We start from the raw sequence: 142,985 nt of genomic DNA, 5'->3' as shown, positions 1-142,985 counted from the left end.
ACACGGGCAGAGGGAGCGGCAGAGCGATGCTATTAAAACTGATTAGACATGCCACACCTGCTTGGCCTCCTGCTGTGTGTGTGTGTGTGTGTGTGTGTGTGTGTGTGTGTGTGTGTGTGTGTGTGTGTGTGTGTGTGTGTGTGTGTGTGTGTGTGTGTGTGTGTGTGTGTGTGTGTGTGTGTGTGTGTGTGTGTGTGTGTGTGTGTGTGTGTGTGTGTGTGTGTGTGTGTGTGTGTGTGTGCAAGCGCGCGCGTGCGTGCGTGCGTGCGTGCGTGCGTGCGATGATGGTGAGCAGCCATGTGTAGGACTGTTGTTAACACCTGTCTGCTCTTGTGTGGCTCTGTCACACTCGTGTAGTGAGGAGAAGGAGTCAGAACAAACCCGTTCTTATTTAACACATTTAGGGCTCGGGTCAAACCAACCGGAGCCAGCTGTCATTTTTAAAGGCATGCTGGGAGCCGCCAAGTGTCCGTGGGTTTGCTGCCAGCTTCATCGATGGGCCCTTTGAGGCGCCGCACAACCCGCCCTGCTCTTTCATCTTTTTTTTCTGCTGAAGTGTAATTAGTGTCAAACTGGCTAAACCACCCCAGTCCCCAGTATAACGCAAGCCTGAACCCGAGGTAGCGCTGCTCATTTATCATGCCATTGATATGAAAATTACCGTCTCTGGTAATAAGATTGTAATCACGTGCCTCTGCTTCAGAAACATGTCAAGAGAGCAGATTGAATGTGGATCTCGTGCAGCTGCACACTTGGCTTGTTTGGAAAAGCCAGAGGAGGAGGATGTACCCTAATTCCCCACCACCTGAGTGGAAAACTGGGGAACATCTGCGAAAATGAGGGCTGTCCAATAATTCATTATGTCAGCTGAAGCTGACATGTTGCTCACCCCTGCTCCCCCAGGGGCATCCTTACTCATCCTTAACCCGATTACATTCAGCGTCCTTTCTCTGCATTGAGTTAAAATGGTTTTAGAATTGACTCAGGTTGGGTGAAACTGCATCGATAATATTTAGTGACTGGCTGTTTCCAAAAAGCTTCAGTTGTGTCTCAAGGTGATTTCCATAATAAGGTTGGCAGAAAAATATTACCATGATTGTTTTTGTTCGTGATGTAGTTTTCTCTATACTTGATATTTTAGGTTTCAAACTTTGTAAAAGCTTTTTGCCATGATTGTATATTTGCAGACAACTGATGAATGATAAGTGTCTTAATGTAAAATTCAGTTTAGATCAAACGCTTCCACAGAAAGAATGAAATGAACTATTTATGTACTTGACAGCTTCATGTTTATTGCTTGACCTGTAGAGTTTTAATAAAGGCCAGGTACTAAATGAAATATAAAAACCATGACAGGCTTTGGTGTTGCATCTTTATCTGTTGGCCCATCTTCACCCGCTGGGCTGTGTGTATTGATCAACACAGAGCCTCTCTTTACGCTCAGCAGAGGTTATTGATCAGGCCTGTACCATGGGACGGCTTCAAAACGTCTTTTCCGCCTCTGTGGACCGTACACACCCAGGTGTTTTTTCCGTTTCCAGTGCTTCACTCAGTCTTTGTTTTGCTCCCTGAAGCCCACCTCACTCTGTTTGATCTCTGCCTAGTGCTTCACGCTCTGGCCGGCGGCCTCTAACAAAGTCACAAACCACATCTGCTTAATATGGATTTTTTTTTCTTGCAGGTGGTACAGCTGCATGTTGGGGAAGAAATGCAGCCTGGCACCTTTGAAAGAGGAGCTGAGGAAGCAAGGGGTGAGTAGCCAGTAACGCAACAAAAACACAAGTACAAGTGCATCTGCTGTAATAAGCGAGAGCTACCGTGCAAAGCAACCGCAGCTTTTTGATCTGGGTTTGTTCATGCAGGGACACGCCTCTGTTCTGTTTGATGACAGCTTGTTAAAACCATCTTTGCCTCCTCCTTAAAAAGCTGAAGTCTTCAGGGACTGTGTATTGACGTTATTAGGAGGCAACAGATGCCCGGAGAACAATAGCCGATCAGCTCTTTCTGATGTGCTACCTAAGCAGCGTCACAAATGAGCCGTGAATGAGCTGATTTCTGTTAGCGCTGCATGACCGAATTGCATGGCACTCTGTAGCTAACGTGCATTAGCGTCATTAGCCCTGCTAATAGCGCAGCACATGACTGCAGCAGAGCCTGTGCCAGTCACCGGCTCCAGACAGAGGAGAGAGAGACAAACGGTACAGTTTCCCTCATCTGCTCATCCCGACGCCTCAAGGCCCTGCTGATGTTTCAGGGTGCTGTCACTGCTCATCCCACTGAGTGCAGCGTTGGCTCATGTCCAGGGAGAAGAGGGTTGCCTCATTTTAGAGTGTGTGTAAAATGAAACGTGGCCTAGTTAATATGTTAATGCTGTTATCAGCCATTACTCAAATTTCTCTCAGTTTCCCGCTGGCTAAACCTTTCTCTGAACTTTGACTTTAGCATCTTACACACGATTTAGACATGTGAATCCACTCTAGGAAAAGTCCCCCGATTCCTTGTTAAACTATATCGCCAAATATTACAGGCCAGATGTCATCGGCGTCCTGTTTTGTATCTTCTCTTTTGTCAGGTTCCTAAAGTGGCCCACACAGAGTTCTGTCAGGGACGCACCATGCGGTGGGCGCTGGCCTGGAGCTTCTGCGATGACGTTATTGTTCCAGTAAGTCTGTGCATGTTTCCCTTCTTTCCACAGAGCCGGAAGAAATCCACTTCTGCTGCCCATTTAGTAATTTCAGTTAATTCTGGCACTGCCTGCTGTATTGTGATACAGCCAAGCCCTCAGAAACAGTATGTCAGTCCCCAAGTTCGTATTCTCATTAGCACTGGGCATTTCAGTTTTTCTGGGTGAGGTTTCCACAACCATGTCATGGATGCACCATCCTCCTGCCTCTGTCCTGGGTCCTCTTTACCTCCAGGCCAATTCTGTTTGTAGCTCTCAGGATGTTTGTGATTTTTACCAGGCTGTAGCCAGGCAACAGTTGCCAGGCTTGTTGGACTTGGAGGGAAGCAGACAACAGGCACAATGAAAACAGCCAAACCAGTGAAAGGCAGTAGCAAAACGGATCCTGCAGTTGTGACGAACTGGAAGCTCAAGTAAAAGACGGAGGGAGGAGGCTGCAGGTGCGGCAGAGTGCGAGCTTGTCTGCTGTATTTTGCTTGGGCTCGTCGCTGTTTTGGTCTTTTCGGCACAAAAGCGGTCGAGCAGAAAGATTGGCCCACATTTCCTTGTGCGACCCTCCTCCTCCTCCTCTCTTAAAGTAAACTGCTAAGGTTCCTCGCCATGCTGGGGTGCTGCTCGCCGTCATCACCAGGCAGAGCCCCGCAGCGCGTGTTTACAGTGTGTTGCAATGTAAGAGACGTTTCTGCATGGGTGACATTGATAATTCACCTTGCATGCGCATTTCCGTGGACGTGAGGCGGTAAATAATGTTGTATATAGGATACACCATGTGACACAGATGCAACTGTGACCCACTTAACCCTCTTATTACCAGGCCAACCTGAAAAAAACATGAGTCACTGGCCTCCAGGTTGTCACAGTCTCTGTCAAATATGATAATGTGGCTTGTGTTGTTACATGTATTCTGGCTTCTCATTAACAGGAGCTAAAAGCTGCAGATGATGGGTTTGGATAAATAAATGTAGAAGCTACAGACACAGGCGGAGGATGCAGAGAGTGGAGACAATAAAAGAAGTAGAACCCAAAACAAAGTACTGCCAGGCTCTATCTGAAGCCTGAGGGGCAGGGTTGCTCATGCAGGCCTCTGGCAGGGCGGGGATGTTCGGGAGTCCATGCAGGGGTTTTGGGATTTGACTAAAAGGGAATGGGGGCTGGAAGGAGACGTGTAACCAGAGTATGATTTACACCATCTGCCTAAAGGTAACATCACCAGCATTTGCTGCTCCGTTGTGTATTTTCTTTGTGTGTGTGTACTGTACATGCACTCAGGAGGTCAAGACACATGTTGAATGACATTATATGTTGAGAGAGAAGCTCTCGCTGGAGTCCAGTGCTTTTACCCTGGTTTAGGAAATTGGGCTTGTGCTTTTGACTGAATTTGCCGTCTCTATGTGGGGGACAGACGCAGTGGCGTGAGGGTGGGTGAGTGGGATTAATAATGGAATGAAAGAGCAGTACAGTCTGAAGAGGATGTGATTCAGTGTGGTGTGGATGCAAAGCTGCACACTTTGTGCCTGTGTGTTGTGTTTATATGCCCGTGTATTTGTGTCAAGGATGCTCTGTACAAACAGACGGGTTTGTCTTGATGGATTTTATTGATTTCTTTTCCTTGTACAATGGGGTCCAGGCCTTGCAGAGCATGGAGGAAGAGAGGAGAGACATAGGAAATGAAAGAGGCTCTAACAAGCAGCCAGACTGGGGAGTGTCAGCCCATTAATTAAATACCTCCATCTCATCTAAACATGCACTTACAGAGCATGAATCTTACAGAGAACAGCAGCTGAGTGAGTAGCATTTGTTACTGAAAATGTAGCAAAGGCCACCTGACTCCAGATCAGTACAGGAGCGTGAAGGTCACTCTTCCTGTTCCCTCTGCTGTTTGTAGGTCAGTCGGCCATGCTGTCTGCTCTGTCACAGTACACTGCTGCAGCCCACCGACCCCCCCACCCGCCCATCTCCCCACTTTAGTCAGCCCGCAGTGCCCAGCGCTGCGTTGAATGTGTAGCAGATGATCGCCAGGGAGTGTCTGGTGCGTTCAGGGTTGGCTGGGTAAAGACCTCCACTGCCACTGGTGTGAAACTGCAGGGAAGATAAAATAAGACATTCTGTTGAATTAATAGTACATCAGCAGTGGCGCTCCTGTGGCTTGAGCGCCCTCGTGTGGTGAGAGGATGGTGGACATCTACCTTATATTGAAACTACATTATTGTGTTATCCATAAAAAATCATGTACTAGTCTTTATTTCTCACAGATTGCCCCTTTTTTATAGTGGTTTTAATAGTTATGTTGATTCTATGTTATAGAATAATATACAAAATAAAAAAAGCCTGTTACTCATCATAAATGGTGGCTAAATATGTGTAGTACATTTTAGTAGTCTGTTTACATGTATGAATCATTTCTGTCTGATGGCCTGGTGTGTTTATGATCTACTGTTATGATATAGTCATTTGTCATCAGATGTCATTTAATGTGTGGAAATGCTAACAACAAAGTATTTGCTGTTCCAAAAATTCTTAACCTCCTGTATTTATGAGTTTTTGCTTGTAATTTCATTCGTGGCCACACGCTCCTCTGCCTTTGTTATTGCAGTCTCCTCCCAATAAGAAGCGTAAACTGGAGAAGATGCGGAAACCCCTGTCTTTTACGCTGACGGAGGCAGGACTGAAGGAGCTGCAGGCCAAGGCAGCAGCTATCGGTTGCACTGCTCACAGCTCTGTGAACAGCATCACTGCACTGGTGGAGAAGACCCTCACTGACCTTAGGGTGAGCTTTCACTTAATTAGCAAATACCCATTAACGATAAAAAACAATCACTTAAGGTTTGAAATGGTAAAAGCTTCAGGCTCAGAACCATGTTTTTGTTCTGTTTCAATCCTATTCTACTTTAAGGAGTAAAAGGATGTGAGGCGACATTCATCACCTCTCTGTTTACCTGAAAACAGGTTCTACACAAACGTGTCCCCTGCGGGGAGCAGGAGCAGAGTCTCCTTCTGACGGCGGTCGAGAACACTTGGATCCACGGACGACAGAAACGGCGGGAACAGACGCGTCAGTTGCGAGAACTTCCCAGAGCACATCAGCTGGCCTCAGGTGCTCCCACCGCAGCCCCCGCCTCCACCGAGGGTAACGGTGATAAGAAAGCCAGTCAGCCGCCACAAGCAGAGCAGATTGGCAGCGGGGGCTCTTCAAATGAACAAACAGACAGGCAAAAAGAAGATGCAGAACATGTAACGGATGAGGACGTGGACATGGAGTCTAGCTGCACAGGAGCAGGACAGGAAACGGGAGCCAGTGGACCTCTGGGTAAGCGGCCTCTGAGCCCTGGGGCAGTCCCGCACTTCCTGTTCAAGTGTCTGCTGAACGTGATGCCAGAGGAGAGCGATGTGGTGATTGAGATGCACTGGGTCGAGGGTCACAATAAAGACCTGATGAACCAACTGTGCACTTTCCTGAAAAACACACTTTTAAAGTGTGTCACAAAGTCCTAAGTAATCAGAAAGAACCAAATATGTTTTAACCAACATATTCAGACCACAGAAACGATAACTAGTATAAAGAATAAGCGTTTTTTAGAGAATTAAATAATACATTTTAGACGGTGGTTTTACTGTGTACAGCTTTTGACATGCCTGTATCGGTTGAGATTTTATTCCAGCAGAAGATCACAGTCATGATTTGTCTTGACTGCCATTATTTTCAGATTTGCCTTTTTAAGGTAGTTCAATTTGTACATTTAATGTGGAATAAACCAAATAACCTGCTTTTATAACATTTTTGTGGCATTTTTCTTTTATACACACTGAAGTATTTTGCATCCGTAGTGGTTTTAGGTGATGCAGTAGATATATGTGACCACAAGGGGGCAACATAAGCTTTTCTTGTGCAGAGGCTCATTGCTGCCATGATCAGTTGTACTTTTAATTTTTCTTTTAATAGTCACAGTATTTATGAATGACTTTGGTTTAATTCTCAGCACACCGCTGTGTAATTCAGGATGTTCCTAGAGCCTGTTGGCCTTTCCTGTGCCTAAGGTACGTTTGGGGTTGTTGCACACGATTATTACTGTTGTGTGCTTCCTGTGGAGAGCTGCATGAATAACAGGAAAACTGACCGAAATATCCAGGATCAGATGTGATTTTCGGAGTGTGAGTGTCACAAGCAAAGACGCAGTTCCCGCTGGTACTACACGTCTGAAATGTCAGGACTTTGACTCCGGCAGCTTCTGTGCGTGGGAGTCGTGAGCACTGGGTTGATTGAGCAATGTTAAAAACGGGAACCTGATTGCTTGTGTTGGGTTGGAATGCTGACAAGGACACTGCACAGTCATTGAATGAAATTGTAATGTGGACATTTGCCTTGTAACGTCACAGACAAGCTAATACATACATAAATGCTTAAAATGTATTGGCATATCAAGTTAGTTTAAGCAACAGTAAATAATAAGATAAAAACCTGCCAAATCTTTCGTGCGAATGAATTACTGTGGCGACCTCTTACGGGCGGAAATGAGCCTTTTAATTTGAAAACATACTGAAAAACAATAATTGCAAAGTGAAAATACAGCAATCAAAAGTTGTGTAAAGCTAATGTCTTTTATTTATTGATTATATTTGGTGTCAATCTAAACCAGTACAACTAAATTATCATTTATTATTAAAGTAGTAGATGTAAAGCAAGAAACATGAGAAAACCTCTGGTGGCTCCCAACATTTAAACATGTGAAATGTTTAAAAATAGCCTAACCGCTGTTAAAGGTGAGTTTCGCCTACATTGGTTGCTAAGCAACACATGGCGGGCAGTTAGTAACTAGCATGAAGGCTCTTTGGTGGCCGCCGTAGCTAACAGCCGTCCGGCGCCTCTCGCTCTCGCACTGCTAAGCGTGGAGGGATGGCGGCTGTGACTCAGCGCGCAGCTCGTGACACGCTTGCTCCGGTTCGAACCATTTTCCGTGTTTTGTCATTTCCTTCGCTCAGTTCTTGGGAGGGAGGGAGTCTGTGGGCGGTTACAATCGATGCGTGATTTACAAACCTTATTTGTTCCTACTACTTTGAGCGCCATCTTGTTTGTAACTCTTTTTATGTAAGTGGTAGAGTTTCTTCTGAGGGAGTATCCCGTTACCCTTTCTTCCAGGTTTAGACTGGGGACCTCTCCCTGTAGTACACGGCCGCGTATCGCGTTTGCTTTATCGCCTTTCTCTTAGAAATCCCAGTATTTCCAACTGGATAGAAATGAGCATCGAGACCCTACTGGAAGCAGCCAAGTTCTTGGAATTGCAAGCCCAGCAACAACAGAAAGCACGTGGTGAGTTTACCTGTTCTAATGGAAATATATTTTATTTTCCACAGGAGTAACTTCCTGGTTTTATTGCGTCGCTCTGGACGGTTCATTAAAGCGTGTCTCTTAAAATGAATTTCCTGAGCCGAAGCCAAGATCATACGTCATTTACAGTTGCTTTGTAATAGCTACCGTGCATTAAATACGGACATTATGCACACGATCTGTTGCTTTTAAAACGCGTACAAGTGAGGTTTGACAGTGGTTGTAGTTTTGCTTTCATATTCGTTTTGATGATCTTTTAATAACGCCACGTTTGGTTCCTGTAACAGTTTGATCGCCGTTCAGAATCGCTATTTGACAAACACGGGCTGCTGCAGTAAGAGGAGTTGCTGCATTGAAACCTGCTGCATATCCGGGATCGTTAACGTGCAACAGAGACGTCACCGTCAGCCTCTCGGCTTCTCCTGCTTTTGTTCAGCACTGTATCTATGCGCGGCTTCACGCGCTGCCTGGAAACATTAAACGTACATAAATTCAAACTATGGGCTGAATGAAGGGCGGTGGCGCGGGGGAATGCCAAGCTCGTTTCAGAATAATGTCCGCGGCAGGGATCGGGTGTCTTTCGCCTCAGGCTTCCCCTACGTGCATGTGACCCTCCATCACTCCCGCTGCTTCAAATGTAATCTGATGTAGTCTACGTGGTTCAGTCTGCTTGTCTGGCGCTTGTTTTAAAAAAAAAAAAAAACATTCCTTGGCCCCGTGGCTCGTGGAGAGCTCAAAGTGTCAGTCGATGACGTGTGTGACATAGCCACACCCCTAATATGTTATCGGCGAGGACAAGCCACACCCCTTCACCACGTGCGTGCTGGGCAACCCCTCCCAAAGATTGTTTATGAGCAGGATGACTGTACTGTGTGCTATAAAGGGTGATTTATGTAAAATACTTCCGTAGCAGTTTAAAACGGTGTGGAAAACGGTTTCTATGCAAATGTAAGACTGTAACTTTTGGTATATCATGGGATAAATACCAAATTATCTACCATTTTGGTGCTACGGCCTCAGCCATTCGAATGAATGGCTTTGTTTAGACAAAAGCACTTTAGATTTTTACAGTCTTTAGCATCTGCATAAATGTAACTGTTACAGCCGTGGTCTCAATGTTAATCTCCTTTGCCTTAGCTACTGTTAATGTACTGCTAAAGTGAAACTCGTAAGGTAGAAGTTCCATTTCCTGTGAAGGTGACGTGGCTTGCTCCCTTTTAAATCAATCAAACATATGCAGAGCATGCTACAGAGTGTGTGCAGTGCCACTATCTATGCCTTTAACCAGCAGGTAAACTCACGGGGCCCTTTATCAGCTCCACCTAGACAGTCTACTCACACTCCAATGCAGCAGCTCCGTCCTTGGTTCTGTCCCTCACTTTGCATAAAGGACAGGAGCAAATCGTTAGAGACATTAACGTGTGACTCTACCACTTAATCAAACCTTTTTTACAGTAGAATTAATGGCAGCGCGTATATGGTTGCTATAGATTGCACCTACCCACACACTACTGGTAACTCAACACCTAAACAGTTTGGACAGTCTAGTTCTGTATGAAAAGGTTGTCCTATTTATCCAGAACCCATCCCAGAAGCCTGTGCTTAGAAGAAGCTGTACGTGTCCACTCAGGCACTGTGGAGCGGTCAGTTGTACTAAAAACTGGCTCAGAGTGAGAGCTCCTGCTTCTTCCCGCTCCCAACTCCTCCCACATTGCTGCATTGGAGAGCAGAGTCCTCCTCCGTTCTCCCCCCTTTTTGCTACTGTAGACCAGGTCACTGTATGGAGGAAAGTAGGCCAGTGTTTGTCTATGTGCTGCTGCAGTTATATAATGTCCATTGCAACTCTGGCTTTTATACACTTATTATGAGTTCCCTAACAGAAAAGACTCCCTTTATTCTACTGTGTTTGTTAGCATGCAAAATCCTATGCTAGAGCAGCTACCAGGACATTGCGCTCTTTCATTGTATGTGTTTTTTAAATATTGTTCCTACTAGAAACAATGTGATTGAAAAGTTCAGTCAAACATAAAAAGGGTTTCAGTTTGGAAATAACCTATTTCACATTATATTTTCACTTTTATTTTGGTGATTTTCCACTCTTGTATTACATGAACACCAATTATGGAGTAGAGATAAATAATAAAATCCCATCTGTAGTACATGCAGTCTAATCACGAGGAAGCTTGGTTTCTTCTGAGACTTGTTTTGTCTCTTCCACAGAGGATGAGCTAAAGGAGAAGCGGCTGACAGAGCAGAGGCACGCTGGTGTGAACTGTGACTCAACAATCCACATCAACAATGTCTCTAAATCAGAGGAGCTCCGCACCGAGTGCTGTCCAGCCCCCGTGCAGCCCTCTCTGCCTCCCCCCTCTGTGCCCATTACCGTCATCCCCATCCCCGTGGTCACCCCCAACCCCACGGGCTCACCCACACTGCCTGTCAACGCACTCTCCCCTCCAGCTGCTCCGTCACTGGCCTCCCCAAGAAGAGACCCCCACTCCCCCCAGGGGCAAAGTGCTGCCGCTCTGCCCTGCTCTCCGCACCCCAAACCCGACCACCCGCCCTCTGTGATGGGCACCAACCACAGGCAGCTCATACAGAACCACCATCACCATCACCCGCAGCTCATAACGCAGACTAACAACACCCAACTGCAGCAGCAGTCCCACCCTCAGCTGGTCCAACGTTATCCTGGCTCCATCGTGTCACCCCAGCAGCAGCAGCAGCAGCAGCAGCAGCAGCAGCAGCAGCAGCAGCAGCAGCAGCAGCAGCAGCAGCAGCACGCCTTACTCCCACAGTTGGGCCACGCACTGCCTCAGCAGGCTCCTGTGCAGAACGGCCTGTTCAGCCGGAGCAGCCCCACTGATGATGGCCGTCAGCTGGACAAGAAGAGGCCTGGAGGGTAAGTGTAAACCTCTTAACTTGTTTACTTAGTGACTGGAATTGGGCTGGAGCAAGTACGCTTGTCACACATGTTAAGGTACGACTGTTCAGCCAATCTAGCAACAAAGCAAGAAAACCATTATGCGTGTCACATTTAGGTCTGGAAGCTAAATTCTTACTGAGCTCTCATCTGTGCTCTTACAGGGCAGGCACAAGAGAGGTGCATAACAAGCTTGAGAAAAACAGGTGGGTTTAACCTGTTTATCATAGGGGCCTCACAGTCAGACGTAAGGTTACCTGTTTTCATACATCTGTTACTATAGTTCCTCTGATGTTCCATAGATTGATATTTCCTTTTTCAGTGTGATATTTTTATGTAAAAACAGCCACTGGCAAACGTTTCTGCATATTCACGAGTCGCTAAAATAAGTGCCCACTCTCTGTGTCTTGTCTGATAGACGAGCACATTTGAAAGAGTGCTTTGAGACCCTGAAAAAGAACATCCCCAACATTGACGAGAAGAAGACGTCCAACCTGAGTGTGCTGCGGAGCGCACTGAGATACATCCAGGTGAGCTGCTGCTGTGACCGGGTCATGATCCCACTTCATGTGTACACATTTGTAATTTTAAGTTTCATCTAGTTGTGGTTTAATGCCTGTTGATAGGATGAGTTAATCTTTGTCATGTGTTGAATCATGACACGGACACGTTTGTACTGATTTATTGGCTCTCGCACTTACTACTGAACAAACAGTCACATGAGAGGTGTTTACGTCATGTGTATTTACTGTAGCTGGTGCAATATTTTCTGTCTGATTCCAGCCACAGTCTCACAGACTGGGCGGCATTAATTTATTTAAAGGACACTGTAGAACACGGATGAACTTCCTACATCTCCTTTACCGCTGACATATAAAACGTCTGGCTCTTTCTTGCTGCTAACTTTTGTCCATTCTATCTTCTGTCTGTCTACGTGAGGAACCTCTATTTCTTCATTTGTATAATTACTTTGGTTGCTGTGTCCATAAATGACTCACCACTTATTGGAGTCAGACACAGTGTGTGAGTATGCTGGTTGTAAACAGCTGGTACAAAGGTCTAACACTGACCTAGTTTAACTCTTTGTGCCTGTGACTGTTCTTCCACAGATGGATCATATGGGGTGAAAATGTAAAAGATGATACACCGGTGTGCACATGGGCCCATGTTTGTGTCGGGTTGACTTTGTGATGTTTGAGCATTAATATTCCTCTCACACTCATTGCCCTACTTGCTTATGTGCCTCGGGGCCTTTATGATTAAATCGAACCCGGTGATTGTTTGCCCTCTGTTATATAACTGTGGTACAGATTGACTTGTAATCATTGCAGAGGACAGCGTGGTCCTGGTTTGATGCCTTGAGTAGCAGTAGTCTAGTTATTCTTTTTGCGCATGGATGCTGAAGGAAACTAGGACAGCGTGGGTACAGAGCTCGTCACCCAATCTCCTTCCCTCTGCTCCCCCTCCCTGCCTGTGTGATTAAGCAACACGGTGTGCAGCGTGTTGTGTTCCGCTGACAGACTGACCGGCCTTTTTTCCCTCGTATCAACAGCTGAGCTAAGAATATATTTAAATCAAACAGACTGGAACTAAGCCACGCTTCCATCACATTGTCATAAACCTGCACAAGGCTGGAGACAACAAGCTTTTCAGCAAAGGATACGACAGTACCAGTGCATGTTTGCGTTTCAACAGAAGCATAATTTGGCCCAAAACCTTTTCTACTGATCAGAGTAGAGTGTGTGCACGCTTTGATCAAGGCGGCTCTTTACCTGACTTTGGCCGGATGGGTTTAGTTTCAGGGGGGTGGGGTGAAGGAAGGCAGCCAACGATGGAAGGCCACAAAAACAAAGACACGTGTACGTGCTGTCATCTGACATGGGTGGTACCAGCTCATGTTCTGGCTGCGTACACCTCTGTGTGGGAGCCGCCCCTGCCCTGGTCCTGGCCCTGGCCCTGGTCCTGGCCCTAGTCTGGGCCTGGCGCTGGTCTGGGAAGCAGCCTGAACCACTGCATTCAGAACAGGTTCGATTAAGAGGCTTAAGGCCCCGCATCACATTTCATTGGATGGTTATGTCTAGTGTTAATTTATAAATCAACTAGATCCACAGCTGCGTGGTTCAAATCGTCTTCTCCTTTGTGAATGAATGACCATGGCTGAAAATGTCGCAGGCAAACCGATTCTTTAGCCTTTGTAACATATCTGTGTTTTCCCATTAACAGTGCGGTGCACAGATTGAGACTCTGACTTGAAATGTGTTGCTCCCGCTTGCTAAAGGCTTTTCCCCTGAGCCTGTGGCGGCGCTGCAAACTAAGCCCCGGCGGATTAGAGCTCCTCCTCCTCCTCCTTCCTCTCCCGCCTCCCCCCACCCTGCCTCTCTGAGCTTTTAAGGCCACATGAGCAGCGAGCACATGGCTAGCCTGAATCGCGTGACGTCACCCCCCACCCCCGTGCTGGGCCCCCGCCCAACCCTGCAACAGGCAGGACTCGCTGTACCACCAGGCTTGGCTTTCAGCAGCAGGGAGGGAACATGCAGCGGTAAACACGCGGCTCGGTTTACTCTGTTCATGCTCCGTTTCTCCCTCGAAGCTGACTGAACTCGTTCCTCCGCTGCTTTTCCCCAAGTGTCAGTCTGACATGTGCCGTACCATCTGGTGGGGGAACTGGCGGGGAGTGCCATTTACTGAAAAGGAAGGGTGGACAGCTTAGGTATTTTATTTTCAGGTGCCACGTGTAGTGTAATATGTTATTACACTACACGTGTAATAACATATTACCTTTGAATTCTTTGCCAGAGCATAACATGCTTAATATTTTTATATTTATCCAGCCGAAAACCTTGAATATAATTCGTTTCCTGGGCTGTTGAGCTCCTTAGGAAAAAGGTGATTCAGGCTCAGCTGTATGTACTACAGCACATACAGATTTGTGCTCTGCCTACATTATGGTTTGGCCTAATAATTAGACACAAGATCACATAGAGTGACTTTTTTCTCCAACAAGTCTTTTATTGTTTAGTCAGGAGCCTCGTGAAGTTCTGGAAGGCCCTAGGAGGAGGGTTTATGGTTTACACACTGTCACAAGACCTGTGTGCAGCAGCCTGATCGGTCGGCCAGGCTTAGCCGCATGCATGCAACGTGGCCCCGCCAGCCTTTGGCCCTTTAAGAGAACGCAGCCTTGTGCCGTCTGGCCCAGCTGCTGCAAAACTGAGTCAGTGAGTACACCCTGTATCGCTCGCCTCTCCCGCCCGCCCTCCCCTGTCCTCTACGGGGCCATGTGCTCTGCGACTGACACACACACACACACACACACACACACACACACACGCTGCAGCCTATCAGTTTACCGAGGTAGAGGTTGACACAGACGGAGCTGAAGCGTGGCCCTATCTCGGTGCAGGGAGGAGGTTCGGGGGGGGGGGGCGTGTGCAAGAAACAAAGGTACTTGGCACATTGTGTCCTACCAACCTGGTGACATGATTAACAGTGCAATGGTGATGTCACGTGGAATCCATCTGCTGCAGACTCGGTTGTCGGGCTAATGTGGTTAATCTCAGACTAGCTGTTTCCTCGGCTCCGTGCGCCGTTCCCACACAGCGAGGGCAGTTCAGTGGGTCTGGATGTTTGTGGAGCATTTCTCCCCTCGCTCTCCATGAGTCATAGTTTGTGGCATGCACATTTGTGGCTCCAGTCACGTAAGACTGCCTGCTAGTACATGAGGGTAACAGGCAGGCAGCCCCTTCATTCATGTGCCACAAGTCTGTATACTCTTCCCACCACTGGATTCTGCCCTGCTCTCTGGTTCAATGTGCTTAGTGTGTGTCTATTTAGCACAGCTGAATTTCCTTATAATTATACACGCTTCTAGTAAATATTCTTGTCAGGACCTTTGGCAGCACCTTATGGACTTTGCATGGTATTGTAGGTTACCGAGGAAACCTTAAGACATTTTCAGCTGTTTCCATGACAACCAGTAAGGGGTTTCTATCGGCACATGATTTGTTGAGGCTGAGGACTGAGTTGCAGTGTGACGACTATTCCAGCTTCTCCACCTGGAGCAGAAAATGCACATACGTGGCCAGGTGTGGGTGGGCTTTAGCATCTTTAGCAGCAGATGGGAAATATGAGGAGCGAAGGAGTGTTACAATGCAAGGAGTTAAAGCAGGGGCGTCGCAGTTGTGTGGCGTGTGTAGTAACCTTTCAGCCATCAGGAAACTCTAACCAAGCGCTTTTCAGTGGATAGTTTTAGATGCTTTAGCCCTCCTCGTTATTATTGGATGAATGCACATCCACAGTGTTAGATAATTTTTTGGCATCGTATTCTACATATTTAATTTAGTTTTTCTTGCTCTTTCTACCTTTTCCTGCATCTGAGAAAGTCGTGGGACGTCTGTGGGATGCGGCCTGAGCTCGGACTATTTGGCCGATGCTTTTCTAATCCTGGATAAGAACGAGAAAGGTGCCGAAACAACCAGGCCCCCTTTTGGTCTCTAGATGCACATGATGCTAACAGGCGTACATCAAGCTCCCACACGCACCGATGCCCCTTTCTCAGTCTCACACTGGCTTATAACTTGACTAGTGGGTGAGACTGTACGCTCTCATACACATTAATACAAGGTGACATTAGCCAACAGGAAGTCCACCCTTTAGAGAACGCATTTATGACTCTCACTCATGAGGTGGTTGGTAGCATATACCAAAGAGCCTCTCCCACTGTGGACACAGCGAGCAACTGATGGTGTTATCAGTCGCCACAGCGTCCTGTTGCTTTAGCCAGCAGTGATTTATCAGGGTAGACTTCTGTACACATGGAGCATTTGATGCGTTTTTGTCTATATACATAGACAAATGCATGATCATTTAATGAAATGAGAACAAAATGCAATAAACTAAGTCTTCCTCCTGTTGCTGTGACAAGGACGTCCGCTTCAGATTGTCTGGCGAGTTTTTTGTCAGCTGATGGGTTAAGAGAAACTGGGTCACAGAGAGCGGCTGCCTGGAAGCGCCTCCCACTTTCCATACGCACTTCCTTCATTTCCCTGTGCCACATTAACTCTAGTGTCGCTCCCTGTTCTCTGATGTAGCTTTAGTTTTACAACTATTTGTTGGTCATATTCCTGTTTAATCAGCTGTAAAGAGGTGCAGGATTTTCACAAGAACTATCAATGATTTATTCATGATTGCCTTGTCTTGATGAATTATATCTAATGTAAAAAAAAGGTAGTATTCTAGTTGTTAGTTACATGATTCTTTGTTCTTTCTGATTCTTTAGACATTAAAGCGTAAGGAGAAGGAGTACGAGCACGACATGGAGCGACTTGCAAGGGAGAAGATCGCCACACAGCAGCGATTATCAGACTTAAAAAACGAGCTGAGCCAGTGGATGGATGTGATTGAGATCGAGCGCATCCTGCGACAGACAGTCCAGCCTGAAGAGGACCAGGCCTCCACCTCCACTGCCTCAGGTAGGATGAGCCAGGGGTCTCTTATAGCCTTTGTAGTGTGTCCTTGTATTATTCGTGAATGTTTCATCCACCACAGAATCTGATCACATTTATATATTTTAGCTGGACAGTCACCTCGTGTGTAGTTATAGAGTTAATTTTTTCATCCGCTGTTGTTGCAGAAGGTGAAGACGTCATGGACGATGACCTAGATGAAGATCCTCCACTGCAAGCACAGACGGCCTTACCCATCGTGCCTCAAACCATGAAACCAGAGCCGCACAAGACTGCAGCACCCACTCAGCCCCCGTCCCTGACCCCCACCACCACTGCCTCCTTCATCACCCAGCACATCTCCATCCAGCACAAACCCCCTCTGAACCAGCCTCAGCTGCTGCCAGTGACTTCTCAACAGCCCGTGTCCAAGCCTGCGGCACCACCTACGTTCGCAGCCACGACATCCAACACTCCTACGGCTCCGAGTCAGCCCTTGATCCCCGCTCAGACACAGATGGTGGCCACGCCCAGCCTGCACCCCACCGTTATCGCCCATGCTTCTGTTTCACATCCCTCGGTGATCCAAGCAGTCAACCACGTCATCCAGGGAGGGGGCCCCAAACACATTGCCCACCTGGCTCCCTCCGGCACCAGTGCTGTCCAATTAGCCCCTGGGCACCAACCAATCGGCCACATCACCGTGCACCCAGTAGCTCACCTCAGCCAGCATCTACCTGCACTCTACCCCCAGCCGGTGGCTGTCACGCAGCCAACTGTGGTTGGTCACATAACCCACACGATAAATCACGCCCACCCACAGGTGAATGGCACCACGCCTAGCCAGGCAGCTGCCGCCATTGTTAGCAAGCAGACGGCAGTGAGCACCCAAATGGTGGCCCACCACCCACAACTGGTGGGTTCCACAGTGCTCAACCCTGTGACAATGGTGACCATGCCGTCCTTTCCCATCAGCACTTTGAAGCTGGCCTGAACCTTACCAACGAGACCTCCAGGCTGCAGTTAGAGACGTCCCATGATGGGGTGAACTATAAGCTTCAGACCAGCCAGCGATCGGCCCAGAGTGGGGGCTACTGGATGCTTGACGATCCCCCTGGTACATAAGCATTACTGCTATTGAAAAGCAACCAGGATCATTCCTGTCTTTGTCTAGTAATTTTCTACAAGAGTGAAAATCCTCATTTTACAATTGGGAGACGTCGGGCTGTGGTCAGTTTTCAGTTGCTGAGTATTTGTCACTATACAGCTGGCAGATGTGAAAATGTGAGACTGCAGCGTGACACCTGTTATTGCGGATAATGGAGCAGTAGTCATCTTACCAGCTTTTCATGTGGGGGAATGTTGTGCTACCTTCTGTGACGGTGCATGTGACAACAGCTCCCCCTGCTGGCTGGTTTGTATTACTGCTGCCATTGCGATGAAAACAATCCTCCAGTGAAGTCAATGGAAACAGGAGTAACGTAAAGTAAAATTGTCAGGGTTGTAATTGAAGGACAATCAAAACCTCTTGACTTCTCTGAAACACACTGATAACTGGTCACTAGAAGTACAAGTAAGCATTTTGGCACAGCTGCTAATGGTTTATAAATAACGTCATGGCCCCTAAATTTAAATGCAACCACCGGAGGTGAATGTGTCACATGTCTGGAGAATGTCCATGTTAATACCAGCTCCTTACACTATACTTTGGGCTGCGTCTGTGCTGGCCTGTAAGGCGAATGGTAGCAGGATGTGTGTTGTGCACTCTCTCGACTTCAAGTCGGAATGTATTTTTATTTTTTTTTATTACTTTTGTTTGGGATCGGTACAAATTGAACAGCTGAGGATAAATCCAAACGTATTTTTTTTCAGACTCCCAAAGCCAGCACTGTGAAAATCTATTTATTAGTCTGAAGTCTAGCACAGCAACATGCTGTATCGTTCTAATTTAATCTGAATGTATCACCAGTGAAAAGACGCACTCGTCTTGCCCCTTGTTTTTTTTTTTTTTAAGAAAATGCTATTACGTTAAGGTATCATGTATTGAAATATCAAGTGTATGTAAAATGTAACATTTATAACAAAGTTTGTGTTTTAAGATGTGCTGTTGCTTGTATTATGTGGAGAATAACCTTCGTATTGTAAGTGTTCTAGCCTTCTTTTCCTGGGACCATGTACAGTGCTGTATATCGGTGTTATGACTACAGACCTGCCCCTCTCTTGTAATCACATTTAGCCACTTTGGCAAGTATTAACCCATTACTTTCTAAGTTTTGTTCTGATACAATATGATTACAGTAGCAGAGCCCATTACGTACAAAACAAAGCAGCTGGTCTTTAACCTTCAAATGACCCCGAACAAACTGCAGTCATATTGTAACCAACAAAGCGTGGAAACATCAACAGGGATTCAAATACTTGAAAAAGCAACATAGCGTGTTTTCCCTATGGAGAAAGTTTAAGTTGTATAGTCTGTAAATACTGGCTGCATTTAGATCTAACTATATAATGTAAAAAGCTGTGGAAAATATGTACAATTTAAAAATTTATAAAAAAGAAATAAATTTTATTATGTTTACAAATGTCTGAAGCAAGGTTTTTTTAAATCATTTAGGGTATCGCATACTCTACATAGAAAGAATGATTGAGGCCAGGATAATTATCTATCATTCCCTCTGGTACAAGTTCAAATTAATTTATTAACTAAAGTCACTGAATAAATGTTCACAGCATGAAGAACCCCAGTGTCTAATGGAGACATGAAATTATACTTGTATTTTATTGCAATATTAGAAATTATACAAATGTTCCTCTTCATTTGTGTTTCATTTATTACATAAATATACTCCATAACATAGAATAACAAATTTGATATAAAACAAACAAAAGCAATGCCTGACTCTGGGACAGAAGCTCAGGGAATGTGTTTTTAACATGGCAGAAACTAATTAACAAAGGCTGATAAATCCAATAAAACATTTTTTAAAACAATCAGAAAGAAAATCAAGTTAACTCAGGAACTCGTATAATTCTTGTCTTTGAAACTATTTTCCAAAACAATGTTCTTCCTGTCAATATAAAAACAAAAGTCACATTTAATCAACTTAGGGCGATTAGGTTCCTTGTTTTTGGCTTCGGTGGTAAATTAAACATGAAGGTTAGCACATGTCCAACATCAGGCTTTCTCTGAGGTGAACATACCGTCAACATTAAAACTAAATCCATCCAATAGGTTTTTGCGGACGACTGAGTAGCTACATATTTCCATTTATATAAACAACCTCATAATCACGTAAATGATCCAATAACCTTCACAAAAAAAATAAATACACTGCATAGCGTGTGGGGCTCACATCATTCAAATAAGGGCTCGTGTCTTCTCAAGTCAACCACATGCCAGGTGTTGATGCGTCTGTCATGATATGTCACTTATAAGATGATCAACTCTTCTGTGAATGTGAGGACGTCTCTGTCACACATTTCTAGATCATTTTAAACGTTCAGGAGGCAGTTGTGACTGGCCGACACTGAGCAGCACCACTAACGTCCATGCTGTCAGGCAGTGGAGGTGGCAGCTATGATAAACACACTGAGTAAACATAACAGAAGTAAATAAAACTAATCAATTCTTCATAAAAAGATCAACCTAATGAACAGGAACCTCAGCCAAAGGGACGTCTTCATAAAATCATGAATCGGTCATCCATCAATAATGACAAGCCACTTAGATAAATAATGCAAAGAATCAATAAACAGAAAAAAGGTTTGTGGAATATAGAAAATTAAATTATAAAAAAAGTATATAATCATGTTGACATACAGCAACAATACACACTTGCACCAGAAAGACGTACTTAAAAATTGGAGCAGGTCACCAGTAATTAGACGTAAACCTCATATCAGACCATTAAAACCTTAAACCAACCCCGTGATCGTGTGGCTAAGTAAAGTTTAGACTCGTGAACTAACCCTTAAACTAGTGAATGATTAATCCAAACAAAAACAAAAGAACAGAGAGAGTAGAGTGAAAGAGGTATGACAGATGTTCTGGAGAGGATGAAGGGAGTGGTCACACCTTACCGCCTCCTCCTGGGTCCCTGGTCCATGTGGATCATGCTCATTAATGAGGTTGTGTGGTGTTTGGGTGGACATGTTGGTTTTATCCCAGTGACAGAGAGACATTTACAGAGTGTGACGGGTGTCGTGCGCTAGTAGGCGTCTTTCTGAGTGTGCATTTGATCCTGGATCCTCTGGAGCATCTCCTGCATCCGCCGCAGCTGCAACGAGAGGTGAGACAGGCGTCAATGCCACAGTTTGATGCATGTTACTGACACATGACTGCGCAGAGTGACGGATCAATAACACTCAGTCTGATCAGTCTGTGAACACACCACGTGACCTGTGTTTTTTTCCACCGGCTCTACAGATCCTATGTTACAACTGCAGGGTTTACCGCTAGTGTTAGTTGGCACAAACCTGTGTAGCTGTTTTTATAATTAACAGTGTTTTTATATAGTGACAGTTGTATTTTATTGTCTTTATTATTGTATAAAGGTACTGTTAAACTATATCCATGTTCGTGCCTGTACTGTGATGCTACATCATGTCACAGTAAGAAAGTCATATTTAACCACATTGTTTGTAGCCTCCACAAAAATAAAAACCACAGAGGAGAAATTATTTCTTTATTTAATAAGTTAAATTGAGTGGGGATATGGGAAGGAATGAAAACACGAGGGCTGTTATGATTCATTATGAACTGACCCACCTGCTGGAATATAATTACTGCATTATAATATCAGGTCTATAACAGGTTGACTCCGTTGGTCTTTACTTCAACTGGAAAATATTCAGTGACAGTAGGAAGCTCAAAGGCAACATAATATTTCACCCTGATAACATTCCTTCTAACCAGTGTCTCTACCTAGAAAGTAGCCATTTATATCATATTTCATGCTATTTGTATTCAATCCTTGACTGCGGTGTTTTACTATATCTTGTCTGGATGGGTTTGTGTAAGGTACAGGCCAGGGCCTGTAGAAAAGGGAAGTATTATGATTCCCTGCACAGGGTGAGGACAGGGGAGTGGGGGACACAACTGATGAGCTCAAGACTCTCATAAAGCTTCGTCAACCAACTGATGTAAGTGTGTCTCTGTGTAATCAGAGGGGTGGCATTGGTGCTGTGGCTCAGGCTCGTGGCCGTGGCCGTGCGGTGGGTGGGGGGACTCCGGGCCCTGGCTGCCGTGGCGTACCTCCTCGTCTTTCTCTCGGATGAGCTTTTCCGTCTCGTCCGCCACTCCGGGCACCACGGGGATGGGGAAGTCCGTGCCGCTCTCCCTGGTCAGTTTACTGCAGTGAAAGTTCAACGTTTTAGGATCACTCACTGTGGTGTCAGAGACAGCACACGTAAGCAGTCATTGTTGAGTCACTGCTGACGTGCTGTTGTGAAGCATACTTGCGGTTGCGCTCCTTTACGACCATGCGGGTCATGCTCTGAATGCACTGGGCTCTGTAGTTCTCGTAGTGCGTCTCGCGGGTCACATCTTTGAGATCTTGCATGTGTGTGCGGACCAGCATGTTCCTCAGCTTCACAAAGTCACAGTGTGCCGAGTTCTCCACTGTGAAGCGCAGCAGAAAATCAGCGCTGTAACCGTCACTGGCAGCTATAACAAGTGTGTGAAGGCTTTGGCACCGTACCTTCTACGATGCCCCAGGGGTACAGGCGGCCTCGCACCCGCTTTCCTTTGGCCTCCACCACCGTGTTGCTGCCAATTACTGCAAAGGGAATGCTTTCCTTTTGAGGAAAGCAACATGAAACATCATTGTGGTTGTTTTCAATACTTCATGGTTTTCACTGCTCCACGACACACATTTAAATAAAAAAAAACCTGGAGCTGTTTCTCCAAACCCACGCATGTGTCAGCTCACACCTTCAGCTGAAGGTCCTGTTGCTTGAAGTCCTCGTCCTCATCAGAGTCACAGTCAGGGAACTGGTATATCTTGATACCATACTGTTCAATCTCCTCTCTGATCTATGGGCAAAGACGAGCTGGGTTAATATTATGAGGTTGATAATAATAATAATAAACCATGTAATTACTGTTAGATTTAAGAGAAGAAACATGCAAATAAATATAACAAAAACATTATAGGCCGAGATTGTCCTTGCCTTGATTTTCTTTCTCTTGACCTCAGTGGGGGTGAGAGTGTCAGCTTTGGCCAGAACAGGGACGATGTTGACCTTCTCATGCAGAGCCTTCATGAATTCCACATCCAAAGGCCGAAGGCTACAAGAGATCCGTCACATACACATGTGTCAGCGGTGATCCACACTGATCCTTTTGATATTTTAGGCCATATTCTATCTGTATACTGAAAGTGTAACTCCAATAATTTCTCATGAGCTAGGTGGAGGAGTGGTGGCAGTGGTGGGAGCTAATGAGTAATAACTGAAGCTCATCAACAGAGGGAGCAGCTTCTCTATAGACGTGATACTGAGCACTCACTGCACCACTGTTGAGCTAGATGGGATATTGGCTTCCTTTATGAGCACAGTGATGTGGAACAGCGGTCGAGCATAAATGTACTGAAAAGTACAACGTCAGCATTTAGCGCAAGCCATCGATTAGACACAAAGTGCTGCACCAGTATATTCACAGCTACAGTAGTAACAGGTACTGTACACCAGGTATTTGCAGCAGATCGGGGTACACTGAGGCATTAGTTGTTTTTACATGAAGGCAGAGAGTGTAAGTGTAAACACAAGGCACAGTGCCAGACAAACATGACTGTACATTCTGTAACAGAAGGGTTAAGAATCCTCAATATCAGGAGCAACAAAGCAGAGCTGCACCAAAAACGAGCCCCTAGAGCGATACCCGTGGCCGAAGGGCGAGATGAAGTAGAGGCAGCAGTGCACGCGGTTGTCCTGGATGTTCTTGCGGTTGAGGCCGCTCTCGTCCCTGAAGTACTGCTCAAACTGCTGGTCGATGTAGTCGGCCACCGACTTCCAGCTAGAGCCGAAACACACCCAGACACATTCACAGTGAGGTTCTGCAGCAGCACCGTGTGAGCGCTGGTCATCTCATCTACGCGGAGGCCACTTGACTTGTACCATTCAGTGTTGTTGACAGCATCTCCAAAGCCAGGCGTGTCCACAATGGTCAGCTTCAGTTTAACCCCTTTCTCTTCTATATCCACTGTGTGTTTGGTGATTTCTACTGTTTGTGTGATTCGCTCTGAGGAGACAGACAGACTCAGATTCAAATCAGATTAATCAAACAAATCAAATAAAAACACAAAGCTTCCTCACCTTCAGCATTGAGCAGCTTCCTATCTTTGTACAGGTCTGTGAGAAACAGACTATTCACCAGGGTGGACTTTCCCAGGCCAGACTCCCCTTTGAACAAACAACAGCAGCAAGGTTTATTAGACAGCTCTTCAAAGTTGCGATCGAATGTCCGCACAGCAGGGTTTACCTGCAACCATGAGCGTGAAGTCAAAGCCTTTCTTGACCGACTTCCGGTGCACCTGGTTCGGCAGTGTCGCAAAACCCACATACTCCTTGTCCTGGTCCTAATGAATACACACAACGATAAAAGAATAAATCATCCCTGTGTATTTGTTTGTGTGTGCGGTTGTCCGATTCACAGGATGTCAGCTTTCCCACAATAACATTTACACACTCAGTTCGTCCCCTCAGGGGAAAGATAAGCATGAATCTAACATTTTTAACCACTTTGAGTGAAAACAGCTGATACACATATTGTGCTGTGTCACATCCTTTGTACTGTATTTACATCACATACATGACTAAAAGTAAACTAAAACACAAATCTTGCTCTCTGGCTCGACCTCCTTATTTTACCTCATTGTTGTTGTATGGGTCAAATCGACCCCAGGGGCTCTTGGGCCTCGAAGGACTGACAAGTGTTGGCAAGTCAAACTCCACGCTTCTGCTCTGCGGCAAACTGGGGTCTGACCCGGGATCAGACTGCACGCTACTTGCCACAGGAGGGCGCAAATAAGACGGGGTTTGGGGGCGGTCGTGGCCCTCTGCTTCCCTGTCTTCATCATGAGGCTCGTGCCCATGATGGTGGGGGTGCTTGTGGTCAAGTTGGTGGTGGCCATGCCCTCCGTGTTGCTGAGGGTCTTGCATAATGTTCTCCACCTCTGAGTCATCTGAATGGCTCGACTGCTAGAGAGACAGCGCGGTTGAGGGGGGTGGACGAGGCGATGCAGGGGAGGATGCAGAGGCAAAGGTGCAGATACAGAGAGATAGATTGAGATTGAGAGGACTGAAAACACATGTTTCTAAATGCCTATGAGCACTTGTTGAAATGCCTATATATTGAACAGGGAAAGGGAAGAGGAGAGGGGTGTATTTGTTGCTGTGCAGAGTGTTTACTGAACCAAACTCTGACTAAACACAAAGCTGAGATGGAGGTTTGGGAGTTCTAGAGGCGTCACTGGTACCTGCTCAGGATCAGCGCGCCTGCTTTGGTTTGGGGAGGCAGGGCAGGAGTCACACTCGTCTGATGAAGACTGAACCTCATGATCACTGTCCTCCATTGCAACTGGGGCTATAGTGCACTCTGCAATCTCCGACCGGAAGGAAACACACGCGTGGGGAGGGTTATTAAGGGTTAGACAGAGCAACAAGTCGGGAAAGGAATGAGAAGGAAAGTACAAAAGAGCCAGGAGCCATGATGTGTTCAGGCAAGACAGATGAGGACAAGAAACAAGGATGAAAAAATAAAAAAATATTAAATTATGTAGAAAGCAAAGCAGTAGCATATGAAGAACATACCATTTACCACAGGAAATGGTATGCTGAGCTGAGACAGTGCAACCACCAAGATGACTGAGCGATGCATAATGGCATTTTGAGGGCAGTTGTTTCCACGGTCTGATACTGAGTTGTAGGTCCAATTGGGCCTCCTGCCACTACATTACTGTTCAGTGTTGCTAGCTCCTCTATCGTCCTGCTCTGTGTCACAGGCAGCCTCAGGAACGCACCACTGCAGGGCAGTTAACATTATGCATGATGCACATAGGCTCAAATTTTGTTACACGTTACTATGACAACTGGAAATGACTCACAACTTGATAAAAGTCTGTTGTTCTATTATTAGTTTTTAGTACTTTGGTATCATTCTACCAATGCTCTCCAGCCATGGTCCATAGTTCTAATTATGCACTCATTTAGCGCTCACGGCCGGAGGAGGAATTGACAGTTTCACTGTTTAGGAAATCAGTGACCTGCTTTCAGTCTGATACAGCTGAAGCACAGAGATCAATGTCCACCGTGGTGGATCCTGTGACCTACATCAATCTGTTGGTCGTCCGCACAGGCTTTTCAAGGTTTTTCGTTCTAAGTTTTGCTAGTTTTAGTGCAATAAGTGTGTGTAAAATGAGAAAAAGTGACTGACCTTTGCTACCATTTGTGATCTCCTACTAAATTCACAATGTGAGCTGCTGCAAAAAGACACTAGACCACAAACCAACGTTCCTACTACACTATAATGTGCAACACAAACCATGCTCCCCGTCCCTCCACGCGGCTTCATCTCAACGCCTCACCTGTTGTACCTTTAACCAGCGCGTACAGCCTCTTCTTGCCTCCGTGTACGCTGCTCTTCATGCCCACTCCAACAGGCAGCAGGAAGCCGAGGCTGAGGGCTCCAGCATTTATACGCCTCCATCCTAAAGGACGCAGCGTCCTTCAGCCCCACCGAGCCACTCAGCGCCCAGGGGAACCGATCAGCAGCATTGATGAGACACGCATCACCATTCACAGGCCACGCAGAAGGACACACTCTAATGTCAGATCCACCCGGCGCTTACAAACCAAGAAGTCCTCCAACTTTAACACCCACAAGAACAGTTCACACAGGCGTGATACACACCGGTCTGGTTTACAGTGCACATGGAATTGATGAAGGCTCATCATATTTTCCAGACTTTTACGCTGTAAACCTCTTCAGTTATCAGGTGCCTGATCACTACAGCAAAGAATATACTGATATGAGATGAGCCATCTGAGCTGCTCAACCTGCCATCATTAAAACACAAGTTATATATTAAACATAACCTACTTTGCTAATGAACTCACTAATTAAGCTTATGAACAAATTAATGATTAACTATTTATATCAGCAACATACTCGTCTTCACATACATCATTAAGCATTAAGGAGTTTTCCTCATTTATGTGCAAATGCATGCGGCAAGTTGCCCCAAAAGTTTAACCATGGACTCTGCAGGGTGCCTCATATTCAGCAAACCGTAACACCACCGTGGTCACAAAATGCCTGCCATGAGAAAATTCACACATTTAAGATAAATGATCAGTACCTGGTACTTGATATAGTACTGATAGACACTGTAGATACTGTGTCAGTGCATTAGATTTCTAATTAGCTGCACAAGCATGCATAAACATGACCCCCCAACCCCCCCCCACCCCATTTGGAGCTGGGTCCCAGCTTTCTTCTGAGGCGCACAAGCTATCTGGTTACACTGTCTTTAAATCAAAGTGATGACGCAGCAGTTCTGTAGGTGGTACTGTACACTCACTTTCGTTTAAGAGCTTGAAGCAGCTAAGCACATAACTACATGCTAGTACAAAGAGATCTCTTCTACCAAAGCACCCAAAAAGCAAAAACAAGCAGATAAATACTAAACTATTACATAAATGAAGACAAAGACAAACCTCTGGGAGTTTTCTTTTCATGAAAACAATCATCACAAACCGATTAACCGAACAGACTATACACTTCCACAGCAAAGTCAGCAAAGTACAAACATTGTTATATACTGTATTATACTGTATGTACAGTACTATTAAGAGACCAACCACTAGCAACATTGCTTCATGAAAACACAAAAAGTGTAAACTTCCATATTAGCTGATTTGGAAAGAGAACCACAAAACACCCTGACCTCTTTTACCCCTGAAAGGTGTGGCCTGTCTGTGTAAGATTCACATGTGAAACAAACATTTCTAATGGGCTCTGACATCAATTTCACACATCTTCCCTGCAGAATCCCACTGGAACGACTCTCAGCCGAGACCTGAACCAATTAGAATTTCCATAACAGTCCGATAGAGTTCAGTTCTTCTTGAGAGTAGTTCATAATTACTAATATGCAGCTTTTCTCGTCACTGTCGCCATGCACAGTTTGGAGGTCAAGTGCAGAACATACATGTATGAATAAACTGTCCTGGGACCAGGTACGGCCACAGCGCGGCTCGGTCTAGTCCAAAATTGGCACAGTTGCTGCTGCTGAGCTCAAAAACACACAAAGGCTCAAGAACTACTTTGTGACAAATTAGCTTCCATATATAATAGAACAACTCAATTGCACTTGGCCTTAAAGACTTCCTCACATTATTCATCTACATTTCAACACAACCAAATAAATGAGACAGGGAAATTAAACAATGGTATGTGGACAGAAACACCAAGCCCTTGGTAATGACAGCCTATCTTTCTTTGTCAACAGCAGCTCCTTAGGTATTTCCTGCATTACGGATGGAATTGCACTTCTGGTGTGTTGATGCCTCTCAAGAGTCACTGCCATTGTCGCTGTGTTCAATCTAAGATCTCCACTAAGCGAGGCGGCAGACTGGAATGTCCTGTTTGTCATTAAATAAAAAAAGTAAAGAGTTGCTCATTGCAGATACAGTACAATGAATGCAGTCATTTTTGGTACGCAGCCTATGCATTACTAGCAGGTAGCTGCACCACAATAAGGAATAATCCTTTGGTCGAAGCTCATCAGAGAGGCCTTTGAAAGGAAATATTTTAGAGATGTAAGATATGTTTAACGATGGGACTACAGCATTCGAGGCTAACCTGTGTAGTCCCTGAGAAACAATTAAAGGACATGAAAAGAAATTCAACGAGCAACGCTGCTTTGTTAATGTTGGACGGTGGCTGTGAGCTTGGCTGCCACAGTGCTGATGGATGATGATTTGTTGCATGAAACAGGGCTCCCAGAGGAAGGGAAGGCCCACTTCAAATGCTCCCTGTATGACATGGGAAATGCAATCATCAGCTGCCCACAGTCATAAAGAAACCATACCAGCTTTCCACGATGAAAGCACATTCTGACTTGGGAGGAAATGCAGTCGACAGAGTCATTTGTAATCGAACTACGATAATTACTGTGCTATTATTCAATGAATGCTAAATCATGTTTGCCCGGCAAGCGTCGCCTCTGCTGGCAGGAATGCTTCGTGAGTAAGGGGGGATTTGAGCACAGACACACACGATCTTAAGCCTTAGCTTTACACATTTTTTTCAAGAAACAGCATCAGCGTAGCTATTCAAAGGCCTCCAAGACCAGAAACAACACACTATGTTTATCCTTTCTTAAAAAGTGAATATTGTGGAAAGCACAGGCTGAATACCAGTGAGGTTTCCCCTTGTGGTGAGGCCAGTAGCAGGTGGTGAAGTGAGCCATGTGCGCTCTGTGTGAATGCTGTGGTTGTTTGGATAGTTACAGCAGGACTCTGTGTGAATCTGGCTCAGCGCACAGTAAGAAGAAGGGATAGAAATAGTATGCCCTCAGCACTCTGGAACTCGTGCACACTTCCACGTGATCAAAACCAAATCCATATATTGTGCCTCTTTTGCCTCCAATAACTCTCTCTGTCTTGTCAGTGAGCGTACGTGTAAGGCAAAGGAAGATAAAAGGATGCTGGTACCTTAAAGGTGTAGCATATCTAACCCACATACTGCTGTCGATACATCAAGCTGAGCAGCAGCCTCCTCCACCACCACAGACACTCACTGTACTCTAGTGCATTAAGCAGGCACAACTGATCAATAAATGCTTTGAGTGTGTAACTATCTTACAAATGGACAGCAGGTAAAAACTAAGCAACTGCACTGTGTCATGAATTTACAACCTAGCAGCCTCATGACGTTTTCAGATGCATATTTGCACATAAAGCCAAGTCATATGCACTCATGTGAGGGGTGCAGCTGCTGTGCTGCTCCATGAGAGTATGTGTATTTTGCACAAAGAAAATCTGCAGCCACAGACTACTACTCTATGCTATCAGAAGAAATAAAAAAAGCATGAGTCACCAACTGAGTCAGGGTCAGTTTCAGAGTCAGCAACATGAAAATATAATAAACACATACCTCTGTGTCACTGTTTGTCTCTGAATGAGCTGCCATGTTGTCCCTTCACAACCAGTGGTGTTAAGTTTCACCAGAGAGAAGAAACACAAGACAGCAACCAGTGAAAGGTCCCGGGAGTCCTCAGACTCACTGTCACTTCTGCTAATTCCAGGACATCCCGTGTTACATAAGCCAACCTAGTTCCCTGCCTTGCCAGTCGAACATCCAATGTTCCCATATTCCCCCCTGGAAGCACCTTTCAAGAAAAACACATGCAATTCTATCTTTGTATTCAGAGTATTCCAATAGCTTCACCCTGCTCACAAGTTCAAATCAATCTGACAGCTGATATTCAGATGAGCAACAGCAGCTGGTGGCTGTGTAGCTGCCTTGACTTAAGAAGGGGTGCTGCTGTGCAGAGAGCTTGACATCTGTCCTGTTGTCTTGCTGCAAGCCTCTTGTGCCCTCATTCTTAAAGCATGTGAGATCCAACTCCACACACAAAAGACTGCATGCACAATATATTAAATATGCTCTTAACAAAAAAAAATCTGTTCATGAAATTACAAAATTAAATTTGACTGGAACCGTAAAGGTGTACAGGACAAACAGAGTAATAAATAAAAACAAAGGTCCAACTACAATAATACAGTATTTTAGAGAAAGACATCAGAGCACACAACTTTTACAATGGTCATCACATCCAGACCTCCCAGCTGGTAGTACCAAGGCCAGAGTGGCACAAAATGAGTCAGTCAGAGTGTGTGTGGTGGGGAGAGGTGACTTGTGGCCTACATTCTACAAATAATCTTTTTATCAAACTGCACACACACACACACACACACACACACACACACACACACACACACACACACACACACACACACACACACACACACACACACACACACACACACACACACACACACACACACACTTAAGTGGGCCACAGTACAAAGCTGTTTTTCTTAATCCGGATGAATCCTTATGCTTTTCAATCTTATAATACACAGTCATTCTTAAGAAATGAGGATTTTGTGATTAGGCAGCTTCCCAGACGTGAATGGAATCATGGAAGCTACTGTACGACTCGTGTATGACTTCAAAAAAGCAAAGCAGGACCTAAATACAAGCTACATGAATGGGTTTAACACACTGGGTCAATGTCAAAGACAACACAGCGTGGATTTGTCTACGTTATCTGCTCATTCATGTCATATCATTAGATATTAACATTTCTAACATGAGCATTTTAGCTCAAGAAGAAAAAACACAAAACAAGCAAATTTCATTTTCTGCCAAAATAAGGCAAGAACTAAATGTAACATGATCATAATCTTAACAGCTCTTATTCCAAGTGTGCCAACCTACACAACTGTAATAGCTACCTTAAGTAGTAGATGTACACTAGTAACACAAATACTCAGGTCAGTCAGGTCAATGGGAATGCCAGACCATGATGGATCTGAATTAGAAAGTGGTAGAAATAAATATATTCTAAGAGAATGGAATGTGATGACTTCACATCTGCTTAAATCCCCTCTGGCTGGCCCTCATCATGCAGGTGATTACCATCGAAAAAAGGCTGACAGGCCTCACGGAATGGAAAGACTTACAGTACAGTAGGTATACGATCTACGGCTGCACACACACGTACAAGTATTAACTTGTACACTATGCAGACCTTTAAGATGCACATGAAGACTCTGAACAGACAAACAGATTAGACATGACAGTAAAACAGTGTTGGTGCTACAACGATCCCATTGTTAGTCATAATGTTTTGAATTTGATGTTGCATTAACACTGGTGATAGATAGATAGAAGCCACAACAAAACACTGGTATTCATCCAGCAAATCAAAGCTCAAAGATGTGATTTACCAGCTGCATTGGCACAAACAGAGCTGTATAGTATAGTCAAGGAGGATGCAGCGCTGCCACAGTCTCCCTTGGGAACAGACAGTCGAGGGAGGCCAGTGCCACCTGCTGTTAATGACGAGAGGCAGCTTGACTTTACTGCAGATGTGTCATGCTTCATGTACCCACATTTACCACAGGCCTGGTTTTCCTAGGACAAACAGTTTGACTTGCATTTTCTAAATGAAGTCAGGTGAGTCAAGTCAGCTTTGAGGCTTAGGGGCTATTGTTTACTGCCCGAACAAAAAATCACCACAGGGTTAGATTTTTATGATTATGTACTAAAATACTAAAATTAAAATAATGTCTTAAGGTCACCTGTTATGTCTGACATCAGCAAACATTACTAAATGTTGGTTGGTTTTGAACCATCAAGAGAATTCCTAGAAAGAAGACGTAGACAGAAAATGAAGCTAAATGTATAGATGATACATCAAATTAGTATATAGTATAGTTACATGTAGTGGAGGCTGACGCACTATTAAGCAGACATCCACCACCTCTGCAGGAACATAAATACTGCTCCACAATAGAGAGCAACGAGAAGCTGTTGTAGCTGCTGAACCTACACTTCCTACACTTCCTCCTCCATTCAATTAAGGCTTTTTATCTGACACAGAGAAATTCCTGTTGGAAAGGCGCTATGGCATGTTCTCACTTTGTTTTTTCCCTTTAAAATGTGGCTTGCTGCAACAATGGTTTATGTGACTCTGGTATGTTTGTGTATATGTGTGTGAGAGGGGAAACCTATAATTCCCATTAATCTACTTTTAAAACATTTTAGATACTTTTCTGAGAGAGCTACAACAAAAATGCACAAATAACCAGAGATTGTACTGTTTGAAATCGCTTCCAACAGTTTGAGAAGTCTGAACCGCATCATTACCAAAAGCATGCATGGTATAATTTGTTCTAGTCAATTTCAAAATATCACAGTTTCGGGATTTACTGTGATCAGCACTTTATGAAATCACAGCCACAACAAAGGGCCTGACTTCTACTTAACCCAGTAACTGCATTGTTTCCACCACTACTGACAGACGTTTAATGCCTTGCTTAGAACCTGTCATTAGGAATTAAAACCACGTAATATGCCTGTTGGCTTTCTCTCCTTCCTGCTGAACAAACAAAAACCCTTACACAAATTGCACAAATAAGACCCAGTGTAAATGAGGCTATTAAGTCTGTATTTAGACTTTACACCCAAACACAGCAGCAGAAATTAAACCTGCGAGACAAAAAGCGACAGCAGACAGAATAAACCCAACATCTGTTGGGCAGTGAACCCTGCTCAAAGGAAGTCTGCGGGTCGGTGTGTGGCCTCATTTCGTCACCACTGAATTCCAGCTTGTCTAGATCCCACCTTACATGAACAAAAAAGCACTTTGTGTGAGTTTTGGCTCCTGCTGTGCCTTATCACGATGCAAGGTGGGAGCCATAGATCCGCTAAAGCGCTGTTAGCTGTGTGTTGAATGGGTTTAATAAGTGAAATGACCTCAGCGTCTGGACTGGGTTTCCTGACTCGCTAAAAGGTACAAATCGACTGGAAACAAACAAAATAAACTATTCTCAGATTAATTCCTTTGTAGCAATACTGTAGATTAGGAAACTGCAATAGACGAGCCACAGGGCAGACAATGAAGTTGACTATTCATTACATCATGCACTATATGCATTAAAATGCTGAATATAGTCTAGGTTTGCCCTACGCTGAGGATTTTCAACTTGCATCTTGACTACTTAATATTCATATTTAAGATTGTACTAGCAAAGTATTGCTGAATGTGCGTTTGTTGTCAAAAGTACACTTAATCAAACTCAGGGCCCTCAACAAAATCAGAATTTGAATCAAAGCATTAAAATACATTATGTAGAACTTCCTTGTTTTCCTCGGTTTAGTCATCAGGACTTTTTACCTCATATGTGTATTGTTATGGTATTCACAGCTTCATTGATTGACAAGCAGTAAACCCCAAACTGAGCCCACAACAATCTGTGACTGACACTCCAGATGCTACGTGAGAATTCCCAGTGTGCTCAGGATTATGAAGCATCAATCAGGAGATCTAACCTTTCAAGGTAAAAAAAATCTCAAAACACTAGGTCTGAAAGCATTTATTGTATAAAGGCTTCCCACTGTTTGACAGCAAAGTTATGCTAAAGGTAGTGGAATGTTACAGTAGATTTAGCTTTCACCTGGGAATGAGCAAGACTGCAGCTACATTAATGTCCCACAACTTGAGATCTACTGTCTGATGTCTGCCTGTCTGTATAGAACTACGGCTGAAATGCCTAATGATTCAGATATGTGCCAACGTGTGACTTAAATACACTCCTAACAGATGGCACTGGTGACTTCTGGGGTGGTGCCTGGCTGACGAGGGTTCCAACATGAACTACACATAATTGTCCCCTTCCTTCTTCTCTTTCCATCTGTTCTCCTCCCGGACGTAATCTGCTTCTCTAATCTTGATGCACAGCCAAGCAACCCCCCACCCTCCACACACACACATGCATATGGGATGTTTTCCCAAATTTTTATCCTGTGATGTGATATCAGTGACTTTAGAACATGAACTTCAAGCATACTGTACGTTTTGCCAAACAGTGCTGACCAGTACTATACTAATGACAAGCCCAACCACCCGCTACCCTGTCAATAAATACATGTATCAATGACACTAAATTGCACACAGCAGAGTGAAAGTACACAGCTAATACAGTCATCAGTACATTGTTAAAATCACAGCCCTCCTTTTAAAGACTAGTCTAGGAAAAACAAACTGTCCGCTAGTCACAGCATTAGACCGCCACTATCAATGTCAAAAACAAAAGGTTGACTGTGTGCCTGCCTCTTTAGAACCAGAACAGAGTCTCTGTGAACGAGCTTATCTCACGTCTCATTACAATGCAGATGACACGCTACACTTACCATTGTGCAGCCTTTCAAGACAAACATACACACGACCCTGCAGAGGACAGCGACCAACCGTGAGCTGCTCCAGGTTTGCACAGACGAACCTTTTGCGGCTCCGTCTGCAGCGGAGCTACACAGCCTTACAGGCAGACATTAATAACGTAATGCTGCTCACTGCTGCATCCCTGGCTCGACGGCTGGCGCTACGGCAAAAGGAGCAGTGCAAGTGGAAAAAGGGGGAAAAGGGAGAGAAAGGAGAGTGTGAGGGTCAGATAGAAAGAGGGGAGAGGGAAAAGCTTTGTGTAGATCAGACTCACTGACTTTATGGAAGAAAAAAATGATGGGAGAGAGGACACCGTTGTGTTAACAAACCTCATGACCTTGATTTTAAACACTTTTTTTAAACTAATAATCTGTCTCAGATCACTAAAACTACACATATTGTACTGTATGTTTAAAAGACTGGTTAGGTACAATGCAATTATTAATATCAGTACACATTGTCCTGGTTTTTAGAAGCCATAAAAAAATAGTGATGATATTCTAATGTCAATTTTCCAACAAGTTAAGGTTAACCATTGTGGATTAAAAGCTCTAGAGAGGGCTGTCAGGTCAGGTTTGTTTAGGTGAGAGGTAGCCTACTGTAGCTCGTGTGCGTTTGGGTACGTTCAGTGGGGCATGATAATATTTATTTAGGCAGCGCATAGTCTGTACACATGAAGAGAACAGGGTGAGTTTCACAAGTTTTGAAGGAGCAGTGTCAGAAGTTAGCACTTCTACAACACGACATGGGCTTGAACTGTATAAAAAAATACAGCTAGAGTGAGCTAACGCAATTATGTTCTTTTTTCTTCAAAAGGTGCTAAAATATTTAATGTCACCATTTCCACTGGGTTTTACTATTTAATTATATATGAACCATAAAATAAGCTGTACACGTGCTATGTAGGTGCAAGTTGTCGGAAAACCGCTGCAGATGTCTGTCGAGTGCTGAATTCAAGAAATTATATATAGCGCACGATGTGTGTGAACACAGTCACTCAGGTAACAGAGGTGTCAAAAGAGCAGTAAAATAAAATGACACATTTTCAGTGAAACACTTGCCAACTCGCAGAATTGATTTAATGCTGTGACTAGAGCTGACTAATGCAACTCAGGGGCCAGCTGTGCAGTACACTGTAATGACAGTTATGCTAATACTGAATGAATCTATATTGGAGTTAAAGTTAATTAGTGGTAAAACAAATAAGATGATTAAATGCTCAATAGGAACATCAATAATTTGATTTGAGCAGAGGCAGAATTGCTCAGAGAGTTTTAGAACAGGACTTTTGCAGATGTGTCAGACAGACTTGCCTTTTAGTGCTTCTGGTCTGCCAGTAAGCCCATAACTTACCATGCCATGTGTCTGTGGAAAAAAGCAAAAAACAGTTTTGTATTTAAATATAATAGTGTCATTGTACTATAAAAAATTCCCATCTTGCTCACTATTTCCTTAAAAAAAATGCCACCAAAGTATATATATTTTCATAGTCAAACTTCTTTAAAGAGGCTGCAGTCGGAAACACTCTGTTCCGTGAGCTGATCTGAATGGAGATGTGGAAGCATGTGGAACAGCCTTGGGTCCTCATGACTGCTGAGAACAGCAGGGACTGAGCCGCCATGACACAACATGACAATGATGTGAAGAGAAGGAAGTGGGTGAAGGGCAAGTTAGGAGGAATTAAGAACAGTGACGGAGCAATAGAAAAGTGGAGAGAGTGAAAGCTTTGAGCGATGCAGAGACGGCTGCATGAGATCCAGATACCAGCATTGAATAACATCTCATTACTATCCACTAGGGTTATACTTTTTTCCTTGGATGTGTTCACTGATTTTTTCAGACATGACCTCAAAAGGTCAAAAATGATCAACTTGCCTGACGGAGTTATAACTGTCACATTCTTTTAGTTTATTAAAAAGGACTATTACATATTAATTGTATTGTCTTGTATGAAAGTGATTACATATCAGAGGCTTTCTGGTGTTTTTAATGTGTGAGTGCTTTTACAACAAATGAAATACTGGTGGCACTGAAAAAAATCCTTCCACCAGATGTTACTATCATAATCTCCAGAAAACATAAAAAGACACAAAGTGACTAAAAAAGGAATTCAGCAGTAAAACTTTAAATATACTCTGTCATCTTAGCTTCATTATTGGCAACAAATAGAGATAAATAATACCAAAGATAGTGAACTACCATAAAACAGAGAATGTGGTATTTAAACATTTTCAGTGGATTTGTAATCTGCAGAGGTCAGAATGAGTGGGTTTAGAATGTGTGACATTAATCTGTCAGGGCTATATTCAGCCCCATGCAGGCCATCTGTGACTGAGGAATAAGTGGTCTTGTGTGGGTATTTGTTTAAATTAGTGTCACAGACGGGCTTGTTTGGCTTTGAGCTGCAAATTCCAGATGTGTGCGACCGTGTGTTTATGTTTGGTGCTTGTGTGTCTATTTATGCATCTGTGTGAGTGGACCGCTAAAAAAGCTGCCACTGTTTAGCCACCAAGCATCTGTGCAACCCTAATAGCCATAATCCTGTCAGACACTTGGTAGTGGAATAAAATCTGCAGCTATTAGTGAAAGACTTCACGTTGTGCGTTACACGAGAACTACCAACTTTTCTATACTCTATGTTGAACATATTGTACAGTATCAAGGGTTTTTCCTCCACTACACTTTTTATACACAAGTCCATAATGGTGCAAATGAGGTGGATGAGAGATTTCTCCCAGTGCGAAATGTGTTGAAAATTGCATGACCTGAATCTGAATCTCAGACACTGTCCTGAAGCTTCTGAATCAATACATCAGAGTAAAGCGCAGTTCCAGCCCATGAAATGTTTCACCTCATGAATTAAAAAGACATTTAAAAGTTGGTGGGAACACATTCCCTGGGTAAAATACTTTCCACTGTGTAAATGAAAAGAACTTAGAGTAGTGGGCTGATTTCTGCACCTCCACTTTACATTACAGACATTCTGCATGAATTCATTAGCCTATACATAAATAATAGGAATGTGAAATTTGAGGCTGGGACTTTTCCTTCTTTTTCTCTTACTAGTTGTGAGCAGGAATCTGATTGCTGACCTTAGTCTGAATTCTCAGGCTAACTCTATTAATAGCTTAGACACCAGCAAATGCAAGACGCCCAAGTCAGCAGCCAGTGCTTTCTTGCCAGATCCTGCGTCAGTCTGTCTAGATGGACCATACTGTTGATTAGAAAGAAAAGCAAGACTCCCAAAGTGCCCTCCCATCACATTCAATATACAGTAGTCATCATTCAGTGTTTACAAGAAAAAGCCATGTTTAGATCAGAATACACCACAGTTATAACATGACGAAGATGCATAAATTAACTTAAGCCACATAAATTTGTTGTGGTGAGATACAAGCAGAATAGTGGGTTTGCACTTTCACCACACAGAAGCTTTCTACATTCTCCTCTAATGATAACAAGGCAGAGAAAAGGGGGACCCCATTTGGCATGACTCCCAGGGAAACTGGACAGCAATGTGAGCCAGACACAGCTATGTCATAACCCGACCACTCATTCAAGTGAGAAAACTGGGCACAGACTGTGAATGGCATTTAGAAAATACTGGTGTGCTGCAACTCCAACACCAACAAGAGCTAGCCATAAATCAGTTAAAAAACTTATATATTCAGCAAAAGCTTAACAACTCCTGACAGGGTTCTGAAATAGGATATATTTTTAGATGTGCCAAACCTCTGCTATGCCATAAACTATAACTTTGTGTATTTTATAGAGACAAAAATTTACTTTCAATCTCTATCATGTCCCACAAAGGACGGCTGTGTTTGAGATTTTCTTTCTTTATAAGCAATGACGTGATTGTACCTGAGTGGAAAAGGACAAGTGTAACATAAAATGGTATCAGACTTGGATCGTAAGTTGTCTTTTTACTTTTTTTACAACCAAAATGAACCCGGACAGATCATATAAAACTTCCCTGAAACACATGTTACGTCTGCTTCGTAATCCAACAGTCATCACATCACATCTGGTTAAATTAGGTGTCAATCTACCACTACCAAGTTAAAGTTGGTAAATGCCAGCTTCTTAATATTTGTGATCAGTGATGGTTTCCCATGAGAGTAATGACAGTAATGACAGTAACATATTGCATAGACTATTCATAAGAAACAGATTTAAATTAAATATAACACTATTTTAAAATATAATTTATTAAATGTCAGGTGTTTTTGTAATTTGGACCATTACATCATCACACTTCAGCACCATTACTGTTGTAACAGAGGCACATCAAAGTGACAGGATGTCTGTTGTGGTAGTGGTTAACAGGTGGAGTGAAAGGCAAGAACACTGAGGGCATTTATTGACTGCCCAGTGGTCTGCTCTGTGGTGGAGAACTATAAGGACTCTAGGGGGCTTTTGAACTCTTTAAATTCTGGGCATTCCTGAGAAATGAAAACATACACTTTACTTTGAAGTATAAGGCTGATGCTGTGCGACATTTGTCTTTCTGACAACAAATGAGAAGACAGAAGACGCCAAAATAAAACCCCTCAAGTTTTTCTAGCTTTCCCACACTGACTGAGTTAAATTACTAATTTTTTTTTTATTATTCATATAGAAATTTACAGTTGAAATTTACAAATGCCATAATGCCATAAAACGTTTTTTTGCAAATTAAAATAAAGGTTGTTTCCTGTCTTAGGGAGACCGTAAATGTAAAGTACATGTGCTCAAGAGTACAGCAGGTGAATTTACCAACTTGTGAGTGTTTGTCTTAAAGACCACACAATAAGACAAATGAAATGTTTTGGCTTTACTAAGTGCATGTTCTATTCTCCCAATCTTCTCTATGTTTATTAAAGTTTCAATAAAGCAGAAAAAACAAAGCAGTCAGTTTGTGTTTTGAAGAAGCACTGCCAATGTATACCACCCCATAAAGAGTAGCCCATGGCAACCTGTTAATCCACTAAAATACCAGATGTTTTTCTTTCTTAGACCAGGAGTCTAAAAAGAGACTGGAAGAGGTTTTCGACCAGTAAAAATAAGGAAGTCATTAGCTGCTTATGGCGCTTAAATACTAAGGACAGCTCCATAAAGCACTGGGCAATGGGCATCCATGTTGTGTGTGCTCTTTACCTTTGAAGGTCATATGTGTACACACAGGCACACACACAACAAATGATGGACATCTGTAATTAAACGGCCTCACAGGGAGTAACAGTACATTCATATGTGGTTTCCTGTTGTGCTGCACTGCAAGCCAGAGGTTTTACAACATTTAATTTAAGGATTATTACTGTCAATACCCTCAACTTAAAATTTAAACATAGGAAGTGGATGTTTGTGACTTTTAGTTTTATTTTAAATAACCTACATTTAACAGGAAGCAGTTGAGATCTCAAATGTGGCAGATGTTTGACCAACAGTCAAAACAATTCACACATTACAACAATATATTCATGACAAAGAAAAGAACCAATCATTTTGATTGTTACATGCACAGCAGTACAAGTGATCTAAAGTTTTTTATAGTTTTACCTAAATTAATATATCATAGTCAGTAGTTACAGCATGTAAATAGTCAGATTGTCATCTTACATTTCTCCTGCTCAGAGTATACCAGACTTTAGGTTCAGGAACTTGGCAGTGAAAGTGGAGATACATGGAGTGTACAGTGGTAACCTCTAGATAAGCCTCTAGAGATTGGGAAGGCTGACATACTGTACCACAGGTATGTGTGGAGGGTAAAGACAGAAAGCCTGATATCCGGTGAGTACGATATATAACCCATTTAACACAGATGAAGGGCATTCTTTATACATGGGAAGACAAAGAGGGAGAACATAAAAGGGGAGAAGAGAGGTAAAAGAGTAAAAGGGGGGAGCAGGAGCCACAAGTACTCACTTTGATCCTTCAATGAGACGCACATGTTGTAGTGTTCAACCAGTTTGTAGGGTCCCAATGCTCAAGGAGGCCAACTACAGACACTTTAGTCCCAGAAGCCAACACTTGCAACGCTAACATTATCGTGTAATCCCAAGGCGCTTCACCATCAAAAGCACTCCCCAAGATACAGACATGTCTTTCAAGATACTTTGTAGTCTCACAAGTCAAAACAAACCATTCTAATCATTGTTGAAATATCAGTGAGCAACAGGAAGTTAAAACATATAAAGAGGTGAGCCCAAGTGGAGCTGGATCTGGGTTGCACATATAGAAGAGCAGAGTATATTTGGACATTCCTAAATACTGAAACTATTTGAAAATATTTTCCACTGAAGCCACTGAACATATTTGAAAATATTTTCTAAACTGTGGCTACTGTATGTCCACAGTGTCTGATTTTAGTAAGGTTGGTACAGAATTGCACATCAAACACATTTTTACTTAGAAGAATCTGCAGATCTGTGAAGTCAGGGGAGGACAGCAGATTCAAAAGGCCCCTCTAAACAGCATGAATAAATCACTCTCACCATTTTCCTTTATGTTCTATAACTTGCTACTGTATGTATATGTAATTCCTAAATCCCAAGGAACATTTACTGAAAGTGGTGGTTGTGTTTTACTACTCTGCTCCATCTATCATCACGTCACAGCATGCTAACACATTCCATGCTTTACTTACACCCTAGTGCTTAAATCTGATACCACCATCTGTGTGTGCCTGTTGGTTGTGTCGATGTTGATGGAGCAAATGAAAGAATACAGTAGGCTGGATTATTAACCTTGCATGTTTGCTGTTGTTTAATAATTTAGATTTTAGTTATGGGTAAAGGTATTAAATATCCATTCCAGCTATTTTTTTCTCCTCAAACTGTATCAGTCCTGCAGACTACACCAAGACACGTGCTTCATGTTCTCCAGGGACCCTAACAATCCTCTTCTACAGTTACTGCCCTTCAAGAACATCTCTACCATCTCCATTGCTTTTCTGTTTAGATTTTGGGGCATTTCCTCTTGCAGCATGGTGGGAGCATCATGGGACTGGAGGTGTTTCCTAATGAAAGTGAAGGGTGCTGCAGCTTCTGGGTGTACAGTAGTACTGTCATTTCAAAGTGACTGCATTAGCACACATTTACTTCAGCAGAGACGCCAAAGTGCCAAATTTACAGTATATAAAATGATATCTCACAAAATTACAATAAATAAATGCTATACAGTAGCAATAACAATTCACTGTTGAAAACAAGAGCTGGATAAGATGAACAGTTATATGAGATTGGATTTGAAAAGACAACATAAACCTTACCTACAAGAAAACCTGACATCACATTTGAAATCCTTCATAGTTTGTTTTGACAGTTGTCATTCTGTCATTCTGCTGGCTGAGTAAACAGTTTTCCATTAATCTTCAGATGTTGCATCACATCAAAAAAGTGAAATGTTGAAAAGTAAGCAGCTTTTCTAATACCAAACTTTACAGAAGTCTTAATTTGTTATTTGACTGATGTGTATGTCTGTTTTTATGGGGCCTGCAGTGAATTCCCCAAACTACAGATTAGATCAAGGCATCCTGGCTCCCAGCACTGTCCATCCTGACAAACATCAGCCTGGCTGACACTGCCTGTGCTGTATAAACTCTCACTGCAGAATTCCAACACAAGAGAGAGCAGCATGCTTCAGTAAGAGAAACCTTTAAACAGGTAGAGATGAGAGTGCTCTGCTATATTTTACCATGTAATTGGCTGTAGGCCCGTAGGAGGGTGGAGTTAAACACTCCCCGCATCCATGTTACATCCATGATCTGAATTTCAGATGCCTTTCATTGTAACAGAATTATGTCAAAATGTATGTAACACATTTATTATATAGATTACAGTACTTTATAAATATTCAATATTAGTAGTATTATTATATTTTTGCGTTCAGTGTGTTCTGAACTTGGAATTGAACTTAACTTACCTAAGGATGTTGTAATGGTTATAAATGCTAAATGCTTATAGCAGTTTTAAAATTAAAAATCCTACTCAAGAAATGTTTGGGATGTTTGAAATGATTTACCTCCTCTTGGATCAATAAAGTATTAACTCACCTAACCACAGGCAGGACACAGTTACACCCTCTCAACATCTCAATCTTTCAATCATAACCAGTGTTGCAAAAGCAGAGCAACACACAGACAGCAGCAACTTGCACTTCAGGTGGAGACAAAGTCTATATTTGTTTCACTGCACTCTGCTGTTTAACATTGATTGGATTGGTGTTACTTTAATTAACACTGTAACTGAGAATTTGTCAAAAAATGGTTTATTTTTGACTACTGATCCTGCTCCTAGTAGTAAAACTGTGACTTTAAGGTTTTGTGCTACGAAAAATCGTCTTGTAAAAAAAAGCGAGCTTCACCACTATACCACCAACCGCGAAGGAAAAACTAACGGATAACTGAATGATTTCTTAAGACAAATCCTTACATGTGGACTTTCAAAGAACAGCTGGAGCACATCTAATACTCATTTAGAGGGGGATCCTTTACTACCTTTAACAATGGTGTTAAAATCGCTTAAATAACTGTTTGAGTGGCACAAAAGCTGCCCCTGTCCTTTCAGAATTTTTTAAATTGTCATGGATCAGGGGTAGCATTCTCTCTTGTGTAGCATACTGTACTATGTATTGCTAACTGAGTACTGTGACCATGATGGGGGCCATGGGAACTGGGCTAAGATTATTTATAGTGATGGGGGGGCTTGGCAGGGGCTACTTCTATGAGGCTTTAGAGGAATGTCTAAGGTCGCCCTCTGACCAAAGTTTCTGCAGAATGTAGAGGTTGGAAGGCTAGCTCAGGCTGACGTGGGACATCTGTAGAGAGCCAATTAGGCTGACAGTCTAGTGAGCAGGCTCAGCAGGAACAGGAAGGAAGCAGCAAGCACAGGAAGCTGGGAAGTCAAAGGAGGACCAAATAGGGCAATTGAACAAGGCACTTTACATCCATGTAAGTCTCTTACAGGGCTGGCTCTTACAGCTGTAGTAGTGGTGGCAGTTGTAATTTTATATGAAGTTAATATACAATTATAAAACACACAACCATACACATACACTGTTCATGTATGCATATATGAGGGTGATACATGGGTTAGCATGGTCACCTTACAAAAAAAGGATTCGTTCCTGGCTCTAGATACCTTTTTGAAGATACAGTATAGGCTGGCTTCCTTACACAGTCCAGAAACATGCAGTCAGGTTCATTAGAGTCTTTAAATTCTTTCATTAGGCGTGAGTGAGTTGGTTGTTTGTCTCTATCAGTGCCTTTTGTGTCAGACTGCATGTCTCTCAACATTCAGTCACCACAGCTGAACAAACACTCACTTGCACTTGCAAAACACAAAACAAAACAAAGAATAAAACAACGATGTGTCTATTCAAAAAAATGTCCCTGTATGTAAAAGCAATGTTACAGTGAATGCATAAATGGTATACCCTAAAAATTAAATGATCAGTTTTATTATTTACATCACTGTGATGTGACAAAGGCTTATTTAACTCCATGATATATTGTATGGAGTGTACAATAAACAAAGGCACATCTGCACTGGAAAACATCTTCTCTTCCTGTGGAAATCTGGCTTGTACAAAAGAATACTGAACACATGACCTAACATTCACAACCAGTCCCTCTTGAAGCACTCATCCTTCAGCTCTGTATTGTTGACTTACGCTAGCCTCACATTCAGTGAAGTGTTGTGTGTCTGCTCCCTAACCCAATTGTTTGCCCTCACATCAAACTGAAAAAGCCCAGGGGGCTGCTTGTCAAAGCCAAACCCACGAGCTAAAAGCCCACCTCTATGGGCTCAGTGTCTGCATCACCACTGTGTCATCATGTAATGAATCTCCATTCATACTCAGAAAGTAAAAGCCACAGAGAGTAAAGTACTGTAAGATACAATTATATTAATATGAATGATTAGTACACAAGCTACAGCAAAGCTAATGTAACATCTGATGTGTTGTGGTTACGAATCAAAGATGAACTGACATGACTTTGTTCACACAAAGGAAGAGTCAAAACAGTCAATTAGAATTGAGGACAACCGCATCAGGACTACTTAAGTGTGTTTTAACCCACCGTTTGACATTCCATTGGCTTTACTATATGTGCTGTGTGTGATTCTTGAACAATGAATTGTCAGTCTGTGGTCAGATGGGTGTGACTAAGCATATCTGCACATTCTGCTATTCCAGTTTGCAAATGAATATAATTAGCATAGAGTGGCAGTGACAGGAAATGACAAAATCAGACATAGAAAACTGGGAAAAGGGGAAACCAGCATCCACTCCAGTATCTAGCTACTGTGCATGTAACTAATGTGTTAATAGTTTATAGACAGCCTACATTTGGCAGCAGTGGCAAGAAGCAACTGAAGGCACAAGGAGCTAATGGCTAGTTAAGTAAAAGCCACAGAGGAATGCACCATAGAGAGTATGTGTCTTGAGAGAGACAACCATTCTATACTCAATGCTTCCCTGTCCACAGCTGGTACTGCCCTTGAACACTGACACGATTCTGTGTCTTTGTGTGTGCACGCGCGTTCATGCGTTTGAGGTTATGTGGCATTTTTAGGCTAACAAAAGGAAGCCACACTCACCCTCCCTAGCTCTACCACACCCCAGAGCCCTGCATGGTTTGCAGCCATGGTGTGTGGAACTCGAGTGAAAGGCACTTCAGTTATGTCAACCTGCGCTGAATGATCACTTTCAGCAAAATGAAACATTGTGTTTAATGAAAATCACACAATGGGTGTGGTTGGATGAGCAGCAACTGTGTTGAAGTAAAATATGTGCCACGCCATTCTTGGTAAAAAGCAAATGTCACCTAGCTGAGAGCCAGCAGCCGCCTCTCGGCCTTGGGACAGATGTTGAGTTTCCCCACAAGGTGTTCCCGTCGTCACTATAAACTGGAGCTTTGTTACATATGCTTGGAATGCTGCTGAGGAAGGAACCCGGGTCTGTCACACCCATTCAGGCCTACACCTCTCCACCAGTCTGTGAACTGTTTGGGCTTGAAAACAAACACTTTCATCCCCACTCAGCCGGGCCAAACACAGCTGTTGGGCTTTGGGGTGTAGGCAGTAGGATAGAGCAGAGGAGTAAAAGGAAGAGAGGGGAGGAGGCTGTTTAGTTTTGACACAGAGGTGAAAGGCTGCTGGCTACTGGAAAGGTGATGACAGATGACCGCCATCATGCTGACACTATGATACTGCTGACTCTGTTGATGCATGATTGAGCAGAATTGCCAGCTACAGTAGGGCCAATAAATGTAAAAGACTCAGAAGAAGGCAACAGACACATCTATGAAAGTGACACTGCAGATTCTCAGCTGTCACTTAGCTGCAAGACAAGGAACAAGCAAATCTGAGCTTTGTGAAAACACCTTTTGTCACAAAACTGTTTCTCTGCCATGTCAACTAAAACCCCTAAGGCACATACTGTACTGTACAGATGGAACAAAAGTCACACAAGCTTAGAATAATCAGTATTCAGTAAACTAATGCAAACATATATTTTACATGTATTTTACACAAATCAATCACAAATTATACCAACAACTGTGGTATAATAGACAAACCACAATATTTTAGTGGAAAGCCTGAGGTTGAATACCCCTTCCCCAATTATCTACATCATCTTCTAAAGTATAGGTTTGAGAAATAAATCTAATTTCTTACCTCATCGTCTGGTCAGGAGGACGATTGTATCCAAAAAATCCACATTCAACAGAACATAGAGGAACAGAAAGAAAACATCAGGTTCATCACTGTGTTGATCAAACACCATATAAAAATAAATCTTCAATCACACTGACTTACAGTACAAATAAGGTTCATATTTATTATTGTTAGTAATACAAAACAGGTTTTAGGTGCTTTTAGATACGTTGGTGAGTATATATCATGTGTCTGATGGCATCTAAGACATTTAATTTAGGTTTTCCAGACACTCATCACCTGCATCTTAACATCTGTGTTAGTACTGTAGGCAGTCTTTCCAAATCCCATGAGTTTGTCATGAGTGTAAAATAAACATTTCTCTTCTGCTCACATTGTATAGAGTACTAGAGTAGCTGTAATAAAGCCTCTGGATGGATGGAAAAGTGAACAGTGATGGTGCTGAGTTTCATGTCAGTTAAGACTAAACATCTGTGTCTTAAAAATCTGTGGTAGAAGCTTTTAGATTGTTATTTTCTGTATTCAATTGCAGCCTTTTACTTCCTAGCTACTCTGGTGTTTTGCAAATACATGACCAAAGTACACAAATAGATCTAACTATAAAAAATATTATTGCATTGGTTTAACCAAAACCCATGAAAGTGTTTGCTTCAGAATTGACTTGCTTTATGCCTGGACATCTTTCCTCAGCCATAAAAGTGAAACTGCATGCACAGAGATTCATCTTTAACATGTTTGCACTTTAGATTTAACATCTGGGTGACAACTTTAAATGTTTGTCTTTTCACATTTGTGTTTTTTCTTAACATTGTCATCCAATATTTTTGCCTTTTTCAGGTTGCTTCAGTAACATTTGTTGCAGAACTGTTGGCATGAGTCAAGGAATATAAACCCTACTTCCATTAAGTCACGCTGACGTGTCGTAACTGTAGCTGGAACTAGATCTGCCTTATTAAAGAGGCCATAAACTATTTAGCCAAGAAAGCAACCCATTTATTTTCTACACAAGGGAATATCAGGCCAGACTCACTTAAAAACAAAGTCTAATTCTGAAAGGCGCCCTGTAGGAAACTAAGTGGTATGGATGGGTGGCACAGTCAGCACTGTCTAACATTCCTTGGGGAAAGCCTTGTGCTACCATCTTTACCACTGTCTGTGGCTGCAGTGACATCACTGGTGGAAAACCACACTGTGAAGGTCAAGACCCACAAAATAATTAACAAGTCAAACAAACAAGTGGCCACAACAGGAATATTCACACTGATCAAGGTTTTGCATCTCTGTAAGAAAATGTTTTGTGCTTTACATTGTTGTGCAAGTGTTGTTTCAGTCTTATTACTACTACTGTACTGCACTATTGTAATACTGTAATACACAATGCATCCTATTGACTGGGATGTGATAAATATCAATTCTACTGTCACATCAACTGTAGTCATGTGTCTGTTTTGGGTTATCATTGTGCATTTCTTTATACTTTATACTATACTTTATTTGCATATTTTAACCATCGAACAAAAACAGTTCAATCTCTCTGAATAGAGAGATTGTGAATAACAAACACTGATCTTTTGGGTTCTGGGCCTATTACTATAGGAGCCTGCAGTAACCAGCACTAACTCACTGACGACCAGCAACAGGATTTCCTAAACTAGTAATACGTGTGGAGAAGTGTTTTTTCCAGTTACACACTGCATGAGCACAATAAACCACTTAACAACACACGGAGCCAGAGTTGCGCACAGGACCTTTGCGGGACCTCGTGCCAACCTGGCATGTTCTCTGTCCGGCTACAGCCCCCGGTCCATCGGCGCAGTCCAGCTGTATCGTTGTGGTCCAGAAATAGTTTAGCGAGGCGAGTCTCGGTACCGCTCTTGCATAACTACAGAATTACAGTGTGCCACTGCCGCTGCTGCTGTGTCCCGAGTTGAGCTCACGCAGCCGGGGTCCGTTTAGCGGAACGAACCGCACGGTACCCGCGGCTCTATTCAAATAAAAATGTCCCCCATTTTAATTCGGAACCTCGTCTTTGGCTGAATCTACGCAGGCCCGACGGCTGCGTTTTTGGTGCTGGCAGCTACTGGTCCGGACCGTCGGTCCACAATGAATATAAACGCCGTTTAAAGGGTAAGTAGCGGTTCTGCTGCGGGGCAGGGGACGGGGGGGCATTTTAGCCAGCGGAGCCGCATCAGCAGCTCGATTAGACGTCTCACGCGCGGCGTCCGATGCGATAACAGTGCGGTACTCACCGTGGTTGAACACCGTGGACCGAAACCGGTTGTTGCTGGACGAATTTTCCATCTCTCAAAGTTTCAGTTAGCGCCAACGGCTCCTCCGTCCTCGTCTGCGTCCTCCCTTTTCCCCCGCGACGGCGCCTTAATTCCCCGTTCCTTCCCCGTCCGAACACACCTGCGCTGCAGTGACGGTCGGTGCTGCGGAGTTCGACCGGACAAACCCGTCCCCCCGGTGTCGGCGAGAGTGTTTGGGTGTTTGGCGTGTTTGGTCCCAGCGGCGACGACGAGAGCCCTGCCTCCTGCTGCCAGGCCGCTGACGTCACGGCCCAGCGGCGGTAGCAGCGACAGCGTCGGAATGAAAACAATCGCACGTGGAAGTGATGGGAGGAGGGTCACGTGCACCTGCATGTCAGGATACGACGGTCGGTAAAAGGGACAATACGCATAGAAATTAATAATCAGGAAACTATTGCACTGTTGTAGAAACTACTACACATATTCTACGTGGATACACGTATCTGTGCTGTATAAATAGTTTGCATCTTATTACATTTACTATAATAAAAAACGAAAAATATGTCTATGAAGCATGGAAACTATTTAACGATCAAGGTGGTAGCACCTAAATATATGCAGTGCTTATGAATGATTTTTAATGAATTAAACAGCCTTTTACTAAAATCCATTATTTTACCAATGCAGATTTGATACGTTTACTTAAGTTAAGTATCTGAACGTTTCCTTTATTTCATCATCGAAATTCCCCTCTTGTTATTTTTCTCCCTTCAATCACCTCAAATACATTTACATGTGCAAGTGTTGACTTACTTTGAATTGTTTGGGGCAGAGACGGACAGTGACACCTAGTGGTCAGTTCATAAACACATCAACGTCAACGTAAACAAAGACTCGAGTCTAGATTAGTTTTAGGAGCAACAGTTTTATTTTTAGCTGTGACAAAAAAGGGGGGGGGGCAGTTGCCTCCTCAAAATCTAGATGTTCATGTTCAAGATTAAAGTGCAGAATCGTTTTCACAGTTTGTGTAAAAAATTAAATAAGACAAAAAAGTATATTAAAATATCAAAACTGACGATGGAGATATAAATATAATAGAGAAGACGATGAAATCTCATACAACATAGTATCAGCAATGATGTTCAATCCACTTGAATCAGGCTTGCACTTATGATACATAAAAAAGGAAATCAGTTCACGTATTTCGAGTCGTTGGCAAGGCTAGCTTACAACAAAGGCACAGCATTGTTCAGAGGTAACGATCCTTTGCAAAGAAGTGCTGCGGAAACATTCTCGTTGATCATCGACGCGTCCTCACAGACACACGTAACATGCTCGACATGGCTCAGAAAGCAATGGAGACGGAAACCCATGTGCAGTACATGCCCACAGGCAAACATCCACCAGGGGCCTGTTTAGATAAAGCATACTCTGAATCACCAGCTTACACACTGACAGAAGCCCACATCTCGGAGCGTCACGGTCACTGCTGAGTAGTCGAGCTTTCCTTTTAGGCTGCGATTATGTGAATTGTGAACCAAGCTTCGGTAAATTACAGCCCTGAGCCAAAAGAGTATGATGTGAAGGTTAGAGGTGAAACAAGCCAATTTCAGCGCTCTGTTATCAACATGGGCACTGCCTCTGCGGGCATCGCATGTGAAACCAAGCGGTGGGAAGCAACACAGGACATCTTTCACAAAGGACCAGTCTGTAGGCAGCAGGCAAGAGCTGGGACTTCACATCCTCTTGGTAGCAAAATAAAGTTATTAACAGTATCGTGACAGCAGTGCTTTACTTTAAGGAGTCGAACAGTTGAACCATGCACAACCACGTAACAGAAGGTTCTCACCATGATTGATGAGGATTTTGCTATCAAGAGGTTGAACCTCCCATAACCCTTTACAGTTGAAAGGCTCTATCAGTGTCTTGCATTCGTGTATCAACCTGAACTGACATTATTTCCTTATCACAAGTAGCCCAAGAAAGGAAGTTAACAAAAATGGCTTCAAAACAGCCATTTGGTAAGATAGTGCAAAGTAAAGGACTAAAATCTATAGAAAACAGATTTCAGTGAAAACAGTGTTTTTTTATTTTACCATGGCTTTTTTAAAATCTTTCTTTCTTTTCTTTTCTTTTCTTATTTAAACTAATAATATTTAGAGGCAAAACAGCTCGATTTAAAAGCTGGGACATCATGCAGCTCGTGAGAACAACCGCAGGAAACGAAGACAGAGATGTAAATGTCGCGAGAGAAGGCGGACGCGTGAGCGGACAGCGGAGAGACAGTGATATTTACAGCTAGCGTTGACATGTAAACAACCAGTGGGCCGTCCACGGGGGGAGAGACAGATGTGTGGACAAACACGATGAGGCAGTACCTGGAGATATCGCCCTCCAACCTGAACAAGAGTACAGTACATGAGATAAGAGTGAATGACTAACAGACGCATTGACCTCCAAAGTTGATTTTTCAGATTCACAAGGCAATAACCCCGTTCTGAATTCTGAGCTGTTCAGACAATCCAGTTTCTTCAAATCAGCTTTACACATTTACATCAAGGAACAAGACGACCATAAGGCTTGAACACCTTTTGATGACGGGACACGATAGGTTCTAATTGATATTTAGAGATGCTTTATGGCGACAAGAGTCCTAATTTGTTAAATGCTAAAAGCCCCTAACCTGCCACAGCAGCGACCATGTAGAAAAAATAAGAAAACTTTCACCTGTGCCCATTAAACCGCAGTCAAACCTCCTCTCCCGCTCATTTCAACTGGTCGGCCAATAAAAATATGGCAATGTAGCATACGTATATAAAATATGTCTGTACATTTACATTATTTAAAACATTTACAATGTCGCCAGCTATGTACACTAGTCTGAGTTTCAAAGCTTAAGAAGCCACGTCAATATGGATGAAATACGCTAAAAAGGCCAGAGATGCACAATGAACCAGGACGTGACCTCACGGCATTTCATGCACGTTTCAGTGAGCTGTTCAAAGCTTGAAATGTCCTGTTTGACTGAAATAAGCGAGCGAATCTCAACCCCTGTATATCCAGCGGCACGCGAGCCCGTCTCATTTGCATTTAGCAGGTTCAGGTTCGAGCGCCGAAACAAAAGCACACTCACACAGAAGCACCTGCAAACGCCGTGCGACCTGCAGAGGCCCGGGTTCTTAGGTCGAAGGTTGCCAGTCTTTTGGACTAATTGATCCGCATGAATATTCACACTACAGCGAGGACAGGAAGTATTCTGAAGGGTGTGGCGGCTAGTGCTAAATCTACGATTCACACGCTGAGTCATGATTCGAAAGTTACATCTGATTGCATATGACATGTTCCACCACGGGTGCAGCAGAATGAATCTATCACGGTACCATCGGGACTGGACTGATTCGAATGTGGGCGTGCATTTTGCACAGGCGGCCTTTCAGAGCCACATCTTCCCCCTGAGTCTGTTCATTGCGCTTAGACCAGCCTGAGCCCGCTGCACGGTCGCAGCTCCCGTGGGAGTGATTTCCCGCGCCTCCCGTCGCGTCTAGTCCTGCTCCGGCTGCTCAGGGTGGGTGTGCAGGCCGTTTTCGGGGCGCGGGACGTCGTGGTGCTCCCAGAAGGCCTTGTGCAGCTGGTCCACCTCGGACACGAGCGGCAGGCCGATGTCCAGGTGCATCTTCAGGTTCTCGAGCCACTGCTCCAGCTTGGAGAACGCAGGGCTAAAAATTCAGAAAACAGACGGGGAAATGATATATATAAAATCACTCAGTTAAAGGTTTCACCCCAGAAGATGCTTTACTGGGATAAACTATAGCCAGGAGATGAGAAACCCAACAAATTATGATGTCTGACCGTTTGTCTGCATCGAGGTCGCAGCACACAGCAGCCATAGGGAAGAAGGCGGGCGGGCAATCTGGGGGGCAGTAGTGCTCCAGGAAGCCTGACACATTCAGACCAAAGTCCGTCGCCCTAGGGAGGTAGTCCGGGTCCGCGTTCACCCTGCCAATTATCTGGGGCGAGCAAAAAACAGGGAGAGAAATAAAAGTGGAGTTAAGCGTTGAACTGTCAGAGCGCAGAGAGAGAGAGCGAAAGAGTGAAAACCCAGTAAACTCCAAACTGAAGCCACATGAAGACAGCTTTGCTCTGCTGCACCCTGTAATCCTCCAACTATTTGCTGTCTAATGGTGTCCATCTGGAGAAGTCATATTGTGGGGTTTCAGAGCGACTGAACAAAACTGTTGAGCCCAAATTACTGCATGTGACTGGTGTGTGGCCAGGCACAAAGCCCACCACACGACAGGCTTCACATTTGGAAAGAGCTCTTCGCTCGGGTCTTCCAGAGAAAAACATGAGGATGCTGTATTTTTGCAGACAATTTACGTGATTTACGCCACGTTTTATTAATACAAAGGTTGGACAGTGACTTACCTCGCAGAGCATGATCCCAAAGGAAAAGATGTCCACTCGTTCATCGTAACTTTTCCCTGATTTGTAGAAAAAGGACAACATTAGGCTAATGTTGGCTTTGAATATTTTTAAAGCTAGCTTGTAACATGTACATGAATAACATGTGACAATGCGTCCCCGTGGATCGTACCGTGGATCATCTCTGGGGCCATCCAGTAGGGGTTTCCCACCACGGTGTACCTCTTCCTGCGGTCCGGCTTCTTCAGGCCGGGCAGCTTGCCCTGGGTCAGCGCGTCCGCGTGCTTGTCGTCGATCATGAGCCGCGCCAGCCCAAAGTCTGCCACCACCACTGTGTTGTCCTGCACGAAAGATCACATAAAAATAATTACTGATAGGCTCCAAACAAACCTACAGGAGGGCGAAAGGAACAGGGCAAGGTTCCTACAGCCACACACACACACACACACACACACACACACACACACACACACACACACACACACACACACACACACACACACACACACACACACACACACACACACACACACACACACACACACACACACACTTACCTCTCTGACGAGACAGTTGTGAGAGTTCAGGTCTCGGTGGATTATGTTCATGGAATGCAGATAAGACTGAAAAGAAAAGCACAAAGCTTTAGTGGTTCATCTAGAAGAACAGCGCTGCTCTGTGTCAACTCACAACTCACAGTATGTGATGTGACGTATTGTCGCTAACTACTGAACTCACCATCCCAGCAGCGATGTCCTTGCCAAAACTGACCCGCTGGTTCCAGGGATAGTTACTGTCCTGTCAGCAAAAACCACAGTCATCTACGTTAGACTCCAGAGGACAAACAATGCTGCTGCTGCTGTACATACATGTACAGGAATCACACGCCGTCCTCTCACCATTTTCTTGATGATTTCCCTCAAAGTGCCTCCCTTTATGTACTCGGCGATGAAGTTGAGCCTCTTGTCTTTGTACAGGACGCCAATGAATTTGAGCACGTTGGGGTGATCCAGGCAACGCATGACCTTCACCTGATGAACGGACAGAGCGCTCAATGTGAAACCAGGTCAAATGTAGCGTGAGCTGTGGTTCCAGCATTTCTACTTGTTAGGTGCAGACACCACCTTAAAATCAAGATTTGATCACACTGAGGACATGCATTTTAGAGATTTCCACTATTAGTGTTTCCCCTAACTCTCATTTTAAAAGGAAGACACACTGAATGCTGCACATGTGGTTCAACAGGTTACTGCTGACACCTCATAAAACATGTTGCTCCCTTAAGGTTGGGCAGGGGAGGAGGAGGAGGAGGAGGAGGAGGAGGAAGAGGCCACTATTACACACACATAAACCTGAAATATTACCCTTCTTGTTTCATGATGTCTTTGTCTGAACTCTCTGCCGCATTCTTTCTTTACTAATGTTGTCAGACACTGTCTTGTTTTCTAACCTGTCTTTTTACTTTGCTGTCATTCACCTTAATTACAAAGCAAAGCAACTTTAACGTCTCAGTTAGAGGCCTGCTAGCTGGGCGAGTTAGTCTGCGATACTGAATATTTTTAGGGGAGGACTGTGTTAACGTTTCCTCTCATCCCACTTGAGATAATTCTTATGTATTTCATTGAGATCTAAACATCCTCTTCCTTTTTAATTCATGTCCTACAGACTCCTGCTGATTTTCTCCACTGTCTCCAGCTTCCAGTCCAGGCACAGATGTATGTTTCTTTTGCCTTGTCAGCACAGATTTTTCCAGCTGGTCCACGATTTCATCTCTAACAAAGCCAACTTTAACGTACAGGCTGCTCCCATTTCAGCACCCGGGTCATCGCCGACTCGTGAAGCTCTGATTTGTGTGTTTGTATTAACCAAAAACATGGGTGGGTTGACGCCCACTCTCGCTGATTCCAGTTTGTTTTAGTCAACACTGAGTAAACCTCGTGTCAGTCATTCTGGGACTGTCCGGGTCACTTACCTCTTTCAGGAATGTTTTCTGTGTCTCATCGTCAAAGCGGATTAACTCTTTCATCACCATCACCTCCCCTGTCTCCTTGTGGGTCACCTAAAACAAAGACACAACAATGTGTCAACAATAATTCGAATCAAGCAACTCTGTCGTAACACTAAACATTCAGCGGTTTGACTTTCATTCCATCTGTCGTGTGTCAGCATGGGAAAAAACCCCACAGACATTTCCACTAATGCCTCTCCTCCCGTTTTACTCATCTCAATGCCGCCACCTACTGGACATTTAAAGCATGACGCATAATCTGAAACTCTACCTTAATGGCCTGTCCAAAGCAGCCCTTCCCCAGCACCTCTCCGTGGATCAGGTCAGACGGGCGGAAGATGCGGTGAGTGCGATTTGACACGACTCTGAGCGACTCCGATCGATTGATGTCCTTCCTCTGGGAGATGGGGGACGCTGTGTTGCTGGAGCCTGGAGACTTATCGATGCTGTAGCTCCGTCTATATAGTGGAGAGCGGAGGAAATGGGTAAATTGATCATTTGATTTAATTTGACTGAATAATAAGTGAAACCTTGAGCTCCTCGTTATTAAAGGCTCAAATCATTTCACTCAATGACTCTGCTTTCAAAAAAATATCAGCTTGGTTTTAATGTGATAACATGCACTTTACTAATGTAATCATAGGACACAAACATGAAACTGATGCCAGCATTGATGATGCAATTATAGTCTGGCCAAAAACTTTTCATTAGCGTCATTAAACTTCATGTCTTGCCTTCAGTAAAGTAAATCTGTCAGCTTCTTACGTGATAATGCGGGACCTCAGGTTGCTGAGGTCGGGATTAGGAGGCTGGGTGATGGGCAGAATGGGGCTGGGACCCTCTGACAGAGGGGGGGACAGGGGGCCGTCCACCTGGTCTTCAGGCTCAGAGGAGCCTCCCTCTCCCCCCTGAATGTGAGGGTCGTGTTCGATGGTGAGCTGGAGCAGTCGGCTCGTCTCCTGAATCAGCAGATCAATCTAAAGATGGTGGTGGTGGTGGTGGGGGGGGGGGGGTCAGGGGGTCAGACAGGTCCAAAATTAGAGCCAAAAAAGTTTCTAAAATACTGCAAAACATCAACGTTACAATATTTGTCTCTCTGCAAAGCACGTTTTTTACCAGCTATAAAATAACTACCGTCCCTTCGTCCTCCGCAAAACAAAGAATTCCAAACCCTGTAGACTAATTTCCATAAGTAAAATGAATGACTCCAGGAGCAGTGGGGGCGCTACCTCGTCCAGAGGAACGTTGTGAATAGGCGTCCCGTTGATTTCCAGGATCCTGTCTCCAACATGAATGGAATTTTTCACATCTGGACTGATGCAGTCTGTGTCCACCCTGGAAGAAAACGAAGAATATGCAGAAAAATGAATAGAAAGAACTCCTCAGACACCTTTCTGTACACAATGAATGGTTTCATTAGGGCTGGGATCTGATGAAGACTCAGCCTATTTGAATAACAGTGACCTAGACTCCTGCTCATTTCCTCCTCCCTCCCTTCTATTATACATTTTAAATGAATCTCATATATCACCCTGTTCACCATTTTGAATCCTCCTGTCTTGTCCTTTGTCCTCTACCGCACCGACCCCTCTGCAACCTCCCTCTCCTACCTCCCACCACACATGTACTGTATGACATCCACACACAAGCACGGACTCACTGGGAGACTCTGACGGTGGGTCCGTCCGGGCTGCAGCGGTCGGTGGGGCTGAGGGGCTGGTCGATGGCCACCGAGAAGCCGCGGCCTCGGCGCCCGCTGTTGCCCTCGGTGGACGCTGGGATGGACACCAGCGTGACGGTGTGGGGGATCCGCGAGCATGGTGAGTCCGGCAAGGACACCGGGGTGACAATGGTCTGGTAGTAACAGTGGCCACTGGAGTCAGACAGACGGAGAAGGGGAGTAATAATAGGTGGAGAGAAATCCGTGTCACAGCTCTGGCTCGGAAACAGCAAATGATGCATGCGATCCCGGGAAGAACATCAAGTTTTCCGCGCAAAACCTTTAACTGGATGTTGTTGCAAAATGCAACACGAAGAATTCTGGGAATTTGGAATTTGTGAAATTACAATGACGTGTTCCGAAACTTATTTCTGCTTTCGCCTCTATTATTAGACGAGCACTTGATGTACTGTCATGGCTGCTTATTTTGCCCCGACGCACAAGGGCCCAACCCTGGAGCGGGACAAGCGGCTGCTCGGCGCCGCCACCAGCATTAACACAGCTGTACTTTTAAGGAGCCTCGGCGAAGACGCATGGCTTCGCATGACGCTCCATCAAGCATCACGTCAACTTCCAGCGCAGTCTGACAACAGTGACACTAAGCCTTTTGAAGCCCAGAACATGCTGCATAATTTTAAGATATGGTCAGTCAGTGCATTTCAAAGCGCCTTTAGACGATGGAATTAGAAAATAAACTATAACCAGGAAAAGTTCGGCGAGTTTGAGATGAAAATGTCACAAAAAGTGTGTCATTATTAAGCAGCTGCTCAGTTATGGGTGGATGAATTCAAATGGTATAAGTGAAACACAGGATGTCTCGCTTTTTAAAACCACGACAGACTTTCTTTTATCTTTTTAATTAAAAGCTCACCAGTAGAGTTTGGATCTCTCCACCAGAGCGTATGTGTCCCCATCACCGATGAACGTCCTGCAGTTCAGGCAGGTGAAGCATTCTGGGTGATATTTCTGTTCTCCTGCAACCTGCAAAAAAAAAACAAAAAAAAACACATACATTATGTGCTGCATGCGATTTGTGTGAAAAACTGATGTCAAACAACTGTTCTGGATTTTGAGAGTAAACACTCGAAAGCAGGACTTCACCGAAATTCACAACAGGGTTCCTGATGCGACCGGAGCAACAGGCAACATGAGGCTGTAATAACCAGACGGAGAAGTAGGGCGAGGTCCGTTCACTAATGCTGAATTACAAGCTGGGAGATTGGGTTTGCTGTTGCCAGATCCCCTCCAGAGCTTAGGGCAGTTTTGCAAACAAGAGAGGGAATTGAGTTATGGCCAGAAAAACAGAGCAGGCAATGAGCAGATTAATCACACTGGCAGATCTGAGGGTGAAAGTTTCCGGTCTTCGTGCTCTTGAGACCAACACACACGACCAGAATGCACCACAAAAATGAGCAGATTGCCCCCGTTTCATACGTGCTTGTTGTGGCTCTAATCGAGAAAATTGATGAACAAGGCCAGTTTTCCCCCAACGATGCAAATGACCCACCCACTCACACGTCTCATAGGGTCTATAAATATACATTAGGCTCCAAAGGTTGAGTCCGGCAGCGTCTTCGCTCCCCAGAGGCCGAGCTCGTGCTTTCTTCTATGCTTTGAGGGGCAGAAGTATTTGGAGGTGTGGGCCCTTTGACAGAGCTCTTCAGCTGCAGACATCTGCAATGCTAATGGGGTTTACTGAAAGTACGGAGGGCGTGACTCTGCTGAGCAAAGAATAATCAGCTAAAGGCAAAGGAAAATCGAAGAACTGATATCAGTTGAGTCTGTTGCACATTTACATGATACCGCAACAGAATTCGCTTTATTGTTAAGCATCAAATCAATCACTATAGCACCTATATTGCCTCCAGTTGAGTATTTGTTGCTTTTATTTATATGTAAACCGTTTGTTTTGGTTGATTTAATAAAAAAAAGCAGGTTTTCACATTTGTCTGACATTTGCAGATTTAGAATCAACTTGAAGAAAACGCTCTTAAGTTTTTATATTAATCCAAACTAATATGATCGTATGAACCAGCACCACTTGAAAGGAAGCAATCGTTTCTGGGAGCAGACGCGTTTAAAAGGACATGAAAAGCAAAGAGCAGAAATAGCACGAGCCGTTTGAAATGGTCACATAAACCGAGACAAACCGAGTAAAGTGTGACTCGAATGAAGAAAGCGCCAAGATCAAAGAATCAATAAAATCAATGTCTCGAGCCATACGTCTGCTGCCCCTCCTTCCTGGGGGAGCAGGCACAAACAGATAAACAGATGCCGGCGACCCCCCGGGTGCAGGGAGGAGGATACTGTACAAACTGATTAATTAACAGATTTTTAAATAATTGATTTGAGCCGTCGCTTCCAGCTACGAGATGCCACCACTCAACACAGGGAGCTAATGTGGAGACTCCCTGGTTTTTACTTAAGCGAAAAATCACAAAGTTTGAGATTTGTCCGACTGAGTATGTGCTCACGATACAAACACGAAGAGAAAGAGAGAGTGAGGAAGAAGCAGATGGCTGTGAAATGAACAGGACTGAAGAGCGTGACCAACTTAATGTCTTTACCGTTGCTCTAAACAGTCTCGTAATACGGAGCCATAAACAACAAGCTGCCAGACACCAGCGAGTGGAAGGAAGAGATGAACAAAGACAATATGTGGACAGCTGTGTGTGTGTGTGTGTGTGTGTGTGTGTGTGTGTGTGTGTGTGTGTGTGTGTGTGTGACTTAGGTGTGGACCTACAGTATAAATGGGAAAGTCAGGAAGACAGGGCAGCTGAGGCGTGTGTGGCTCTGCACCCACGTACACACAAATGCATCCACAGATCACCCACACCCTCCGAAAAACCCACATCTGACACACGGCAGCTGCTGCCCTCATATTCTCCCAGAGTGTAGATGTAAAATCACTTAAGTTATAAGAACTTGACATAAACTGTCACTTTATGCGATGCCGAAGCGCGCGACTGCTCCAAACCTAAAAAGTTCCACCTTTTCTATCCTCACACAACAATGACGATCCGTACGTGTGAGTTTCATTATTTCTGTATTAGCTCATCGCGCTCGTGAGTGTGTGAGCGCATGTTAGCCGGCGGCCGTGGAGCCTCGTGGCCTCTTCCAGCGACAACAAGCCAAACCATTTGCACATGTCTCCCCGGGGGAATAGATCGATGGGATCCAGGAGGAACCGGGTCAAACTGCACCACAGTGACGGGATCTTAGTCACATACCTACAGTGTATGACCTAAGACCTGAGAAATAATAAATATAATAATATATATAATAATAATAAATAATCTCTCTCTCTCTCTCTCTCTCTCTCTCTCTCTCTCTCTCTCTCTCTCTCTCTCTCTCTCTCTCTCTCTCTCTCTCTCTCTCTCTCTCTCTCTCTCTATCTATCTCTTCCTCTCTCTCATATATATATATATATATATATATATATATATATATATATCTATATATATATATATATATATATATATATATAAAGTAACAGTCATAGTGAATTGTAAATTCGAACATGTGTCCAAAAATCCTCAAGTTAAAGTACTGTATAGTCAAGTATTACTTATTAACAGGTCTCGTTATGAGCAACTCTCCACTGTAGTAAACACACAACCTGGCGAAGTCTGACCTCATGGCACAGCTGCAACTCGCCTGAAAGCCTCCTACATTTATTGCCCCCAGTTCTTGAGGGAACAGTGAAGGCAGCGGAGTGAGGCAGCTAAAAACCACCGCGCTCGACGGCCGGCCGCAGAAACCGCCCGCCTTATTTGTTCCTAACGATTCACTCGCGCGACCTCCAGCTGGGGGCGGAATGTGAGAGTTTGGGGTCTTTTGGAGGAATTTGTGACGCTAAAGAGGTAGAAATGTGTGTGGAGGAAGTCAGTCACCCATGTGGACGTCGCTTGAGCTAATGGCTGGTAACCAAACAGCTGGACACTGTAATTAGCGTTTGCATCAGGGCTACTTTATGGCCCAGAGTAAACACTGAAGGAGAGACTTAACGTAAATTGCTTCTAGGATGCTGAGTTTGGATCCTGTGTGACTGGGAGCTTCAGTACATGTGTGCTGCATGTGTGTTTAAAAACCTCCACGCTTCTCCACGGCCTCTTTACTTCTACATCAACAAACACCAGTCGGAACAATGACCTCATGAAAGGCCTGACTCAATAATGAGAGACCTGGTTCTGTTAAACCTCATGTTTGATGTAATGCTCTTTACTTCAAAACCTCCTTAAAACTCATTTACTGAACGTCTGTATGCACCTCAACATCTGTAATTGTGTCAAAGACATAATAAGAATGAATGGTGATGTCGTAGAGTTAGGATTTTTGTGTTATATTTAAATGTACAGTGTTCTTCCTGGAGGCTGATGGAGTGGAATGGAACAGTGTTAACCAGCTCTGCTCTAAATGAGCCAGTCTTCATGTCTTCATGCTGCCTGCTCTTATAGTGACTCTAGTAATTGTCTTGTATAAATTCCAAAATAAAAATGTCTAAATAAAAAAAACATGTTTATGAGTGACAGGTTATTTTCTACTCCAGTTTTTGAGGCGCTGACTGAACTGTCATCGCATCAAGGTGAGTGATAGAGTGAGGATTAATTTCGGAACTCTATTAGCTCTATTATTCGGAGCTCAAGAAAGCCACTACCTGGTCTGATTCGGGGGTGAAAGGTCATTCCTGCAGAGAACATTAGCAACGTGCGATCACAGAACAAAAAGAAAGTAAGTACACAAAAGAGCACAACCCCGACTGCCAGAAGCACTCGCGGACCTTCTCGCCGCATTGGACATCATTTCGACAGAAACAAACAGGGTGAAAGCCTGAGATTGAAGACAGAAGGGTCATTGACTGTGACTGAATGGAAACCCCCCTTCAGTTACAAATACTACAGTAGCACAGTATACATGATATATTCCCATTCTTTCCTCATCTGTGCAAGTCTCACTTCCACTGTGGCAGAATGAGGAATGGGCTTCCAGCGTGTGCTGCACGTAGGTGGTAAATAAAAATACACACAGATATTAGACAAGTCCGTCACTGAGCGCGCTCACCCTCCGAATCTTACTTTTATCAGGACGCGCTCTAAAAATAGCCCGTGTGAGGTGCCATGCCCCATCAGTTCTTCATGTAAAGAAACCGGGGGAACAAATCTAAATCACAGATCAACACACTAACCCACTTTAAAAGCAGCAGCAGCAGCAGTAACACGCGTCAGATTAAAAAGGATCACACCCGCTGCACGAGCCTCTGTAAAAGCATGTTAAGCAGCCACTGGAGGCTGACGTCTTCCCTGCCTCCTCTACCGGCTCATCACCCGGCAGACGGCGGCGACGCAGCCGGCAGCCTCACCTTCTTATCTCGTTTCCATAGCCTGAGACAGCAGAAGCTCCAGAGAAACAAGTCTCCCACCATGTCAGCGAGAGCCTCCTGGCCGGTTCAGTTCATTCTACTGGAGCGGGCGGCTTCCCCTTCACAACAAAACACTGGCAGCGGCCAAACCGGTGTGAGGCAGAGAGGCAGGGGGAGAAGGGTGGGAGAGAGAGAGAGAGCGGGCGGGCGAGAGAGAGAGAGAGAGCCCACGCCTCTGCAGCTGAGCTCATCTCTGAATCAGTGTCACTCCTCCTCGCTGCCCCCCCCCTCCACCGTCTCCTTTTGCTATGACCTCATCGTTTCCTGTTTGGCCCCGCCTCCTCGTCCACGTGCACCAACCGGCTGCCTCAACCACACAAACCCCTCCACCACTCCCCCCGACCGCCGGCGGCCTCCGTAAGCTCCACAAGCCTCCTGTTTTCCATGTTGTTTCCCATCACATGTCCAAACCACTGAAAACTCACACATTAGCTCATTTCATGCCTTAATTCTGTTTTGTTATTTTATACAAAGGCTGCTCAAGGGCGTGTACTGGTAAAACATTTTGAGATAGAGTCTGTATCAAATTGCAAAATAATATTGAAAATATTTAGGAAACCAGTGAATGAAAAGGAACAAAGCAATTAGATTTATTTGAGCATTAAACATCTATTGTACTGATAATGAATAATGACATTTCATTAAATTAAATGAAAAGTTTATAGATTAAAGGTTAATTCTTCCACCATAATAAGCAGATTAAAAAAAACTGAAAGTTAAACTATGAGAACAAAAACAATTCCATGTTTAGCAGAGACACAGGTAGAACATGCTGGTGCCCTGTCGCTACCAGCAGTCACGGACAGTCATCTGAAGGGGCGGATAATAATAGATGACCGGACGGTTCCTACGCTGAAGCACACGCGAGGATGTGGCGATGTCACTGTGAAGGAAACGGTTTCACACAAATCCATAGAGCAGCAAAAGCCCATCGAAAGGTCGCGCTTTGAATGTTTTGAATGATTCAAAGCATGTGACAACGTAAATACACTCTTTGTCCACTTTATTAGGTACGGTACTGTACCTGCACAGTCTAATACAGAACAACATATTCCCTGAGGTAGATTAGTGTTGGGCTAAGTCTATATTAGCCTCATCTAGGCTTACAGTGGCTGATGGGAGCCAACCTCTAGTACAAACGGCTGTAAAGATGTCTGTGCTCAACCTGACTTGTGCTACACTCACACGTGAAACAGCTAAAACGTGCTCGCTCTGTACCTGCAGGAAAAGGTGGTTTCACTGAGCACATGTGTGTGTTAATGTCATTTTGAAGTTTATTCACCCCTGCTTGTAGTCATTTCAGTAGTGAAAGTAAATAACCCGCAGCTTTGCCACAGGGGGATTTTCAGCCTACAGGGGCTGCTGCTGTCGTCACAGCACAACCATAGTGGAAAGAGGAAACGCGGGTTGTGTACTGTAGCTGAACCTCTATGCTCAGATTGTGGCCACTCTAGTGTTTCTTCAATGAAAGCCACTCTCCTGTTCACAGTATTGTGCAAAGCAAGCTCCTACTACTGTATGTGACGGAGCATCGTGTTCAGACAGGATCGACCGCTGGCTCACCTGATCCCACCAGAACCGGAATAAGATGACAACATGGACAGATTCAAGATGGGAACAAATACTATTTCCCAATAGTATTTATTACACACTGTGTTGGCTCAGAGGCTAACCAACTTGTAGGCGTTTACAGCAGCAACTGTCAGAATCCCACTCAGGCCTAGAGCTACTTCACACCAGTGGGAGTTGATAAGGCTGGGACTTTCCACTGGTCAACACCCAAAAAAATATCTGCATTTCACAATATTCATCACATACTGTATGTCTAAACTATTTTTATAGTTCTCATAGTCTGGATACACTCACTACAAAAGGAGTCAAACTCAATCATACTCAGACTGTCCTGTATTTAATAATGTCCTGTTCAAACTCTCTCTCTACAAAATCATTTTGTAAAGCATCAGTCAAACTAAAGAAGCTCTGGTCTATGACACATAAGGAGAAGACATATGATGTGACACGTCATGTCTTGTGATTTGAATTCACAATATGGGTCAAAATGATGCCAAAAAATCCCAAAGACTCATTAACACTTTTGATCTTTATGGATTTCACTTTCGGCTTTGTTTGTACCTCTGTCACGCAACATTAAGGAAATACAAAAACAGAAGAAGAGAAATTCCCTCATATTTAAAAGAACCTCAAGACCCTTTTTGTAAGTACTGCTGAAGTAGTATGTACTAACCTTCGTGTCCAAATAATACACAAGTGTTACTGATTTGCTATGTCCTCACACCAAAATCTGTGTTTGATGGACAACCGGACAGAACCCGAGAGAACAGAACCGCTCCAGAAAAGCTGGAACTGGGGAACTCTGGTGTGTCCCAACACAAGCCGTCTGCAGTGACGGCCTCAATGTGCTCTGAAGGAACGCAACTACAAGCTGATGGCAAAAGGTTCCAATAAGGTGAGAAAGCGTGAAAGCAGACCCAACAGGGCCGGGTCGATGTCTGGCCCTGGCCCGATCAGCTGGCCCTGGGCCCGGACAGGCTCTAAACCGTATGTGAAGACTGCAGAGTCATCTGTAGTCGGAGCAATGATGCGTGGACTGAACGGAGGAATCATGTGAAGAGACAGTTGTTGTAAATAAATCAGTCACAGTCAAGGCAGTAAATAACACAGTAGGACCCGGTGGCTGAATTAGTGCTGGTCGAGGAGGAAGGTGCTGACGACTCAGCGAAGCTGCAGACACACACAGCGTTTTACCTTTGCACAGAGTCTGCACAGCAGTCCAGCTGCTAAACGCAGTCCCTCTGTCAAGGTGACGACCTTGGAGGCCTCTGCTGACAAAACAGTCACTCACGCTCCACTTCCACATGCAAACACAGCTCATCGCTGCTGTCTACGCTCGTTTGTCTCTGGCCGACGGTCGGTTCTAGGTTTCCGTCTGCGACTCTGACTCATCCCGTCGTCACTGAGCTCTGAGTGTTTTCAGTGACTGTGACAGGAGCTTTTTCTGGCGCAGGCTTGTGTATCTCTTCTAGTGAATGCAGGTGACTGCACAGGGCAGTGCCCCCCCCCCCCCCCCCCCCCCCGTCTATGGGTGTGGCACATGTTCAGCATGGAGCTGACCTTGATCTGTGTTGCAACGGCCACAGCAACACAAAGGAGTCGGCAGTTAACTGGACTGATCGCAAATGGACACATTCAAAGAGGCGTTGTCGCACTGTAAGAGGAGCGATGAACCGGAGGAGGATGGAGATGAGAAGTGGTGCAGCCATTTCTCCAACCAATTCACTTTACAGTCTCCGACACTGTCCGTGCTTCATTACTGTGATTGCTGTGGAAAGGGCAAGCTGTCTGAAGGCAGCGCAAATGATGACGCACACACACACACAACACACACACACACACACACACACACACACACACACACACACACACACACACACACACACACACACACTGGGAGGCCATCAAGGATTTCTCATCTCATCGTGACCGTGACACATGACCTGCCAGAAGCTGAATGTGAGCTGCAGTAGATAACTCATAGCTCATGTGCATGTGAGGAGACCAAGGTCTTGATTTTCCCCGACCAAGGAAGAGGAAGTGTGTGAATTATTAATGCAGTCAATAGACTGGTTTTGACATTTGAACCAGTTTATTGCTCAACTGGTCACTAAACATACTGTAACGAACCACCTACCCCTTCGTTAAGCCCTCACACAAGAAATCGAACAAAATATAATAAATGAAACCTATAATAAACCTACAATATTTATAATTTCTTGAAAAACTTCTGTCAGGTATCTTCTTAAATGCAAATGCCTAGTTTGACTTCATTTCACTGCCATATTAGCTTCATGCAAAGTAGATCTGCATCGCTGTGGCATTTTTTCACACAGCTGATGTTTGTTTTTATGTTGTTTGTTGATGATGGCTGGTTTGGATGATAATTCAAATTTGACCTGGCTACGTAGTGAGCATAGCAGGTTTACCAGTGATAAGTTGTGTTAAGCTTAGAGGAGTCGATTGCTCGATTATCGTTATTTGTTTCATCTTACAAAAATAGATGAACAGCCACCACACGCGACTGTGTGATTCTACACTTCTCAACCAACTGACACAAGTTCGCTTTGATGCGAGTACTTGTCTTCTCTATAATGCAGCAGGCCTCATCGGAGCGGCGCGTGGGGCGACCGCATCTAATCTGCACATGAACCCCTGTTTACGGCTCTGCTGGTGGTCTGTAATGCAATCTGGACCATCAGGGTCACTTACACGTGTGGCGCGGGTCCTGTTTGTGAGTGACCACTGCAGAGGCTGCAAACGTACGGACTCCGGCGCGAGCGAGCGCCGCGTGTGCGTCGGTATCACAGCATCGCACGGTAACTCGAGGTCTGTCCGCAGACAAGGGGGGGGGGGGGGATCGCCTTACCATGATGAGGCCAGTGGTGATGGGGTCGTTGCAGCCGTGGCACAGCTCCCCGAACTTGGCCCAGTAGTCGGTCTTGCAGAAGAGCCGTCCATCTTTTTCATAGTACCAGTGGGACAGTGAGGCGCTGCACTCACAGCACCTGAGGAGGAGGAGGCGAAAACGTGGCCCAGTGAGCAACACATTCAAGTTCAATCAATCAACAGTAAACATAAGCAGCATCTACAGTACAAATGATGTTTAATTTATTTTGCATTTCATTTATGACATGTTTTCTATGAATATAATGCACAAATAAACACAATTAAGTATTATTTTTAACATTTGCGTAAGAAAGAAGAAGTTGCATTTCGCATTGCAACTGTTGAGCATCGACAGCACACGACTGAATCAGAAAGTTGTTATTGTGTTGACACATTACGTCGTTTTGCAGTCTGTGTATTCTCAAGCTCCTAATGACGCCCTGCAGGCACCAAATTACAGTTTTCATGGTGATAATAAGTCCCTTTGTGGATCTGTCACACACCAATACAAACGAGGTGGAACAGGACGAGTGAGGTCACGCTGAGATGCACGATGACTGAGAAGAACTGAATATTATTCAAATACCATAAAGCAGGAGACACCTCTCTGAACTTCTCCTGATTAGACGGCGTCTCGACCAGTCTCCTCTCTCAGCGTGTATATAATATTTACAGTGTGTGTGTGTGCTTATAAATCAACATATACTGTCCATGTGTTAATCCCCTTGTGTGCGATATGAATGGTGAGGCATTACTGCCGTTAATGCACTCAGCGCTCGTGTGCGCTTGTTAGTAATCTGTGCAAATGTGTGTCTAACAGGCATGACGGAGTGCGTGTCTCCGTCCCGCCCATCAGCCGTCTGGCCACGTCCCTGCTCAGGGCGGCTCAGACAAGCTCAGCGCGCAGCAGTGCACGCGGCTTCAGACGCAAAGCAAAGGAATTCACTTTGTCACTGTTCTGGCTCCAAACCTCCTGCTGCCGCACTGCTCCACGCGAAAACGCTTTGCTGTTCTAATTAGCGAATCTTACAAAAGATTTTTCCAAAGCTGGATGACGGGAACCCCCTGAACGTGCACATGTAAATAGCACTGACTCAATAATAGCTGTGTCCTTGTGTCACTCATAACTACAGTCAGATGAAGCAGCGAGTCTCTATGACTTTGCCCAAGGTCTGGCGCTTGCTGGAAGCACACACACACACACACACACACACACACACACACACACACACACACACACACACACACACACACACACACACACACACACACACACACACACACACAGCATTTATTTATTAGACAAACACGCCCCACTCTCCCTGGTGTCAGCCCGCAGAGCTTCACTGCAGCTCAGCAGATTGGGAACGAGCTGCTTCAGTATGCATCGTGTTGGGTTGGTGCTGGTGGTGGTGGTGGTGGGGGGGCTTGGAAGTAGGTCAAGGCTTTTAGAAGACGTCCGCAGCACCAAGCCAGGAGCAGCTCCTACCGCCTCAGCCCCCTCGGTCACTCAGCAACTGCCCTTCACTGCACACACCCTGCAAACCCTCGCTGAGGGCGAGCCAGACGGTACCTGGGGACGATGCGGGGCGGATTACGCCACTCAGGAGGCAGCAGTGATTTTAATGCTCAGAGCCTCAGCTACATTTCTCTGTGAGCAGAGCTGGGAGTGGCGCCGGCGCATTAAAGAGATGAGCGACTACATTAGTGACTCCCAGAAATTTCTGCCTTTAGCTCAACCGTCTTCCTTTAGTGGTAGAGGAGACATACACAATGTATTTGTGTCTTGTGTGGTTGTGTATGTGTGTGCATTGGTACGGAGCAGTAAGAGGATTAAGAGTGTGAAAGATGAGAGTATTTCCCCATGCGATTCTAAGCTGTGACACACGAATGTAGAGAAACCTAAACCAAAAAATGCAGGGAAACGGTAGCTGTGAATGTGAGTAGATACAAATATAATGAAGACTGAATAATATGGATTGTTTGAGGCACAACTTGAATTACAGTAGAGTAAATACAAAAAAAGGAAAAGGAGGCTCAAGCATAAAATACGAGCATGAACAAGTGAGCAGATTTGAGACAGCAGGAAGCACAGCTGGATCCTTCGGGGGTCAGGAATCACCCGCTGACAGAGAAGATGAGAACCGGGGAGCAGAGTTAGTAAATCTACAACCCCCCACCCCCAGGTCCCCGATGGGATTAGTGCAAAGTGTCTGAGAGAGCAATAAATTCCTCCACCAGGTCAAAAGGAGGCAGCCTTTTACCAGACCCCTCACCTTCCTATAAAACATGGCTGCAGCTGGATAATGTCACATTTGGACAGCAGGCTAAGAAACGATGCAGTGACTAAAAGACAAAATGGGAGAGTTTGTTTTCCTTTACATTTTACAGACTGCTGAAGTTTAAGCAAGTGTTAAAACCCATAACTGCTGCATTTCAAAAGAAAACAAAAAGCCAGATCAATAATGGGGTCAGAGTGCAAATAAAGTTTTAGTCAATCTAATTGTGGACACATGAAATCTCTGGCTGACTGACAGTACTGTGACACATGAATGTGGCACTACTGTATATCACACTTTTGTTCCGCATATTGATTTCTCCCAGGGAGAAAATCTCAGTGGACGATTCCACATGTAAAATGCTAAAGCGCGTCTGCATTCATCACGCTGGTGCTCTGACCTGGGGTCAGCGCTCGAGACGTGATTCATTTTTCCCAGCTGATGTGAGCAAACTCTCGTTGAATGAGAAACCATCAGGTTGAGGTGAGTGAATGGAATTAAATCCCCCCGAGGGACTGAACCGCTGCAAATGATGCAAATATAAATATACTGTAAGAGACACGGTGACCTACAGGCGCCCGAGAGTAACGTCCCATCAATGTCTCACGGCCCTCGAAGGCCTCACAGTGAAATAACAACAGGATCTATTGTGACACATAAACCCTGCTGACCACCCAGCTCTAGACGCTGCTTCACTATGGGTGTGTGTAAGTGGCTGCGTGTGTGTGCGTTCGCTGATGTGGAGGTCGACACTGTTAAGGAAGCGGGACGTGTCAAAGGGAAATGGTCTGTGTTCTGGTGTGGAGGCAGGTCGTTACTGACCGAAAGGTGCAAAGCTGAGAGATTAACGAGGTACAACACCTCTTACACACACACACACACACACACGCGCGCGCGCGCGCGCACACACACACACACACACACACACACACACACACACACACACACACACACACACACACACACACACACACACACACACACACACACAGTCTTCATTAATTATTTAATCTTCAGTTCTTGTCGCTCAATAAACCAATACACTGCTGCTTTCCAGGAAAATCAGCAGAAATCAGACAATAGACATTCTGGGCGCATTGAGTCTGGTGATGAGCGAAACAAACGTCTCCCAGTGGACGCTACTGTACAGCAGGCTAAACACACAGACAAAGGAAGAAAACGATCTGAGAAAGGGAGATGAGGGTGGACCCAGACGCAGGCGTGAAAGTCAAGGCGAGGAAATGTCAGACTGTCTGGGGGAGACCCCTCTCCTCCCCCTCACGAGGCACAATAGAGTGGGATTCCTGGTCCGGAGCCAAGATTTCCCATGCTGACCTTCCACAAACTACAGCAGATGAGGATGCAAACCTATGCAACCGATCCATGTGTGACAGGGAGGAATCCTCAAACTCAAATGGTCATATTCTAAAACATGAGACAATTTCCAAATGGGTCCAGTCACACAAAGCTAATTACTTAATACGCCACTTAAAATTCAGTCAGAGGCACATCTCTCTCATTCCCACACACCCCTTTGGGTGCCTCCTATTTAATCGCGTCTGCCCCCTGCTCTCTCCACACATCTCCATGGCAACGGGGAATGCCATAGCAATGATGTCACCTTAAAAAAAACATTACATCATCCTTTGGTGGGTGCTTCCAACTCTAGGAAATCCCTCACCCAATCAGGCTTTAGTTTCATCCCCCTCTGCAGACAAAGCAGAAATGACAAAAAGGTAACACTTATACACCGGTAACGCAGCTCCTGGGCATTTTAAATAGCTGAAATAAATGTGGTCCAAATATTTCACGCTGTGGGAGACCGTGCTCATTTGAGGCCCGGTGCTCTATTCACGCTGGCAGACTGTGAGTAGATGATGCGCACGGCAGCAGTTTCCTTTGTGGCTGCTAAGCCGGCCTGACCTGAGGCCAGACTGGCCGTGGGCCCCGTCCGTCCGGGGCCTTCTCGCTTGTTCCGCTTTGGGGAAATGAGAAAAGGCTTCCACGAGCTCCGGGAACCGTGTTGCTCAGCAGGATTCAGGAGAGACAAGAGAGCTCTGCGTCCTTGTCAGGTCTCTGTTGCAGAACAGTCTGGATCCCCTTCATGGGTTTAACACAGACGAACGCAGCAGTACATGTAAATGATGGAGTTAGCCGTCAGGTGACACAGCTCCAGGGCTCTGGCATTATCCAAGTACTTCAGTCATATTACTGTGTAGTTACAATATAGTAAAACATAATATGTTCTGTGAAAACAGTTTATTCTGCTGTTGTTCTGTTCAATCCAGGAATACAATGGTTTAAAAAGCTAAATGTATCTGCAGGTCGATGCTAAGCTAAAGGTCAAATTTAAGCTCATGAATGAAGAGTTTATCACTGACAGTTTAGTTATTTAAGCACAAACCTAAATAAAAGCCCTAGTAGACACTCTGAGGGTTCAAGGTCAAAAAAGAAAGTGAGAGAACTTAAAGAAAGGAGGACGTTAATCTCCCTTTCTTTAATCACATTCAGGGTTTAAGTCTGAACTCTATCTGCTCCAAACACGCTCAAATTTAATTTTCCAAGGATCGGACTGAAAGCCAAAGGTGAAAAGCTCGGGAACAGGTGATAAATGAAAATGCACCAACGCACAGAACGACTCCTTTCTCCTCTATGCAAACGTTATCAGTGAGTATTAACCCTGGGATGTAAAGGTGAGGAGAGCCTGACGCCCGCAGGCACACATGAAGGTGACCCTCACGTGTTTATAAGTCTCCCTTCAACAGATACTTCCATGTGAGTTTGAGCTGAACATTCTTAAATCATTGTGTTATAACCCGAAGCAGATCAGAACTTCAATTCCTACTGTATGAGAGGAACCCAGTTGTGGTTAAAAGATCGTACGTAATAAATTAATAATAAATCTTAGTTAACATGAACAAGCTGTCTCGTTATGCACAGGATTTACACACTCATCACTGAGTTATTGAACATTAACTATGATATTTCTGGCTTCTCTTGAATTACAGAAGCCAAACTACACGTCTCACATTTCCTCTTGAACAGCCCGACTGCTGGACATGGTTCCTGCTGTATCTGCTCTGCCACACATGCATATCTGACTCGGATGTGACTACTGGGAGCAAACAGGGACACAAGTTTAAGCCGCACAGGGGATGTAACACGCTGCTCAGCAGGGTTCGATTAACTGTCTCACTGTGGAAATAGAGAAGTCACTCTCGGAACCACGGACACGCGTGTGACTGAGACACTGGGCTGAAGGGTTTAAAGGGAAGTGAAAGAAATATTAAAGAGAAATGAACTAATCAGATCAACCGCCGTTCAGTAATTACTTCCTTCTGGCCCATCTGCTTGTTTATCCGGCAGATTTGACTTTATGCATTTGTGTATTTTAACAATAAATGAAGCTGTTGTTTGCAGTTGGCAGCACAACTGTTTTCCCCACCTCTTGCTCAACGGCAGCCGGGATTGGCTCCAACAACCCCCCCCCCGTGACCCTTTGGCGCTTAGGATAAAAGACGCATGGAAAACACAACAACTTCCAACGAATAAAATGAGACAAAGTCATTAAAGCAGAAACTAAACACAGTATTGGTTCCTTGGACCATTAAAGAGAACATTCATTTCTAGGGCAGGCAAACAAAAGGTCCAAAGTTGAATGTAAAGTTGACTTCAGAGCCGCGGATGGACAGTTTTACTTACTGCCTGTGCTGCAGAGTGTCCGCGCGGCGCTGGCTCTTTGCTGACATGTCGCCCGTGGGAGCGAGGGCCGTGTTTTGACTCGTGTCAGCAGCTCTGATGTCCAGCGAGTGGTCCGGCCTCGCAGCCTCGCTGTCACAAGCCTCAGTGACGCTCCCTGTCTGTGCTCCGTCTCTCCCTTCCTCTGCTTCCTCTCTGGGTGCAGCTGCACCGCGGGGTCAGGATCCTTCATCCACTGTTTCCTGTGAGCTTGTGGGAGCAGACGTGACCCCGTGATGTCACGCGGCGGCTCCGCCCACCTTGTGAAGCTGGTTCCTTCTTTTTAAACCTCAACCTAAAAGGCCCTGTCCTGACTCATGTGTTCCTGTTACGCGTTATCAGTTCAACCTGTCCAGTTCCACTGCTGAGCTGCAGTGGACCCATCAAATCTGCTGTAGTCATAGAAACTGCATCCCTGTCATCAGCAAACTGATGCAAACACCTGCAGGCACCTTGACTCAGAGTTGATGCTTTGGCCGAATTAGGTTCTTGACACACTGGGCCTCCATCGTGTCCTGCAGCTTCTGTTTCCAGGCAGAGTTCGCCTCCAGAAACCAGCTGAGTCACTGCAGCTCTGCTGAGCAGCAAAGCGCCACCGTCTCACACCGCCCGCAGGTTTGCTTTGACGCAGATGGTATAAATGAGGCTTTTCCGTCACCTTTGATCCCGGTGGGAAATTTTAAGACGCCGTCCTCCTCAGACTGTGGCAGAAATGTCAGGGTGAAGCGGAGCAGATGGAGACAGAGACGTGTTCGACACAGGAGCCGAGCTGCAGGGTGCGCGTCAGCTCGTCCTTGAGAAACAGCAGCGTTGCCTAAACTACTCACTCTGTGTATAAGTACAGGCACGAGTTAGTGCGTCAGAACAGTCATTTTGAGACGTCAGGTGACTGGATGTAGATGTTGTGATATAAAGTGCAGAGGAAGCACCACGGTAGCTGTGAATCCTTTGGGGCGACTGTTGAGGCAAAGGCTGCCAGGCAGAAATAGTTTTATGGTGAGCAGGACAGTGCTGCACTGTGCTGCAGTGGGACTGCAGCATGGGGTTGAGCTGAAGGAGCAGGAGGAATTCACTGAAAAAGATGCTCAGAAAGGATTTTTCCATCTCAATCCTCATTTATATCGAAGATTTGTTTTCGAAAGAATGACCTAATAAGCATAACACCAGAAATCTTCTTACTCTCAGGAGGCACAGGTTTGAACCTACAGGCCTTTTTTTGTGTTTCACAAACACCAAGAGCTACTTAATCTGCTCCACTCCATGAAGGATGCACCTACAGGGGCTTCAGTCTGAATGGGGGGTGAAACGACAATCAAACCTCAGAGACGTTGAAGGCAACTGGATCTAAATCAGGACACCAGGCTGTAAAACACTAGGAAACAAAACCCGCATCTGTATCTGTTTCCTGTCACTGCAAAAGCATGACGCTATTAGAGATCCACGGGCAGAAACACGTCACAACATCTCTGAGAATCGATATGTTTGTTAGATGAAGCTGCAGTAGTGTAGAGTTCAGTCTCGCTCTGGTTGTTTACAGCAGCGCTTTGGGACAAACTGAAGCAAAAGGCGGATGTGGGAAAAGTTCAGAGTCAGAGCATGGCTGCTTTTTTCCCATGAAGCCACAGAACAGAAGCCGCTTCTCCCTCTCACCCATGGGAACGCCTTCATTTAGCGTGTCTCTGCCTTCTCCCCTCGTCTCCTGCATTGCTCCATCACAGCACTGGGCCCTGCAGTTGGGACCTCTGTTTTGGATTCATGATTCATGCACAGTCCATGTTCCACAGACGTCTTCCCTAACAAGCGGAACTGTCTTAAATCCTGCTTTTCCGTGACAATCCTGCCGCCCCTGAGGAGTTGGATCTGGGTCAGATTCCCTCTAATGTTTAGACATGGCATTCTCTCATTGAAAACATTGATTTCTAGTAGGAAGCAACCTTTTTTTTCCTTCTTCTCTAATTTAACAGTTCAGCTGTGCGTGGTGTCACCATGGTACACGGTGTAAACTGGCACCCGGCTCAGTTCTGAATAGTCTGCTATTAGTTGTGACTACAGGTTCATCATAGAAATGACAAGGAAGGCCTGAAATTAGCTCACACACATAAACACACGAAGGCGGATATGCAGAAAGGCAAACACCCCACTGAGACACACACACACACACACACACACACACACACACACACACACACACACACACACACACACACACACACACACACACACACACACACACACACACACACACACACACACGATACCCTCCTCAGATTTCCCATTCAGACCTCCAGCTGGGGGGCAATCATTACAGACACGCTGAGCGGTGAGGTTTCCACGCAGCGACAGCCGAACCTGTCGACCGGTTCACAATAACGCAGCAAGAGGGTGAGTGATGGGGACAAGGTGGCAAAGGAAAGTGCCCGTCAGCTTGTCCAGATAAAGTGTTCCAACTGCAAAGCGTCTCATACTGTAGTTCAGTCATATCAAACATGTTTTCAGTAGAATGTGGCTCTTTTGTAACATCTAGTGGCGGCTGACAGAAACAGCCTTTTTATATTTTAGTACTGTACATGTATGTAGCTGCTGTTCATCACTGCACTGCTGAGTGACACAGGCATTGGGTTTTAAAGAGCAGAACCTGATGCTAAACCCGAAAACATGTTTCTGCTGCAACATCTGAGTAATTAAAATTTTATGACTTATCTGTTTAGCATTTCTGCCCTTTGTGAAGTAAGTTTTGCATATTGCTCTGCAGATAAAGAATATAGGTACAAAAAGTATTATTGAAGCAGAAGCTGTCAGACCTGTCACATGTTGCTCGTCGATGGAGAGCGTGTGGCAGCGAGCAGACAGAGGTTGAGAACTTCCATTAGAACCCCAGTAACAAAAGCTGCAGCAACATCAGCAACTGTGTCCTATTAATAATATATAGAACAGGCCTGTAAAACTGCCCCACTTCCAAAGTAAATACTGTAACGAACTCCCAACTCTGTGGGTTTATCACTAAGCCTCGCAGACACAGTCTGCTCTGGCAGCTCAATGAAAAGGAAGTGTCCTGTTGTGCGTTGATCCAGAAGAAAACGCAAGACGCGCTACTTCCCTGAGCTACAGACGGTGTTGGCGGAAGTCTCAAATTGCAAATTTGCTCCGTTGAATGGATCGATGGCCATTAGTGTGTGTCAACCATCTGTGAATCTCCTTTTATTCACATGCATCAAGGCATCAAGTTATGTGCCCCAAGGCGAACGCTTCGATCTGAAGACTTTGTGGTGGATTTAACGACCGCTCTCTATGTCCACTGATCTGGGATCAACTCTGCTCATGTCTACAGATATCAGATCCGTTCACCAGAATGGATGAAAATTGATGAAAATTTCAAAATGCACTTTTCACACAGAGTGGCTGCGGTCTCACTGCCCACACACGGCCCGCTGCAGCACAAGTGAAGGAAGCGGAACTGAGAAGAAACAGCAGAGCTTCAGAGTCTCCGTACTCACACTCCATGTGTCGTCCACAGGCTTCTGCAACTGAAACACGCACCTGCCTATTGTCCCTAAACACACTGGCCACAGTGGAAAAGGTCAACGACGGCAGGTCAACAGCAGCTTCATCACAGTAACTACTGTCACCTCCTCTTCACCTTGAATTTAGAGCAATTCAAAGTGAATATGTATAATATATATAAGTGTTTGTAAAAAGAGTGAGTCATTATCAAGCTTTTCACATGTCAGGAGGCTAATTTGTCCGATCCAACCACAGCTTTGTCTGTGGGATTTATTTCCTGAAATAGACAGGAACCAGACATGATCCTGTGGGAACGCACCTCTGCTGTGTGTTGGGTTCACTGTGGGCCTGTTGAAGCCTGTTACAAAGCCGCTGCTGTGTTTCTGCTCCTCGTGTCGATAAAACCAGTTGGGTAATGCATCATGTTCACCAACTGAATGGAAATCATGGGAGTGATAATATTGTATGTTGTACTGTTTGTACTTTTTATATGCTGAGATGCACCACCTGCCAACACCGAGTCCAATTCCAAGTTCTGTGCTCTCTACAGGACCTGGCAATAAATCTTTTTCTGATTTGAATTTGGATTCTGATAATGATGATGTGAGAGAGAAAATGCTCGTGGAAAATAGGGTTTGATCCATATTCACTCGGACGAACTCACTGAACGTTCGTCCGTCACAGATGCAGGTACACACACGCCTGCAACTGCTCAGAATGAGCACAGGACTGTCTGCATTTCCTGGTGCACCAGAAAAACAGGAATTATTCTAACACGTAACTGAGACGACAAACAACTGAACTCATCCATCAGGGAACTGTTTCTGATGTGAAATATTTGCTTGTGAACAAAACTGAAACCAAATAAATGACGTTCACAACATTTACAGTACTGTAACTGCATTATTGCTCGTATTAATGCTCTATGCCCTCCTTGTTTATACAGATGCACATGCAGATGTGAGGGTGTTTTGGGAGCGGTACCTGAAGCAGGTCGTGTGCCAGTCATTGTTGAGGGCCTGCAGGTACTGCTCATCGTAGATCCTCTGTCTGCACCCCGCACACACGGGCAAACTCCCCCCCGCTGCAACAACAGGACCACAACATGTAAGTGTTACTAGGCACGACACATCCAATCCAGGTCCGTGTATGAGCTGGTGCTTGTCTGTGGAATCTAACCCCACAGAGTCTCCGTCAGAGAAATGCTCCATCATGCTCCATTACAGTATGTGAGTGTTTCTTCTCATGTGTTAGTGTCCACAGATGGTTAACAGGCAAAGTTAATGAGCAGAACTCAGCAGGGGTGTCGCCATTGACGTCGTACACCAAAAAATAAATACATTTTGGTTTGGTTTGGCTTCCAGTACCCAACATTAGTTTTTACTGTAGAGATCCAGTATGCAATGACAGTGAATGCAGAGTATTTGTCTCTAAGCTAATGTTTAACATTACAATTCACCTCAGGGTCTCTGGTTTACTGGACAGGTGTTGTATTAATGGACACTGCAGAGCTCACCCCAGATCTAGTTTACTGTATGCTTGGTTTGAATGTAACTAAGGTGGATCACAGGTGGACATGTGAGACAGATCTAGTGCTCCAGGTGCGAGCAGTGCCCAAAATAAAACCCCCCAAAAGCTACTTTGTTTCCAGCAGACACATTTCTCCTCTGTTTCGTTGATTAAACTACCACAAATCTCTCCTCCCATTCTCCAGTGATGAAAATCTTAATTATGATTAGAGTTTCAGGAAAAAAGGCCATTCGGCAGATATGGGACAATTTATACTGTGAATTAAGTAATGAATTAAAGGGACAACGGGTCTCATTCAAAAGGACGAGATTGTGGCAGCAGCTAATTGCAAGCACACACACAACATTTTATTGTCACTGCAAACAAACTTTCCCATGGCATCTGCTACACTGAGATGCAAAGTAGCAGGGTAAATAAACATGGCGACCTCTCTTATTATTTGCATCACTGTTGCATTCTTGTACTGTCATCCCTGAAGCCTCATACAGGCGAGGTGATGTGCAGTATATCCTTCAGGACTCTCAATACAAACGCACTTTGTGTAACGATTTTTCATCTGCTGCCCCATTTACAACATGCAGGAAATGCTTCTTGATTATTTGGTTACCATAACAACATCATCCGGGTACGGGTGCCGGTGATGGTCATATATCATGTACTGGACGCTGGTAGAGGCTTCCTGAGGTCGGCTCGTTTTCATAAAGCCTGAGCGAGCAGCCTGTTATTGATCAGGCCGACTAAGAGCCTCAGTTCATCTTAATGTCTCTCTCCTGCTCTAACTTAACCTCCTAATTAATTAATTCCTATTTTTCACTTTGTCTCTTCATTAGGAAGCGATTCTCTCCCTGCCAAACGTGTCCTCCTGACCCGTGCTGTGTCTCAGTTAGGACACCTCAGCAGACACACACATGCATTCCTTCCCTGTCACATATACAGTATGTACCTGTGCGCCGCTCCCCTCTGCTCCTGTCAGTCCTGCCTCCAGATAAAACCAGCTCACTAAGCAAACTGAGTCATCACATAAAAGCTCTATTGATAAGTTCAGTGAAGCTATTTAACATTTCCTCCACTGCACTTTACCACTGTTATCAATTAGAAATGAATCTAAATGTTAGTGATGGGGTGAAGTGTACGAGACCAAAGTTTGTCCTATAACCAAATCAAAATTGATTCATTCATAACTTGTTTTTCTCGTTGTAAACAATCTCTTGCACAGTCACATTTAATTTACCTTATAATAAATTAAATAAAGTTTAAAACAGTTATCGTGCCGTATTTTAAATGATTAACGCTATGTGTAAAGCAGAGACGCAGTTCGAGGAGATTTTAATATTTAACAAGAAGATGGAGCAGCTCCAGCTCCTCATCGGCTCCATCATTTGTTTTTCAACTTTGTCGGACGTGGTGTCCGCTCCCTGGGGTGTTTCAGCGCTCATCACGCCGCTGATGCTCTCTCTGTGTTAACAACCTGTTCATAAGCAGAGGACCACTGGCTATTTCAGTGATGGGTGTAGGCGCTGCCTCCAAACATTCTACTGTAGGTGCGTTAGCTCCGCTTCAGTCGCAGCACCTCCAGCCTGACACTCCCTGCAGATGCACCGACGCTGCACCCTCATCCTCCGCTGACTGACGCTACGCTTCACCCAAAGTCAGCAGAACAGCTTTTTGATTAACGTGAGCATCCTCTGTGTTTGGAGGTTGCGCCTCTCGTCCCCACATCCCCCCTGACCCCCCCCGGCAGCTCCTCACCTTCCTCCTCTCCCATGCGTTCGTCCTTCCAGGTGCAACAAAGCAGCATCAACCTCATTCACTCTCCGACACCGAGCTCCGGGACAGAGCCAGCCGTCTCTGGTCGACAGAGGATCCGGTGTCCGACCAGCACCACCAGCACCACCAGCACCAGCAGCAGCAGCAGCAGCAGCAGCACCGCAGCGCGCCCGCCGGTCGTGTTGCTGTGCGTCGGTCGCTCCTTGCGGCGGCGCACACGGCTTCCTCCTGCCTGCACGCTCCTCCGTTCAAGACGAGCAGGCGGCCAATGACGACGCGGGGCCGGCGCGAGGAGGACGCGACCCAGCCAATCAGCGACGCTCCCCGGGTAACGAATGCCGCTATCAGAGGGAGGGGTCAGAGCGGTAAACACCGTGGGGCCAATAATCACATAACAATCTAGAAGCAGTGGAGGAGTTTTATTGTACCGCTGTTTAGGAGAAAAGGTTTATTATTTATTGATTTATTTATGATCATGAGGGAGCACCACCAGATCAATAACAGCATTTAAACACAGTCACATCTCTACGTCCTGTCACCTTCTCCTCCAGTTAAACTACAGTACTTGTACTTACGCAGCTCTAGTTTTGCACAGTGTTGTGGCATTGTGTGCATTTTCAGAGCAACTCTGTTGGTGTTTCTGCATGTGACTACAGCATCTGCTGATGGGACGGGGCACTTGCACAGGATGTAGACCATGGGTCAGTGACTCTCCCAGGAGATCCCCAGTGCATAGCAGCGTGAGCTCATTGTTTCCAGCTGGCACAACATGAAGTTTAGTCAAGGTGCAGGGGCGCTGTCAAAGTGTGCTTAATCTGGGGCCCGCTTTCAGAAGAACTCTGCCAAATCATACTTCTATTAGGTTTTAAATACACTAAATCTGACGGTCCCCGAGATGCCTCAAAGGCAGGGATTAAACTCGCAGTGTAATCACTTTGTGGTATGTGGCTCACAGCAAACGGATCCAGCGCGGCATCCGTCCTGGGCCAGGTGGTTGTGATCAAGTCTCTGAGGACAAGCTGCTGCGGCTTAAAGAGCGCAGAAGCGGACGGGCATCAAAAAAGGAAGACACCGGCTTTTTAAACAGGTTTTATTTCGTTACTTAGTGAAGCAAATTAAATGCCAGGACGTCCGGGAAACGAGTCACGTGTGTGTCGTGGAAACTAAAAGTGCAAAACCACATTGTTCCTCCCTTTAAAAACAGTTTTAAATAAAGATGAAGAGTATCCCACGGCACATACATGAGGCAAGGCCCGACCCGGTGAGGCTCAGGGACAGTTCTCACACAGGGTCGAGGGAGGGAGCGGCGAAGGAGTACAAAATACAGTACACGGTTACAGGAGGAGATGGGCTCACGTGGCGACGGCGCTGGTGAAACCTTTGGTCAGTAAAGCCTTGGTAAAAGCAGCTCAAGTAAATAGAGAACAACATAAACACATACTAGGCTTATGGTGGACTACGATTCTCAACAGTGGATAAATGCAAGAGCAAAGGATCGTCCTCGTTCTACGTTCACATATTCCTGATAACAATAAAGCTATGAGTCAAAGTATGGTGCAAAAAAATGTGGATAATCATGTTATGACGAAGTTACATAGACGTAAATAACTGCTGCACTGGGACTAAACGTTTGAAGCAGACTCCACTCATACGCACGCATACTAGTGTCGGGGAGACACTCAAAGGCACCACTGCTGCTCATCCTGCAACGAGTCAGACACTGTTTGATTGTCTTCAGCACAATGTTCCTCAGAGCAGACAGTGCTCTTCATACATCACACGTCTGGCAACGACGGACTCGCCGGGAGAACTGAGCCGCATAGCAACCAGAATCAGCCGAGTCGCTGGGAGCAGATAGGTTGGCCGGAGCCCCGCTTCCTGCTGCCTTTTACCCAGCGGGGCTATAAATAGCAGCAGGAGTGACGGGGGCCAGGACCAAAGCCACACTTGGTGGTTTTTTTTTTGTTTTGTTTTTTGGTTTTACCGCGAGCCTCGGCCCCTCTGCAAAGACAGAGGGGTGGACTGTGCTGCGAGGTGTGACACTGTGGGCTGCAGCACCCAGGAAGGGGATGAAAAGCAAAAGAAAACCGCGTGGAGGTCACATTCATAGGACGGGGACAGTCTTTTGCACAACAGTACAGCCATATGTCCAGATAACACACACACTCACACACACGCACGCACACACACGCACACACACACACGCTTTTTGTATCTTAGTGCGATAAAGCTGATTAACTGGACCGCATTTAACTTTAAAGGCACCATCAGTAACTTATGTCACATCAGAACGAATACAAAATTCTGGGTCGGTGGGTGTGTGTTAAAAAAAAACAACAACAACAACAACAAAAAACGACCTTTAAGTCAAGTAAATAAAACATCTGTACGTGTTTTCTAATGGGGGATTGTTTGCATATAAAATGTACATTCTAGATCATGCAGTAGCACCATGGTTTTTCCTCGAGGTCACGCCGGATCTCGGGGGATCCTCTCCGGGCGTCGCCTACTTCCTCCGCCCGCAGTACTTGCCCTGGCATCCCGCAGCGCCACCTGCAGCAGAGATCACAGCCGTCAGGCGGCGTCTGAGCAACGCCACGGAGTTCCTTTGACCCACCGCACCTCTGTAGAGTCCTCCACCTGTGCCGCCCAGGAAGCCCTGCAATGGGCCGTACTTGGCTGCCTTGGCTGCAAAACAACACAGGAGACTCAGGTACATTCATATTCAATGGTTCCACATGGAACCTCTATTTAATCAATTTTATCCACTTAATTCCACTTCTACGACTTCAAAAGCGGCGAATTGTGTAACTGCGCTGATGTCGGTGGTTGTTTCGTCTTTGCCTTATTCTCTGTTCTGTGCATAAAAACCCTATAGAACTGAGGATGATGGACATGGGAACAGTCAGACCTGTGTGACGCCTCTGTTTACACGCATTAGCTCCTCTGTTCCCCTCCAAGGCATGTCATGCCACGGGCAAACGAACAGAATGAAGGCCTTCCGCATTCATTTGAGTCACGCCTGTGTGCGAGTCGACCTCATACTCACGCGTTGAGAGTCTGAACCAGCACGACTGAGTTATCTAAGAAACCAGGCGCGTTCTTCTTGGCTTAATCCCACCAGTAGTAATCTCCCATATTGGGGAAAATTCAGATTACGGTGCCTGCTACATACCGCATGCGTCGAGCCATCTGCACTGACGAGCACTCTGCAAAACCCACACTCCACCATTTGCAATCTCACCCATATAATCTGACATTATCCTCTGCTCAGGGACAGAATTTGTGCGTATCTGCATCTGTGGGGCGGCTGAGGTGCGATTTGGTGCATGAAGGGCTGTGCGGACACTGGTTACCTTGTTGAGGAGTCAGTGGGGCTGGAACGTATCCACCTACAGAACATTAGAGACAAAGACAAATGAGAGGAGAGTTGGTGCCAAGATGAAACCACTTCCGATCTATCCCAGGGGCTGATGGACTGCAGGAACCCCACACAGGCAGTAGTATTCACCTGTCAGCACACACTGGTACATTCACTGAAACTAGGTACAAGTGAAAAATGCAGTACCTGGGTAGTACTGTTGGGGGTAAGCTCCTCCATAAGGAGCAACGGGAGCAACACCTGCAACACCAGATACAAGTTACAGAACCAAAGCAGAGCACAGACAGAAGCTACTGTAGCATCACTGAGTCAGTAACTATGACGACTTCTATAACACCTCATTAACACATTGGTGACTTCACTCAATCTAGTTTCCCAGCCTCTTGTTTGGAAAACTGGGCCGCTTACATAAACCATCGTGATTCTTTTTGCTAGGTCTCTGCAATAAGAGCAAGACGAGGCAGCTACGCTGTCATTACAGACAGAAATGCTACATAGATTTGTTTCATCTTTACGATAAGAGCTATTTTTTTGCGAGGGAGAGGTCCTCACCCTGCTGATAGGCACCAACTCCAAGGTTGCCGTAGCCTGTCAAAATAAAAAGCAATAAATCAATAACGGTGTGAGAAAACACCAGAATCATAATATATAATGGCTTCTGCATGTCTCCCTCGGAGTAACTGGTGTCACCACTTACACCACAGTACAGTAACTGACAGAACCCTCCCAGGGACTGTTATCTTCAAAGAGTCACACTTTTCATGTTGCGCACAACGCTATTACCGGTAATCAGTCTCCATCAGGAAGTGCAGCCTAGTGTGACACTGCCAGTGGTGGTGTGTGCGGTGGATGCTGTTGGGTGGAAGGCCCAGTACCTGGTTTGGGCGCTTTAGCTCCGAGTCCAGCACCAACACCAGCGCCTCCCAGTCCGACCGAGGAGGGGTACGTCAAGCCGCCTGTCACAACAGACAACAAACACAGGGCTGCAGACTCCACAGCAGCATCCAGCTGACTTGTTATTCCTGATAAACTAGGCCCCGCAGAGATACTTATCGCTATTTTGCTCAATTTCCTGCACAGGAAGTGCAAAGCGATGGCATCTCCTCACCAACTGTCAATTCGAGCAGCGGGAGGAATGTCTCTGTTGTGTTTTAAATTGTGCTGTAGGTATTAAGGCTCCTAAACACGCAGGGTGACCTCGAGCCACCATGATAAGCACTGTACTGTAGGCCTCAGTGAATGAGGATTACAATGAGGTAAGTTATGATCAAGCTAAATGTTAATACATTTAGTGTTAAATGCTTGGGTGTGATCTGACCTCCTGATGCCAGTGGAATCCCTGCTCCGCCCACCACTATAAAGAAGAGCAGCACAACGGTGTGTCAGGCTATACATGCACACAGGTAGAGCACAGTTCACAGTCAAAATGATTCACAGCTGCTGGAGTGGAAGACGCCGGTCACTGAGGGGTTAAATAAGTTAGAGAGAGCAGTGCTGTGCTGAGCTATTACACTACAATTCTTCTTTTATTTGTTTATAGCAAAACACTTAACGTTCTCAGCATGTAATTAACAACTGGGACCCTAATATGTAACAGCAAAAAGCAAACCGAGAAAGGAAACAATGACAAATAGCAAAAGTTTGGTTTGTTTGAAGCAGGTTACCTGGAGTTTTCAAAGGCTTGGCTCCAGGCAGACCTACAGCTCCAGGACCTGGAGAACAACCGAGAAAGAGTGAATTCATAGGATTAAAAACTATATTTTACATAACAAACCAAGCTTAAGGTGTCTCTAGGTCCCTCTCTACTCAAGTATACGTTAATTATTTTTTTGGTTAATTGGATATTCAGGTTTATTTAATTTGTCAGTTAAATTAGGTTAATTCTTTTTTGTTTGTTGTCATTCACCCTCTTGCTTCACAGCCAAGATAGCGAGTGAGTGAGTGAGTGAGTGAGTGAGTGAGTGAGTGAGTGAGTGAGTGAGTGAGTGAGTGAGTGAGTGAGTGTTTGCTTCTGTAGTCAACTGAAACTCAGGATTCATGTTTGATCTTGTGGGTTTGAGAATAAATAAACACAAGAATGCACTTGGCACATCATCCCATGTTCAACACATGTGAAATAGTGCTGAACAGCAAAAGCATGTTAACGAGGCTAACCTGCAGAGACGCAAAACCGATGACTGTTCAGTCTGTCTGAGGTCTAATGAGGGATAGAAAGGCCTGATGCAGCTTTCACTACTTGTCCTATTGATTTGAGTCATTAAGTGTGACCTGTTCATGGTAAGATGCAGCTAGACACTGATCTACTGTACATGCGTGGATCATTAAAGTGTACGGTTGGCTCTAACGTCAGCAGATTCAACAGAGCTACCATGATGTGTGTGTGTGTGTGTGTGTGTGTGTGTGTGTGTGTGTGTGTGTGTGTGTGTGTGTGCGTGTGTGTGTGTGTGTGTGTGCAGACATCGACCCCTAAAAACAACTGTTTATTATTTATGTAGGGCGAACAGCAAGCTTGTATTTGTCTCTGTCGCCCTCATGTGGGCATAAGTGTGTATTGCACCAAATGAGGAGTGTTTTCAGTTTAAAGGTTAAAGGACATGTATAATAAATATTTACAATATTGTGTTTTGCTTTTTTCCACTTATTATTACATTTGATTTAAAAGGAGCTGAAAAACAAAGATTAAGTCTAGAGAGGGGGGTAAATGACTGATGCCCAATATCTCTGCATACACATCAGAAAATTTTCTTTTGCTTATTGCTTTATGTTTGTAGAAAATGCCAACAGAGTTTTATTAATTTGGCTGTTGCATTAAGAATATGAAGCGGTAAAATCCACAGACAAAGATTAACGAGAGAATATATGGAACTGCTCTTACCGCCAAGGGGCGCTACAACACCAGTTCCACCTGTCACATAGAGATTAAATACACACTTCAATCTAATGTCTTAATAAAGGTTTAAAAATAAATAAATGAAGACGTAAAGAAATTATATTTACCAACACTTGTGCCAGCTGTAAAACAAAAAAAGCATCATCAAGTTAAAGCACACAGCATAAATACAGCTGCTGAATGAATAGAAAGTGGGTGTTTGTGCGTGCGTGCGTGTGTGTGTGTGTGTGTGTGTGTGTGTGTGTGTGTGTGTGTGTGTGTGTGTGTGTGTGTGTTTGGTGCTCACCGCTTGGTTGACTCACTTCACCAGCAACTGTTGCATGAACAGGGCAAGTAATTAGTCCAGACGGAGACAGTGTTAAATGAAGTGAATGCAAAAACATCTACTTCTTTGAACTCACCGCCTGCTTCCACGCGTCCACCACAAGGACAACGGTGCAGAGGGGAAGAAAAGCAAAGTGAGACATGTACGGCTGCTGTTAGTGACAAAACTCCATATTGTTTGAATGTCATAAAAAAGTCATACAGTACATGCGAGACACGTTTCTTCCAAGGCCCGTAAAATGATAAATTCTTGCCCTGTTACTCAGTTTGGCCGAGGAGCGGCTCTAGGAAGAGTCCTGGTGGTTCCAGGCTTCTCCATTTCACCATTACTGAGACCACTGAGCTCCTGGGACCACTCAACACCTGGCTTTACAGCCATGCCTTCAACCAGGCCTTGCCATAATTTTATTGCAGCGATCCACAGAGAGCTTGCTGGACGTGGTGGTTTGCTTATGGGCCCTGACAAACAGCGGGAATTGAGAGACATTATATACAGTCTGCTCTAAAAACACAGCAAAGGAATGGCTAATGGATACGTTTTGGCTCTGCACTGAAATCATTTGGGTTTAAAATCAAAAAGTGAATAAAAGACATAAATTCAGAGTTTATTTCCTGGTATTTGCACTCATCTATTGAACATAGCAGCTTTTACACTGTGATAGAACCTACCCATTTAGAGAGATGGAACATAATGAAACATGTTAATATAGCTCCTTTGTTGAGCTGGTGGATGGTTCTACTGTATGTCATCTGTATGATGTCATCTACATGCACGATGAGGCTTCCCTCTATTAGGTGTTAATTGGCAGCTAAAATGTTCCTGCAAACATTTGATATTGTTTCCTGCTCCAGCATGGTTGCAAATGACTGGATTAGCCTAGCTAGATTAGCAGGTCTGCTCCACAAGCTGCCAAGCTCAACAAACACGAAGCAGGTCATGTCTTCACTTAGGGACGAAGAATTAATCTTGGTCTCAGTCTTTAAAGCTGCAAACTACACCCTGCTCGTTTAAAACCTGATCTGATCCAGGAGGTGGATGAATGAAAAATGGAGGTGGATGGATGAAAAATAAAAGCTTAACTTTTACAGTGCATCACAACCATCGTTTGCTATTAAAAACCACATGTCTTGTAAAGGGAATATAGACGTGTGTGTGTCTTTCTGTGCTTTGTCAGATCTTGTTATTTTAGGTAGAGTCCAGTCTAAACATATGTCAGGACAAATCAAAGCAAACAGGATGTGACTGACCACAAAATGCAGAGAATGCAAGTCCTTTTATAAATGTTTTAACAAAATGTAATGTTTGCTCCACTGCGTGATGTAGGACATGTGAGCGCTGATGTTGTCAAAACAAACCTCAGATGACTTCCTAACATTTATTTATCCCCACCTCCTGGGGAAAGTTTTCTCAATGACAGAATTTGATTTGACACTTAAAATAAGTGGTCAGAAAAAAAAGCCTACACAGTCCAAGAAACAAAACATACTCATAAAACAGACAGAGGCCGACGCAGAGAGTCTAAGGGAAGTGTCTTCACAGTTTAAAAAGGAGATGTCACCAAATGCAGCTGTCTACACTGGCAGACAGCTGATAACACGAGACTGTACAATAAAGTCTGCATTTCACTGTACCTGGTTGAGGGGTTCCACCAGGACCCAGCTCCTTTCCTGTTGAAGCAATAATAACTCCATTCACAATCACAGGGCGTCACAGAACACAGGATTAGCTACTAGAAGTAAAAAATGTTACTTGTTTTTATAGGGACACCTGTACCACCTGGTGAGACCACAGCGGTGCCCTCTGGAACCCCTCTGATAGTTGTATCTGTAGTCGCTATCTGTCCCCCTCCAACCCCAACCCCGGGTAAACCACCAGGAAGTCCAGCTCCTCCTGGTGTTAAACCGGCTCCGCCTGCAACACCTAAGGAAGGGCAAAATGCTCAGTTGTGCAAAAAGAATATATATATATATATATATATATATATATATATATATATATATATATATATACTGTATATATATAAAAAGGAGTACAGTATTTAGATGTATTTATACAAAGTAAAATCTAATAGAATAATGCTATTATTAAATGCATATATGATATTTATGAATTGAACATCTTTTACCATATTTTGCTGCTTTTGCAGCGAGGTATTGACCAACTCCTGCTCCTCCTGGAACTCCAGCCCCTAATCCGACTCCTAATTTAGTATAGTCAGAACAGAGCACCTTTAGCCGTCACTTCACGTCATTCAGAACACAAACGCTACACACGCACAAAATACATGACACATGTGTAGCGTTCGTGTGCTCATTTCACCAACCACATCTAAGTCCTTCGCCAGCTGCCAAGAACTGTCCAACTTTTGGTATCACTGCACCTGCTCCTCCTACTCCTCCTCCTCCCAGCAGTCCCCCAGTTCCCAGTGGTGTTCCAGCCCCTGCGAAAGGAATGCCAGCAGCTTGTGTTCACATACTTTTAATAAAATAAAGATCGTAGACTTTTTTATACTGCACACTAAGACACTAAGACTCACCATACTTCGGTGGTTTGAGACCAGCACCAAAACCTGGAAAGGAACGTAATCGGTGTCACTGCGGGTTTATTAGCTCTCCTGCATAACTATGAAGAAAACAGGAGAATCAAAGCACCCATGTGTGAATTTAAAAACATACCTCCCAAACCAGCCCCTGGCACGAAATGTCCTGCTCCCCCTGGAAGTACTCCTCCCTGTGCTGCCCCTGGGACTCCTGTTGGGGAGCAAACAGGCCCCATTTGTTTCAACACTAATATTATGCATACGTTCCTTTTGTGGACATCAGCAACTCACCGTATTTAGGAGGTTTAGCACCGGCAGTTAGCGCTGTGGAAAAAGACGCCCAAAAATGTTTTTAGAGTGCAATCTCACAATATTACAAGGAAATCCAATAATGCTGTTTTTATTCTTGTAGCCCAAATGTTGCTATAACTGGCTTACATCCATATCCAGGCAAAAATGGGGCTCTTCCAGGAGTCACTCCTCCAGTTGCACCTCCACCTGGGACTCCTCCTGCTCCACCTGGGCCTTAAAAGCAAAATACAGCCATTTATCATATCTGCACGCATGGTCACATTCCTGCTCCACCTTCAAGTCTTCCTCCTAGTCCCTCTAACCCTGGTAGAGCACTGACAACACATCAACATATACTGCTCCTGCAACCAAAGGGGTTCCTCCCCTTCTCATGAGCATAAACACGTGGCCATGTGCATGTAAACAATATGACTTTCATTCAGTGGCTGTGCATGTGAAGGCATTATTAGGCTGACTTGTTGTTCAATAAGGCTCATGTGGTAATGATGGAGGCCAGGGTTGGACAACTGTCAAAACTGTAGCGTTGGAGCATGTTTGAAATGTAACAATGTCAGAGCCATAAAATAAACTAGTGCAACAGCAACACACAGCAGCCAACAGCTTGTGATCTCAGTCCATCTGCGTTCAATGTAAACCCCTTCTCAGGCCTCTTTTATGGCCCAACACCTGGACCTTGGTAGATCTGTCTCACACATCCCCAGACACTGTTTCTGAGAATGCAGATCCACAAACAGAAGCCCTTTAATACGTACTGGTGCTATTTGATAAGATATTATACCGTATTTAGCGGCTTTGGCAGCAGCATTGTATCCTCCTGTCCCTCCCAGTCCTCTTGTCCCTCCAAGTCCTCCTGTTGCTCCCAGTCCTCCTGCTCCTCCCAGTCCTCCCAGTCCTCCTGTCGCTCCCAGTCCTCCCAGGCCTGTGGAAAACAAATTTACCCAACAGGGGTTAAAGGTATGTAAGCCAGGAATGGTTTTGAATTTTAACTAGACATTTGTTTTAGTAAGGATAATAACTATACCGTATTTAGCTGCTTTGGCAGCAGGAGAGTATCCTCCAAATCCTCCTGTTCCCAGTTGTCCTCCTGTTCCCAGTTGTCCTCCTGGTCCCAGTTGTCCTCCTGTTCCCAATTGTGCTCCTGTTCCCAATTGTCCTCCTGTTCCAAGTTGTCCTCCTATTCCTGAGGAGGCAATAAATAATCACAATTAATACAACAACAACAACAACAACAACAATAATAATAATAATAATAATAATAATAATAATAATAATAATAATAATAATAATAATAATAATAATAATAATAATAATAATAATAATAATAATAATAATAATAATAATAATATATAGCATAGTATAAAAATGGGAACATGTATACTGTACATGGCTATGCTGTACTTTAATAAGGTCCACACACACACATATATGTATATATACAGTAAATATACGTTACCATATTTAGCTGCTTTGGCAGCTTGCGAGTATCCTCCAAATCCTCCTGTTCCTAACTGTCCACCTGTTCCTAACTGTGTACCTGTTCCCAATTGCCCTCCTGGTCCTGAAAAGGCAAGAAAATAATTACAATTAATATTTAATTTCATAAAGTAAGTACTTTGAAATATTGACTAAATATGTACTTTCTTAGTGTTTACATTACAGTACTTACACATTATACTATACAGTAAACAACATTTATACACATTACCATATTTAGCTGCTTTGGCAGCTGGAGAGTATCCTCCATATCCTCCCGTTCCCAACTGTTGTCCCGTTCCCAACTGTTGTCCCGTTCCCAACTGTTGTCCCGTTCCCAATTGTTGTCCCGTTCCTAGTCCTCCTATTCCTGAAAAGGCAATAAATAATTCCAATTAACATTCAGTATATTGTACTGTATATATAAGAATTAACCAATTTTGGCATGTACATTTGTGTACATTTCTGAGCTTTTACTTCAATTAAGTCCACATTATGATTTACAGTACATAATATTCATATACATTACCATATTTAGCTGCTTTGGCAGCTGGAGAGTATCCTCCAAATCCTCCCGTTCCCAGTTGTCCTCCCGTTCCCAGTTGTCCTCCTGTTCCCAGTTGTCCTCCTAATCCTAATTGTCCTCCTGTTCCTAATGTTCCACCTCCCCCAAGTTGTCCTCCTATTCCTGAAAAGGAAGGAAAATAATTACAACTAATACTTACTGTAATTCTACAGAGTAAGTATTTAGTATTATTGATAACACACATACAGTAGTCTACAGTGTGATACACACTACACAGTAGTTACGGTACATTACCATATTTAGCTGCTTTGGCAGCAGGTGAATATCCTCCTGGAACTCCAATAGGTGCACCGCCTGGAAACCCTCCTGGTACAAAGCAAATCAGAGGAAGACACACATGTCAAAATGTGTTAAAACAACTTAATAAGCAACCCTGTATATAACAGCCTTGGACCCAGTCCCCATATAAGAATAAGAATAAGAATAAGAAAACCTTTAATAGTCCCGCAGTGGGGAAATTACCTCTCACAACAGCAGTACAGATGAGCAAGAATACAGGTATAGAACAGTTTGTGTTGGCACAGTACAAAGCAGTACAGTACAGTTAGAGTGAGTATGAGGTCATTGCAGGGTTATTGCACAGTAATGGGTATAAGATTTGTACCAGTAACAATATACATGATTGTTCACAGATTTACACAAATATTGTGCAGAGCAGGTTGCTATATAAACCACTGATGCAGTGGGTGAGTGACTGTGGTGGGATGTGGTCAACAGTTCTGATTGTACAGTCTGACAGCAGCAGGTAGGAAGGATCTACGATATCTCTCCTATATGATAACTTACTGTACATGGTAACATTTTCAGAGTCAAAATACACAAGCAAACTGAGAAGAACATTTTTTGGTGTTATCAGCTTATGTTGGGTAGGGATTGGCAATGACATATTTGCATAAAAAATATATTTTAAAACCCTTCTCATATTTTTTAATGACGTTTGGGAATCATATACCTCCTGGCAAGAGTCCTGGATACAGCGTACCAGTGCCACCACCCAAGCCTGTAGGAAGACCAGATATACTGTAAATACATTTGGTACTAATGTAATCAAATGGAATGGAATGTAAACAACCCATATCAAAACACTTCATGTTTCTCAAAGGCTACCATATTTAGCAGCTTTAGCCTGAGCAGGTGAGATCACCCCAGTCCCCACTCCTGCAGAAGAAGAAATACTATTGACATTGTAGTTTTGAATTTCTTTGTTGTACAGGTTATACATGCATTCACACACACACGCACACGCACGCACACGCACGCACACGCACGCACGCACGCACGCACGCACGCACGCACGCACGCACGCACCAGTTCCAATAGGATATCCAGGCTTTGACCCAGGGCCACCTTGTCCTCCTGGAAGGCCAGCACCACCAGCACCAAAGCCGCCATAGCCTGAGATATGATAAGAATGAATGAAAGAAGAATGACGAATAGAATAGAATAGAATAGAATAGAATAGAATAGAATAGAATAGAATAGAATAGAATAGAATAGAATAGAACAATGAAACTATGGCTGCACCTAGCAGCAGGTTACAATAAAGAAACCAGAGCATTATGTAAAATAATAATAATACCTACATTTCCATTGCCGTTACATATACAATATTTACAAAAATATACATCTAACACCATGAGGTTTGGCTATATGAAAGCACAAGAAATGAAATTGTACAGTGATATTGCATGTCTAAGTGAGGTATTGAAAATTCTACAGTGATATTGCATCATTAACATCTGGAAGTCTTTAAAAGTCTTTGCAAAAATGTGAAATGTATTTGTACCAAAGGGAAGTTTGCCTCCTCCTGGTTTTGCGCCATAAGCTCCTGAAAAGAAAAAAAACTTGCGATAATACTGTAGATTCTCACACTAGTAATTTAGAAGGTGACTAATAGTACGCAACCCTTATTTAGTCAAAATATTCAATACTCATCCTCATGTTGCTTTAGTCCAAGTAAAGTTTCTTACATACAAAAAAAGGTTTCATTTTATTTCTGAATATGTTGTTTTCATGGGATCTTATGTCTAAGGCCTCCAAATCTGGAAGACATGGAAGAACCCTCTGGTTCAAGCATGACACGTGGGGGAAGATTTTGTCTCCACAGAAGCCAAAAAACAAAGACAGCATTGTATATGGTACAAATGGGCCTTTAACATGGCAGCATCCAGATTCAAGAAAGGAACAAGAGACCAGTCTTACACCGAGGGCGGAGGTAAGACTCTCTCCTCCACTATCTCTCACTTGGATAGTGCCTTAACACCTGCAGCCCCAGAAATCAAAAACCCTCACACATCCACCAGGAAAGGCACTGTTAAAGATGTATTTTTTGATTTGTAAAATACCAGACAAAATTTATTTGCTAGCCTGAAAACCCCTGGTTTGAATACGTTTGAGCCAAATATCTGGCCACTATCTCTATATTTTACATCAACGGGCAAAACCTTCAGAAAATAAGCTATAACAGTATGTTTAGGACAGAGTGACCACAGCATAACGTACGGCTGCGATTGTGTAACGGCTATGATAAGAACCAAAGAAAAGTTTAAATGATGGACTTAAAAATGAACCACAGGCCTCTTCACCACATGTAAATAAATAAAACGTTTCAGTGAAACGAACATTACTTTGTTAATGGTTTGCAGTGGAAAAACAGACACGGTTGGAAATGTTCTGTTTTTTGTTGCTAAAAGAAAACTGAAAAAGTTAGAACAAGTGAAAAAAAGAGAATGTGTGGACCCCAAAAACTGGATTTCTCTTATGGATAAATATACAGTATAAAGAAGAGATGTGCTTGTGACAAAACAAGAACATGCTTGCGCTCATCACCTGTTTTAGGTGATTTGAGGGGGTATCCGTGGAAGGTTCCAGGCTGCATTGGTCCACCGAACCCACGGCCTCCTATGATTCACAGAGCACATTCACTGTAATTATAGATTGGATAACAACAGCATGTAACAGAACAAAGCCTCGTTACCCAGTCCTAGACTTCCTCCTTGTCCTCCTCCTCCGACTGCACGGGACAAATAACAACATCCAATCAGATACATAGAGATGAAGCAGCGACATAAACAACCTTGACGGGCTCGACTCTGGGCTTAAAGCTAAACAGGCCCAGACCCAGTGTGGTCCAACAGTGACTATTTTTGTATTTAGGAACTAAAGAACACAACCATATGAAGAAATCTACTTGATCAAAGACAATCAACATCATAAGTATGAAAACTAAACCTTACTTGATTTTGGATTCAAGTCGGTGCCTGTGGCCACACCAGGCAAGACGCCACGACCACCAAACCCTGCATGAGTCACGGGAAAACCAGAAAACCCGCCACATTAAAGCCAAGTACTTATGTTTACGCTCACACACAGAGGTTAATCGCAGGGTACTGTAACGCTCACCGCCTCCGGGCACCAGCCCCCCCTGGTAGAGTCCAGGCACTCCCACACCTGCCACCAGCAAGGAGAGCACAGATCAGCACTCCTGTATTTAACATTGAATACGCAGCAACTTTTTTATTTGAATCTGACGGGACTGACCAGGGGAATTACACGCCTGTTCATCATTATGACAAAACACTACCACAAAACTGTCACAGTGAAGCCAGACTGGAGGCAGCAAAGCCAGACAGGTGCTTGTAAAACCTCACCTGCATCTAGTATCGTTTTATAAATAAAAAAGGGATAAATACATTTACACATGTTGAATAGGCTCGTTTTCTCTTGTGTTCTCTTCAAGTGACGGACTGTTGCAGTTTCTTTCGTTTAGTGGAAAACCTATCCGCTGCCTAGTGAACTGCATCCCATCTGCCTTGAGCTTTATGCGTTTATTGTTGAGTCTACTGAACCTGGCACTTTGGCAGCTTTCTTTCCAGCGGCACCAACGCCCCCTCCTGGGAGGCCCGTCTGAGGAATAACAGGCACTGGAAGAAGAAATGAAACATGACTTGGTTTTCAGAACAGATACATACACTATAATCACATACACACATCTGTGGTGTCCGTGTGCTGAATCAGAGCAACAGTATGATTCCTACCTCCCAAGGACAATGTTAACAGTGCTCACATAACGCTGTTAGTATATTACATTAGGAAACTGGTGCGTATGAAGCCAAAACTGGCTCCACTGTAGCTGACAAAGAGCCAAGATGAGTTTAAAATGTTCCATTTTAAAGAACAGCGGGAATAGAGGTGAATTGCTGAAAATGGTGTGTTTGTGTGTGTGTGCGTGTGTGTGTGTGTGTGTGTGTGTTTATGTGTATTTCAATTAAAGTGGGGACCAAAAAACTTGTTTTTCTATCAAAGCTGAGCCCTATGGTCACTTGTGGGGCCCTTTGGCTGGACCCCACAACTTTGAAGGCCTGTTTAAGGGTTAAGATGTGATTTTAGGGCTGAGGTTAGAATTGAGTTTTGGTTCAGATTAGAGCAAAGGTTAGATGTCTGCCTTGGTTGGGAATAGGGTAAGGGGCTAGGGAAGGCATTATGTCAATGAGACCCCCACTTTGATATAACCACACACATCCTTGCGGTTATATCAAAGGTTGGTCTGTGTGTGTGTGTGTGTGTGTGTGCGTGTGTGTGTGTCTTGTGTGCCTTACCTCCAACTCCTGTACCTGCGCCTCCACCTCCTATTGTCCCAGTTCCTCCAACCCCTGCTTTAATAAAAATCGTAGACTGACATAAACACAAGTGTAAATATATATAGATCAGACATTTGATTACACTCACAGTGAGTAGTAAAGTCTTTGACACACTACTGAGAGCGCTGTTTGTGGGGATTCTTCCCCAGCGCTCATGCTGACCAGCAGAGGGCCCCGTGAAACTGGAAAGGTTTGTGGCTTGTGCCAGACGTGACCTCTCCAGCAGGGAGCCAGGTCAGTGCCATATCACTGGCATTGAGAGGAGCTTATCTGCTCCTGCTAGTCTGTCATCACTCCATGATCAAAAGCAACATAGCTGACAGTTAATCTAATCAGTGGAGACAGCCAGCATGCATGGCATTTGCCTTGCCTCATAAAATGCATAATTCTTTTGGCGATCCCCTCGCGGAGGAAATAAGCTGTCAGCCTCATTTGTCAGGAAACTTGGCAAAAGAATAAAACACATTTGTTTATTTGTTGAAGCGCCTTTTTTCCATTTTTAATCTTAAATTCTCTGTGTCTGTTCCTGGACAGACATTGCGCACTGCCTATAAGTATGTGGCTTGAAAGACTTGGTGAGCAAACGTTTGGCAAGGGATGGTTTTGTTCTATCTGTGCTCTTTCAGAGGACTGAGTTGTTATTGGTTTGTCATGAAAAGGCTGCAGACGACCTCTGGGGACTGAGCTCCGGTCACTGCCAACCAACAGTTAAAAGTCGGCTCTTTGCCATCGTGTGCATAGTCCTGGCTGTGACTGGGCCCTTTTTAAGGCCACGCTCTATCAGCCTGTCTGAATGTTTCCATTAATGAGAAACACTGTTTTGAGCATTGGTATAACGAGCAAGCATGCAAAACATTCAAAGTTTTGAAATGGCCTGTGTCAGACTTCAGCAGACGTTGGGTTTGTATGTTTTTTTTTGTCACCGGGCCACAGATCGGTCTCCTACACCTGACACCCGAACAGAAGGATTTCAGCAGGGTTTATGTTTTGTCAGCACCTTTTTAGTGGCACAATCCAATTTTCTGTTGAAACCACAGAGATGACAACCCCATGGTGAAATGTGTGTTCATACAGTAAACAAATAGTCAAAGCCCAGCAGAAAGGTTGTAATAAGGCATTGGACTAAAAGGTTGGATTGTTTAGAACATATATTTTATTGTTTTTTGTATTTGAACCATTTAGGAGGGCCGTATGCAGACCTTTTCTGCCATCTGTACCTTGTTTTGCCGCTTTCTGTGCAGCTCCTGGATAAAAAACCCCAGTGCTTGGACCATATCCACCATAACCACCTACAAGGGACAAAGAGTGTGGAGTCACCATTGAAACTGTCTTAACACACATTAAACTGTGAAGCCTTCCAGCACAGGACTCATTGTACTCACCACCTCCGAGACCACCAACTCCAAGATTGCCATACCCTGAATAGAAAGAACAGGTGACAGTGACTAACCTGCCAGCCCACAAGAACAAAGAGAGTAAAAGAAGCTTTCATCACTGTGCTGTGCTATGCTGCAGCCATTTATCAGTAATTTATTAAGCTGCAATTATCTTCCAGCTTAAATAACCCATCAATCAGTCTTTCATCAAAATATTTTTTCAGTCTTCATGTGTGTACTGTATGTTGAAAGAAACGAATGAAATTACACAATATCATGTGCGTTTAATTAAAGTTTGCTTGAAAACACTCTTGTGTTGTACAAGAACTGCACCTCGGGCTCAGGGGAGAAGCTCCGCTTCGACTGCAAGGTAACGTAACAGAGAAACGGTGACCTATGTTATGGCCAAGCTAATCTATGGGCGGCACTGGTTTTGGCTCGATTTCACGGACGAATAGAGTCACATCCCAGTTTGGGAATTGACAAAAAAGGAAGCAGATTGTGAAATGACAGAATGGCAATTAGAAAGCATGACATTTTTAAGTATTGTGTGACTTCTTGAACAATTTGAACTAAAAAAGCAAACAGTGTAACCCAATGGCACGATGCCATAGGAATGAAACGTGTTAAGGGTGTATGAAAACTGTAGGGAGAGGGGGAAATGATTCAGATATTCATTTATAAGGAATGTCCAACTTATGACCATCTATTTTATACAGTAATATGCTGAACACATGATTCTTAGCCTTGTCTTCCGTGGACTGGAATGAAGTCGATCAGCTTCCCAATATGAAACAAACATGCTGGAGTAATGAGGGTTTTTGAAACAACAAGAAGCTGCCAACAAGCGAGTCCACCAAGGAATAATCAGGACTCGTAAGCCAGAACGTCTGGTACGAGAACACCGGAGCATGGGAAACAAGCTGCACACGGACTAGGGAGAGCAATCAGACTGGAGGGTGAGAGCTTGGAGCTGGCCCAGCAATCTGCAGGATGCAGGTAATGATACTGATGAGGAGGAGGAATGTGCCGGGGGGGCGAGAAAGATGGAAGTGTGGAGTTTCATGACCCTGTCAAAACAAATACGGGCACTGGCCTCGCCAAGGGCTTGGCAGACGCGCGGCGCATGCAACGCGAGCCCAGACACTAAGCTAAGCGTCCTTGTGATAATCCATCTCCTTCATAGCTTTCAGCTCAATCCTCCGCCATTGCTCCATCATCCAAGAGACACACCTCGAATTAATAACAACAGCAATCAATTCTTCTGTAAATCAGACTCATGTGGCGTTTTCTCCTTTCACACTGAGCTCAGCGTGCTGTAATGTGAAAATGTAAAGGAAGCAACAGGAAAACTTACAGAAAGCTACAGAAAAAAGCAACTGACAACACATTTGGACGCATCAAACCGCTAAAAGAAATGCTTCAAATATTTCCTTAAAACTGTACCGTCTGGTCTAGACTCCAGATCATCTGCTTGGCCAGACTGAGGCGTGTGTGTTTGGAAATGTACAGCAGCGTCTGGGCAACAGAAAGATTATGCATGTGAGTGGAAGAGACAGCCAGACAGGCCTGCGAGGACTTTGAGCTTTACTTCATCCAGCATCTGGCACACCTGTGCTCACATGCACCCCAACCTGCCCAAGGCAGCCGCGGTCAGGGTCCACCAGCACCTGCCATGTGGAACTGATCTGAGATCAGGAGATGTGATGCAGGCTCGACTGCGTTCATGTACAGTATGAGATGTAACAAAGGAAAGGAGGAAGAGACACCTTACTGTCTGTCTGGTCAGTTGGAATGACCACTTTTTGCTGGACTGATGGATTAATGGGATGTCACAAAGCACACACAATGAAATTGTGCACCACCACCCTGATATCGAATAATCATATTCCTCTGGTGCCGCTCCTAGTGTTTAGTAGATTGCTGACAAGTGAGGAAAATCGGTGCTGAAATGAAGTGGCTAATTGTCTCTGTCATCATGACGGCATTGGAGGAAGCACGCGAGCCTGCTTTTACAGCACAGTACTACCTTTGGACCGCGAAAACTTCAAAAAGGCTCAGTGCTAACACTGGACGGGGGGGAAAGAAACCCAATACTACACAGGAGAGAGGACTGGTAGCCAAGGAAATTGGAAGGTAAGTGATGCAGTGCTGCAATACATCACGCTTTCTTCCACTTAGATAAAAAGTGTTTACAGGCCAGTTTCCATTCAGGAAAGACCCCTGGCTTTCCCAGCGATTCAGGGACAAACACACCAGCAGGTTGCTGAGGTTGGCGGACGACGTCAGCGGGGGCGCGCGAGTGCCACGGCCACACGTCCAGGTCCTCCCACATCGAGGGGGCCTCGTTCGCAGAGGAATTAAGAGGTGACGAGGGACGTGCTGCCACATTCATTGCCTCCCGCTGCACCGCACCGCGCGCTCCGCTGTTTAAACCGCAGATTGACGCTGGACTAAAACTGGCCAGACAGCACGGCTAGTTCACTCAGTCACCAGTCATGTTCTCAAACTAAGATCCAGTGCAAGTGATGGATGTGAGCCAGTGTGAACAGAAGGATCTGGTTTCAATCTCTCCGCTGAAACTCATGCTCTGTTGGGGTTAGACAAGGTAATACGAGAGACATTAATCAAAACATTGTCTTTAGCTCTCAGTGTCTCTCTCTCTCTCTCTCTCCCCCCCCCCACTTCTCTTTGTCCTTTCTTGTTTCTCTCGCTCTTTCCTCTCCAAATGGTGTCTAATGGGGTTGCGTCGACCAGACATGAGGTGTTAATAGCAGCAACCAAAGGACGCCAAACATGAGAAGTGAGGGATTTGCTCCCTCCTTTCCACCCCCCCCTCCACTTTGTGAACCAGCTGGGCCTGGTGAAGGGTTTAATTTAAGAGAGCAAAGAATTCCATGGCAGGGATCCACTGACCACTGATCCAACTGACGGCAGACCCGCGGAAAGCAGACTTCGGAGCCGGAGCTCTGGAATGTCCAGGACATTTTTTGGGACTTGTTTCTCATCATAGTCTTTGTTTTAGGTCATATTTAATCAGGAAAGTGGTCTAAGAACAAATGCTTGTTGTCTGACTAGACATGGGAGCGATTACACCCTATAGACCTCTTTAACGGAGTAAAACGAGTTGGAAACCGTGTCAGTGTGTAACCAAAGACAGCCAGGTCACAGAAGAACAATAAATTGTTAGTGCTCCTTTCTTTTTCTGGCCAAACCACCAAACCACAACAATATAAAGAGCAAAGGTCAGATGGAAGAATAACAGGAGTTTGCTATAACCAAGCAAATGCTGCGGTTTCCTTCAATGTGATGGAAAATTGTGATAATGACTTTAAGACCCTCCTGACTCCCACAGAGACGACACTGACGGGCAGATTTTACTCTCCGGCTGTGGTCCCATATAAAATTTTCACTTTGAAAGCTAAGCCCGTCATTATGTCCTCCACTGTCATGACAGCAGATTTTTATCAGTATCAAATTATCACGCTGCTCCCCCTCCAAGCTGGTGGATATGTCGCATACTTGCACAGTGATGCAGCACGAGCTGGATGAAAGCGCGATGACGCAAGGTGCCGCAGTGATTCCAGATCGCGTGAGACAAGTGGACACAATGACGACCCCCCCACCCCCCACCCCCCTTCCTACCCCTCTCCTGCGTGACCTCCGCCGCTTCCTGCCATTTGCAGGCTTTCTGCGCTGTCACTCAGGGGCACCGAGATGTGGGAATCAGAATTAGTCACACGTTGGAATAATTTAGCGTTCGCGCACAGTCGCACCGCCGCGCACAGTCCTCTCATTGTTGCGCTTTCCTTTTTCCATGGAGTCATCGACACTATCAAAGCCTCAGCCGCCTCTGTTTGCCAGGTGAGCCCATGTCAGGGCTCTCTCAGACAAACGGGGTAATGGGGCAGAGGTTGCTGAGTTCTTGGGACACAGTTTAGACGCCTTAGCGCAGTCAGTCGGTTGACTTTGGCACCAATTAATCAACACACACATCATCTCCAAGCTGTAGAGCCAATTAGGGGCGACTGTGAAAGCCATTAACTCTACAGTAAGTGGATTACAGGCACTGCCACCGTGCTAAACCAGGCTGCCTCGCCCAGTGACGGGTGAGGTTTTAGTCCTTGTTCGTCGAAACAAACCCGGGGAATCAACATCAACGCCGCACTTAATTGTGGTCACTTGTGCCTGATGCGTGACACCACATCCAGCGGTTTGTGATGTCATCGCTCAAGCTACAGGTCATACGGAGTGGAACACTCAATCCTATAAGCTTCCACGGCAAAAACAATTCTCCCCTCAGCTCAGAGGGGAGAGCGCCCGCTCGTCTACTTTTTATCCACTTCTGAAGGAATGTCACGGTGTCTCTGCCAACAGCGAGCCCCTGAACGTGTCTGGAGTGTCTGTATCCCTCTCACACCAGCTCCCATTTTAGCTTCGCACACACACACCCAGAGCATGTACAGTACAGCGATGTGGACACCACTAACGCAGAAGGCAAGGGGCCGGTTCGGGAGGACAGCGAGTGCATGTGCACTCAGAGAACGAATGTTTGAAAAACAGCTCATTTGCGATCGATATGTTCCATGTACGGAGACGTTCAGTTGTTCGAGTTATGCATCTCATCAACAATTGCAGTTCGTGGCCATGGTATGTAAAGTTGGCCTCGCGCGCTTCCTCTCGCAGATGGTCCACATGTGCAAGTAACTGCAGTCCTGCTGAATACTTCTCTGACAAGTCGGGGTTGAAGAGAGAGCCCAGCGTTCGACAGGTTGGCTCGGCTCGAAACATGCAAATTGAGACGCTGATGTGAGATTCATCATTAGCCTCGGAGGCATTTTTCCAGTTTCCCCCATTCCGCCGCGAGCGCCCGCGACGTGCGAGGGGCAAATGCCGTCGCTGACAGCGGAACAGCTATTTAGCAAATTGTACATGACATGCGTGCGGAGCTCTCGCTGCGTCGGCTAACGCGTCGGTTTAAGCAGAGGCAGGCTGCAGGGCAAACGCTGAAGTCGTTAAAAAGCCATTCGTCCTCAGCAGTCATGCGGCCCAGTGCTGCATCTAGGTAAGTAATGAGAAGGTCAGGAGAGACATTTCACTAAGCTGAGATAATGCCTGTGACTAACACCTTTTCAAAGTATGTGTATTTTAAACTGAATAAAAGAATGGACAGTTGACTTAATAAATGACTTTACTCACATACTTACACATGGAAGATGGAACACGTACTGGGCTGCATGAAAAGCACCAAATCGAACAGAACTGGGCCCATAACGCAGCATTGTGCTCCTGGTCCCACTATTAACAGCTTCAGTCCACTTCTACCAGTGAGCACTTCTCTGTTTGGACTCTTGGAGTCTCTCCATCGCTTCGCAAACAACATTTACGTCGTCCCGTGAGCACATGGAAGGTGGCAGCGCGAAGCGCGAGGACGTTCCAGGGAGCCGTTACTGAGTCACTGTGAAAATATTAGCTCAGAGCCGGAGAAAATACCACAGTTGTGCAGAGCGCGACATGCGTGACCAATTAGACACCAGTAAAAACTAATAACGCTCTTATCTTATCTTGCTTCGCTCTAATAGAAAATAAACTCTTTGCGTGAACAAGTGAGAATAGTGAAGGGGCTAACAACAACAATATCTGATGATGTCACCCAGGAAAAATTGTTTGGGAAGCGAGCGACATCTCCAGTGGGAACAAACAAGCTGTGCTGGGCCGAGGCCTTGGTCCGGGGGGTCACGATATTAAATATTATCCTCTACGTGCAGGGTGGAGTTTCATTTAGGCCCACACCAATATCAGGGTGCATATTTTGAGCGTGTGTGCACACATATGAAGTAATCGCACACATATGAAGGCCGTGCACATATTTACGTACAGCCACAGTCGTGCACATGCAGATGCTTCCAGTCTCTGACAGTCGGGGTGACAGGTCTGAGCTCCGGTAATGAAAAGCACATGTGCTCCAGGAGACTAAACCTCCTCCAGGCTTGTCTTCTTTTGACTAAACACTTTCATCCACACCTCAATCTATCAGTCTCCTTCCTTTCAGCAAGCTCTCTAATGGGCGTGTGCACGTGTGATGCGTGGAGGAGCATTAAGTCATTTTGGTGCGTTTGTAAGCGGCGGCGGACGACAGCATGCGAATGACACACGGGCGATATGTTTGCAAGAGTTATTGGTGCTTTCCGGCCCCTTCGCTTCGCTCTGTCTCCTTCCCGTCCTCCCTGTGTCTTTCCAGCTCCCTGCCTTTCCTCCACTCTTCCCGTTGGGAAGCAGACGAGTTCAATAAGTGCTTGTTTAAACAATGACCCTGATATGAACCGTGGGGTTTGAAGATGAATACAAAAAGTCCAACCGAGCAATGAATCGTATTCAGAAATATATTAACTTAAATTATTGCGATCAAGCGCGATGAATGGTCATGAGCAGCATCATTTAGAATAAACCTGGACGGCTCTCTTTTGCACGGAACACATAAATAACACAGCTGGAGTTTACAAACTTAGATGCTGATGAAGCTTCCATGAAGGCGAAATCATAACGGTGGCAACAGAGACGACAGAGTCATGTTGCAGTAGTGGTGCTGGTTGTTGCTAGGCTGGGCCCGCTCTCACTCTGTTTATCATCTGCAGTTTGTATTGCTCGCTCCGCAGCCCGCTGATGTCCCGCCCGTGCGTCTCAGCCCTAAACAAACTGGTTTATTGGCATAATGATAACATGCTATCAGTGACAAGCAGCGCCTGTTACTTTTCCAGCTTCCTCCGTGTTGCCTGAACACGACAAGAGCCGAGTCCGTGTGAGCCAAGCTTTGAATTCAAGTCCACCTGCGCTTGAGGGAACGCAGGGAACGTAGCGGCGTCCAACAGCTGCTCGTGCAGAGCACCTTCCTCAGTCCTCAGGCTGTCAAAGGTGGATGACAGCTTTCACAATTGGTGTTAGTTTGTGCGGCCCTGCGTGAGCTGTGCGGTGATTCCTGAAGGTGCGTACTGTATCTGTGGAGATGCGACGTCATTGCTGGGCTTCCATGTGCCGGAAGAATGAACAGAAGTAATTATAAAGAGGCCATTGATTTTTCATACGCTGGTAGGATATAATTTCCTCTGGCTCGTTTTCTATAAAACAGGCCAAAGCTGAATTCAACTTGTCATTGTGTGATACTTACCTTACGACCAGCTGCGCGGTAGGAAACCTAGTACTAGCAAGGCATGGACCTGATTCTCATTTCCAAATGCTGGTAGCTCCAGGCAATATTTTGTGATGGAATAGGACTTGCTGATATAATAAGTCCCCACTAATGGAAACCAGCGTCCAGGGATTACTCAATACAATTACAGCCACACAGCAGAGCACATTACAGTCCCTCAGTGAATTTAAGTTGTTTCAAGAATGTGTAAAACCTTAGCTGACCTCTAGCTGTCGTCTGTGTATAATTAAGCCTTTCTGCTGATTAGGACGGGTGTCAAGGATCAGTCACTCTAATTAAAAAACACTTGAGGAGCTGCACTTAGCGCTGTGCGCTTCCCCTCTCCTAGCTAATGCCATTTCGGCCGTGAATGCCAGGAGCGATAGAGGGAGAAGCCGAAGGGACACAAAAGGCCGGGCAACAGTTCCCAAGCAACGCGGCCAAAAGCAACTTCCACCAAATAATGGATATTAAGTCATTTTCACAGAGCGGTTGTCGTTAGAGGGGCTGGGAGTGGCTGTCCGGAGGGACCGCTGTGTTACCTACTCCACGAGCAGGGCCCTGCAAGACGTATGCGGGGGTTCCTTATCTTTCCGACCACACAGGCCGGCTCTAGATGGCTGAGATTGTATCGACAGCGCTCGAGGAAACGTACCCACGGCTAAGTGCTGCTGCAGCACCGGCGCAGCGCGAAGCTGGAGCGAAAATATTTACGGTACCAGAGAGCGGGCCCGCGGTAAGGTACGGTTTCCAGATATTGTGCGCGTCAAATTGCAACGCGTTCAGGCCGCTGATGCGCGTTTGTGCTTTGCCAATCATCACTCTGTAACGCGGCAGAGGCGCGACGGCGGCGGCGGCGGCAGCGGCGGAGTCTTGGTGAACCCACCCAGTCAGGACGCCCCAAACAGCTGCAGGCTGGTGTAAACCAACCCCAAAGAAAACACAGGCATGATAAGCAGAAGCTGATGACAACCAATCAGAGGCCTGTTTCCCTCAGCCGCCGCTGTGCCTGTGCAGATCACTGCTAACACGTAGTCCATACATACAGATATGTGACCACAGCCTCCAAGTATTACAGACATTTTATCTTAGATATATCTGCTTGGTGTAAGTTACTACTTACCTGGTTTAGGGCCTTTTCCACCTTGTCCTGTGGAAATAACATTAAAAGGAGTAAGGAGAGAAATTAGCAGCAGCTCCTGAAGACTGTGTGCACTGACTCGTGTGTTTGCAGACTTTTCTTACACTTACCTGTGACGCCGAAGCCTCCGGGTCCGACGCCCCTCGGCACCAGAGCACCTGGGTTCACACCTTGGCCTGCACCTCCATAACCGCCAACTGTCAGGGCCAGCGGAGACAGTTACCATCAGTGTCAGCGTCAATGCTAGCCACCCGCTAGCCACCCGCTAACAACGCTGGTGCCGTGCTGTTCTGCCCTTATCAACATGAGGTAAGGCTTGTAATTAAACACACAACAATCATTATTACCCAATGCTGAGCTTGTAAAGGAGAAATGTGTAATCAGCCTCGAATATCCAAACCTCATAATGTCTTCAACTGAACTGGCTTAACAAAAGTGGGTGGTCCCAAATACACATTGTTTATTGCCAGAGCAATAACCCCGGGATTTAATTATTCTTAGCTTGCAGTGGTGTGACAAGGAAGTCTCACCATGTGTTTCCCTTAGATCTGGCCAAACTAAAGCCTAGTGTTGACAGGGAAGTTTGTCTGCAATCTGTTTGAATTACACTTCCAGGGTTTCGTGCACTGGGCAATCTAAGGTTTGCACACGGCTTAATACAACTTAGAATTATTGAACCAGCAACTCTGTATCCACAATGTAAAGCATCTTGGGTCTGGTCTCATCCGTGCAGTCGTGGCTTCATTTGTCTGCTTTAAAAAAAAAAAACAGGGTTCACACGTTTCCAATGTGTTCAGCAAATGGAAGTTGGAGCGGGCCAAGAGTCTGGTGAGCTGTTGATGAAATAGTGAGCCGCACATGCAGAGCCACAGAGTGTATCTGCTATGGATGTGTGAAATGACAAATACCAGATAGAATATCTGTGGCCATGCGTTAAACCAGACGTGGCCTTTTGGACAAACAACCAGAACACTGAGAAAGCAACGCCGCTGCCGTGTCTGAGAGATTACTTTATGGAACGGCTGCAGTTTACACAAACACTTCACATGTGAAGCTCTGCAGGTTCATAGGAAGCAAAGAAAAAAAAAGGCATGACGACCATAAAGAAACTCATTACACCAAACATTCGCCTCACCACAAAAATCACATTGGTTCATTCACAAATCATGCATCAAGTAATAAAGAGGTGAAAACCAAATTAAAAATCCTGTTTGCGTTTTTTAAATCACAGACATCCTCGTGCTCGCCCCCATCCGCGATAATCCAGATGTGATCCTTAAAACATATTTGACAACACGTTATAGGGAAAGGTCGTAAATCAAAGGCCTGCGCTACTCACCTGCAGCCTTGGCTGGCTTGTAGCCCGCGGGGAGTCCTCCAGCAGCGCCTTGTCAAACAAACAATCACACACAGCCCTGAGTTATGGTATGCAGCATGTAGCGACGTCAAGGAGAGCCTCTTGGCTCAGCAATTAATCATTACAGCAGGTGACATCACCAGGGCACGAGGAGGCTTTGACATCATAACCGCTTGCGTGGATGATTCTGTATAGTGGATGTGTGCATATTTACATTAACACTAGAACACTACAGGGTAATGTGAACATCTTTCAACTGTTATGTATGAAATCGAAAACAGGGGAATAATAACTATTTCCAGCTTAAGACTTTAAATCATGCCAATACACACAACACGCAGCGAGAAATGATTTTGTTTTTAATGTTGCAACGGGTGTTTGACATCTCATATCGTTGTTTATGCGACTATGTCCACTGGAAATTGAATCAATATACAACTAGACTGCAACAGCAAATACGTTCTTAGGAAACACAATCACTTTGAAAAATCAAAACTGTACACAACACGCAGCATGGCCTGCACAGAGCAAGTGGCTTTAGGTCAATGGAGATACAATGAAGATAAACTAGTCTATGGTCTTTTCTATAACACAAGCTAAAAAATGCTTTTTTCATTCATTTTAGGTGGTTGTAATTGAGAAGCAGGTCTGATACCTGGGAAGAATCCAGTTCCGGGTCCAACGGCAGCACCAGGTGGAACATACACTCCTGCAACACAGAGCAGAAAAAGGGTCATCGTCTACCACTGTAACAATAGCGCCTCAGTTTGCAGCCATGTTACTTTTGTAACCAATAATGAGCCCATTTATTAACACATTCTCAAACACATTCATAATCTGTGACCCAGACAGAGCAATAAAACAAATCTGTCCTTGGATTAAACATCTGCCGCATGTTAGCAACGACAGGGCATCCGATCAAACGTAAACAGTGGCTTCAGCCAGGGCGTAATGAAAGGAAAAGACTTTGTACGCTAGATGAGGAGAAAGGTCCAATAGTTTTCATTGTGATGAGGTATTGCAGTTGGAAACCTTTCATAGAGTCGTTGTAGCATTGTGGACACCCCCAGCCCCCTCCTGGACTACACCCCGTAACTTCATTTCTTGCCCGCTTTCTGGCAGCAAGTCAGAGTAATTCCTGCATTGGTCGATCTGGATTCCAGACCCAGTGGCCTCATGTGAACAACAACAGAACTAAAAGAAAAAGAGGACAAAAAAAGTGATTTCAGTTGTTCTGGGACAACTAACAGCTAAATCCAATGGGACTGGTGAGCTAAGGCCAAAATTATAGCATTATACTTTTTTTGACGGGAAAACCTGGTTTGTATCACCAAGAACACAATTCAGCAGAGAGTATGGGGCTGCAGGACCACAGTGATTATATTTAATGGATCTTACATGTGTTAGGGCCAATTAATTTGAACCACATGTCAAAGGCGTTCATGTGTTTATTAGCAAATTCTGTGTGAACACCGCACTTTGAGTTCTGTCCACTGAAGGTGTCCATTAATGGAAGAACATTACAAGGTATTACTGTCCGATCTGGTTGAAGGAAACCCCATGACACGCGCCGCAGAACTATCCCCGAAAATCCAACTTCTCACTGGAGAAGGCTCCGACGTGCTCGCTAACGAGCTGTGACAAGCGGAATGGGTTTGTCCACAGTTTCTATCGTGCAGCTAAACTAAGCAGTAAAGGAAACATGAGCAGCGAGAGCCAGTCAGTGCAGAAAAACCCATGAAGTGCGAAGTCCGGGAACACAATTCAGCAATTCACTGTTGGATTGAGTTATTAAAGTACTGTAACACGTATTGGACACTCACAAAACTAATAAAAACACGAGCCTGAAGTTTTGATTGCTCCTTAAATGCTGAAAAATTTGACAGCTTTAGACAGTATTAATACAACAGTGAGTGATTTACTGTATGTTATCAGGAGCAAAACCTACTTAGACGCTCAACAACTGCAGCCATTAAATGAGTGGAATACAGAGAAACAGGTTTTTATTTAAGAGAAGCCTTTTCTAGAGCAGCAGCGGTTCACAGAATGAGGTCATGTAGAAGAATTAGTTTTGTTTTTTTGTTATATTTTTTATTTTAGCTGCAAGTGGGAATAAGTGGGAACATTTACGATTCTCGGTGAAATGATGAATGAAGGAACGGACAAATGCAAATGAGTTTGCCTTTCAACTCCTGCCTCGTGGCACGGCTCTCAGGTGCAGGCACCACACAGCAGGGGTGGGGTTATTGTTCTCGACCCGGTTCCCTCGTCTCACAATCAAAAGGAGGATTTCCTGTCTCGGCGTGGCGAGCAGGGAACGTGCGTCTGCTCCACTTTTCCTTTTTCTCAGAATCCCAACCGCTACTGTGCCCATGTCTGCAGAGTGCATTCGGTTCACTGACACCATGAAAATAAGACACAATGACCTCCGCCAAGTGACCTCACCTATCGCAATACGTTGCGAGATTTATGATGGTCTTAAATCACGTCACCCTCAGCATGTGGTAACGTCCCTGTGAACTTATCCAGGTCATGAGAATGTGCAGGAATTTGTATGAACGATGCGACTGACTCCGAATGCGCGGGATTAAATTGGGAAGAATTTATTTCATTGTTGATTTCAGCTGAAGGTTTAACCTTGAGTGTTTCTGAGATGATTAATGTTGGTAGAGAACCCAGGAAGAGAGATTTGTGCTTTTATTACCAAGTAGTGACTTTTAACAGCATCTTTATCATCTCAAATCTGTGACTGTTAAAAGATAAAAAGGGAAAAAGTGTTAAATTCAGCTTTACAGCGCGCAAACAGAGCAAACGAGACAACAAGTTATTGCTTAAAGCGATATAATTCATCCGGGGCAGGTTCATCCAGGTGACGCAGAGAAAGATAAGTGAGAGAATTTTAAAATGTTTTTCAGACAGACGACCTTTTTTAGAGGCCAGACGATGAAGCGCCAGTATATCACTGCCTGCTACTCCGTCAGGAGGTCTTGCTTTCAGCTAAATATCACGGTTGTTGTGCGATTTCTCCTTTTGTGGTTTGAGCCCAGAGTGGCCCTGAGCACATTAAGAGGGTGATGACGTGCATTCGCTCGCCGGAATCCTGACAGTGATTTGAATTTATTACCTCTCCACTCTGGACCTGAATGGGGTTCAAGTCATAGGAACCAGTAACAGAGCCAACCATCAACAGAAGTGAAGTGAGAAGATGTAATCAAAATGGACCGGAAGTAGTTTACACTTGATGTGATTTTATGTTAATCAAAAAAACCTGAAAGGGTCATTTCATATTATAAACCATTTATCTAATGAATGTATGTTGCTAGAGTTCGGTGGGTTTTATGGTGGGCCCTTTTGGGAAACCATCAAAAACATACCCAAGTCTGTCACTAACCTTTATCTGAGGTAATCACCAACATATACAGTATAGTAATATTTGTACAGTATAAACACATGGATAGGCTGTTTTCCCTCTGTTGTGACAATTCTTGCTGTGTAAAAGTAATTGAATAGGGAGTGAAAAAATAAATAAATAAATAAAGCACATACAGTACACACTTCTGTCTGTCCCTGAACACCTCCAACACAGAGACTGATGAAACACTTGTCACAGCTTCTACACAATGTTACATTCCCTAATGTTAATCCTCATTTAATCACTGCCTTTTATTTGTACGCCTTCATCATTTCAGCTTGCTTATAGTTTTATTTGACAGATTTGACGCAGTTGGTGGGAATTTTCACAACTGGAACCGAACTTGTGTTTGTATAACACAACGAGAACAATGTGTTAAAAGCTCAAAGGCTTAGATTAGAAGATAACGTTTATACACCATATGTATGCAGGTGTTTTGCTTTCTCAGATTTCCTTGTTTTGAATTGTTATTAGATGACATACTGTAGCTCCCCGGACCCGAGCGAGCAGGTGGTAGGAGCCGTATCCAGCTCCTTGTATGTTTATTTCTGTATCATATCATGGGCTGTTTTGAAAATGAGGAAGTGGAAATGTGTTTTAAGTGTTAATTTGATATTTTGCCTAAGGCTGATACCGTAACAAATAGAGGAAAAATTCTTGATGGCTCAGATACTTACAGACTAGAGTCTGTGGAAAAATATGCTGACTCCAGAGCAATGCATTTTATGCTGGATTTGGGTTCTTGGGTTCACAAATAACCACAAAAATAGCAAATACACTCAGAACTTGTTTTGTTGCTGGATCAAACCAGGTCAGTGACAGATTTTTCCACAGTACCTCTCAAAGTAATGACAGTTATTCTAATTGCTCTTTGTGGCTTGAGGTTGTTTTTACTTTCTTTCTTGACAGCCAGCTGGTGAGTAATGTCACATTTTCTCTACCATGTTCTGCACTCGTTTGATAATTGGCCTTTGACTAAAAAGGTAAACGTGCACGAGATGATGGACCAACGCATAGAACATGACTGCGAGGCAAGCGAGTAAGAGCACATCTGTACAAACATCACACACAACTTCACACTGCCATTCCCCATCTGTCACATACGACCATTACCATCGCGGCTCAGGCGCTCCAGTTTGGGACGTCTTGAGGAAATCCACTCTGTAAAACCAGCTACGTGAGCCGAACACATGTCTAAAGTTGCCAATGTCCTCATCTGTCCCGTAGCCCAAAGCTATGCTTCACTGGAGCCAACAGTGGCTTCCTGCTCCGCTTGCATCTCCTGTTATCAGACATGTGACAGCTGACCTACGCTACAGTCTGTCACCTCCTGCTCCCTCTACTTTCCGCAGCATGTCGGAGGGTAGAGAGGGGAAATAAACACAGAAAATGACAGTTTGAATGGGAAAATCCATTTCACTCGCGCACCCATGTCAACCTCGCCACGCCTTTCCTCTGCACACATGCCAAACTGTGTCTCAGTCACACTTCTGCGAAGCGGTGAGAGGTGCACGCTGGCAAACAAGCTCACGGCCGTCACACGACGGCAACGCAACCACCGAGGAGGTTCTGGTGTTGTCATTGTTCGGTTGTTCGGGTGCCGCTTCGACAGTGGAAGCTGATAGAGCCAATACGGGACTTGGAAGAACATAGAACGTGGAAGAACATATTGGAACAGCTGTGGAGTCTCCTGTATACGTGTTTCGGAGCTGAACATGATGAAAGAATAAGCCATGGTTGAAAAAAAACATGAACTATATAAACTCACTACAAACTTTGGAGCCAAGACTTGATAGTATAAACTTCATATTATAATAGAAACATATTTATGTGAGTGTAACACACAGTGAAAGTGGAAAAAAGGACAACATTTATGTGACACTTATCAATTTGCTCTGTTATTATTGTGCTTTAACATTTAAAATGAAGCAATGTGACATCTGACAGTAGCAGCGGTACTGTGTGACTCAGAGGTTGAGAGGTTGTGCATATAGAACATGGATTTAATTAAGTATTCTGTCTGAACTGTCACATTTATGAGCAGCGTACTGACAAAACACTACAGGTTTTCAGTGGCGAGGACAAAAGAAGTTTGCATTCTCGAAGGAGGAAAAGCATAAAATCTGTGTGTTGCGTCCGTAAGTCTTGTTGAGTCCAGCCCAGTCTGCAGACAATTTATAGCGTGTGTGGGAACTGGACTTGTTCTCAAGTGGCTGCGTTGCTAAATCCACCAGTAACACTAACAAGAATGCAGTTTTGTTTGGCTTAGATGATTGATGCAGAAGGCATAGAGGTGCCATGCATGCCCCTCCCATAAAAAGTGCACTGTAACTAACAGAACACAGCACACAGTGTTTTCACGCCAGTAGATTTTGATTAAATCGAGGTAAAGTGTTTATCCGTGATTTTATTTTCTGCATTTTTTCCCTTTTTCATCATAATTCGTTTTTCACACAAATGGGCAGTGGAGGAGCTTGGAGATCAGTGTCGAGTCTAGATGAATACACTGGTGACTCCTGGTAGCTGGTGTGGTGGTGAGGCCACTTGGTGTCTGGACTCAGTCGTCTGAATTAATGTGCGTCGCACACTTCACACCGGTGGAGGGCAGAGAAAACATTCAAAGATGCTTGCGCTGACATTTATTCACAGCCCAAGAGACATACACACATTTCCTGATGGCGAAATGACCGTACAGTGACTAGATTTACAAAGGCAAACCAAGTAGTACACAAACTACCTATTAGAGTAACTCATCCATCCCCAGAACCTGTTACCAATGAATCCCAGCGAGGAAACATGCTTTCATGTTACACTGCAAACTGTGGCTCAGTTTGTCCCGTAGCTTTAAGCGTTCCCAGGATGTCTGCCAGAGTGAGACATGAAAACATGGAATAATAGTTCTTTCACAATAGCAAACCCTGGTGCTTATAACCAGAAGGCTCCTACCCAAATGAGTACTGGATGAGGTCACCTCGCTGCAAATTACACCAAACCGTTCAAACATCAACAAGTCAAAATACCTCCACGGTTCCAGCAGCGAAGCTGATGAAACCACTCGCTGAAGGAAAACCTCTGCGTCCTGCTCGGATGCTGCTTCAAAGGGTCTGTTTGATTGCGGGGAAGAAGTCCTGGAGCTGTGTCACGTTCACACAGCAGGCCGTGGTTTACGCCGTTCACAACACGCACGACCCGAAAAGGCTGGAACCCCCTTTTTCTTGAGGGAGTCAAGACAATTGATGGTGTCTGCACACACAGCCAGGAGGGTCACTGACCGATGTCTGAAGTTCCCCTGCAGCTTCCAGGCTGAACGCATCAAACTGCAGCATTACAGATGACTTCATAGAGCCTCTTTAGTCCTTTAGTGTCCATAACGCAAGAGGTCAGCTACTCCCTGGCCTTCAGAACAGAGTCATTAACTGTGTCAGGCATAAAATAACTACTTTGGCATCTGTCCACTAAGAAACCAACATATAACAACCAGGGTTATATTGTGTTCCATGCCCTCAACAAGAACATATCAATAACCAAAGTCCTAGAAGATGTTCACTCTTCCTTTTATTGGGACAATGACGTATGAGCCCATTTAAATTCCTAAGTTGAGGAATTCTCTTCAACCACACTGGTTCAAACAAACAAAACAATAAAGTATAGTCACAAGCACAAGATTAATATTTACCTCACTGTACCCACATAACAGATGTGGCCGGTTTGCAACAATGTACTGTAAAGTGAGTCTTCCATCTTTTATGAACGCGGGGAAACTACAAATACGCGGTACCTTCGCAAGGTCGTGGGGGGAAACATGATGGAGCGTATTTATTAACAAACTTTCTTCCCAGATGTTTCCTCCAGGAGCATAATTCACTCGAAGGTGAATGGAAAACACTCGCACCGGCACCGCGATCATAACTCAGGGGTGAGTTCTGCGAGGATCAGATGAGATATTTTCTGTGCAAAGGCGTTAAATTATTGCACAAAGTGTTAATGAGGTTTATATCATGGAGAGTTGACCTTGGACCAAGCTGAGAGACACAGATGGAGCTGGTTTGACTATCAGAGCGGTTGGGTATAAATGGATTCAACACTGCCTTGAGATCAAAGTTGCGTTGCTAAGCCGGTGTTGATCTTTGCTGGCTCCTTCACACACTATATATTTTGCATGAACGCACCCCGACGTCTCAGCTGAAACGTGGCTGGAACACGCGCGACGGGATGAATGTGCTAGAATAGACGGGGAAGGCGTTTTTGAATGATTGGATCTGCAGCCCGACAAATACAGACTGTGTCAACACAATCAACTCAGAGGAGGCCAATAAAACATCCGCTGGATCACATTTTTTTAGGAATCCACAACAATCCGGCTACAATGAGAGAGGACACCGAGAGGAAAGATCGGGAACACGCGCAAACAGCTGCGACTTTGGAGCAAACACATAAAGCAAGAGCTGGATTCGACCAGCGTACCCAGCCCCACATGCTGAACATGTTGTCCAGCTGGGGGCTGAGGAAGCCATAGAGTCTCAGCCAAAACACAGACAAAGAATCAAATATACTGTAAGTACTGAGAGCGGGGAGAAAAAACTAAGCTCACGGGCTGAATGGGAGTGGGAGGAAAGGCACGCTCACCACCTCTCCCCGTCTCCGGGCCCGAAAGCAGATAAGCAGCGACTCTGAACAGCACTTTAAAGGAAGCCATCGCCTCCGCACGCTGCTGCTTCACAGACTCGGGGCAGATGAGTCCTTGAACTTTAAGAGGGGCTGTCAAGGCGACGCTCACGTACAGCTGTCCGTCCCGCTGGAAGCCCATCGGGGATGAATTAAAGCCGTGTAGTTTGTCATGTGGCGGGGGAACAGTGTGCAGGACTGTGTCCAGTATGTGTTTCAGTCTGTCTGTGAGACGCGATTAGTGCTTTTGTCATTCCGGTACATTCAGATAACGACGCGCCTGCGTAACATTACGCTGAAGCCTTCGTGCAGCGCTGTCTCCTGCAATTTGAGGCAGCGAGAAGCAGACCAGGTCTCTGGACAGCACCAAGCCTCACTTGTAAAAGAGCAGCAGTGAATGTGCAAAGGTGAGCCAACAACGTCTCTGCTGTTTATTTGAATGTTTTCTTCAAGTGTGCAGAACACCAGCAGATTAAACAACGCTGAGGGCTTCCTATTAATTTAAACTACCACAAACAGAATCTGCAGTTGCTTTGTCAAACTCTAAGCTTGCACCAAATTACATTACTTTTATTTCATAATTATAAAGAGCTGCTAAATACTTTAAAATGCTTCCATAACTAAATCAATCCATGCTCATTAGCCTAACAGGTCTTAAACATCTGTGAAAACAAAAAGCAACAGAATGACTCAACATGCATTGTTTTAGGTCTCGAGGGTCACGGAGGCACAGATCAGGCATTTGCACCTGTTCCACTTCACCTGTAGCTCACACTTACCTCCTTGAAGTGAGGGCTGAATCAGTGCGAGGAGGAAGAGTCCACAGAAGAGCAACAGCATGTTTCTGTTAGCCATCTCGCTCCAAAATGCAACACCCCACCGCCGATCAGCTGGTTTTATTCTCTCCTAGCTAATTACGGAGCTCTAACCCAAAGTCCTAAAAGGGTGGGTGGGGGGTGGCTGTCGGTGGAAAAAAACAGAAAAGATATGAGTCTCGACGTAATTAGGATAGGGCAGAGACCCCGATTCAGTGGATCACTTCGCTTTTTTTCTTTCTCTGAGTCTGGTGTTGCTGTTTTTATTCTGGTCACTCCTGCCAATAGTACCGACGCTACTGCCAGCGAGGAAAGAGAGAGAGGGAGGGGGAGAGACTGAGACAGAGAGAGAGTGAGTAAAAGAACCCCCCCCCCCCCCCCCCCCCCCCCCCAGCCCCCTCCCCAACCAGAAGGAATTGAACCGTCTGCCAAACATTTGCATGGATACGGAGCGTAGTTATCTGTGAGAGTCGGGGAGAGACGGAGGAAGAGCAAAGCACAAGCCCAGATAATTACCTGCTCTGTGGATCCAACATTCAGCCGCCTGCTTTCCAGCTCAAGATCAAACACTAGTTTTGCTGTTTCTCGAGAAATTACAACATTTCCATAGAAGGCACGGAACACGTTAACTGCCAGCGCAGGCCCATAAAATATCACAATATGACATTGAAAGATCGCTGTCACTTCAAAGATCAGGCGGCCGCTGCTGCCAGTCTACGAGGGAACCAGATCTCCTGACCCACTCGACAGACAATAGATACAGATTACAGAGGATGCTTGTAGCTAACAGGACGCATCCTCTCCAGACGGCGGTCTACTCGTTGATCTTGGATCGCCGTGTCAGGCCATTGCTTAGGAAACACCTCCCAGCTGACAGGGCCGTGGTCCATCTTTTTGTTCTCCCCTCAGAAGGAAACATTCTTGGGATTTCGACTTGAGGAGTTTGAGCAGAGGTACGTTTTGCTTCAGGAGCCGCAGCCAAAGTCATTACTCTCTGACACGGACCTGACAGGCTGGGCCGTTGCTCACATGCTAATGGGTTGTGTTTTCCAACACACGGGCTGCACTTCGTAGCGGTGCCGACTACCATTAAGGCTCACATCCCCTCACGCAGAGTCAGGTCGGTTGCTGCAACGGCATCGGAATTATTTAGCCTGGATGCAAAGCCCGTTTTCTGTTCCATAGAGTGCAGCTACTCAGTTGTGGATATGAAACACACTTGTTTAGGCGAATCGTAAGTGACATCATTTCTTTTACAATATTTGGAAACACACGCTAACACATGTACTGTAGCATGCATCGCTCCAGTGACTGGACTGTGTCAGCGTTTCTAATTAGTGTCAGCGTGTGTAATTAGCTTCAAACATCCTCACAATTGGGCACAGAGGCGAGGTGAACATATGTTAACATACATCAAATGCCTGTAAACAAGCCAAACAGGCCTGCAAGTAAATACACGGGGCTGCCAGACGCGCCTAATAACTTCCTGGAACAGGTTTTGTTTATGGGCTCAGTGGATTGTTTAGATTGGGCTCATCAGGGCTGTAATTGTGCGTCGCACCTGAGACAACGCGCCCAGCCGCTGACTGGTAACCGCCCGCGGAGCGTCCCTCGCGTCTCGCCGCGCCAGCGTCGCGAATGAACTCATCGGCGCGAAAAGAATTGCGCCGGACGCGTCCAAAGCAAATCCATTACAATGAATAACAAGGAAACATTTGCTGCACTTGGCTGATTACAGTAAATCATTAGTTACAGTCCAAACACTGGGAGGACACTGACCCAACGTGGCCTCCTGCATGGTACTGTTCTTTCACTTTTTGATTGGGGCCCAGAAGCCCCAGCTGACTAGACTGCTTGGGAAGCAAGAGTGTATTCTGGATCGGAGCAGTGTTTTTCTCCGTTTATTTGCACGTCTAAACGTCTATTTTAGCTCATGTCTGGTTCCTTACCCCCCCTCGTTTGGGCTACGTTTAATGATGTTTTTGCCAAACAGACTGAGACTGAACATACAGTAGACGTGGGGCGAAAGCTGAGGCAGGGTCACACAAACCGTGCTGTAATTAATTCATCTATGAAAGGAGGGTTCTGTATCACAATTATGTAGCTGCTTTGACACTTTCTGCCAAACAAAAAATGTATCTTAAGCTAAAATGAACTAATCACTGATCTCAGCATTGAAAGATGCGTGAAATCATCTGATCCACCTTTTCCATTTCGTTTAACAATGCTGCAACTGCGTGTATCTGTGATAAAAGCACCCCATGCTTTTTTAAATAGGATTAGTGGGTTTTAATCAGGGTGCTGATTGACCTAAGAATCATCACGACCGCTTGTGAATGTGGTTAATGTTGGCAGAGGAGCATTTATAAATTCATGGAGGTCATGGGCCGATCACGTGACTGATTACAAGCTCAAGCATGGATTTCTGGCTGTTCTTTGCCTTATCAAAGTATCCTATCAGTCCAGTGTGACTGTCCAGTTGCTCCGAGACCAGATCTCGTGGAGACAACTAATGACTGCACAAAGGTTTGCTTGAATGGCCTTGGATCTGCAGGCACAGCTGGCAGAGCGTCACCATATAATCCACCCCGACCTTCCAAGTGCTTCAGAATTCTGTGGAAGGGAAATGAAAATCTGAAAAAGGCCGTTGTCAAGCGCGTTCCCCAAAAAAAAGCAACAAAACATCAAGTCGCTGAGGTACAGTTATATTAAATTCCAAACCAGGGGAGCCTTTATTTACCAACAGACAGAGCCTACTAATTACCTCTGAGCTCTAAAACCTAATCACAGACTTTCTCCGACGAACAATTTAAAACCAGTCATGCAACTCAAATCACTTGTATTATTCCCGAATTAATATGACATTTAGTCTAAAATCATTCATAGTTAACGGACTCATTTGATGTCAAACATGTGAATGCATGTGGATGATTTTGAGGCTGCTTTGGCAAAATCAGTTTCAGTCTGATTATTGGCAACTTGATGATTAGTTCCTTGATTATCTGTTGCTCGATCATTACGCGAAATTGTCGGCTCTAACCATCCCTTTCCTTTTCCCCAACCAATTCAACGTACCTGTGAGGTATGTCCTGTTATGTAACGCGTGAAAGAAAAGGGCTTTCTACAGTTGGTGGCATTTCGACTTCGGCCCTGACAGAAGCGTGTGTGCCGGTACAGATGGTGCTGTTTTCTTGTGTGTGTCTCGTAGCATGAGGGAACATTGCTGTGTAATACTCCACACATGGACTACTAGTGGTACAATGCACCTTTGTTCACTGGGTAAGTGTTTATATCTTGCTGTGGGGTGCTAAGATCATTACCACGTGTTGGTGAAGCTGGTTAGCTGCGATGGGAGCTTCCAGGACACGGAGTCTCGGACCTATATTTAATCCACAGCCGTCAGTTTGGGTCAACAAGGCCAGGTTATCGGCAACCTGCGCCTGCTGTCGTCATCCCTGCACACCCACAGCGAGCATCGCCACACACTGGCAGATGAAGTGTTCCCTGGTGAGGCACAAGCATTCTTGTAACGGTCTGCGCTGTCACCAGCGCGCACAGACAAGCCCACTGGACCGCCTCCAAAGTGTGATACACACATCCAGACCACTCTCCAGATGTGGTCTCTCTGCATGTGCAGGTTCCAGTGAACATCAGATCAAAACCCAGGCACTCGAGGGAAACTGATGAATTCTGGTAAGGACCAGAGCAGGCAGCAGGCTGACTCACATTTGGCATAAAAATCTGGACGACTCAACCTTTAAAAGAGCTTTGCATGCGCTCAAGCAAAGCGTCCAAGCCTCCATCCAGTCTCCTTTTAAACCTTGCAATGATAATCAACTTTACTATGTGGGTTTCAATTAGGCCTCATTATAGCCATTCTTTCAAAGTTCAGCTTACACATGTAGCTCGCCGTTTCATGGTAGACTTTAGAGAGGAACATAAATATTGGGATTAAAAATAAACAACAATTTGTCACACCGTGCTTTTAGCATGATTGCAGAACTGAGACAGTTGTTTCCATTATTAGTTGTTTGGGAGGAGCAACGCTATAAAGTGTGTGTGTGTGTGTGTGTGTGTGTGTGTGTGTGTGTGTGTGTGTGTGTGTGTGTGTGTGTGTGTGTGTGTGTGTGTGTGTGTGTGTGTGTGTGTGTGTGTGTGTGTGTGTGTGTGTGTGTGTGTGTGTGTGTGTGTGCGTGCGCCTGCGTGCGTGCGTGTGTGTGTGTGTCTTGGTGCTTTAGTCTGGGCAACGTTCACAGTTTCAGCTGAATCCAAGCGTTGATTTTTGACTTCATCAAGCATTAACCCTGCGGTCATAAACCCAACTAACCCAACCTAGCCTAGAGATGTCTGGGTAGACGCTATGCACATGGCATCAGACTGTGAAAGTCGCTGTGGTTATATTGCCTCCGAGTGGCAAAGGCTGTTTCATTAGCAGAGCTGACTTTGAAAAGTGGGGCTCCTGGAACATTACTGTAAGTGTGTGTAATCGATTGTACAGATAAATTCAACAAGAAGTCTCTTTTTACATACTGCCAGCATTTTATGAGTTGAGAGGAGCTCTGCTTAATATGGCATGTGCTGATTTCTGGCCATGTGTCAATCAGTGCGTTTATGTTCACCCTTTTTTAAATCAGGCCTCCAGTAAAATCCAACTAAAAGTGAAACCAATCCAAAGTGCCAGAGGAAGCGATCATCCTCATGCATTTCACTTCTCACCCCCGAGATTATCATTGAATAACATGAGTGAAATTTACTGCTTCCAGATCAAAAGGTCCAGATACACAAAACACCAGCACAAACACATGTGAAATTCAGTTGCTGCAGGTTTAATCTCAGCGACACTTATTTCCAGCATGCACATAAACACGCTTCCTCTACATTGTTATAACTTCCTCATGCTCCTCGTCCAGAACGCGTGAGACCGGCTCTGTGGTTCTGCACAGAGTTCCCCTGCATGTCTGAAGCACCTTACTTAGAATGTGAATGAACTGATGGCAGTTTCAAAAATACTGGCTGAGCTGAAAAAAAGTCACAAAGTTCCCCCAACAAGCAAATAATGAAAACAGATGCTTTTAGAAACTGAGATGTTCAAACTCTCAAAAGAATCCTAAACTTCTCCATCTGTCGCCTACTACCTGCCTATTGCTTCATTAAGTTTTACGTGCTGTATTAAAAAGAGAATACAGTGTTAAGCTTCTCGGGGAAATTCTTGTGGACAGGGATCTGCATTTAATCTCCCGAGTCCCAGTGTCCTCACATGATGACGTCATAGCTTGGACGCGGGACCACTGACTTCATCGCGCCAACGAGCCGACACGACTGACTCTTGCTAAGTGAAAGCAAACACCATAAGCTGATTCAACTTCTAAGCTGATCTCATTTGAAATATTTGCTTTCAACTGAACCAATTCAACCATGACAACTCTACCATGTCCAACCATTGGTGTTTCTGAAATCAGAGCAAATCAAAGCTCAGGTCTTACGAGGCCTAGCTGCCAGGGACTGAGGGTTCAGTTTCTGCAGCACGTGGCCAGATGTGGCGTTTACCAGCTGAGCCACAGACGTCGTTAGCAAAGAATCATGATGAAACTGCTAAGATATCTTGGCGTATGTACTGAACATCATTGCTCTGCACCGCGGTGTTACTACAATCCAAGCAAAAACAAGCTAACGCAATGGCATGTAATGAGACACAAGAGCACAGTGAACAATGGGAGCCAGTATAAACACAGTGAACGAGCAACATCAACTTTAATTAAGCGTTACAGGTTTACAAATACACATACTTTTAAAAAAAGGGTTAGAAAAGCAGCAAAATACGGAAAAAAATAGGGAAATAGGCAAAATAGGGAAAAAAACAAACATTCAAAAAAGAACAGTTATTCATAACAAACGTTTAATAGATTGTGGTCATTAGTCATAGTATCAAAAAAATATACTTGACAGAACAATGAGAGAAATGTTTAACGGGAGACGGCATCGAGCTGATGCTAAAGGACGGGTTCGGTTGAATATCGCCAGAATATAAGAGGCATCTACTCTCTCTGCTTTATTTACTGCTTATTTCTTTACAGTTTTGAAGGCACCTTCTACATACTTGGTGGTTTTAATGACATTTTTCATTGATATTCTCTCAGACACAGACACCGGAGCACTGATCACACTTCACGTGACATAGCGATGCACATTCATTTAACTTATTCACTTAACAGGTTCACAATCTACTGTGAACAGAAACATACGATCCTCGTACTGGTGTCAGGGTTGGGATGTTGCTCTAGGATGCTAGTGCATGAACCCCACTAGAACAAAAAGCCACTGTGTGCAGCACAGAGTAGGTCAGCTGCTTTCCACTTGTGAGATAAAAAAAAAACAATTACAGACGTTTACAACGCAGGAGTCACGTAAAACAGAACACAGTGTATCGAAGAAAGACATGACCGCATAGTGAAGAGCAAACAGGACCAGATGTTTTGCTTTACGTATTCTGACCACACAGGTAGAAAGGTCTGCTGTGTTACAGACCAACGTGGACCTTCAGGCTGTCAAAGAGCAAACAAATATATGTATTGTGCAAACACAGTATAGATTATATATTTATCATTATTGAGTTAGTTTGTCATTGCAACTCAATTTTTCCTATATCCACTAAATGTGATTTTGCTGTAACAGAATATGAATATACAATATAATATAATTTATACCCTTCCCCATTATTGCCCCATGCATTGTATTAGCTCTTTTTTGCAAACATCCCACATTTTCCGTAGATGTAAGAGTGCATTGTGTTCTAATAGTCAGTGTTCTGCCAATATACAAAATGCATATCGAGCATTTTTGTAATGTTACAGTCTAGAAGTCCTCTCAGCAGTGCTGGCGAGGCGTTCAGGGACAGTACGTACTCATTTGTCCCTTTGAAGTCCATCTAATTTTATTGTATATTTGTAGTTATTCCATTGTTGTTTTGTGTGATCCACGGCTGGGTGCACCTCAGCATCTGTCCTCTCTCTCGTGCCCCACAGTCATTCACCTGGTCCTTTTACTCACTCTCACCTTTTTGCTCACATCTGTTTTTGCTCCTGTTTATTTCTGGATCGTGTCCTCTGCCTAAGCCAGTGTTGGGGCCCAGTTTTTTCTTTGCTTTCTGTCTTGTTGTCATTTTTATTTCCTGCTTTGTTTTCTGGTTTTGTATTTAGTTAATCTTTCCTGTCTGGAAGCGTAGTTGTCTGTTTTTCCCCAAATTGATAAAGTTCCTATTGGAGTTTAGAGTTTTTTTTTGTTTTAAGACTCATTCCTCCTCCTAAGTGAAAGACTACAATTTACAGTTACAATGTACATCTTTAATTTAGTTTTTGTTTATATTGATGTATATTGATATTATACATCTCCACCTCTATAGAATTGGGCTCTGGGTCATTACGAAACCAGCTACCAGAGAAAAACAGGGGGAAATAATTATAGGTTATAAGCAGAAGCTTGACTCCAGTGTGAAAAGAGACGCCTGAGCCATAGTATGAAAAAAGTTATGCTTTTTACTTGATTTGTTATTGATACGGCCAGGGATGGTTTGAGAGTTATGACAGTCATCAATAAGACCCTCAATCCTTCCATCAGATATCTTGCTGCAGATCTCTTCTTTCACTTTCCACGGGCCCTGAAACCCATTAACAAGGCTATGAAACCAGCTACCAGCCTACAGTTAGCTGTGTGCTTACTAGTATTATATACAGTACAAGTATTACAACCTAACTTATCTAATTCTTCTTCAGTTTAGCAAAAAAAAAGAAAAAAAATTAATCACTCAATAACCAAATGATTACATGCCTATGTTTGGTGGAAGAAATACAAAAAAACACCTTTGTATAAAAGTATGTAAAGTGTAGAAAATTAAATGACTTAACACAAGGAAAATACTAAGCTTGTTTATACAACATTAACTTGGAAGGTCAAGTGATGAAAGATCTAATGTCAGAACAATCCCATAATCTTCTAAGGCGCCACAAATTGAATTCCAGCCTTGTAGTAATTCCAGTGTGCACAGTTTAGAATTGCAAAATGGCCTCAAACTGATTCTGCAGTCCTGTTGTAAATTAGGTCCTATCATCCCAAATTTCCCCAGGAGATGCTGTGCATAATTTATACCATGTTGTGAAGTACACCATCTCCTGCTCAGTGTCTGACAGAGTGTGGACTCCAAATGCAACAAGCTCAAGTGTAGACAAAGTGAATCTTACAATTGCAATTAATGATCCTATTTTTTTAACTAAATAGAGATGGGGTTGTTGATCTTTTCTGTGGCTTCAAGACAAAATACATTATTAAAGAATCTTTTAGTTTAAGAGTCTCATGTTTCTCATTATTTTATCACTATCTTATCTGACATGGCTTCTTGTTTTAACCTCAACCTTAAAGAGCAGCCAGTTAGTGCATATCCACACTTTTTTTCATTTGTTTATTAGGTGTTAAAAGAGCTTAATCAAGAGCCCAGGAGAGCTCTGATGGGCAAAATCTAAAAGGTCAAGAATGTTCACAAATGTTCCAGAATGTCTGGAGAAAGCTGGATGTTAACAATCTGACAAGGGGATCAAACTGAAAAACCTGCTTCTGTGGATAATGGCACAAATTACTGAAACTAATTACTGTGGTTAGTGAAGTGAGGAGGGGACAGACACAGAGCGGGATAGAAGACCAAATAAGGAAACAGACCTGAAAACCATGACAGATATGAAGTAGTGGGGGAATACAATTGCTTTACTGATTATTAACTTTGAGTGATCTTGGCCAGTGCAACATGAGTTTCAGCTACCAGCAGAATAAGCAGCATCAGAGCCAGTGACCATTGAACTTCTTGGGAGCTCATGTAGTTGGTTGTGGTAGAATGATCATCATCTATTGAACGTTAAATTGGTGAAGAGATAAATGACTTGGCATGAAGTGCATATACTGTATGTATCCACACCTGTAGTCTAAGGAGTGGAATGGAGCATGAACAGCACAGATCTTCAGACTGTCCGTTGAAAGTCTTCCCTTTTATTCTTCTAATGACTTCTCTGTGTTTGCATGTTTAGTGTTTCTTGTAATGCAGCTATTGCAACACAACACTTTTCATTTGGGTTAAATAAACACTTGCTCTCTCTCTCTCTCTCTCTCTCTTGCTCGCTCGCCCTCTCTCTCGCCCTCTCTCAGTTCACTTGTTCACTTATTCTCGCTTTTAAATAATTGAAGTTTATGTAAATAAACAAATAGCAGGGTCACAATAGACTTGATGAGAACTAAGATCAATCAATCACAGTACTTACTTTTTAATGTGCTATATTAGATTTGTCTGATCTATTTTTGTGTAAAGCAGCGATGTGACACTTATGGACCTTAGTAGAAATAAAGAGATGCAGATATGTTCTAACATTAAAACAAACACTGTGCATTGTTGTGGGATGCTTTATCAGCAGTACACGCATGTAATGCTAATAAAGCAAATCTCTGACAGATCACTGCAAGTATGAGTCATTTGCTGTTGTTCACACATGCAGAGGAAGTGCTTTGATGGGATGTTTACTTCCTAATGGGATCAGGCCACAAATTCTGCTTCTAATTAATATTTTTTGAGCGTGACTTCATATTTAACCCAGTGACCTTCATCCTAAATCTGTTCAGATGTGTTTTTTGCATTTTTGCAGAGACTCACTGATCAGCTGTCTAATGCTCATGCGGCCGGCATGCTGAGGCTTATCCCAGCTGTCAATCAAGCGAGAGGCGGGGTTTACCGTGGACAGGTGGCCAGTCAGTGACAGGGCCGCAAACTGTACAGAGACAGACAAACCACGCAGAGTAGTAGTACATCACACATAAAAGGTTTCTATAACTGCCCATGGTTCAGCTATTAACTACTGGCATTGTTGGTTTCTTTACACCAACTATGTTCACTTGCAGGTGCCAGTGAAAAGAAGAAAAGCTCATTATTTCCTCATGAAACACGTCTATTCACCACCAGAGGCCTTTTCTGACTGTCCCGCATTCACGCAGCGACAGCATAAACTGGTCTGTTAATTTTCCTCAATGTGGTTATTGGCATGATAATATGGTTGGTTAATGAGGCAAGACCAGTGCGTAATGTCTGTCATGTGTCCACTTAACATCCTCAGGAAGGCTTCGGTTATTGCTCTGTACTCGAATGTGGACTAATCAGGGCCCTGGCACACTCGGTCAGACTGGGCATCGGGGAAACAAAAACACACACACACACACACACACACACACACACACACACACACACACACACACACACACACACACACACACACACACACCCTCCACCCCCGTGCCGTGTTAGCCCAGACCTCCTGAAGTGCCTCTTGTTCTCTTGTTTAGCAGCAGCTGTGCCTGGAAGGGAATGACGAGAGGAAAATGTGAACCAAGATGTACCCGTGATGTGCCAGTTGTTTTTTTTCTAGTAGGAAGTCACTGATGTCTTTAGATAATTTGAAATGTGTGTTTTACAACCACCGCCTTAAGGCTAATGTATTAGATACTAACAGGTTGTACAACCTGTTACAGGTGTGTGAGCTTGGCTAAGATTATTAAAAACCATCTTTAATTAGCTACATTTTTTAATAATTGAGCGAATAAATACATGAAAATGTGTGGATTTGGGTCAGCTGAAAGAACAATAGTGTTTCTATTATATCCAGAAGAAAAAGTTTAATTTACCCCATATTTCCTCACAGTGTAACTCATAACAACTAGGTCTGCGACACATCTACAATATATTTTGGCTAAGGCTGCATCAGGAACCGATTTCTTCATTCAGTTTTCAGATGTTTTCAACAAAAGATAAAACTTTATGCTACCCAAGGCAGGCGTGAATCAAGACGTGACAAGCTTCATCGATCCAAACAGCCACATCAGTTTTAGACTCATTTCAAAAGCAATAACATACTGTATTTAAATATTCTGGTGCTTTTTGATTTCTTACCAGCTCACATCCAAACGGGTCCTGGTACGAATTAACAACATATCTGATCATCAGCGCTGCGTATGAACGAACAATGCCTCTAAAGTTCTGTGGCAGTAGCGTAGATGAGGCACAAGACGTGCCATTAAACAGGCCCGATGCCCAAAACACTGCAGTAGCATCACGCTAAGTTGAGTCATTTCTAAAATCATATCCAGGAATGCGGAGGGAGGGTTTTCTGCGAATGCATGATTATTCTTGTCATCACTGTCTCTCTCCAGCTGGATGCTATTTCTGTCTGTTATGTTTGACGACTGGCACTAGTTCGGGTTGACTTCACCCTAACCCGATCGGGAGCAAGCTGAGAGGACTACAAGAACAGCTTTAGAATCATTAGTTACAATATCTGCAGGTATGTAGCTTGAACTCAATTATCAGCACAGTCCTCTGCAGCGGTTGCTTCTACGTGTGTTATCTAACATGTGCTGGGTGGCCTGGAGCGGTTCTGTGTGTCTGGCTATTCTCATAGATTCACAAGCAGCTCGGTACGAAATCATTATGCCCTGTCGTGATTTTATAGTTTAAAACAAGCAGCAGCTGGTTCGATGCAGGGAAGGACTCACGCTGTTTGTTTAGTCACTTTATTAATACATTGTGCCTAAAATGCACCTCTTGAAAGGCAGCACAGGTCTAGTATCAGTGCAGCTTCTCGTGTTATTGTTACTGCAGCCTTGCCTGGCTCCCCTCCTGGTATCTCCTCCAGGGTCTGTGCTGGGAGACAAACCTTCTGGTGTCTGCACATATGGATGTGCCATCACTGACTAACTGCACAACCTGTTTGAGCTGCAGGCAGCAGCTAATTCACAGTCATGTCTGCTTCATAAATGGACAGACTGATATCTGTAGTTGAATTTGACTTGGTGAGAGACTGTGATGATGAGATGTGATTTTGATGAAGTTGTGCCTACTTTGTTAATAATAGCTATCTTTATATACAGGTTACCCGACATTAGTAAGTCAATTGGAGGAACCAATCAATTCAATACAAACTTGTGTTTCGAGGAGGTCAGACAATACCACAAACTGGTCCTAAAGCCACCACAGGGCCGACAAAGACAGAAATACAATCCACAATGAATCACTAGTCTTATATTTGCACATTTGAAATATGGCAAGAAACTAAAGCACCTGAACGTCCAGTTGAAAATACATTTGGCTTTACAGCTGTTGATACTTCACTTCTATGTTTAAAGAACAACCCAGTGAAAACAAGCAACGATAAAATGGCTAATTACAAAAAGTGATTTGGATAAGAAAATGCTGTCAAACTTAATAAGACAACTTATGAAGTGATCCTCACGTATATTGTGTGGCAGCCTTTACTCATTTTAAGCCTAATTAAAAGGCAATAATTCAGAAACCAGCACTAAACAAGCAGGAAAAGCATCCTCACAAACCCAAACATGGGTTACTGGTCGCTTTGCACTCCTGCCATATCTCCCCTGATACCCAGTGTTATCGCTGGTGTAGTGTTACAAGCTTACATGTGTTTTAATCAGTGTCCTCAGCTTCTGCAGCTGAAGCTGTCACGGTCGCTTAGCTCTGAGCGGCTGAATTGAAGCTTGAGACAGAGTGAAGGCTTGTTGGCTGCACATGGTGCATTATCAGCTCAAACCCTTAAAACAACTTGTTTACTCAACTGCCAGTGTTTAAAGAAAGAAAACTACAAGCTGTCTAACATAAACCACTCGGTTTTGTTTGTAATATGATCGCAAGAATTCAATTAAAATCACATAGATGTTAATAAAAAGAGCAGCTGCTTGAGAGTCATGATCTACTGTGTGCACGCTGTACAAAGCAATAACTTTTATTAGTAATTACTTTTGGTTGAGTTCTGAACGAGGCTGAAAATTTAACATAAATGGAAATTCCATGTCGCCCTACATCATGTCTGCCACAGTGTGACTCCATCTCAAGCCATAAATCACCACATACGAAACACTACAGCTGGCGATTAGACGCTCAGGAGAGGCGAGATTTACTGTCAGTGTGATATCAGATCAAACTCGGGATCACCTGTCAAAGTGGAGACAAAATACAAGTGAAATAACAACTAATTTTTCAGGATTTGGTGTCATGGGCTTATAAATTGTCAAAGTCGAGTCGTGAGTCTTGACAGGCAGAACAAACTGGAATTACTGGAAGGAAACAGTCAAAATTCCACACAGTTTTCACCGTTTGCAGCAAACTAATGGCATAGCATGCACCTGATGGAGCCAGTCACTAGCATGGAGGAGAAACATCTGTGACCAAACAGACTGGATGATGGTCAATCCAAACCACTGGTTCATTATAAAAGGTCGAAGCACTACAAGAAGTCAATATTAGCAAATAGTTTAATGTAAAATTCATGAAACGATAAACAGATGTTGTTATTATTTGTTTGTTCAGTACGTCATACTGTACCTCAAATCACAATCATGAGCATAAACCAAACATGGATTAGTTATTACATCCAGAATGAGTTTGCATACAAATGGAATCAGCTGCTGCTTCTTACTTTTCTAAATACAACATATTTCAGTATTTAATTGCCTGCTTTTAAAAACAAGGCTAGAGTTCAGGAATGTCCATTCATCCATCATCCAGACCACTTTAAGGGCCATCCTTTCCTTTAAAGGTAATGGCGGAGCTGGGACCAATCCTAGCGGTCGTTGGGTCAAAGGTAGACACTGTGGTGTACACTAACGTATTTAACTTAATATACAGATGGAAATATGAATAGTTTTAAAACAATGGAGCCCAGCAACAGTGCATGAACTACATTTTCTAGAATTCTGACAGGGTACAACATAAGTAGATGATGAACATGTCAGCGCTGACATAATGCTGGTCAAGAACATGACACAGTCTTACAGATGGTGTTACTTGTTTTCATTGTAATCCTTTTTATACTAGACTCTAATTTCAAACAGAGCCTAACTTTGGCAAATCAAATAATCTGGACAGCAATATGAATTTTTATGTTAAGATTAGTCATCTGTATACAGCTGTCTGTGTGCATTAGCAGTTCTTTTCCAGTAGGCTGCTGTGGTATGGTAGTGGAAGAGTCTTATTATTTCTGTCTCTAGCTGCCAGGGCAAGTGTAACCAAACAAATCAAAGAAGCCACTGATCTTAGTAAGGCTAAAAAAAGGTTTGTGTAGTCAGAGAGTGTTAGAGTGTTTTAACGTGACATTCTCAAAATATGTTCCATTATTTTTTAAACTGTCAGCGTTTGCAAGGATTTATTTTAACATACACCTTGTTTTTATTTTCAGGAAGGTTAACAAGGATTTGTCCAACTTATAAAGTCTTCATCCTTTATCGGAGAGCATTTTAAAACAAGAAAATGTAAATGCGTGAAAATTTAACTGCAGGATAAATAGTATTCAGGTTCACCTGAATTGTGAAAAAACATGTTTCTGGCCTTTTCAAGTAAGTTCCTTATATTGTGTTCACCTAGTTCACATTTGAAAGAAAGAATAAAATGTAAGAATGGAAAGTTCCAAAAACAGATCACCTAGCCTGCTCCTGAATGCCTCACAAAGAAGTGCATCCACAACATAGATGATCTATGTTCTGTCAAGTCCCTGAAAGCCTCTATTTGACAATTTGCTCCAGACAATCGGAGGCAGTGCTCTGTGGATTATATAGTACAGTATATATATAAACCACATACAGTGATACGATATTGACTGCTCTGCATTCATGATTCTGTTTACCTCTAGAATTTTATGCTAAGGTGACCTTAAAAAATTTGAGTGTTCAAGGAATGTGATGAAAGAAGGTAATTCCTGTCCCTACTGTAGTAAGTCTGTGCTTAGAGGAGCGGGTTACATACATTGTGCCTGTCTGCGCCGTCCCTCCTCTGTAAACTAAAGACAGACCAGAGTTAACAGGAAGATTAACAACACTTTGATTCCTACTGTGACACGATTTTCTGCTCAGCTTTTGGTTTTGGATGGGTATAACAAGGAAAAGCACAGATCCTTAACATGAGCTTCTCATAAAACACTCAACCACTCATAGCAGGAGCTGTATTACTGCCCGATGTTGTGGTAGAGCTATTAGAGCATAGAGCACAGAGCATACAGTCACGATTTCTGGTATTATTAATAACTTATTATGTTTAAGCATTTATTTTACCCCAAAACAGTCACAGCATCCATCCCTCCATACTGAAACTTAAGTACAAAATGCTCTAAGCGCATGAATCCTCAAACGAAAAATGGCAGCAAATACCTCATAAAACAAGCTGCTGCACTCTGAACTTTGTCCACTTCAAGGTTTGCTGCAAATATTCAATGTATCTACAGTTAACGCGTTGACATTCTCTACATAAAGAGTAATCACTAAGTTCTTGGCAACCACACAACCTCATGTATTTCTCAGACATCAAAATTAAGAAAGTTGCCAGAAATCTGAGATCACATGGACAAACTTTGCAACCTATATGTCAGTGCCACAGACGCACGCTAGGTACAGTCGGCCTCTCGTACTTGGTGAATGCTGAAATACGCTCCCACATACAGTACATTACTGTAGTATGGAGGTTTCATCGTTTCCGAGCCTCGGCAGCACAAGTCTCGTGTTTACCTTCAAATCCAAAGACAGAATGAAAACAAGGTGTCAAGTGATTAATTCAAGAGTTTTTGAGCTGGCAGGAAATAAGTGAGACCGTGCAATCTAGAAAATATGAAACCCAAGCACTCGACCATTGAACGTGCCCACACTTCAACAATGAGCGACGGCTAATGTGGATAAAATTGATGTAAATCCATGACTAAAACAAACAAATGTAAATGTTAACAATTAAACTCGTCAGTAGGTTTTGTGTACTGGATAAAAGTAAATGTAATGAGGATAAATACTGATAAAAATGATTGGAGCTTGATCTAACCTTAACGACACCCCCACCCACACACCCACACAACTATATTAATCATGGTTATGACAAAGCACACAAACACGCTGATGTCAACGTGGGTTTCCTAGTGAAAATTAAGACACTTTTAACGCGGAAATGACTCCCATCTGTGCTGCATCAATATTCAAAAGATTGATTCAGTCCTCCTTAATTTCAAGGTTATATTGGCACAGCATGCACAAAATGACTACATCTGTTTCAGCGTTTGGCTTTTGAGATGCTGCACTTTTGGAAGCATTAAAGACGGGCTGGCAGCGCTGAGCGCCCCGTTGCATGGTCAAATGAAACCCGGCATCAGCGCGGCCAAGGAACGGTGTTCATAAACTGGACTGTAACACTGTGAAATACTTGGTAGGATTAAAGGGAGATGCTGTTACATCCCAGAATAAGCTTGATGCCACGCTGCGCTGCACAGATGTTGAGCTCCTCTCTGGGCTTATCTTTGACTGGATGCAGCACGTGGTGCCCTCCAACTTCCAGGAAGCTCATTAATCACCTGTGGTTCCACCGCACACCCACTGGAAATCATCACTTCAAGGGGACGTGATGGGAGTAAATCAACTTTATTTGGTGGATGAGTAAGTTATGTATGTAAACAGTGATGCCTTTAACCTTTAGCCTCACTGACTGCTCTGGTGCACTCATCAACAACAAATCTGCCAGTTTTATTCTGACTTACAGAACAACACAAACAAATGATCATTAGAACACTTACCCTAAACGTTTACTTCTGCTTCCATTAGAGTTCATCCAGGTGAGGTTATCTGGGAGTTGAGTTGTGCCATCTGGCATTAGAAACGTTTTACTGCATGTCCAAGTAGCTTCATCAGACCTTGAGACGTTGGCTGGAGACCATAAATCCAGCCCCCAGGCTGGTTTCACTTCCCACCTGTGAAGCACACACTCGTTAGCTGGAGGTGTGAGTGGATGTGGACGTCACGCCTCTGGTAATGCCTGTTTTCTCCATCACAGGGCCGTTATGTCTCGTAGGGCGGATGAGGAAATCAAACCCAAACCTTCTCAATGGAGTTCAGGTCTATACTGTATGATGGACAATCCATGGGAAATGTTCATGTCTCAGGCTGCCTGAACCACTCTTTCACAATTTGAGCTGGATGAGTCCCGGTATTGTCATCATGGATCATATTAGTAAAGAAGAATCTTCCTCATGGGTTCACTAGTTGTTCACTAGTCCAGTTCACTATTGAGCAACTTTTAAAGCTTCTTGTTCACTTCTTCGTATTAATTTCTCCTTGTACATCTTGTAGACACACACACACACACACACACACACACACACACACACACACACACACACACACACACACACACACACACACACACACACACACACACACACACACACTTCCTCCTTTCTTCACATTCTGCTAATTAGAGACCTGCTGTTTCGTTAACAATTTACAGTCAAATCCCCTAAAGTCGTGTTATCGCTCCACACGATATCTGACTTCTAACCTTTACATCATTTACACGTTGGTGTTTTTAAGAAAGCGTCCTAAATACTGTAGAATACAGAGCAAGTGTCAGAGTCTATCACATTTTGGGAACGTGTACAACACATCTGAAGCGCCAACATTACAAAATGAATAGGTTCAGCGTCCAATCTCAATTCTGGAGACATCATTTCCCCAATGTCAGATATAAACTAAAAAATTTCCTCATAGTGGGATGAATAAAGTCATATTTTAGACTGTCCTATCCTAAACATCCTGCATCCCACTTCACTGATCTTCTCTAAGTACTAGCATTGTTGATTTATGGCGCAGGACAAATGGTGGAAGGAGGAATAAGGAGGAATTTCACCCAAGATGCACATCATCATCATCATCATGATTGTTTCAGTTTTCCAAGAGTGCAGCAACATGGGATTATTGTTCAACACTGCCAGACAATAAAGACAAATACTGTCATAAGCTCATGAACAATCATCTGATTCATCTGAGATATAAAGTCTTGATATAAAGAAATTAAAAAGGTGTGGAGGCTGTAAATCAGGAACAGGTTCTCGAGGAAGTCACAGTGTGAGTGTTGCAGTTTGTGTGAGTTGCTCCTGGTGCGTCGCTTTAGATAAAAGCATCTATCACATGAATAAAACCAAAAATCAGCTGGAATCGAGACGCTATTGTTGCCAGGTGTAATGTCTGGGTTTACAATCGCTAGTGTCTGTTTAGGCCTCAGTTCCTTGGACCTGCCATTCACATGACATTTTATTGATTCTCCTTTGGTAACAATGAGGTAAAATGTAAGCACAAACTAGCGCAGTTCCAAACAATGGAGTCATCTGACACTGTTTTCTGTTTCTCACAAGCATGATTCCAAAAAATATGAGTTAACCCCCCTCCATGTTATGTTTTCAGAGACCGTTTACTTGACACGTATCGATCAATCTAGGCTTCTCCGATACAAAAGGAAAACATTCTACATGGTCTTTTTCAGGGAACTTCTCTTTTTCCGATACTGTTGACTTTGAGCATAAGCAGAAAATGACTTTCATATGGAAGCAATGTTTGCCCCATTCTGTCAGAATATCTTTTTGTTATAATGACAGCATCATCTCTGCTCGAGAAACTTCTCATAATCGCACTAGAACACCCTGTTCGGAGATGCGTGTATCTGCATGATAAACACTAAACAGCACGAGAATCGAACCGAGCAAAAGACATAGAAAAATAAACCTGCGAGATTTCCCCCTTTAAGCAAAACCATCTGTTGTTATCTTTCATAATGAACGGCTCCACTGACAGCGTCCTTACATCTAATGCATTAGGGGCATGTTTTACAATCTTGTGTCTTCTCCAAATACATTTGCTTGAATCAAGGTTAATGGTCACCAGCATTTTGTCCTGTAACGTCATAACGTGTTTGTAATTTCTCATTTATTGTGTGCGTCAGGGCTTGCTCTGCCTGAAAAACAACCAGGAGACGCATCGACAACACTTTGTTTTTGTTAGGACCTCTGCTTAACATATTGCTCTATTCCTATACATCTCAATTTCATTCATGGATGCAGCGCTTGGTGATAATACATTTCAGATGTGCAGTCTGGCTCCACGCTGTGGAGCGGCCTACTGCATGTGACCTAACTCTGCAAATATTTGGCAGCGAGGAAGGTAATATGGTGTCTTATAAGATGTTGATAAAACTGATGGTACTTACAATAATTAAATATGAAGTAAGTATTAGGAATCTGAACATCCTTCCAGACTCTCTACTAGAAATTATCTGCTGCATGTTGAACATATGGCAAAAACAGCAAACAAACCTCATGCAGTACATTGTCGGACAGACCTAGATTTCTGTGGTTTATTACAGCCATAACTCTACAGCTGAGGGCAGAACAGACACTGGTCTCATAACTATACTTCATTTGCAATTTATTCAACTTAATCCTCAATGTATAAGACAACATACATCTTCACAGTTGACATTATTGACTAAGGACTCAGTTGCATGCTATTGTCCTTCATGTTCACATGTGGCACAAAGCTCAGTTGCTCTCAAGAGATACTGATGCAATCTTATATGCTTGGAACTCACAGAAGGTCACTTACAGCAACTGCTTAGCAGCTGGGACATTACTTGAGCATCATAAAAATTTATTTAACCTTTTTTATTGCACGTATATTCAATATACTCCCTTTTTATATTTATTTGACTTATAACTTTAGTAAAACCTATTGTTTGATAAAACAAAAGCCAAAGAGAGGATACAGCGGGACCTGGTGTGTAGCTGTGGAAACAGGCCTTGGCAACCAGGCTAGATAGTATAAGTTTACACGATTACATGCAGCTTGTAAAGTTGATTGTAGAAAACTGAACTAAAAAAACAAAAGCCACATTTAAACAAAAAGTCTGCGCCGTAATTAACCCATGACTGTTTTATTCACATCTATGTCAGTGGTGTTTAAATGCAAAATGATAAAAATCTGTTGTTTAAATACTTCTGGTAGTTAAACACAGTTTAATAAATAATTTTTACTGAACCACTGTGGTTTAAAGGTGCAGTAACCATGGTGGCATGGTTGCCTCAATAACCGATCATAACTGCCGGTAATAAATGCATGTTAACATAACAATAACACACGGAGGATTCGCTTGCCAGGTTTGAAGAACAGCTAACAGCAGTAGAGGCAGACACAAACGTAAGAAGACGGGCTCCTGGTGCCGCTGCCAGACCATCGGACACGCAGGGCTAAGTAAGAAGATCTATTGTACAGGTGTAAGGGCTGTGTGGTATTTAGAAAATGAAGCCTACTGGCCAGACTAAGACCAGGGCCCACCACCAGCTGCCGGCAGGCACTTGTTTACCTCCAGCTTTGCTCCTGTGATTGCGTGTACACGAGTCATCCAGACCGCAAAAAAGCACAACATGATCCCTTTAAACTTCCCCTTGTTCCCACAACTCAGGATGTTCTTGTCTCTGGCAAAAGGATATTTCATTTCTAAGGAAAGACACATGAGGCCAGTTTAATAACTGGCACTCAATAATCATGCACCTGTCTTTTATTGCAAAAAAGAATAACTTACTGAGTTCACAAAGTTATTTTTATTTGAACCTTTTAAACTCATTTTGCTCGTGTATGAGTATAATTCAAATGTGATGTTTATGAAAGTCAAAGATTTGCAAAAATGTTTGTTAATATTTTTTTTTAAAAAAGGATTCTTTCTTTATAACTAGCAATAGATCGAGGAAAATTTTCTTTCTTTTTCTCCATGTCTTGGAGCAAGATTTGATCATTTTAATAAATGTTTTTTGTAACATGTTGCACAATTCAACATGACATCTACTGTGTATTGTGTTTGAAATAGCACAGAAGCAGTTATAGTCACACTCTCCTAAAGTTATTTTTGCAATAATACATTACTCTGGTCCACAGGTTCTGATGAGACAAAACAGACCAGTAATATCTCACAGCTATGTTTCTATATTGACTGTTATTTTGGTTTAAGCTTCCAAATATAACTTTATTATAACGTAACTCCATCAATACCAACATTGTTTTCTCACTGCTGCTCAGAAGTATTTGGACAATTTGGACTTTTGATTTCTGATGCTAAGGAGTACTTCAACAAACTGACAGATGTATAACTATGTTGAAGCTAGCCTGTGGATATATATAGCCAGCTTCAGCTTTTTGTGCCTTCAGTCTTGTCTTCAGTGAGTGAGAGGCTGCTCTGTTCAGTTCAGATCAGGCGACTGACTTGGCCATTGAAGAATAATCAATTTATTTGCCTTCAAAAGATTCATGGTTGCTTTCACTGTAGGTTCAGGCTCATCATTCATCCTCTCTGTGAAGCAGCATTTGGCTGACTGCGAACAGACACTACTGATCTACACGCCGCAGAATTCATCTTGCTTCTTCTGTCAGCAGCCACATCATCAAGAAACAGCAGTGAGATCTGCTTTGACTTCGTATTGGTCAAACAGCTGCCAGATGCCAACTTGACACCTAATATCAGGTCCATATCTTTTATCTGCTTCATTTGTCTTAACCCAATGAAGGACTGCAAGGATTAATGTTTTATCACTGAGCTGTCCAAATACCTGATTTTTACTCTTTGCATAAATCTTCATTAGATGAGGAAGTGGCTCAGTCAGCTCTAGTTCTACCAGCTGTTGTTTTTGTTCCACACCCAGTCTCTAAACTAAAAGAGGTCTTTTTTTTATTTTTCAATAATTACCAAACAGTTTGAACTCGTGTCATAAACATCATCAAACATATAATATACAGAATTCTGGATCATTCAGAAAAGCAAAGTGAAGAATTTGAAGAGGCTCTTAGTCAGAACTAAACACAATTTCATTAATCCAACACAGTCTTAGCTTAACTTTATACATTCAATTTATACATTCAATTTAAAAACTGAATATTTGCGTTTCCATATTATACAGCAGCTAATGTGATAGCCCATATCAAATGTATTTATTTAAGTCTGTTTATATATTTGAAATATTTGTGGTCAAGGACTTTAAAACCCTGTGAAGAAAGAAAAATAAAATATCTGTAGTAATAGGAATTAGTCCATGGCATTTAAATGTGGAATCGCCCAGTGAAGCAGCATGAAAATCGCATGATGAGCTGTCCATATGTGTGACCAGTGCTTCCAGGTATTTGTTTAGATATATAGAACTTCACTCATCCATGTGTGGGCCGTCGCTGTAATAAAAGTTGAAGGCTCCATCCCCCAGTGACCCACAGAGGGGAAGTGTGGAAACTAAATGAATGAGTATACTGTGAAACCAGACTGTAGCTACAGATCCGTAAAAATCGGTAAAAAGTGCACATTACTTACAACTAAATGTGTTAACGAAATAATACACTTCAAGTCATTTGACCTTTGTGTTTGTTTGTTTTTGCCCAAACAGATACAAGTTGGGATGTATCAGTGGGTTGGATAATATAATGATTAATGTAATTACAGCAAGGTGTCAACCTCCAAGAAAATCTGTTATGAAATACTACATCAGGACAAAGTACGGACAGTTTAAGTCCCATAGTACCATTCATCCATCAAACCCTAAATGCTTGTTCTCCCACAAATGTGTTCTTGTTAAGCGGTGGGAAAACAGCCCAAAAAAATGAAAACACTGGATGGACCTTTGTGACCTGTAACGTATGAGGAAAACAGTGTTGTAATCTGTAGACACCTTTCGATGTGTCTTAGGATGTGATGTTAAGGCTAAATTGCTTCCAGGCAAACACTGAGGGTGACAGAAGACCTGGCTCAACGAGGCTGTTCTCGGCCTCTCCGAACTCTTATTTTTGGCTGCAAGCGCTGGCCACTTAATTTTTCTTTCACACCTCTGACCTTATGTCTGAGTATTACTGTAAAGAGAAGGAGAGCAACGACAAGAGAAGGCAGAGTCTGATGTCATGAAATACCACAGTTCCTCCATTTCTCAGGACCCCATTCTGTCCGTTCCTGAAGGCTGATCGAAGGGTCATTTACTCTAAGATAAAATATGTCCTACAAGCCAGAGAGCATGCAAAGAAAGGAGAGGTAACTGTCAATCAGGTTAAACCTCAGATGGATCGCTTCCTAATGGTGATTTCGTATTTGAATCATTCCCCATAACAGAGCAGATTGACAAGCGACTATTAAAACACAGGTCATTTGGCAGATAGAAGTGGTTTTCAGCAACTGCAGCACTTTATCTTGCTTCTTTGTATATGTAACATTTCAGCACCTTATGTTTTGGCCTTTGACTAGTCCTTTAGTGCTTCCACTAAGCTTTCATTCGCGTCACCTGCACTGTTTTCATCTTGTTTTTCAATTAATGCCTCTTCTCCTCAGTTCTGAGGTTGTGTAACTAATATCATCAGTCTTTCAGTAAAAGTCCTGACTCTGAGAACATGTCCAATGAAGCATGACAACGTGCAGAGCTTTCCCACACAGGGCAGTAGCACAGCAGCTGTAAGGCGCTCTAGCTCAGAACAGGTGGGATGCTGGTTTCTGATGCGACGTGCTAATACTAATTTTGGCTATAGCAACACTAATACTGACATTTTGACGTTACAACATTAGATACTGGCCTTTATATTTGTTGTATTCAAGGCACTGTAGAGAGATTTGTTTAGCCAAGAAACCAGCTCTACTATCTGAACACTAAGAATTAGCGATGTATGTAGAGAATAACATCAGTGTTTGCTCTTCGTGTACAACTTATCAATTTTTGTTTTAAATATCACAGCCATTAAAGATAAGATATTGTTGTTAGGGATTTTTATATTGTTTTATTTAAGATAAAATAATTCCTTCGTACCTACTGTGGAGATATTTATTGTGTGAGGCGCTGCACCATTAACTCACTGCAGTGGCCAAATAAGGGGCGAAGACTATAAACAATATCTCTAAAGTATTTTCTCACAAAGTCTGACAGCAGTTCTTGGACAGCGAGCCCATAATAAAGCTAAAGCTACGAGGGAGAGCACAGCTACAAGCAAAGCCAGTTAGATCATGTGGTTCGATAACACTGAGTTTACTGAAGATCATCCAGAAGTTATTTTATACCAGAGGCTAGTGTGGACAATTTAGTCATGTGGGTTGAGGAGAGTTAAGCAAACACCATTTTTTAAATATTTCTAAAGTCCCTGATAAAGGGAATCCATGGTTTTCTGGGCATTAGAGAAGGATTCGTATCGGCTGTTTTTACAGCTGCTCTTCTTGAAGCCCTGGTTTAGAGAATTCATTGCATCCAAAAGAGGAATGATTTTGAAGCTGTGCTCTATAACCTTGTGTTATAGAAATTAGGAAAAATAGAAAGAAAGTATGCTTTATAAACAGCTGTCGTGAACTTTACTACGTCCAACTTGGATTTACTTCCAAAAACTTAATGCACAAACTAAACGTCCTCAGCAAAGGTCACGTTTGTTCTTAACCTTGGAATCAGAGCTTTCAACGTGCGCTGCGCTCTGTGTTTGGAAGTTTGGGAGATGGAAACGTTTTTGTCAGTACGTTTGGAATCTCTGTTAGAGGCGAGTAAGTGAACCTATAGCCAGGGATGCGCTGGCAAGTGACTCAAGAATGAACCTTCATGCTTCACTTTAAAGCCAAGACTTGGACAAAGATTCTCCATCTGCTGATGAAGGAAAGCTATGCTAAGAGCCAGCAGGTGGACACTGGGTGGAGATTTTCTGTTTTGCTGTAATTGGGAACAGTTTATAGTTTACATGTAAGTTTTCATGTGGCTGAGTGTTTATGCTGGTTTAATGGTAATAATAGTGATATACTGCACATATAAATTATTGATTGGATTCTAGAAATAGGACTGATGACAGTGATGGTAAAATAGGAAATGAGGTGAACAATGAAATGAGATCAAGCTGTGAGCAAATTTAGTGATTGACCTCAGCTCACGGATACAAAAAAAGAGCAATATTTCCGAGGATGCTAAGTTATAATTCCCAAACATATCTGCGTTTTGCCTTTTGCTTTTCAAAAATACTTCTCACAGAAAGCATGTCCTTATGATTCATGTTTTTGAACTTGAAACAAATCCCTCCATAGTTTCTGAATTCCACTGGTGGTAAGTTGTCTTTCTCCTAAAGCCAAGGCAGCTTTTGCAATATGGTCCCCGTTAAATTCATAGTCACTCTGTCAAATAATAAATCACTTTCAAATGCACTGAATTCCTACATGGTTGCAATCCCACCACACTTTCCATCATTCATGTGCAACCAGGTCCTCCTACATTTGTGATCTGCTCTTCAGTTTATTTATCTAAACATATAGAAAACCACTGAAATATCTTCAACAGACATGAACACTGGCCACTTATTACATTTGCAAGTTAATTTTCAATTTTTTTCTAAAGGTCACAAGATTAAATGTACTAAGAGTTTTCAGACACCTCCTGATTTGCAAAAACACTCTGCAAACCTTCACAGTCCTGGACCTGAACACAGCTAATGTGTTTGGTGCAATATCAAAGACAGGGCTTAATGATGAATTGTCTGGTTGGGTGATGCCATTTCAGGTTCAAGTCATTCTCATGCTGGTTGCACAGACGGTGTAGAGCTGTAATGCAGCCTGGGTCGTGTCAAGTCCTAACTAATGAGTTCATCTTATTAATTAATTTTACAATTATGTTATTGGTGTACAAAAAATGCTGTTGATAGTCTATTGGTTAAACTGTGGCGCCCCCACCTGTTAAACCAGGTTATGATGCAGTAAATACTATATTTCCTATTAAACGTTTTACACCACCAAGAACCAATACTGATGCTTTAAAGTTGGTTATTTTGCACGTGTACCCCGATTTACAGCTAAATGTTTACACCCCTGCAGTGATGACAAATTACGCTTAGATAGGAAATAGTCATTCAGAACAACACGTTTAATTTAACATGCTGTCATGAATGATGCCACCAGTAATCATTATTATTATTATTATTAATAACAACAACAACAACAACAACAACAACAATAATAATAATAATAATAATAATAATAATAATAATAATAATAATAATAATAATAATAATAATAATAATAATAATAATATCCTGGATAGAAAGTAAAGGTGGGCGGCACGGTGGTGCGGTGGGTAGCACTGTCGCCTCACAGCAAGAAGGTTCTGGGAGGCAATTTCCGGAGGCAGCCCTGGTGCCTTTCTGTGTGGAGTTTGCACGTTCTCCCCGTGTTTGCGTGGGTTCTCTCCGGGTTCTCTGGCTTCCTCCCACAGTCCAAAGACGTGCATTAGGTTGATTGGCCTCTCTCCATTGCCCGTAGGTGTGAGTGTGTGAGTGAATGGTTGTCTGTCTATGTGTTGCCCTGCGATGGACTGGCGACCTGTCCAGGGTGTACCCTGCCTCTCGCCCGTAGCCAGCTGGGATAGGCTCCAGCACCCCCGTGACCCCGCACTAGAGAGTAAGCGGTTAAGAAAATGGATGGATGGATGGATAAGTAAAGGTTACAGCTTAGTAACTAAAACATTAGCGGGGTACGTAGTGCTGCTGCAGCGCCCCCTGCTGGTCGCGCCTGGGAGCGGCCTGTGCTCTGTGCGGAAGATGGCGACGGGACTCCTACAGAGAGCGGGTGGTGTTGCTCGCCCGAGAAGCGGGGCGCACCCGGCCGGAGCGCTCGTCGCGTGGTGCAGGTGGGCCGGGGGTCAGTGTGGATCAGGATCAGGGCTTATCTCTGTGGACTTTGGAGCAGGCGTCCGTGTGTTGCTGTGGCTGCGTGCTAACGTGTTAGCCCGCTCCTGCCTGTTAGCAGGTTTGCTAGCACGCTGTCTGCTAGCCAGCCCAGTGGCCTTCAGCTTTAACTTCCACAGTAACCTCTAGCACTCATACTTAGCATGAATGCTGCATGTGTGTGCTATGGTCAGTGAAAGTGCACAGGTCTCCGTAATTCCGTGTTCGTGCACATCTGACACGGCTCAAGGTCAATGTGATGCACTGACTTTATTAATATAATACACGTTTACTTACACACACTGCAGTGTTGTGGTTCAATCACATCAGTTTCACATTATGTTGCTGCCATTTCCTGCTCAGCCTCTGTTTCGTACAGCTTTAACTTCATTTCAGCTTTAAAGTTTTGTGAATTTCGTGGCAGCCTGATCACAGACCAATAGGAGACACTGGGAACTGGCTTCCTGATGCTTTTTTAAATCAGGAAGTAGTGAGACGTTCTCCATGGTGCAGTTGTTGATCATCAAGACTTGTCTGTCTTTTGAAGGGGCTTTTCGGCATCCAGCAACAGAAACAGGGAGGACAGCTGGTTCAAATCGCTGTTTGTTAGGAAAGTTGATCCCAGGAAGGATGCACACTCCACCCTGCTGACCAAAAACGAGGAGAATAACCTCTACAAAATCCAGTGTAAGTACTATTAGTGTGCAAATTTAAAAACACCCACCTGTCTTAAAGTAATGCTGAGGCTTTGTTTGCAGTTCATAATGTCAAGCCAGAGTGCCTGGATGCATACAACAAAGTGTGGTGAGTGTCATCATATGTGTTGTCTGGGACTGAGTATACAGGCTGAACCTGTCAGCTGGGAGTGTGAGAGTGAAACTACTTGGTGCATGTCAATGGAAAATAACCATGAACAGGGTGATCCTGTGAACTGACTGACTGGCCTGACCTCAACGCCCAACACAGACCAACCCTGTTCATACCTTAGATGACTGGAGGCCCACAACTTGTAGTTTGGGACTAATTTAGGACATGCAACATCAGACAGGAGACACATGTTGCCGTGTCTTGTCAGGAGACCTAAATGCATATTTAAATAAAGTATCAATGCTGCTTTAATTGTTCCATATTTAAATGTTTAACATGTTTCTTGTTTCTTCCTTAC

General features: G+C 44.1%; 7 protein-coding genes and 1 long non-coding RNA gene across 17 annotated transcripts in view; 4 read left to right on the top strand and 4 right to left on the bottom strand.

Moving 5' to 3' along the window:
* The window catches only part of mettl16 (methyltransferase 16, N6-methyladenosin), a 15,328-nt gene extending 8,870 nt beyond the window's left edge, over window positions 1-6,458 (top strand). For all 4 annotated transcript variants that reach the window (XM_029170180.3, XM_029170177.2, XM_029170178.3 and 1 more), the window contains exons 7-10: window positions 1,682-1,751; window positions 2,573-2,662; window positions 5,277-5,450; window positions 5,630-6,458. In XM_029170180.3, coding sequence (XP_029026013.1) covers window positions 1,682-1,751; window positions 2,573-2,662; window positions 5,277-5,450; window positions 5,630-6,175 — 880 coding nt within the window. In that variant the 3' untranslated portion in view covers window positions 6,176-6,458. The remainder of the gene's footprint in view (window positions 1-1,681; window positions 1,752-2,572; window positions 2,663-5,276; window positions 5,451-5,629) is intronic.
* A 923-nt stretch (window positions 6,459-7,381) lies between these two features.
* Window positions 7,382-18,952, top strand: mnta (MAX network transcriptional repressor a). Of its 2 annotated transcripts, XM_029170172.3 has the most exons (6): window positions 7,384-7,988; window positions 10,227-10,908; window positions 11,094-11,135; window positions 11,348-11,459; window positions 16,205-16,397; window positions 16,559-18,952. In XM_029170172.3, exons 1-6 carry the CDS (start codon window positions 7,916-7,918, stop codon window positions 17,362-17,364), a joined length of 1,908 nt encoding a protein of 635 aa, XP_029026005.1. In that variant the 5' UTR covers window positions 7,384-7,915; the 3' UTR covers window positions 17,365-18,952. The 2 variants fall into 2 exon arrangements, with proteins under 2 accessions (XP_029026006.1, XP_029026005.1); XM_029170173.3 differs by lacking the exon at window positions 11,094-11,135 and having other exon boundaries at window positions 7,382-7,988.
* A 178-nt stretch (window positions 18,953-19,130) lies between these two features.
* Window positions 19,131-25,929, bottom strand: septin4b (septin 4b). Its single transcript, XM_029170176.3, has 12 exons — window positions 24,848-25,929; window positions 24,240-24,569; window positions 23,851-23,947; window positions 23,685-23,771; window positions 23,487-23,610; window positions 23,251-23,385; window positions 22,542-22,659; window positions 22,303-22,404; window positions 22,070-22,166; window positions 21,828-21,990; window positions 21,625-21,721; window positions 19,131-20,647 (listed from the first exon to the last, which is right to left on the bottom strand). Exons 1-12 carry the CDS (start codon window positions 25,166-25,168, stop codon window positions 20,579-20,581), a joined length of 1,740 nt encoding a protein of 579 aa, XP_029026009.1. The 5' UTR covers window positions 25,169-25,929; the 3' UTR covers window positions 19,131-20,578.
* Window positions 25,930-49,204: 23,275 nt separating this feature from the next.
* On the bottom strand, window positions 49,205-79,375 carry limk1a (LIM domain kinase 1a). 3 transcript variants are annotated; one of them, XM_029171830.3, is made up of 16 exons: window positions 79,127-79,375; window positions 76,832-76,931; window positions 66,310-66,448; window positions 57,321-57,430; window positions 56,390-56,602; window positions 55,959-56,064; window positions 55,495-55,706; window positions 55,001-55,187; window positions 54,694-54,780; window positions 53,621-53,752; window positions 53,460-53,519; window positions 53,279-53,344; window positions 52,894-53,062; window positions 52,725-52,780; window positions 52,149-52,306; window positions 49,205-52,015 (listed from the first exon to the last, which is right to left on the bottom strand). In XM_029171830.3, exons 1-16 carry the CDS (start codon window positions 79,182-79,184, stop codon window positions 51,841-51,843), a joined length of 2,028 nt encoding a protein of 675 aa, XP_029027663.1. In that variant the 5' UTR covers window positions 79,185-79,375; the 3' UTR covers window positions 49,205-51,840. The 3 variants fall into 3 exon arrangements, with proteins under 3 accessions (XP_029027663.1, XP_029027664.1, XP_029027665.1); XM_029171831.3 differs by lacking the exons at window positions 76,832-76,931; window positions 79,127-79,375 and adding an exon at window positions 72,311-72,567; XM_029171832.3 differs by lacking the exons at window positions 66,310-66,448; window positions 76,832-76,931; window positions 79,127-79,375 and adding an exon at window positions 61,809-62,043.
* Window positions 79,376-80,218: 843 nt separating this feature from the next.
* LOC129605014 (elastin-like) lies at window positions 80,219-86,093 on the bottom strand. Its single transcript, XM_055514046.1, has 12 exons — window positions 85,818-86,093; window positions 85,703-85,729; window positions 85,524-85,538; window positions 85,402-85,431; window positions 84,191-84,238; window positions 83,845-83,880; window positions 83,402-83,482; window positions 83,079-83,114; window positions 82,713-82,766; window positions 82,501-82,536; window positions 81,767-81,832; window positions 80,219-81,697 (listed from the first exon to the last, which is right to left on the bottom strand). The coding sequence occupies exons 1-12, from the start codon at window positions 85,927-85,929 to the stop codon at window positions 81,651-81,653; spliced, it is 588 nt and encodes a 195-aa protein (XP_055370021.1). The 5' UTR covers window positions 85,930-86,093; the 3' UTR covers window positions 80,219-81,650.
* A 1,050-nt stretch (window positions 86,094-87,143) lies between these two features.
* On the bottom strand, window positions 87,144-115,521 carry elna (elastin a). Of its 4 annotated transcripts, none has more exons than XM_029171629.3 (31): window positions 115,208-115,521; window positions 107,007-107,060; window positions 106,334-106,381; window positions 105,105-105,191; window positions 104,977-105,003; window positions 96,674-96,709; window positions 96,509-96,580; window positions 95,250-95,306; window positions 94,500-94,574; window positions 94,054-94,101; window positions 93,888-93,950; window positions 93,629-93,664; window positions 93,481-93,552; window positions 92,438-92,479; window positions 91,960-92,046; window positions 91,759-91,809; window positions 91,604-91,651; window positions 90,886-90,957; window positions 90,595-90,753; window positions 90,298-90,435; window positions 90,046-90,150; window positions 89,614-89,772; window positions 89,371-89,511; window positions 88,719-88,805; window positions 88,572-88,604; window positions 88,417-88,491; window positions 88,278-88,310; window positions 88,065-88,181; window positions 87,867-87,941; window positions 87,491-87,661; window positions 87,144-87,408 (listed from the first exon to the last, which is right to left on the bottom strand). In XM_029171629.3, exons 1-31 carry the CDS (start codon window positions 115,281-115,283, stop codon window positions 87,296-87,298), a joined length of 2,457 nt encoding a protein of 818 aa, XP_029027462.2. In that variant the 5' UTR covers window positions 115,284-115,521; the 3' UTR covers window positions 87,144-87,295. The 4 variants fall into 4 exon arrangements, with proteins under 4 accessions (XP_029027462.2, XP_029027463.2, XP_029027464.2 ...); XM_029171630.3 differs by having other exon boundaries at window positions 95,250-95,303; XM_029171631.3 differs by having other exon boundaries at window positions 87,518-87,661; window positions 115,208-115,520.
* LOC129605015 (uncharacterized) lies at window positions 103,455-109,894 on the top strand. Its single transcript, XR_008696474.1, has 3 exons — window positions 103,455-103,649; window positions 105,088-105,303; window positions 106,977-109,894. It is a non-coding gene; the product is annotated as an uncharacterized LOC129605015 (long non-coding RNA).
* A 26,101-nt stretch (window positions 115,522-141,622) lies between the features above and the next one.
* The window catches only part of LOC114868414 (protein NipSnap homolog 2-like), a 5,772-nt gene continuing 4,409 nt past the window's right edge, over window positions 141,623-142,985 (top strand). Inside the window, exons 1-3 of the mRNA XM_029171969.3 lie at window positions 141,623-141,783; window positions 142,368-142,507; window positions 142,579-142,624. Coding sequence (XP_029027802.1) covers window positions 141,695-141,783; window positions 142,368-142,507; window positions 142,579-142,624 — 275 coding nt within the window. The 5' untranslated portion in view covers window positions 141,623-141,694. The remainder of the gene's footprint in view (window positions 141,784-142,367; window positions 142,508-142,578; window positions 142,625-142,985) is intronic.

This window comes from Betta splendens, chromosome 13 (assembly GCF_900634795.4).
Source record: "Betta splendens chromosome 13, fBetSpl5.4, whole genome shotgun sequence".
In the NCBI taxonomy this organism is placed as follows: Eukaryota; Metazoa; Chordata; class Actinopteri; order Anabantiformes; family Osphronemidae; genus Betta; species Betta splendens.
Note: the sequence above shows the minus strand (reverse complement) of the source record. Positions and strands in the feature narration are given on the sequence as shown.

Excerpts from the sequence above, each read along its gene's own strand:
- mnta (XM_029170172.3), top strand. The coding sequence starts at position 7,916 with ATGAGCATCGAGACCCTACTGGAAGCAGCCAAGTTCTTGGAATTGCAA. Across the intron at positions 7,989-10,226 it reads GCAACAACAGAAAGCACGTG|AGGATGAGCTAAAGGAGAAG; the intron begins GTGAGTTTACCT and ends TCTCTTCCACAG. Across the intron at positions 16,398-16,558 it reads CTCCACCTCCACTGCCTCAG|AAGGTGAAGACGTCATGGAC; the intron begins GTAGGATGAGCC and ends CTGTTGTTGCAG.
- septin4b (XM_029170176.3), bottom strand. The coding sequence starts at position 25,168 with ATGCTACTGCTTTGCTTTCTACATAATTTAATATTTTTTTATTTTTTC. Across the intron at positions 23,948-24,239 it reads ACCCATACAACAACAATGAG|GACCAGGACAAGGAGTATGT; the intron begins GTAAAATAAGGA and ends TGTATTCATTAG. Across the intron at positions 23,772-23,850 it reads CTTCACGCTCATGGTTGCAG|GGGAGTCTGGCCTGGGAAAG; the intron begins GTAAACCCTGCT and ends GTTTGTTCAAAG.
- limk1a (XM_029171830.3), bottom strand. The coding sequence starts at position 79,184 with ATGAGGTTGATGCTGCTTTGTTGCACCTGGAAGGACGAACGCATGGGA. Across the intron at positions 57,431-66,309 it reads TCACCACTGGCCTCATCATG|GTTGCAGGAGAACAGAAATA; the intron begins GTAAGGCGATCC and ends TTTTTTTTGCAG. Across the intron at positions 54,781-55,000 it reads GCTTTGGACAGGCCATTAAG|GTGACCCACAAGGAGACAGG; the intron begins GTAGAGTTTCAG and ends TCTTTGTTTTAG.
- LOC129605014 (XM_055514046.1), bottom strand. The coding sequence starts at position 85,929 with ATGACATTCAAACAATATGGAGTTTTGTCACTAACAGCAGCCGTACAT. Across the intron at positions 82,767-83,078 it reads AGTTGGTGCCTATCAGCAGG|GTGTTGCTCCCGTTGCTCCT; the intron begins GTGAGGACCTCT and ends CTGGTGTTGCAG. Across the intron at positions 82,537-82,712 it reads CCCCCAACAGTACTACCCAG|GTGGATACGTTCCAGCCCCA; the intron begins GTACTGCATTTT and ends AATGTTCTGTAG.
- elna (XM_029171629.3), bottom strand. The coding sequence starts at position 115,283 with ATGGCTAACAGAAACATGCTGTTGCTCTTCTGTGGACTCTTCCTCCTC. Across the intron at positions 96,710-104,976 it reads TGGAAAAGGCCCTAAACCAG|GGTATGGCAATCTTGGAGTT; the intron begins GTAAGTAGTAAC and ends CTTTCTATTCAG. Across the intron at positions 93,665-93,887 it reads CGACTTGAATCCAAAATCAA|TCGGAGGAGGAGGACAAGGA; the intron begins GTAAGGTTTAGT and ends TGTCCCGTGCAG.